The sequence below is a fragment of the Lissotriton vulgaris genome, chromosome 8, assembly GCF_964263255.1.
Source record: "Lissotriton vulgaris chromosome 8, aLisVul1.2, whole genome shotgun sequence".
NCBI classification, from domain to species: Eukaryota; Metazoa; Chordata; class Amphibia; order Caudata; family Salamandridae; genus Lissotriton; species Lissotriton vulgaris.
This window is the reverse complement of record NC_141696.1, coordinates 938,110,128-938,254,306: the sequence shown is the minus strand read 5'-3', so window position 1 is coordinate 938,254,306 and position 144,179 is coordinate 938,110,128. Positions and strand designations below refer to the sequence as shown.

Here is a 144,179-nt window from a genome sequence, read left to right as displayed (position 1 = left end):
CAGCCTTTTTACAACAATTTGCTCGTTTGCTTAATCCAGCAATCAATGGGGAGGAATCAGGAATACCGTCAATTTACGAACTATATCTTGGTCACAAAGCCAGAGGACTACTTTTAAGACAAATTGAACCTAGTTATTTAAAAAAAACTGAATTTAAAACTATTATTGGGGCATGGAAAGTATGGTCAAAAATTAGCAAACATATTCAAATTCCCAAACTAACCCGGTACACCCCGCTTTGGCACTCATCTCTGCTTCCTCAAAATGTGAACAATATGATTTCACCTAGCTGGGAAAGATTGGGAATTATCTCCCTTTCTGACCTCCTTGGTATTGATATGAAGGCTAATTTTGCCACCCTTCAGAACAAATTTAATATACCCGTCACAGATTACTTGAAATACTATCAAGTAAGAACTATCATAAATCCCAAGCTGTCAGGTATAAGTTGGTATAAAATACCCCTTATTGAAGATATCATGAGACCTTCCACCAGAATTGGCACAATTTATTCTCTCCAACACCAAAAATCCCCCCATGACATAGAACACACAGAATTATCATGGACAAATAGACCTGAAAATCCAGACATAGATATTGACAAGGTCTTGGCAATGATCTCACAACTATTACTCTCTACCAATCTAAAAGCACAACTTTATAAAACAATATTCAATCTTTATTACACCCTAGCAAAACTGTACTCATGGGGCAAAAGTAGTAACGATCAGTGCCTAAGCCACACTTCTACATAGGTTCTACGAATGCAATAAACTGACACTATATAGAAAAATGATTTGGGAATTTCAGCAGGAGGTTTTTGGTCGAGCCTTGCCCGAGTCACCCACTATTTGCTTGCTTGGTTACGATGGCACACTAAATCTGAACCCCAGGGAAGAAGCTATGCTTTTCATTGGAGCTGCTGTGTATCGAATAATATTGGCCGCACGGTGGAAGGATAGTGACCCCCCGAGCTTCCAAATGTGGCTCGCACGCTTTCTGGGTGTTTACAATCACGAAATAGCAATCTATGCCACCAGGGGTTTGAAATCTAAAAGACGAGGCGAAAAAATCTGGTCCCCTATTACAGCTTGGGCAGCTGCGGCTAATTCTTAATAATAGTTCAAAATAATGTGCAAAATACTACCTAGCTAAAACAATCATACAATAGCATAGGAAGCTTTAGACAATTTTGCATTTTCTGACTTCTGCATTTAATATCATGTTATTTTTTAATTTATTTATTTAATTATTTTTTTTCTTCTTCTTTTCTTTGATTGTTGTCTCTTTCACTTATGACACTTATATGATTTGGTTTTTGATGTACTTTGAAAAGCTTATTGTTTGTTGTATTGGAGTGGCTAATTAAAAAAAATCAAAAAAATAAAAAAAGATTTGTTTTATACAATGTGCTTAGGGTGATATTGTTTTACAGGCTACTTATAAAAATAACAAAATAAAAGGTATTTTAGCAGAAAAGTTATTTTAAACCGGTCTTCTAAACACTTTTTACATAACCTACATAGGCATTGGGCCTTGTCCTTCCTCTGAGGTAACTTTCAAGAAAATGTAAGAACAATCGTAAATTGTTAAACATGATACAAATTAAATGATGCCAAGAAAAGGGACAGGGTGAACTTTACAAAAGCAAAAAAATGTGAAAAAGCATGGATGGGTGGGGATTGAAGGATGCTATTTTAGAGAATGCCCATTTGCAGCACAGTTAGACTGATGTAAACAACATTCTTGTGATGTGCTTTGAGCCTGTTTTCGAAAGAGTCTAGTTTGTAACAAAATAACTGCACAATATTCATTTGTGTAAAGTATCCTTTTTAGGATTAAGGCAACATTTTTGCCAATTGTTCTTCATTTGAACTTGTCCTCCTAAAACTGTTGTAATCAATGCACTCAAAATATATTCTATTGTAAATATTTTGAGGTCTGACTATACAGGAGGGCAATGACAAAAAGTATAAAGCATACTAGAAGGGGTAAATAATATTAGTTCTGTGAGATTAACAGTTAGAAGAGCAGCAATGGCTTTCTGATATTACATTACTTATTGGTGAAATGTTGTTATCATACATATAAAATAAATTGTATTCAACAAGAAGACAATGAGATTTGTTGGCTGAATAACAAAGTCTTGAAGAGTATAGACCATTACCCCAAACCGCATTCCTGAATCTAATATTTTAGATCCAAAGCAGATTCAAAGACATGGAAATTAGGGGAGCCATATTTGCAAGGTTTCCAGATGTTTATGAAAGGCCCGGTTTGTTCCAGGGGGTGAAATCTAAGAGACAAGAGTTTAAGATATTTGTCTGCAAGGAAAGAAAATAAGCTGCCATCCCCATACATACATGTCTGATCTGGGTTCAAATGAGAAATTTTGTTTTGAAGGGCACAAAGCTTGACTGAGAATGTAGGTTATGAATGCTTTCTCAAATAAAAATTACCAGCTGTATGTATAACCTAATAAACTAAGCGAGAGCCGCGGGAGGGAGCCGTGAGAGCCCTGGGAGTCCAGTGAGGTCAACGAGAGCCCCGCGAGTGCAGGGGGGAGAGCAGGAGCGGATCCGCTAGAGCTCTGCCTGCACGTTAAGAGCCGCGGGGCAGCCAACAATCCACAGGAGGGCTGGGGTCCTAGTCCCAGCCCCAGAACAGACGCGAGTGCAGCAGCCAAAGAAGGAGAGCAGAGGTGCGGGAGGAAAACCGTGGTTAGAGGAGCCGAGGAGCGGAGGTGAGGTTTACCATTCACCTACCTCATCCCCACAGTCACAGCTGATCTTTGATGTCCGGCAACCCCTGTTTCGCCCACAGCAGCCCTGGTGGGACAAGGTTCTCACCGCCATACCATCTGTTGCTCTCTTTCCGTCTTGGGATGACGCGTCGACCAAGCCTTGGGGGACGCCGGCAGCACTACAGCGCCCAGGACACACCGGGCCAAGGAGAAGACCCACAGCCCCTCCCTCGTTTGCCCCAGAGGTATTTGAACACGCCTCATCTCCCGCCCTGCGGGACTGTGTGGGCGCGTGCCGGGCCAAGCCCGGGCAAATGGCAGGCCTGTCTAAGCCCGTCGTAGCCAGGAGGAGGCAGGGCTGGACCAGGACTGTAACATCGCTAACTACACATTCGACCAAACCGCTCCTGTGAATATATACCGCCACAAAAAGAAGGTGAGGAGTAGTGTGTGTGTCTGTTATTGTTTGGCAAAGGCATTAACATTTGTGTTCCAATTTAGTCAGGACATTTAGAACTGTAACAGCTCCTCGTCTTGGAACATTACACCCGACCAGAACTTATATACCCCCCGAGTGTTGCTGATTTGGATACAAATTAGTGTGGAGCTTAAAGCCGCCCTCGTTAGGACATTGATCAGCGACTCGTGATGATCAAAGAGAGGATCAAGTCAGGCAATGGGGGAGGGAGCCTAAAAGGCACACTTACTGCCTTCTTTGTTAGGGCAGAGTCGGCTCTGGACCATGAAATTTGCTCTGCCGAAAAAAGACTCTTCCTGGACTTTAATACGGCTCACAAAAGACTGTGGGGCCGATTCACAGAGCTAACTTAAGACAAAATCCTAAACTTACTACTTTCGGTATTCACAGAAGTTAGGATTTTGTCTTAAGTTTGTTTTAAGACAGACTTAAGACAGACTTAAGTTAGGATTTTGTCTTAAGTCTGTCTTAAGTCTGTCTTAAGACAAACTTAAGACAAAATCCTAACTTCTGTGAATACCAAAAGTAGTAAGTTTAGGATTTTGTCTTAAGTTAGTTCTGTGAATCGGGCCCTGTCTATGGGGGTTTAGTCAAGACAGGGACACCGAAGGCTGTCACCCCGAGGAACTTAACTGCGAAAATACCCCCAGAGAGAGATTGAGATAATTGACGTTGAGGCAGCAGTAAATATATCACCAACCAAGGAGAGGTCAATTTCAACGGGAATAAATGGAGTGGAGGATGGAGTGCCGGGTCAACCCACAGTTGTATCTATGTTATCTTCGAGGTGGTAACACGTTCTAAAAAGGCGCTGCCAGACAAACAAATGACACATAGGGAGGGCACACCTTCAAGTGCCCCCATAGCCTCAGTTAAGAGCTCACCAAGGGAGGTGAGGGGGGGGAAGCAATATGCCCACTAGCAAAGCAAATATGAAAGAGTCATCATAGGAGGGTAGGCCTAACGGTACCCTAGAAGCTATAGGCTCTTCGCAGTGCTCTAAATGTAGAGGGATGGACTTTGGTGATGGGGAGGACTCACCACTATGGCTAAGGCTGGAAACGCTAATTACTAACCAACTAGCACCACTTTACATGAAAATTAGTGCGCTTGAAGAGAAAGTAATTAGAATGGTAGAAATAAGGATGGGTCCATCCACGACAGTTACACCCCAACCTACAGAAGTTCAGGACATGGTCACCCGATGTAGTTTAAGTAGGTGGGGAGCTTCACAGGGGGATCCATCACAAAGAAAAAGGAACACTAACCACCTGGGCAATGTACAAGCAGGACCCCTGGGGTGTGGCGGAAAGGATGAAACCAGAGGGGAGGAAAGAGCTCTGCCTTGCAGGATGGAAGGGCAGACGAAGCCACAACAAAGTCGGCTAATAGATAAAAGGGTACAGGGGGGCTGAGGGGATGGGGCGGACGCAACAAATTTTGATGTGCCAGTGCACGTCATGAGCACAAGGAACTTGCCTGTTATGGACCACCTCCCAACAGCAAGCCCATACACAATAATTCTGACAGGAGTTCCTGCCTCAACTGAAACCTGCGAAGAAGCACCTCAAATGTTAATTAATAACATAGCCCATTGTCTAAGTAAAAATGTTCAATTCAAGCTTGAGCACTTTAGGCATATACTAATGGCAAGAGGCATGTCCTGGATAGGCCGTAGCAGAAAGTGCTTTGAAGGAGATGTAGTGATCGTAAGTTTCAGATCACCAGGGCTGGTTCAGGACCTTCTGGCCTACTCCCGGGCTGGCCTCAGGGGGAGAGTGGCTCACCTATCCAATTGTTACCACTGTGTTTCTTTTATCGGGACCCAAGGATAAGTTCCAGAAGAGAGGTTGACTGGCAAATGCACAGAGGAGACCAAACGTGCGGGGCTTCCATGCGAGTTCATGCCTCTTGTGTGTATAAAAGGTCAGAAACCGATCAGGAAGCACTGATAGATAAAATAAAGCAGGTCCTGTTGAAGCTAACTTAGCTAACTTAGTAAATATTTTAGGATGGCGCTGGCAGCTTGCCGGCGCCATCTTAAAATAGTTACAACTTCAAGCTTGAAGGCTTGAACTTTTGCCCCCAGAATCCGCCGCTCGCGATTTTCGGTAAATTCGCAGGAGTTTGCGGATTGCGGATTTACTGAAAATCCGCGAGCGGAACGGATTTTGCACTCTCGACTAGAGCTCAACAAGGAGCTGGATAAGTATGACCTCCAACACACTATGGATTTAATCAAAAAGGGAATACTCGGCGGATAAATCCAACTTTTAAAGGGAGAGGTTGAGATTCAGTTATTGATTTATTTTTGTATCACAGATAATGAAACAGGAGCTACTGGGGTTTGAAATACAATCAAGTGCATTCAGTGATCATAACCCCCTAGTTATTACCCCGAGGGACCCAAATAGGTACAGCACGGAGGATAAAAGGGGTTTGAATGGAGACAAAACGGCGACCGACCAGGGCAGTAGGCTGAGATGGTCCAACCTGGATATCGACGCCTTTTATGAAGCACTAATGGCAGACAAAAACCATCATGTAGGGAGGTGCCTAAACCTCGAAGTAACAAGGTTGATCTAGTCAAGGCCTACGAAGGGGTAACATCGTACATAGACAGACTCCTCAGGGTCAAGTCCGGGAAAAAAGGACCGAGGGAACATGGGTGGTTCGATCAGGCCTGTTCTAAGGCTCAGAGAGAGCTGAAATCGGCACTGAAAACCCACCCTAGGGATAAAACCAGGACCAGGGTGTGTCAGGGCTTATATAAGGATACGGTAAAGTGCCGCAAATCTCCCTGCAGCAGCAGGCCTGGGAGAACCTGAGAGAGGCAGTGGACACCAGAAATATGACAGCATTTTGGAAGATCATAAATGACCCATGCTTCCAAGACAGGGACGAACCCAAGATTGTGAATCATGTCCTGGCGGAGACATGGTTTGAGCACTTCAATGGTCTATACAACCTCAGTACCAATGAGGATTGCCTAGTGACCAAGTAAGGGCCAGGAAGAAAGGAACTTATAACTTTCTTGCAAAATGAGATTAAGGCTGGCGTGGAAGGATTGACCAGAAACAAAGCTCCGGGACAAGATGGTGTCCCTCCGGACTTGTTCCTGGCTCATCCAGAGTGTGGGCTCCCATTTTGACCAGGGTTATAAATGCAGCAGTGTGTACGGGCCTGGCTGAACCCTGGTCGACAGCCACAATTGTTCCAATTTTCAAAAAAGGTGTCAGGGAGAGCCCGTCCTGTTACCGACCCATCTCCCTGATCGATGTGTCCGTGAAAGTTCTTGGCAGGGCTATACTTAACCGCCTATTAGACTGGGCAGAAGAACATAAGATCATCACGGAAACGGTATGGTTTCAGGGCCGGTCGTTCCAAAACAGACCAATTTTTAAATCTGTATCTTCTGACGGCCAAGTACACGATAGCGAGCCAAGGTACCGTGTACTTGCCGTTTATGGATCTTACAGTGGCATTCGACCAGGTGAACAGGAACAAACTATGGGAACTCATGGAGGGACTGGGAGTGGACCAGGGCCTAGTAAACATTCTGAGATCCCTACACAGGAACACCCGTGCCCAGGTTAGGTGTAATGAGGAGGGTAGTATGACAGATCAGTTTTCCTTTACGAGGGGAATCAGACAGGGCTGTATTTTGGCTCCCTTCTTATTTACCCTTTATATTAATGGCCTAGAGAAATCTTTGGCTGGGCTAGGAGTGGATTCGCCTAAGATTGGTCATAGGGGGGTTCAGGTTCTGCTTTATGCAGATGATGCAGTACTTCTGGACCAACCCCCCCGTGGCCTACAAATACTGTTAGATGGCTTTATCCACTTCATGGCGAGCCTGGACCTGTCAGCAAATCTTGCCAAATCCTATATAATGGAGGTAGGAAGGTGCCCCCAAAGAAATATAAATATATGATTGGGGCACATCATATAGAAAAAGTCCAATCCTTCTCATACGTGGGGATATTGGTTGACTCCAGGCTCAACTTTAAACCGCTGCTGGAGGATAAGTGTTGTACTCTAATCAAAATCATGGGGGCGATTATGAACTATGCACATAGGCAGGGTCGCTGGGCCCCTGACCAGATCCTGATCCTCTATTACTCAATATGCTCCGCCAAAGTACTCTATGGCAGTGAGGTCAGGGGCTTTGTGGATGCTAAGTCGCTTCATATTGAAGAGAACAAACTTTAAGAAGACTACTGAAAGTGACACAAATACCCCAGGCTTCATTACACATGAGGAATTGGGTGTTCCCTACATCAAGGACAGGATAAAACTGAAACCGGTAAGTTGCTGGGTTAAAAATTGGACAAATCCAGAGGCCACCCTGACAAGAGATATCATTCAAGATTGCCTGGCAAGGGATATGGGGTTGAATATTCCTTAGTTTAAATATGTCAGAGAATCTTTAGAGGTCATGGGTCGTCTGGAACTCTTCACTCATCCTACAAAAATATTGGCAAAGGATAAGATCACTGTGAAGGGGGAGTTTTTGAAACTACTGGGGTCCAGTAGAGAAGACCAGGAGATATTAAAACCCGCAGTGAGAAGGCATATCCTGACAAAATCTTGCCCTGGTATGGAACCCTATTTGTATCTTATTCACAGTGCTCAAGATAGGTTCCTTATGACGCGTTTCAGGTTGAATTGCTTTCATCATATCTTAGCGGTGCCTGCAGGTTTTACTAAAATGGCGGTGGAGAAGGGTCCCTGCGGCTGCGATCTTTGATCTCCGCAGGACACCCTTCACTTTGTGTTGTTATGTCCGTACTACAAGCACCCAAGGAAACATTATTTAAAAGAATCTTAAAAAAGCAGGGTTTAGGCAGGCCAATGTGGCTCTACTGTATTTAAAACTTTCTGCAGATTTTTTAACTTTGCAATGTACTGTAAACTTTTTAAGAGTGGCATTGCGTCTTAGGAACACCAGAGGGGATGTACAGGAATTTATATAGCGCAAATCACCAACCGGTCTCTAAGAGCTTGCTGAGGGAACCCGTCCGGGTATTCCCCTGTGAGATAACCCCAACAGGGTATACGCAAGGTGAAAGCCAGGCATCCCACCGCGAGGGGCCATTGTGGAGATTAAGCAAGCTATTGCCCAGAGTCGCAGAGTGTAAACCCGTGAATCGAGTAGGCACCGGAGCGAGAATTGTCAACTCCATGGACATTTTAGGACTCAAGACCCCACCGAGCCGGGAATTGAACCCTGGTCCCGGGCTGACCTCTGCTTCCAGGTCTGCCTCCTCTAACCAGTGAGCCACACTTCTCCACATGGGGATGTGTGAGTTGTCTATCAGGAATTGTTTTTAAAGTAGATTTTGTACTGTAATGGTTTATGGAGGACCATAGGGCCTCCGGAACATCAGAGGGCAGAGGTAATTTGCACACATACAATGACTTTTAAGTATATGTTTTAAGATGCCGCTTTCTTTGTTATAGGGCCCCTTGCTGCTTATGTATTGCACTTGCACTTTACAGACTACTATATTCTTACCTGGAATACACTGGAGCACTTTATTTGCCTTCTGCTGCTAATACATTGTACAAGCACGTTTTTCTATAATGTAACGATTGTCCTCTCCTTTTTAACAAATGGTATGTACTGTATTTTTATTTGTGTTTTTATGGCCGTTTAGGCCGAAATAAAGATCTTTGATTGATTGATTGATTGATTGATTGATTGATTGATTGATTTGAAAATAGATTGTAGACAATTCACACAAAATCCAATGCTTTGAGAAGGATTGAGAAGAACGATCAAGAGGGCCAAAGGATGAGTTGGGAAGCCATCTTTTAAATTACTTGAAAATGTTGGAAAAGTAAGAGTGAAACACAAGATAAGGTGAGTTTGCATAATCAAGAGAGAAAGAACGTTTATATAATCCCAAAATGGAAAAAGCTAAACTTGGCCACAAAAACCACTAATCCTCTTGAAGCACAGGGGGGGGGTGTTAAATATGTCATTGACATTTTTAGGACAAGAGGATGAGCCAAGAGAAAGAAGCAAATTTCGAAAGGCCACCAAGATGATGCTCCGAAGAAGGTAGGTATATCCACCCGATTAGGTTGTTTGAAACAGTTTGTTTTATCCAGTTAATCAGAGATGACATACAAGAACAAATTCATTTTGGAGTGCTATTTAAATCACCATTAAATAATTCAGTGATTTTGGTGTTGTTCATGTAAGACACATGCTTGAAGCCAATAGAATGTATCAGAGAGACATGGGGAGTGGTGTTAACATTAAAAAGATTCAGACTCAAAGAGGAGGCCTCAGAAACTCCATAAGTAACTGGAAGGGAGGACGATCAAAACAGCAGAATTAAACAGCTTCCACTTTATGAACTGAATAGAAATGGACCCATGAGATGTAGTTCTGCTGCGGCTGGTGAAAGATAAACAAAGCTCAAAGAGATTTATATGAGGATCAAGGCATTTAGAAGGGAAGTTGTGGTCCTGTGTAATGGGGGGGGGGGGATCAGACTGAGGAACAGCTAAGTAACTGTGATTTTTAATGAAGGTGGGCAGTACTTGATATGATTCCCTTCCTAAGATTTTAGTAGGAAAGGAAGGACGAGAGATGGAGCCAAAACTGCTATGCACTGAATGAGCTTGTTTCCAAATGTCTACAGCATTGATGTGTGTGTGATCAAAAGATTGCAGAGCTTTAGTAGAAAAGGATTAATAGAGTATATGGGCATGACTAAGACATAGCAAACACAAGATGATGATGGACGGAACGCTGACACTTTCCAGACATTCACCGCAAGTCACAGATCTGAGTTGAATCCATCATCATTCTTTAGCTCAATTCACCACCTCAGTTCAGACGCAGCTATATGCAAATCAGTCTTGACCCTGTGCCTCATGGGAACAGTCCAGCCCGAACTGCCGAGCTCGGTCTTTTCTGAACCGGAAACAAGCATCCTCTCACTAGGACACGCCTAGTGCAATGGTCAAGATGTGATGCTGAAAATATTATTTTATTGACATTAAACAGAATTTATAGAATCAGGGGAGAAATGCAAGAGAGTGGGTGAAGCAAAGTCAACTGAAAGGAGTCATATAAAGATTCCATAAGCGCAAAGGTTAGGGTGAAAGCAGTGAAGGAGTGGTAGACATTGAATTTGTCATAAAAAAAGTATCCATGGCAACAGATGTGCTAATAGCATACGGGTAGGTGAGTGGTGAGCATTGTTTCTTCACAATAGAAAAGATTTCATAGGAACAATTATCAGAATTGGTCACTGAGATGCAACAAAGTTATTTATATTTTTTATAGCACGAGCATAGGTGGTTTGAGAGTTGGGGGATAATCTTTTCTCCAGGCACATTCTAGTTGTTTGCAAAGGCGTGTGACCGTCCTGAGTTCATCTGCATACCAAGGTGCTGAAGGGGTTACAGGATGACAGAAGCCGGTTTTAGAAGGGGAAAGAAAATATAGTCCTGTGGTGGTCCAGTTTTAGTAAAAAAAGCTACTGAAACTCAGAGCTGAAAGTAGGGATTGTATTTGGTAAGGCATGTGTAGAATTAAGATGGCTGATTTTACTCCTGTAGGTAGAGTAAGATGTGGAGAGTTTGGTGGGATTCTTAAGATGTATTACACCAGAATCAAGAAAACAATAATAGCATAAATAGAGTCAAGAAAATGGCACATAATATGTTCCAAGCCTTTTAAGGGATCATCATCCTTTGTTGATGTTGCTTAATATTAAAACACAGTGGACCAAGGGACCACAATTGGTGGAACATAAAGAAACCCATGGTACAAATGGTATTAGCCTCAGGTTGACAAACACCAACAGAGCTGCTCTATTAGAAAAAGTGGTAAGGACTACCCAAATGAATTTTCCTCTTGCACTAATCCAAATTATTGGCCCTGCCAAATTATAGATGCTTTTATCAAATTATTAACAGCGATTGCGGGTCAGGTGAAATCTATTAGAAAGAGACCTGATAACAAACCCATTAGGTGTTTAAACAAGGATTGCTCAAGTGCAAACAGGCACCTTAAGAAAGCCCTCCAGACCCAGCCCAGAAATAGGGGTTAGGTTTTGACCTTCAGATTTGCCTATAAGCAAGCAGTAAGGAAAAGAAAGACGGAGCTGCAACAGGAAGCATGGGCAAATCTGCAACAGGTAGCTGAAACAAAGGATATTGCCCTTTTCTGGAAAACTATAAATCAACCCTTTTTAAAAGATTCATCATCTCCTTGGGTTTATTTAGAGAGTTTTATATAGAGCTGGCAGGACCCGAGGGTATCAGAGCGCTTTACAACAAATTCAACAGGAAATAAGAAAACAGACACATGTCAAATGGCATATCAAAATGGATATATTGGCTAATGGTGTGTAGAGAAAAAAGGTTAAAGGTGCCGAGCGGGGATGAGATCCTTGAGGTATTTTTTGCAGGTCACAAAGTAGGGGGTAGTTCTGAGGTCTGCTGGAAGGGAGTTCCAGATTTTTGAGGCATTGCCCAAAAAAGAGCAGGCCATGGCTTTTCATTTGTGGCTCTTTGAGGGAATGAGAAGTAGGTTGTTTGTGTTCCTCAGGTTCTTGACTGGCCTGCCTTGGTGAGCTTGGCTGCCAGGTAAACTGGTTTACCAGTGTAACGAACTTTGTGGGTGAGACAGGCAGTTTTGAACTAGCATCGAGCTTCAATAGGGAGACATTTGCACTCTTTCAGGGACGGTGAGATATGATTGTGACTTTTAGCTCCAGTGACCATCCTTGCTGCTGAGTTTAGAGTGGTTCGCATGGGGGCTAGGTGAGATTTTGCTGAACCTGTGAGGGTAGTGTTCTCGTAATCTAGTCTGAATAGAACCAGGGCTTGCGTTGCAGTCTTGAGATCATTAGGCGGGAGGAAGGGCTTGATTTAGTTGAGTAGTTTTGATTTGGAATGGGCACTCCTTGCGGTGGGCTCATTGCGTGAGCTCATGTTCAGGTTAGGGTGCAGTAATACACCCAATAACGTAGCATAGCAGGCCGGGGTTAGGTGGAAGTTTAGGCAGTCCATAAGCTTAATCCATTCTTGGGCCTGGTGGGTTTGTTCATTTTTTCGTTTGAGAAGTGAAGGATTTCTGTCGAGCCTTGGTTGAGTTTTAAGTGGTTGTGTGATAGCCAGTTTCTGATTTTTTTAGAGTATCATTAAGATGGCGTATGTCGTTTGGAGAGGTGACTTCCAGGTAGAGCTGGATGTCGTCTGCGTAGAGGTGGTAGGTGATGTTGGCTTGATTATTTATGGTAGTGAGGGGCTCCATGTAGATATTGGATAGAGTAGGTGAGAGGACTGAGCCCTGAGGGACACCTCTGGTTGTAGTGGAGGTATCAGAAGTTGCATTGTTTATTTTGATTTGTTGAGAATGGTTGTGAAAGAAAGAAGTGAACCATTACAGCACCATGCCCTGTGCTCCGATCCGCTGTTTAAGGGTATTGAAAAGAGGTTAATGGTCCACCGTGTCAAAGGCCGCAGACAGGTCTAGGAGGATGAGCAGGCAGCAGCGACCTGCATCCATACATTTATGAATGTCATCTGCTATATTTAGTAAGGCTATTTCTGTGCTGCAACCCTTTCTAAAGCCTTATTGGTGGGAATCCAAGAGATTATTGGTGTCAATGTGCTGGTTGAGTTGGAGTAGGACACATTTTTTGAGGATTTTGGCCAGGAAAGGCATGTTGGAGATCTAACTGGTTATGATATGAGATCATTTTTATGGATTTTACATAGAACTGTTATTGAAATCTTTTGATAATCATATCTGTGTGAATCTTTTATGGACATTTTTATCCGAATAAAGATTCATTTGATTGACACACAATATTGGTGGAGCTGGTAATTATTTGTTGGAGACCAGCCCATGAGAAAAAGTGTGTGAGGGTGTCAGAAAAAAAGCAAAGTTGAAAGTAGCAGCATACAGAACAAAAGGAGCAACAACCACAATGCTGCGCCAAAATTAGAGGCAAGACAGAGGGCAGAGGCAGAGCTACAGCGACAATATACTAGGGTTATTCAGAAGGACAAATTGTGAGGAAGGTCTAATTTGAATGTGAGAGTTTTCACAACAGCAAACATATGTAATAACAGCGAGGGGCAAAGTTAAACAATACTTAAATTCGATCCGTCTTTTTTGTAAGAGGATGGTCAACAGTGGGGGGGGGGGGAGCAGTTATGGCACTTTCGAGGGAAGAGGAGTCGGTAATGAAGGTCTCCAAAAGAAAAATCGTACCTGTACATTGAAAATGATAAACTGTGCAATTTCAGTTTTATCTTTAGCATTGCACTGAAATTCATGAACTTGATTATGCTTGATTATACTTGACATTTCAGTTTCTATTTTTTACTGTGATTTCCTTTTAAAATGGCGGAGGTATGTTTAATAAACAATTAAGCATTCAATCTGTATACTATGCTGAGTGATGCGAAAAAAGTTTGTATTATTTGCAATGATCATTTATGCATTTTACTTATTGTAATCTCAAGGTGGAATTTCATCCCTGAATTTGTCCTTAACTAGGTGCCTGTCATTGCACGCTAAGTATGTTTCACTGCCACCATTATATTCCCCCTTTCTATATCTGAAAATGTGTACATATTGTGAAAGAGACAAACAAAATATCGGTCCGTTCAATCGAAACTCCGAAGGAAGCTAGCATCTCACAAAATTCCACCTTCGTGTGTTGTGACGCATGATTTTCTTTAGAGAAAGGATTCCTGTCTTTTTAATTGAACGTGCATTGGACTGATTTTTTTTCGTCTTCAACACATCAGTAGTTTGTCATGGTGCTGTTTCCTCTACTGAAGAAACCGACAAACTGACATTGCTGCTGTTAGCTCATGATCCCGGAAGAAGAACATTAGCAACATGTAGAGGGCAGTCACTGGACAGGGCAGCTGGTATTGCCATTCAACATATCTTTGCCAGACCATTTTCTAACCTCCAAACATCACAAGCTATGTCCACTTGACATATCGAGTTGACATATTTAAGTAGTTCCTAGTTAGAGGGGGTATATAGACTTTCATAGTTTAAATGTCTCTCTCCTTGCAATAATACCAAGTAGAAGATGTGCCTCTCCTTGGCACCAATATTCGGCTTGGAGTCCCTCCCATAGAACACCAGCCAGTGGTGTAACACATGCCCCGCATTCTATGAGGTGCTGGGGCCCCCAAGCTCCAGGGGCCCTCCTCAGCGCAGCACTCTGGCCGGAAAGCTCCTGATTGAGTCCGGATGGGGCCCCTTCACCTACCTTGCAGGGGGAACTCCCTCAAGTTTTGTTACGCCAGTGACACCAGCTTAGTGCTGACCTTGATTTGATGCCCAATTATTTTGCTGAGGATCTTACTCAAATTACCTCAGTAGGACGCCAAAGCCAGACCGAGCATAAACATGCACATGTTGTCTGCTTGTAAAGTACCACACTTCAGGCATTGGACTGAAATTTTATATAATTCCTATAGCTAAGAATTTTGGGGAATATTATCAAGAATGGCGTTAAAAATTATCGCCGGTTTAGCGGCAGAAAACTGAAAACTGCTGCTAAAACGGCGATAATGGGCTTCATAATATGCCCCTGAGAAGTCCAATAGAAGTCAATGCTCAGGTGTGAACCTGGGCTTCTATTGGAATTTTCCAGGGCATATTATCAAGCACAATATCGCCGCTTTAGCTGCAGTATTCTGCCACGAAACCGGCAATAATTTTAACACCGTTCTTGATAATATACCCCTTCGTAATTTGTCCCTACATTGACTTCCGTCGATTGAAAGCTTCTTGAGACCTGAATTTGTATCGAACAGAGCACATAAGCGTGCATTTCAAGCCTGAAAGAGTGGTGCACATGAATGTGTTATATCAAAGTATTACCTCTAGTTCTTGCATTAAATATAATAGTGTTTACCTTCTGAGTGTACAGCATGTCTATACCTCCTACTGTCCAAAAAACACTTGAAGCTCTTCTATATTTTCTTTTCTTATCTTCCTCTGCTGCCTTTCTGTAAAATCATGATCTGATGGACAATGCATTAAAGGGCAGAATGTTTAACTCCTCGAGTTTTATCACAGGAGAACATTTTGCGTTTCCCGCCATCTTACCACAAGGCAGTTGGGGTGGTAGTTTTTTTCCTATTGTATGCTGCGTTTTTGCACACTTACATTCAATAAAAGGTTTACATTTCATTTGAGAATAACAGTTTTCTAATCATTGAGCAACATTTATGAATCTATGTCTGGGTGACTATCATGCACTGGCACGGACATTTTTCACATTTGCAAATGGGTTTTGTGGCCAATAAAAAAGTTGTCATATGGCCCATTATTCTGTAGGGTAGCGCTTTCACACAGAAATATTTCAAGTGGATCCTGGAGGGAGAAAGAGGGTTTCAATGAGCTACTTTCATGCTACGGGCAATAGGCTCAAAGTGTCTTTCGTTGGTGAGTAATCGAAACGCTAAATTAAATGTTTTGTAATTGTTGGTCAGGAGGATTCTGGGAGATCAGCAAGAAGTGCGGTACCTCTGTCATTGGGTGACAACACAACAGCATGGATTGTGGATTGTACATTTGTGACTAGCAGGAAGGTTTTCATTTTATGCAGCAAATGAAATCTAGACGCAAGATGATTGTGTCTTTTTTCTTGATAGGGACCTTGAAGGACAATGCAGGGTGCATGAGAAAGCCTACAGGTTTGGCAAATGAAGAAAGGGTGGAGGGAAGCCATCTAAATCCTATTGTTGAGCAAGTTCTGTTTGAGGAGCTTAGTTGTTTCTCCATTTAGGAGTACAAACTCATGCTGTGTTGGGTTATAATGAAAAATCCCTAAAGGAGTGCTGGGCAATTGTAAATGGTTTACGTTGTCCATCTTGTGAGAGCCTGTGGGTAGCAATACAAATAGGAAATGTTAGATGGTCAGTCAAGTGTGGGGACAGCTGGACAGGGCATAATAAGTAAGACAAGGTAGAGATTACTAGGTCAATTTGTTCATCTACATATTTTTTGCAACAGTGTGGTACCACAGTACTAAGGGGTAGAGTTAAATTTCAGCAGGACGACTGAGTATGTGGAATTAAGAAATGATCGCCAAGCTGTCAGTCATTTCTAAAGCATTGGCAAAAACTGCCATCACAATGATTCCTGTCAATGCTTTTCACAGTTTGCCCCAGGGCTCCGTTATGACAGAGCCTTGTCCCCAACTGGTTTTTGTTTTTATTTTCAAAAAGAAAATCCTACAGCTGGATTTTCTTTTGGAAAAAAAATATATATAACGCTGCCCTCACCATGGGAGTCATCTCCCATGGTGAGGGGGGCATTATTTGTCTTTTAATTCATCTTACCACTAGAGTTCTCCTGGCGGTGACAGTTAGTAAAAAACAGTGAGATGTCCATCCATCCTAATTAGGCTGACTGACATATAGCAAATTCTCTAGCAGTCCTTAAGCCATCAGGTCATCAGTGAAGTTAGACTATGGCGGTGTTGATATAGTCATCACCACCATAGCTAAAGCTATAGCATGCCCGCATATTAATCAGATGGGCGGACCACTTGGTTTCAATAAAAGGAAACCCTGTCACTGTGGCGATTGAGTTCCCTATAGCTAACAAATATCCCCCCTAAGTCTTTAATATTGACGATATTGTTCCACAATGTCAAATCACACTAAGTTATCAAGGCAAGTATATGTGGAGTTTGAAAAGTAAATCTAGAATTCCCTAAGTTGCTTATTTTGACGGAACAGTGATAACAGTGCCTAAATTGTAAAAAGAAAAGAAGTGCCAGGGCGATCGTCAGGAGGCGACTGCAGCTTGCACCATCCATTGCCCCTGCCAGTGCTGCCAATGACAGGACCAACACAATTACTAACCATTACACTCTTACAAGTGTGACAATTCATACTACTCCAGGCCGCCAACACTGGCAGGTATTAAATATTGTTAATGTGTATTGAATTAATAAACAGATGTTGTTGTGCTCATTCCTAATTAAGGCAAACTGTGCCACCAGAAGTGACGGTGCTGAATATTAAGGTCCAGTGCCGAGCACCTGAAACCACCGGCTTAAATTAAGCACTGAGTGGTAGTCAGAGTTTGGAGTCTATAAGTGTGTGGTACCATATTTTTACCTTAATTTTTTGACAATCATCCATAAGGAACATTGATAGAACGTGTCAGTTTGACGATATTAAGGATATCACAAATGGAATCAATTTTGCCCTTACAGTATAGTCCGATATGAGAATATTGTCACTGAGGTAGGCACTGTTGGTGTGAGACAATGAGACCAATGAGATCTGATCAGTGATGTAAGTGATGAAGAGTGTGTTATACCTAGGGGATCAATGAATGAAAAATTATGAAGAAGGTGACATGAGTGTTAATCTGAAGGACTGATGTTTAAAAGTGAAAAAGAAATTAAAGTGACCTATAACATGTATGAAGATCCCATGGATTGTGTCAAGACCACCTCCATTTTTGTGTGGGTGTGGCTTATAAATGATAGTGTAATTGTGCAATACAGGGTTAAACAAGATAGGGGGATGATGATGGGTGAGCCATGTTTCGGTAATGAACAGTGTTAGACTTGACAGCCTTAGTGGTCTTCCCTTAAAACATTTTGCCTGCTTCCTCCATTTTTCTAACCACGTTTCTGCTAGCTTTAGGACTATGTGCACTTTACCACATCTAACGAGTGCTGAAGCAGTTGTGGTCACTCCCCTACACATGATAATATAGGCTCATCCCCAATTTGGCATATTTAATTCACTTATAAGTCCCTAGTAAAGTGCACTGCATGTGTACATTAAAGGCTACTAGTGGGCCTGCAGCAATGATTGTGCCACCCACATAAGTAGCCCTTTAACCATGGCTCAGGCTGCCATTGCAGAGCCTGTGTGTGCAGTTTAAACTGCTATGTCGACCTGGCAAGATAACCTTTTTTGCCAGGTCTAAATCCTCCCTCTTTATTCCTATGAGGCACTCTTAAAGCAAGCCCTCGACAACCGAGAGGGCAGGGTCCAGTGCTTTTAAAAGACAGGATATGTCATTTAGAATTGTACATGTATGGTAGTGAAAAACTCCAAAAGTCACTTTTCACTACTGCCAGGCCTATCTCTTCAGCAGGATAACATTATGATTACCTTATTGAATGTTATGAGTGTAATTCACAATGTCGAAGAGATAAACCTTTCACAATTTAAAATCACAACTTATGGCGAAGTTGGATTTTAAATTCCAATTTGGATAATGGCACTTTTAAAATTTAGCATTTTCTTATCTTGGTGATTTAGTGCCTTTTTTCGGTCTCTGAATAGCTGCGCTTTGTGTAGAACCCATAGGTAGTCACACACCATGGGAGCTTAGGTGTGACTTGGTGGTCCATCCTTGGAGGATGGGTGGGAGGATCTGGACCAAACTTCACCTGAATGGGTTGTGTCCTGTCCCCAAACAAAGGGCTGCATACCCCCCTGTAGTGAGACTGGAGCCAGGGAAGGAAGGGAACCTCTGTGCACTTCAATGTACGGTGTTTGAAGTCTCCCTCACTTCAGAGGCCCAACTGGGTATAAGTACTGGATCTCTGACACCACCACTTCAGTACACTTCTGGACCAGTAACTACTCTGCCAGGAAGAAGGACTGCTGTGCTGCTGAAGGAATGGCACTCTGCTGGACTGCTGTTTAGCTTGGATCCCTGCCTTGCTGTGCTGCCCTGCTACCTGCTGTTCCCCTGTGCCTGGGTGAGAAGGACTGGACCTGAATCACTTGAACCTAAAGTGAGTCCAAGGGCTACCTGGCTGGCCTTCTGATCTGACGTCTCAGGGACATAAAAGACTTCTAACCACCTGACTCCTGCGCCTGGACTCTGCTGTTCCAAGTTGTGTGTTACACCTGTCACCCTTAGGGTGGTCTTCTCTCAACGTTTTGCCTGCTTACCTCCACTTTTTCCTGTATCGTTTTTTTTTGGCCTTAGGACTCTGTGCATTGTACCACTGTTGACCAGTGCTAACATACTTGTGCTTCTCCCCTAAACATGGTGACATTAGTGTATGCCTAATTGGCATATTTAGTTTATTAGTCCCTTGTAAAGTGGTATACCATATACCCAAGGCCTGTCATTTAAATGCTACTAGTGGGCCTGCAGCACTGGTTGTGCTATCCACAGACATAGCCTTTGAAACCTATCCCAGGCCTACCATTGCAGGGCCTTTGTGTGCAGTCACCTGCCACTTCAACTTTGCATTTAAAACCACTTTCCAAGCCTTAAAATTCCCTTGTATTACAAAAACATCACCCAATATGTAGATAGGTCCTAAGTAGCTTTATGGCAGGGTGCTGTGTAACTAAAAGGTAGGACATGCACTTTTACGTTTTACATGTTTTTGTCTTGACAAGCAGTTACATTTATTGTTCACTATTGTTAGGCCTACTTTTCTGATAGGCTAGCATCGGAAATTCCCTAAAACACTTTTAAGCTGTAATTCTGTGTTAGAAAGAAGTGGCTAAATTATTGTTTATATTTTTGGCATGTTATTGATACATCCTCTTCAGTGGTAAAGTTGGATTTGACATTAATGTTTTAGAAATGCCACTTTTACAAAGTGTCAATAGGTTGGGAATCCTATTGATTTATTCTTCTTTCTGATCAGGATCACAGTACCGGACACAACATGTCTTACAACGAGATATCAAATTTAACAGAGAAACGTGCGGACACATTTATGTTTGTTGAAAATGAAGCACAATGAATTTTGTTCACTCATCGGCTAGATTGAAACAACCACCACCAGCTCAGGGTCAGTTCTGAGCAATATCGAGCACCTTCCATATCTAACCAAAAGAGAGGCCAGTCAACAACTGCATGCCAGTACACTCATCAGATATCATTGTGTACAGTACATTCCTACAAGCCTTAGGATTCCCTTAAAACCATCTTTATGCAAGAATGACCCTAAGTTCATTGATAGATGGTACGGGATCCTCAATAAATGTTCTCTTGATCTGATTCTGTTGCTCACAGAATAATTGTCAAGGATTTTGGAAGAACTGGGCAGTGAAATCAACCAATTAAAAAGTGAATTATCTTCCAAGTTGATTATGGATGGATGGTTGAAGATTCTGTTGGATGTCAATGACCAGTTGTCCCTACAGACTCAAGAAATGACTGGAAGGTGGGAAAGTTTCAGAGAGGCAGAATAGATTATAAGCTTGGAGAGGTGTACAATTGGTAAAGGAGGAGACAAAGCAGAAATCCCAATAGAATATCTGACACAGATACCTCAGCAGCAGATAGTGATTCTGAGATCACCAAACATACCAACGCACCCAGAGGGTCAAAAGATTATTCTAGCCAAGACAACATGCAACTGACCTCAATAACACCAGTGATATCCAGCACCACAGCCATTCCTTTTTTAGGATCAGGCCCTCTAGGCAACAGATTACCAGGGGGCAAGGGAAGAGGTCATTATCTACCTCACCTCAACCAAGCCCTTAACCAGAAGTCAAAAGACATAAGCCAGGGGAACCTGGTTGTTAACATTTCCTCAACCAACGTGTGTTTATTGGAAACTAAAGTTTTACATAAAGAGACTTCATTCGTACCCACATATAAATCCAACACATTGGAAGCAGAAGTGAGCATATTCAGATTAATGTGATCACTCAGGTTAAGGCATTTTTTAGACAACGTCGTCACTGAGCAACAACCTAAAACTGAAGACATCCTACAAGGGTTAAAACCCAAGAGCTTTTATGTGGCACTTGTCAGTCATAAGATTTTGGATGCATTTGAGACTTTTTAAAACCAAAAGGTTTAATCAATCAAACTTGATCACCAAAGAGAAAGGTGTCATACAACATTTGGCCAACAATCCGGATATTAAATGTGTTAAAGCAGATAAGGGTGGTGCTTTAGTTGTAATGGACACATCTTACTACAACTACAGAATCATTGAACATGTGGAGAATCAGACAACATACATGGAACTAGGATACAATCCAACTGAGACCTTCAGATGTGAGCTTAAAGTGCTAATTGACAACGCAGTGGCAGCAGGAACGGTTAAAGATCGGAGATATTTGATACAAGAATTCTCAAAAAATCCTACACTACACTTGTTACCCAAGATTCACAAGTACCTCGATAAACACCTACAGGAATTTGTACAAGGCATGTCAATGTACATCACAGACACTACAGAGTTCTTGTTGAAAATTAATGTCATCAAAATCGACTGAAGCAAATAAATATTTGTATGTACCATTGACGTAACTGTTCTGTATACTTCCATTCCCCATGACCTGGGTTTTGAAGCAATTGCATTATTTTTATAGGAATCAGACATGAAGCAGGACTTGAAGATTTTCCTTTCAGAGTTGCTTCAATGTACCCTGTATCAAAGTTATTTTGTGAACAATTACACATTCTTCTTAAAACTCACAGGGGCATCCATGGGGAATTGCGCAGCTCCCAATTACACAAACCTCTTCATGCATACGTTAGAATTGAAAAATGTTTTAAACAAAGAGATTTGGAAAGAACACTTGGTTACTTTCTTAAGGTACAAAGAAGACATCATTGTCATTTGGCAAGGTTCCAAGACAGACGTAACATCGGCCATCGAAGTCCTGAATCAGGTAATTGATCATATTAAATTCACTTATGACATCAACGATTCCAAATCAACTTTTTGGACATAAGTATTTACATTCACAGTCAACAATTGGAGACTACTCTTTATAGCAAGGAGACAGACCGCAACAACCTGTTGCATTTAGCAGCTTCCACCAGAACGCCCTCAAGATTTATTTACCCTACTCTCAATTACTGAGGGTCATAAGAATTGTGTCAGATCCAGAGCAAAGTCCTCCAATATAACCAACATGATGGATTGTTTCAGAGACAGAGGGTACCCCGCCATCGTACTCACACCAGCTACTAACCGCGCACTAAATGTCTCCTGCTTGCAACTTTTGACCACCCCAAGAAAGAAAACAAAACAGAATGGTTATGGTTTCCAAATTCCCAACAGAGACCATTGGATTAAATAAGATTGTCCTCAAGTACTGGCCAATGGTGCTGTTGGAGCCCGATTTTAAGGATTCATTTGTATAGCCACCATTATACGCATATAAAGGAGTAAAAACCTCAATGAGCTTCTAAGAACCAAATAACCACACACCAGTGTGAAAACATACAAGGGTACCGTTCCATGCCTTAATTGTACTAATTGCAACAACACCATCAAAGGCAATACCATCAATCATCCAACCAAAGGATACAAGATTGGACTTTTCACCACAGCCTATTCGACTCAAAAAATCTAGTGGATTTGCTCAAATGCCCATGTGGGCCTGCCTACATAGGGAAGACTGAAAGGAAAATCAAAACAAGAATGAATGAACACAAGAGCAACATTAGAAACAAAAACATCAAATCAGTTGTGGCTGCACATTTTATGGCTCACAACCACAATATTAGTCAACTGTGTTTCTTGGTCTTGGAGACGGTGGAATTGAAAGAAGGAAGGGACAATCGCAAATTCCTCATACAACGCAACACTTTTTGGATCAAGTGGATGAACACCTTGATGCCTCATGGTCTTAACGACTGCATTGAATACAGTTGCTTTGTTTAAAATGTGTATCTTCCTTCTTATATCATCTTTCACCTCTGTCTCATCCGCCCTACAGCTCACTTTTCACATCACATTCCTTTTTACCACCTTTATTCAAATTTCATCTCATTTATTTGTTTAGATTACCTACCACAAGCACCCTCTTCTATTTCAACTCCTAATTTATTTATGTTTTTACCCTCTTTATTTTCCTAAATTCCCCCTTCTTATTTTACCTTTATCACTCATCACTAACTATCATTCTTGTAACTCAATGTTCTTTCTTTTACCTTGTGGTTTTTCTAATTTTGCCTTGAAGACATAATTACTTAATGTTTGGACACCCCCAGTGGGTCTAAGTTATTTACTGGACTCTACAACCATGGCGACCTCCTTGGTGGCTGACAATGCAGCATTTTTTCATACCCAAGGTTATTTTCTGGTGTGACTTGCACAAACACCACTTTAAGTTGGTGGCTTGTTCCAGCGGCCGACACACGTGATTCTTCTATTTCCACCACTTCACTCTTCACACTCTGGGGCCTATTAGGATGGCGGAAGGATCGCCCCTGCTGGTCTGGCAGGGGCGATTCGCCCGCGATCCTCGTATGAATGACCCCCTGCCATATTATGATGTCTGGGGGTCCACGTCGGACAGAAAGACCGTCCATCGCTTTTCCACCTGTCGACGAGTCAACCGGGCGTAAAAGGCGCCTAACCTAATTTTTATTCAACGAGCACAATGGTCACTTTGAAGTTTGTAGAAACGCCCCATTGACGTTTTTTGATGGAACACTGGGGAAAGTGGGAAGCCCACACCCTGGTATAGTCACTTCATTTTTGTCTCATTTGATTGCTTTTTCAGGAATGTCTCCCCTGACAAAGGGCATTGAATATGACTGAAATGCAATGGTGATGATTTACAGTTTATTATGATGCTTCGCCATTGATGAACATATACGCTTCTACATGAATGATGTGGAAAATTAATGAATTTGAGAGATACCCACATCAAACAACGATGAATAAATAATTCCAATTGAAAAACAATTGTTGATTTTTGAACAAACCAATTGGAAGATTCCGATTGGACACAGGCAGTGCACCTGGAGGACGCTTTCCAGTGGGGCAGCGCAACAGTTTTTCTTTTAAAAAGTGGACATTTCTCTGCCCCTAACTTAGCTCTGTGTGCCTACAGCTTGTCTCCAATATCCATTTGAGCTGGGTGAAAGCTACATTTTGTGTATTCCCTCTAGACAGCCACAAACACAGCAACAGGTGGGTGTGACAGAGAACTCTTCTGCATGCATCTGCATTTTGATAGCTTTCCTGAGCATGAAGGGGGAGAGGGAGCTGACACATATCTGTCTGGGCTGTGTCCTGTTACCACATAAAGGACTGATTACTCCGAACAGACAGCCTGGCAGACATGGCTGGGATGGAAGGAGACCAGTGCACTTCAAGGGCTGCTTTGAAGTTACCCCCACTTCAAAGGCACATTCAGTTATAACTACGGGGTTTCTGACCCTAACAAAAGAGTGCACTGCTGGACCTGTGAACAACTTTGCCAGGAGTAAGTACTGCTGTGCTACACAGATTGTCACTCTGCTTGACTCACTGTTCTAAGGAACTGCTTCACTGATGTGCTGAGCTGCCATCTGCTGAGGGCAAGGGCTGGACCCATCTCACATGAACTCAGAGTGACTCCAAGGACTTGCCTCCTGTTTTCTGAAGTCTCAGGGTAATAAAAACCTTCTTCCCATTTTGCTGGTGGTGCTGGACTCAGGCATCTGTGACTCCCATCCTTGCCTGAGGTGCCCTCTCCAGTCCTGGGCCACAAAGTTGGTTTTTGCAGCTTTTCCTACATTCATACTGAAACAGCAGTGACTTTGCTGCAATTGGATCTGACGCATTTTCCTTCTACACCAAAGCAGCAACTGCCAAACAACAGCTGTTCTACAGCTCGGCTCCACAACAATGGTCGGTTTGGCTCAATGACAACACAGTGCCTGCATCATACAAAGGGTTCTTCAAAAAAGCTCCATCAACAGTGCAGATCGGTGCTGATGCTCTTCTCCATCCACGGATTGACAATGACACAGTATATCCTTGAGTCCTCACCTTGAGTCTTCAACGTCAGCGCTTTGCTCCATCCAAGGTACTTTGTTAGCAGGACATGTCTGAGTCTTGTAACTGTCCTGTCCTCCATCGGGGTCTACCTGAACTTGGGATTTACCCCAGTCTATCACAACTTCAAGTAACCATTTAGTGCTATTGACTTCTAAGCGCTGTTTATTCTTGAAAAATTCAGAACTCCAGTTGGATTTTTGTCCTTTTGCTCAGATAAATATTCTATATTTTTCTTAAACCTTTGTGGAGTCTTTTTGTGGTGTTTTCATAGTGTAACAATGTGTGCATGGTTGCACAAATACTTTACACACTGCCTATTAAGGTAAGCCTGCCTGATCTGTTCTAAGCTACCAGAGGATGAGCACAGGTTAATTTAAAGAGTATAGCTAGCTTACCCTGACTAGGATTGTGGTACCTACTTGGACAGGGTGCAAACCTCTCCCAACTAGAGACCCAATTTCTGACATTGGTGTTCAGGGTTGAGGATAGGGCTTGTGTTTGTGCAATACCATATGGTAGTTTAGTGTCCACTGCAACTCTATACTTAGTATCAATTCAAATCATTATCAATTCTCCCTGATTGACATCTTCAAATTTTCTAAAAGTTTTTTTGCCCCATACACATTGTACAATATTTGTGGTCCTACCTGGCCATATGGCATTCAAGCTGGCCAACCTGGGGGCATACACAGTGGCCCAGTTCAAGGAGTTATGCCAGGAGAAAAAGGTGTTCCATAAGGGAAGTACCAAGTAGGCAGCGCTTCAGATAACTGTAAGAGCATCCCACCTAGAAGGAGATGTGGATGAGATGAAGGGGTCAAAGTCTGAGGAGGAAGGAGAAAAAATTAGAATTGAATCTTGCCAAATTAGACAAAGAGCAGACCCTTGCTAAACTGGAGAAGTAGCAGGTTTTTGAGGAGAGAAGGTGGGCCAAAGAGGAAAGAAAGATATCCCTTGAGCTCAGCATGAGAGATCTAGACATCAGAACCCTGAGAGAGGGGTCCAGCAACAGCAATGGTAGCAGCATACCTTTAGTGTCCACTGGTGAGTCCAGAGTCAGGATCCTAAAGGATTTGGTAACCAGTTATGTGGTGGGGGATGACATAAACACATGGTGTACAACCTATGGAATGGTTCTGAGAGTAAACAAGGTCCGAGAGGAGTTCCAGGGCGATAGTTTGAGGTGGTATATACCGCAGTAGGAAGGAACACACTCCTTATACTAGAGGTAGAGGACCAGACATTCTACACTGAATGAAGGCCATCATTGTCAGCAAGTTTGGACTGACCCCTAAGAGGTGTAGGCTCAGATTCAGGTGCAGCCACAAGATCTCATCACAAACATGGGGAGGTTTCTTGGATTATGCCAGCAAGTCACTGAAGGGATGGGGGGGTAGGCAGCAAGGTTGATGATGATTCAGGTCTGTAGAATTTGATTTTGAAGGAGCACAATGTTGATATTTGTTTTCCAGAGCTGCGCTAATATCTAGGGAGTGGACACTTTCTAAGGAGGCGGACACTTGGATCATCACTAAAGATTCCAAGAAGGCATCTGGGGGGACTCCCAGAAGGGTGGTCAGGGTTTCCACAGGAAGAAGGGGAGGGGAGTTAAAAAGACAGAGCTCTCTAGAGGCCCAAAAAACAAGTCAGAGGAGAGAGGGTCCGGTCTACATTCTCAATCTGGCCAACAGAAGAAAAAAAACACCCTGACAGAACTCATCAGCCCAAACCATCAAGTGTTATGAGGGCTACGAGCATGGACACTACAACGGGATACAAAGTGTACAAAAAGAGCACCACCTACCACTGGAGGAAAAATTATAGAGGTGGCTAGCGTAATGCTGGGGGAGGACTTTGTCCCAGACGGCTGAAATGACAGAAACCGGTCCCCGGTAGCTTGTCTCCTTTCTGGTGAAGAATGGGCTTGGTAGTTTAGTCTGCCCTGTTCCCATGATGCACTGGGCCATGGACAGACTGATTTGCATATAGCCAGGTTCTGAGCTGGGATGGTGCAGGGAGATAAATAACAGTGATGGATCAAGCCCAGATCTTTGGATTGGGTAAGAGTGGTCTGCTTAATTCAGACACTCTGTTCATCACCACCCCCTTTTCTGAATCGATTTTGGCCACTATAGGTGTGGCAGGGTATACTCAGACATGAGTTCCTTTCTCACTGCACCATCAGGATTCAAGCAAGCCGGGCCAAAGACGGCTGAAATGCCTGAAAAAATGGTCCCCGGTAGCTTGTCTCCTTTCTGGTGAAGAATTGGCTTGGTAGTTTAGTCTGCCCTGTTCCCATGATGCACTGGGCCAGGGACAGACTGATTTGCATATAGCCGGGTTCTGAGCTGGGATGGTGCAGTGAGATAAATAACGGTGATGATCAAGCCCTGATCTTTGGACTGGGTAAGAGTGGTCTGCTTAATTCAGACACTCTGTTCATCACCACCCCATTTTCTGAATCGATTTTTGCCACTATATGTGTGGCAGGGTATACTCAGACATGAGTCCCTTTCTCACTGCACCATCAGGATTCAAGCAAGCCGGGCCGAAGACGGCTGAAATGCCAGAATCCGGTCCCCGGTAGCGTGTCTCCTTTCTGGTGAAGAATTGGCTTGGTAGTTTAGTCTGCCCTGTTCCCATGATGCACTGGGCCAGGGACAGACTGATTTGCATATAGCCAGGTTCTGAGCTGGGATGGTGCAGTGAGATAAATAACGGTGACGAATCAAGCCCTGATCTTTGGACTGGGTAAGAGTGGTCTGCTTAATTCAGACACTCTGTTCAGCACCACCCCCTTTTCTGAATCGATTTTGGCCACTATAGGTGTGGCAGGGTATACTCAGACATGAGTCCCTTTCTCACTGCACCATCAGGATTCAAGCAAGCTTGGCCGAAGACGGCTGAAATGCCAGAAACCGGTCCCCGGTAGCTCTTCTCCTTTCTGGTGAAGAATTGGCTTGGTAGTTTAGTCTGCCCTGTTCCCATGATGCACTGGGCCAGGGACAGACGGATTTGCATATAGCCAGGTTCTGAGCTGGGATGGTGCAGTGAGATAAATAATGGTGATGGATCAAGCCCTGATCTTTGGACTGGGTAAGAGTGGTCTGCCTAATTCAGACACTCTGTTCATCACCACCCCCTTTTCTGAATCGATTTTGGCCACTATAGGTGTGGCAGGGTATACTCAGACATGAGTCCCTTTCTCACTGCACCATCAGGATTCACGCAAGCCGGGCCGAAGACGGCTGAAATGCCAGAAACCGGTCCCCGGTAGCTTGTCCTCTTTCTGGTGAAGAATTGGCTTGGTAGTTTAGTCTGCCCTGTTCCCATGATGCACTGGGCCAGGGACAGACTGATTTGCATATAGCCAGGTTCTGAGCTGGGATGGTGCAGTGAGATAAATAACGGTGATGGATCAAGCCCTGATCTTTGGACTGGGTAAGAGTGGTCTGCTTAATTCAGACACTCTGTTCATCACCACCCCCTTTTCTGAATCGATTTTGGCCACTATAGGTGTGGCAGGGTATACTCAGACATGAGTCCCTTTCTCACTGCACCATCAGGATTCAAGCAAGCCGGGCCGAAGACGGCTGAAATGCCAGAAACCGGTCCCCGGTAGCTTGTCTCCTTTCTGGTGAAGAATTGGCTTGGTAGTTTAGTCTGCCCTGTTCCCATGATGCACTGGGCCAGGGACAGACTGATTTGCATATAGCCAGGTTCTGAGCTGGGATGGTGCAGTGAGATAAATAACGGTGATGGATCAAGCCCTGATCTTTGGACTGTGTAAGAGTGGTCTGCTTAATTCAGACACTCTGTTCATCACCACCCCCTTTTCTAAACTGGAGAAGTAGCAGGTTTTTGAGGAGAGAAGGTGGGCCAAAGAGGAAAGAAAAATATCCCTTGAGCTCAGCATGAGAGATCTAGACATCAGAACCCTGAGAGAGGGGTCCAGCAACAGCAATGGTAGCAGCATACCTTTAGTGTCCACTGGTGAGTCCAGAGTCAGGATCCTAAAGGATTTGGTAACCAGTTATGTGGTGGGGGATGACATAAACACATGGTGTACAACCTATGGAGTGGTTCTGAGAGTAAACAAGGTCCAAGAGGAGTTCCAGGGTGATAGTTTGAGGTGGTATATACCACGGTAGGAAGGAACACACTCCTTATACTAGAGGTAGAGGACCAGACATTCTACACTGAATGAAGGCCATCATTGTCAGCAAGTTTGGACTGACCCCTAAGAGGTGTAGGCTCAAATTCAGGAGCAACCACAAGATCTCATTACAAACATGGGGAGGTTCATGGATTATGCCAGCAATTCACTGAAGGGATGGGGGGTAGGCAGCAAGGTTGATGATGATTCAGGTCTGTAGAATTTGATTTTGAAGGAGCACAATGTTGATATTTGTTTTCCAGAGCTGCGCTAATACCTAGGGAGTGGACACTTTTTAAGGAGGCGGACACTTGGATCATCACTAAAGATTCCAAGAAGGCATCTGGGGAGACTCCCAGAAGGGTGGTCAGGGTTTCCACAAGAAGAAGGGGAGGGGAGTTAAAAAGACAGAGTTCTCTAGAGGCCCCAAAAACAAGTCAGAGGAGAGAGGGTCCGGTCCTCATTCTCAATCTGGCCATCAGAAGAAAAAAACACCCTGACAAAAGTCATCAGCCCAAACCATCAAGTGTTATGAGGGCTACGAGCATGGACACTACAACGGGATACAAAGTGTACATAAAGAGCACCACCCACCACTGGAGGAAAAATTCTAGAGGTGGCTAGCGTAATGCTGGGGGAGGACTTTGTCCCAGGTAATTGGGGGAGCTTCGTGGGGCTACCCTAGTGTCCCTGGGTGACAGTTAGATGGTTTTTAAGATCTGTGTGCCCTCAAATATTACTAAGTAGCAATGAACAATGGACCGCCATCAATGGGCAAGGTGTTGAGGCTCTGAGGCACTCAAGAGCCAGCATGGCTATGGTAAGGAGTCAGCTGGTGTCCCCAGAGCAGGTAATTCCAAATGCATTTCATCAAGTTGTGGTGGTTGACAATAGAGAGGGTCACTATCCAGTAGCCCTTGTTCCCTTTGAGCGGGAGAGCTAGTTGCAGGTCTTCTGAAAGCTGCTGTGAGCCCTGCCATGCCTGTTGGCTGTTTTGTTGGGTAATGCCCTTCAGCAGATCTTTCTGAAAGTAGGTAGAGCTCAAGGTTAATGTGGAATAGTTGGGGATACCAGATTGGATCTGTGCAACAACAAGGTCCATTGCTGGCTAGGATGGGAGTCAAAAAGGGCTGGAGCCTGGAACAATGGCCCAGCCAGGTGCTAAGAAGGGGAAAGGCTGAGGGAGTGATAAACCACACCCTGAGTGTCTTCCCAGTGAGGTAGATGGGACACCTGTGGTGGCCACCCTGGTGCCCACTGAGGGGGGCACGGCTTCCCTTGGTGACCTGCCTACACATGCTGAGTGGCATGTAGAAGGAGGACTCACCAAGGAGAAGGTCTGTTGGGCACAAAATAAATGTCCAACGCTTTAGGGCATGAGGAAACAGGCTGAAGTCCAAGCAGCAGGTGATGTCTCTGGGAGTAATCACATTTACTGGGAAGACAACCTCCTTTACAGTGAGCCTAAGGCTCCTGTGCATGGAACAGATAGGACCCTGGTGGTCCCCCAATGCTGGAGGGCCTTTCAGGGCCTTTCTACTGGAACTGGCTCATGAAATCCCCCTAGTAAGACTCTTGGACCAAGACAAGACCTTTGCAAGGCTTGCCCCCAAGTTCTTTGCCCCAAGATTGAGACATCCTCAGATGCAATCTGCAGGACCTGTATAACCTGCCAGGCTAGTGGGAAGATAGGGCAGAGGCTTAAAGCACCCACTTAACCAACTGCCAGTCATTGGCACACCCTTTGAGAGTTTGGGTATCAACATTCCACAGACTGATTCAGGCAACAGGTTCATACTGGTTCTGTTGGGTCATGCCACTCTGTACCCACATTCAATCCCTTTGAGGACCATAACTGCACCTGCGGGGAAAAAGTCCTGATGGTGATTCTTACCTGCATAGGTTTCCCCAAGGAAGTTTTCATACATGCAGGTAATGTGGAAAGAGTGGGGGGTAACCTACAAGTCTTCCACTTCTTAACATCCAAAAACCAATTGGCTTGTTGAGAGATTCAACTGGACCCTGAAAAGAATGAATAAAAGCCTACCTGCGGCCTTAAAGAATAAATGGGACATTCTCTTACCATGCCTGCTGTTTGCCTTCAGGTAGGTACCAAAGAAGGTAGTTGGGTGAAGGAGGAGTGGGAGCAATCTCCTCTGGATATAGTGATACACATGCTGGCCTCATGGAGCCAGATATCTAAGTTGCGGAAGCAAGCTTCTGACAGCTTGGAAGCCAGCCAAGCTGTGATGAAAGAGTGGTCTGACCAAAGTTCTACCACTGTGGAATTACAGCTTGGCCATAAACTGTGGGTGATGGAACTAGTGGAACCCGTTGAACTAGGCCCCATGAGATGTTTAAGAAGAAGAACAAGGCCACTTACCTTGGGGACCTTTAGTCACCCAGGCAGCCCGATAGGGTGCTTCACATCAATCACCTCAAACCCCATTTTGAGAGGTCTGACATCACCATGATGTTAGTGACAGATCGAGAAAAGAAAGAGGAGAGTGAACCTCTTGCTGACATCTTGGAATTTAAGAGAGAACGATGGGTCTATGGAAGGAATAATCATTTCCTGTACTATAACTCCTGAACAGCAGATCTACTTTCACCAGGTGTTGGGACAGTACTCCTCTCTTTGCTCCAGCATTCCTGGGACCACACACCTGTCTACTCATGATGTGGACTCAGGGGACAACCTCCCTATTAAGAATAAGTCTTACAGGTTGTCGGATAAGGTGAGGGCCAGTATCAAGATTGAAGTCTCTATGATGTTGGAATTAGGGTTGATAGGACCCTCCAGAAGCCCCTGGTCCAGTCCTGTGGTTCTGGTACCAAAAGCTGCTCCAGCAGGCACCACACCAGAACTGAGGTTCTGGGTAGATTATAGAGGGCTGTATTCTATGACAAAGACTGATGCTCATCCCATCCCCTGGTGGGATGAGCTGATTGACAACTTAGGGGCTCCCCAGTCCCTTTGATCTTACATCAGGGTATCAGAAGATTGCCAAAATAGAAGGTGCCAGGGAAAGGTCAGCCTTCTTCAACCCAGGAAGCTGCTACCACTTTTGTGTGATGCCCTTTAGACTCAAGAATGCCCATCCACCTTTCAGAGGTTGGTGAACCAGGTACTTGCAGGTATGGAGGCCTTCTCAGATGCCTATCTGTATGACATAGCTGTCTGCAGTAGCAGTTGAAAGGACCACCTGTTTCACCCACTATAAGTGCTTCAGGCCCTGCAATTGGCAATCCTGACTATCAAGGCAAGTACCTGCCAGATAGGGCAGGGGTCTGTATTGTGCTGGGGCACCTGGTGGGCAGGGGCAAGGTGCAGTCCCTCCAGGCCAGAATAGAGACTGCCATGACCTGATCACCCCCAAAACCAAAAACTGATGTCAGTGCATTCTTGGGCCTCACTGGGTGCTTCAGGAGGTTTGTCAAGGGACATGGCAACATTGTTACCCCATTAACAGAGTTGACTTCTAAGAAGTAGTCCAGAAATGTGATTTCACAGAAGCATGCCAGCCTGCATTCGACTCCCTGAAGCATGCCATGTGCATAGCCCCTGTGCTCAGGGACACTTCCTTCTCCAAGGAGTTTATCGCTCAAAAAGATGACTCATGGCACAGGAGCAGTGTTATCTCAGCTAAATGAAGAGGGCCTGGACCAACCTGTAGCCTTCATCTCCAGGAGGTTACTCCCAAGGATCAGAGGTAGAATTCTATAGAGAGAGAAGCAATTGCTGTGGTCTGGGCACTGCAGAGACCATATCTGTTTGGTACTCACTTCATGATTCACACTAACCACAGTCCCATCAGGTGGCTCATGCAAATGAGAGGCAAGAATCCAAAATTGTTGAGGTGATCCATTTCCCTACAGGGTATGGATTTCAGGGTGGAGCGCAGACCAGGGGTAGAACACGCCAATGCTGAGGGTCTATCCAGGTCTTTCCACCTTAGTGATGAGATCTCCTTAGAGATTGGGTATATCTCCCTATTTTCAGCTTGGAGGACACATGTTAGACCTGTCATCCTTAGGGTGGTCTTCCCTCAGGTTTTTTTCAGCTTAACTCCACTTTTTGCTGTATCTTTTGTTGGCCTTAGGACTCTGAGCACTTTACCACTACTGACCAGTACAGTACTAAAGTACCTAAACATGTTGACATAGGTGTATGCCTGATTGACATAATTCGGTTACGTATAGTTCCCTTGTAAAGTGGTGTACCATATACCCAGGGCTTGTAATCTAAATGCTACTAGTGGGCCTGCAGCAATAGTTTTACCACCCACACAACCTGTGTTTCAAACCTGCTTCTGGCCTGCCATTGCAGGGCCTGTGTTTGCAGTTTACTGCCACTTCAACTTGGTATTTAAACCCAATTGCCAAGCCTTAAACCCCCCTTTTATTGCATATACCTCACCTCTAAGGTAGGCCCTAGGTATCTCTAATGGCAGGGTGTTGTCTAACTAAAAAATAGGACTTGTACTTTTAAGATTTGCATGTCCTGGTAGTGACATACAGCTAAATTATTTTTTTACTAATGTGAGGCCTACTCCTCTCAAAGACTAGCATTGGGATTTCCTTACAAAAAAGTAAAACTATAATTACTGGTTAGAAAGGAGTAGCAAAGCCATGTTTCATATCTTTGGAATGGTAATGATAAATCCTCTTTAGTGGTAAAGTTGGATATGACATTACTATTTAAGAAATGCCACTTTTAGAAAGGGGAAATGTTGCTGCTCTTGACTTACCTCTGTGTGCCTGCAGATGTATATTGTCTCCAAGATACATCTGGGCTGGATGACAGCTACACTTTGTGCATTCCGTCTAGACAGCCACAAACACAGGAAGGGTGGGTATGACAGAGGACTCATATGCATGCCTCTGTATTCTGATAGCCCTCCTGGCAAGAAAGTGGGAGAGAAGTTGACATTTACTTCTAAATATGCTATATCCTGTCTCCACATAAAGGACTGATTACCCCCCACAGATAGCTTTGCAGACAGGGCTGGGATAAAAGAGGACCTGTGCACTCCAAAGGGCTGTTTTGAAGTAACCCCCACTTCAAAGGGACATTTGGGTATAACTCATGGGGCTCTGACCATACCAAAACAGTAAACTACTGGACCTGTGAAGAACTCTGCTAGGAGTAAGGCCTGCTGTGCTACAAGGATTGCCACTCAATTCGACTGACTGTTCTAAGGAACTGCTTCACTGCTGTGCTGAACTACCCTGCTGCCTGTTGATCTCTGCCTTGCTGAGGACAATGACTGGATCCAGCTCAGTTGAACCCATTGTGATTTCAAGAGCTTGCAGGGTTGCCTACAGTTTTCTGAAGTCTCTCGGTCATAAAATAATTCTTGCTATTCTACTGCTGGACCCTGCCATTTATGAGCCCTACCTTGCCTGATGTGCTCTCTCCAGTCCTGGGCCTCAGGTGTGGATTTTTGCAGCTTTTCGTACATAGACGCTGAAGCAGCAGCCAGTTTGTGCTGACCGGACCCGACGCATTGCCCTTTGATGCAGCAGCTGCCCGACAACAGCGGTTCTACAGCTGGCATAGTTTGACGATCGTAGTCAGTGCAGCTTGTTGGTGACGCAGTGCCTGCATCATTGTTCACAAACAAAAACCCATTGACAGCGTGCATCGGTACCAGTGCTTGCTTCCATCCACGGAGCAATGACGACCCACCACATTCTTGACTCGAGTCTTCGAAGTTGATGCTTTGCTCTATCCAAGGTACTTTGATAGTGGGACCTGGCCGAATCTTGTAGCCGGCCTGCCCTCCATCCCAGTTGACCTGAACCCAGAACTTTAGATCACTCCCGGGAAAACAAGTCAAACCTTTGCCAAGGAGAAGAACCAAAAAAGCTGCAGGAGTTTGGACTGCCCCTCTGCCAGTGTGCTGGGTTGGCCTGCAGTGGTTTATTTATTGCCAAGGAAAGGAGAAGGAACTTTTAAGGAACTTTCATCATCTTGCAGAATATTTCTCAAAGGGCATGAATTTGAGCTTACCTCCTGTCTGAAGTCTCAGGGATATAAAATACTTCGCCCCTTCTGTTTGCCTGCACCTGGAACTTGCTGTTCTAGCTGCTACAGAAGGAAATTGCAACACCGATGCCGGAGAGCGATGCTGTACTCTGCATTGAAGTCGTGAGCGATGCTCCGACTTACAACGTAGACCCGACGCCGGCCACCGTGCCACATCGACGCAAGCGAACGACTTCGTAATCGGCCATAAGCCGTGAGCGCTGTTCCGACTTGCGACGTAGGCTCAACACCTGCTGCTGTGCCGCATCGACTCCGAAGCTGACATCAGTGCGGAGTCAATCCTCGACGTGGGAGGTCAAGAATCCATTGATGACATGACATTATATAGAACAGTGGTTTCGGCACCTTCGTGATGTCACCTCCTCTCCGGTAAAGAAGAGACGCCTCCCACGCTTTGCTCAAGTATCGATGACCCGACGCATCGCCTCCCCTGAAGCAAGGAACGATGCCACACAGCGCCAACGACACCGCATCTCCCTCATGCCGTGAGCTGTCTTTGTTTTTACTTTTCCAAGGTACTATTCTTTGTGGGTCTATTTTGACCCCAGGCCCGATGCCGCTCATCTCGCGGTCGGCACCATACTTTGAGATTTCTTTGACCTCCACGTCGTGATAACTCTAGTTGGGGTTATCCATTGCTAAAGACTACTTTTAAGTGAATTACCTATTTTTGAGCCATTTCTACTATCTTGAAGTATTATTTTTGATTACAGTATTGTGGATTTTTGTCATTTTGGTCCTGTGTTAGGTCTACATAAAGAATACTTATTTTTATAAAACCTGTGTGGTGTCCATCTTTAGTGTTTTCACTCTATTACTTTATGTGTTCACCAATACTTTACACACTGCCTCTTATCCAGGAGTGTAATCCCCTTTCCCTGATTAGAAGCAAGGGCCCTATTTGGTCAATAGTGCAAACCATTGGCAACTAGCGAACCCCAGTTCTAACATTGGTGGGCAGCGGTGAGGATTCTGGACTTGCATTTGTGACTCAAACAGTAATTGGTGTACACTGCTAGTGAGTGCAGACCAAACACAACCACATACCTTTTTGATAGAATTTGTTTCCTTGGACTGTTATTTTTCTGAGAGCTGCCTATTCTTTATGCCATGAACAGACCAGCATCTGTTGCATCTATGTATCTATATTTTGAGGAAGAGAGGTTGGAAACCTACAATGTGAAACAGCTAAAACACTTCTGCAAAAAATGAAAAGTTGCTACCCAAGGCATTTCCAAAAAGGATGAATATCCTGGGTTGCAGCAAGAAATACCACTGAACTGGTGGTGGAGCCAGTACGGGATGCAGATGAGCAGCTTGCTAGGCCATTGTTTCCAGCCAGGGAAGGGGTACGGTCCCCACCTGGCAGTAGCGTCTCTTCCAAGGACCTGTCCCCAAGAGAGCTTAAGACAGGGTGACAAATAGGATGCACAAGCCTGAAATGGCCAGCTCAAGATGGAGAGTCAAAGGGACAGGTTGTCCTTGGAGAGAGAAAGAATGATATTGGAACATGATAGAATGTTGCGGGAGATAGAGCTCAAAGCAAAAAGCTTAGAAATCAATCCCCCTGGTGGCAGCGCACAATCTGTGCCTGCAGAAAGCAGAGTCTATATTCCCAATGATGTCATCAGAGAATTCCATGGACAGGAAGATATTGGGCAGTGGTTGTAGCCTATGAGATAGCAAAGTTGGCCCACCAGGTCCCCGAGAAGGAAGGGGGAGTGGGGTTGTGGAGCTTTACGAGTGATGGGAGGGATACCTTGTTAGACATACGCAGTGAGAATAGGATATCTTTTGCCCACATGAAGGAAGCCCTGATTACAAGGTATGGGTTGAGCCCAGAACTCTATAGACAGAGGTTCGGGAATTGCAAGAAACTGGAGGCAACTACCTGGGTGGAGTATGTGTCTTTCTTTTGCAGAGCTGTAGATGGTTAGATGAAGGGTAGCAAAGTTGATACTTTTGAAGCGCTCTATGATTTGTTTGCATGGGAGAACTTGTCTGCTAATTGTTTTCCAGAGCTTTGCCAGCACCTTATTGATAGCAAGTTAACTAACCCTAGGAAACTTGCTGAGGAAGTGGACCGCTGGGTCAGCACACAGGTCCACAAGGGTCATGTGGGAGATTTCACCAAAGGTGGGCAGGGTCCCCAGCAGAAGAGTGGATGGACCAATGTAAACAGAGGGAGTTTCAGAAAGGGCCCCAATGTAATTCTCAAGAAAACCAAGGGAAGGTTTCCCTGCCTAGCCCCAGAGAAAAAGCAAGAGGCCCGACAGGGAAACCTGTTCACAAGGACCCCTCAAAGTACTTAATGTGTGGTCAAATGGGACATCGTGGGTATGATGCAGTGTCCCATGATGGATTCCAAAGCACCATCTTGTGCACCACCCGGTCAGTTGGTGAAAGTAGCCCTGGGAGAGGAGGAGAAGGGTGCTCAAGGTTGGTGGGGTCCCGCAGAAATGTCCCTTGTCTCTTTACGAGTCTTTAAGATGGTCCCTAAGATACAGCTGCCTGATAACACTAAGATGTACAGGCAGTGGGTGACCATCAATGGCCATAGGGTGGAGGCTCTAAGAGAACCCAGGGCTAGTGTGACAGCTGTTGCCGGCTGGTGTCCAAAGAGCAGGTTATCCCCCATACATTCTTCCCTGTAGTTGCCGCGGACAACTCCGAGAGCCAGTGTGAGGTGGCTCAGATTACCTTTGAGTGGGGGGGGTCCCAGGAACTCTCCAAGTAGATTTGAGGCCTGTGGATTGTCAGTTGGGCAATGATTTAGAGAGCTCCCCTTGGGCTAAGGTGGAGATGAAGGCTCATTTAGAGATGTTTGGTCTGCCTGAGTAGGCTTGTGTGACCACTCAGTCCATGGCAGCCAGCAGTGGTGTTCAAGAGGGTCTGGAGCCTAAAAATATGTCCCAGACCCCTTCCATTAAGAGAAGAGGTAGGGGGTGCCGGAAACCAGCCCCCATAGTTTCCACAGTCCAGGAGGAGGCAGACCTCGAGGGGGATGCCCTGAAACCTACAGGGGAACAAGTGGCTGAAACTGGGGGTCCTGCCTCAGCTGCTTATTGGCAGCAGGAAGGAGGTACCTCCAGGGAGGAATTTTGTGAGGAGCAGAAGAAGTGCCCTTTCCTTGAGGGTTTGCAGCAACAGGCCACAAACCAGGCAGCAGGTGATCACTCTAGATCACGCTGGATCTACTGGGAGAACAACCTCCTGTATAGCGAGCCTAAGGTTGCTGAGCTTGGGTCAGCCCATGTGCTGGTGGTACTCCTGAGCTTCTGAACCTTCCTACTAGGTTTGGCTCATGATGGACCTTCAGCTGGACATTTGGGGCAAGAAAAGACATTTGAAAGGCTTGTCACCCACTTTTATTGGTCCCTGATGCGGAAGAGTTCAGACAATCATTGAAGGACTTGTCAATCTTGCCAGGTAAGTGGTAAAAGTGGAAGGAAGCACAAGGTTCCTCTCCAAACTTTCTCTGTAGTTAGTACCCCCTTTGAACAGGTGGGCATTGACATTGTGGGGCCACTGGACCCCAAGACAGCCATGGAAAACAGGTTTATCCTGGTCTTGGTGGACCATGCTACCCAGTACCCGGAAGCCATACCTCTGAGGACAGTGACAGTCCCGTGGTGGGACGTGCACTGATGGGGATTTTCGCCTGTGTGGGATTCCCCAGAGAGGTGGTGTAAGACCGTGGAACCAACTTCATATCTAATTAGATGAAGTTCCTGTGGTATGAGTGCAGTGTTACAGACAAGTTCACCACTCCTTACCACCCCCAAGGTGACGCTTTGGTTGAGAGATTTAACCGGACCCTTAAAGGGATGATTTTGGGCATTGAGGGGCCTATGAGGCGTAAGTGGGACATCTTCTTGCCAAGCCTTCTTTTTGCTTACCGTTAGGTGCCACAGAAGTGTTTAGGGTTCAGCCCCTTTGTCTGACTGACTGACTGAGATATTTGTAGAGCACACTATTGCCGAGGCGTCTTGGCGCTGAAGAATGTGGAAACTGGAACAGCAGGAAAAAATAGAGTTGAGTAGACAGCCAGGTTTTTATATTTTTCCTAAAAAGCATTTGGCAGGACTGAAGTCGTACTTGGATGAGGAGAGAATTCCATAGTTTAGTTTCTTGGAATGAAAAACGTTTTCCTCCCCATCTTACTCTTTTAATCCTCGGAAGATGTACCAGTCCAGTGTCAGTAGATCTTAGGCAACGCGGTGGAGCATATCGAGGGATTGGAGATTTTAAATCAATCGCCCCTCCTCCATAGTGGGCTTTGAGAACTAGGCAAAGGGCATTATACTCCACCCGCTGTCTCACTGGAAGCCAGTGAAGTTGCTTTATACTGGCAGAATTGGGGAGGTGCTTGGTTAAACTAAGCAGTACTCGTGCTGCTGCGTTTTGCAATGATTGGAGTTTAGTGAGCTGCCTTACGCCAGCGCCTAGGTAGAGGGCTTTACAATAGTCTATTGTCTATAGAACTAAGGTTCCTACCACTATTTTCCTCAGAGAAAGGAATAAAAGGAAGAATCTTCCGTAAAACCCTCAACGTGCAGAAGCAGGCTGAAGCCACTTGGTTTATCTGAGAGGCAAGTGTTAGATCCCTGGGTGTAGTTCGCGTGGCAGCACTACACGAAGCTTCACGCAGTATACTTTTAACTGCAGGTAATACAAATAGTCTGCATAGCATAGCTGATGACACTGTTCTTCTCTGCACTATGAAAAAATTGCTAAATATTTGCAAATGGCATCCCACAGAATGCCAGTTATGATAAAATAAGTATCTCTATCTTTATATGCTAAAGTACATATAGTACCTTCACACAAGTGAAACTGAAAAAGTAGCAAGCAGTGAGAGAGGTGATGATTTTGGGATCCTCCCTACTCTAGGGGGAGTACCAAACAGATGCCTTGAAAACAAAAAAACACATCTTATTGAACGATTTGGTGGTGGCCCCATCCTCTTAGGACCACCCCAAGCACAGTTATTGGCAAAAAACATTCTCAACCAAAGGCCTTGCAAAGCATTTTGGGATGCGATTAGCAGTGGGCAGTGAATATTATATAGTATCCAATATCAAAATAATTCTACAAAGAGCTGCAGTTCAACTGGTGGTTACTAGATGTCCCTCACAAGTCAAATGCAAATGCTTGATGAAAGGGTTTCAATGGTTTTGCATTTGACTCGTGAGGGACATCTAGTAACGACTAGTGGAACTGCAGCTTGATGTAAGAATAATTTCAATGCTTTGCATTTGACTCGTGAGGGACATCTAGTAACAACTAGGTGAACTGCAGCTTTTTGTAGAATTATTTTGATATTGGATACTATAATATTCACTGCCCACTGCTAATCTTGTCCCATAATGCTTTGCAGGGCCTTTGGTTGGGATTGTTTTTTTGCCAATAACTGTGCTTGGGGTGGTCCTAAGAGGATGGGGCCACCACTGAAGTTCAACAAAATGTGCTTTTTGTTTATACTCATTGTGTTCAAGGCATCTGCTTGGTCCTCCCCCTAGCTTAGGGGGGACCCCAAAATCATCAGCTCTCTCATTGCCTAATGCTTTAATTGTAAAAGTTCATTCTTGTGAATTGGTTATTTGCTTTTAAGCATGTAAAATTGCTTTTTAAAGCCTCTGAGGATGTTGTTGATTTAGCTGCTACGCTATGCTACGTGATTAAGCATAGTTTTGGTACTGTACTACGTGCAATTTGCGAATTAGTACGAAGTTTGCATGCTCCGTTAGCGTAGGGTAGTATTATGCCCAGGGTTAGATCTTTGTCAATCAGGAAGCCAAGGTTTCAAGCTTTGGGCACCGGAACCAGGCAGGTTCTGGCTTTGATGGGCCACCATGATGGGCTCCAAATTGATGGTTTCTGACCAAATTCTATGATCTCAGTTTTTTCAGTATTGTGTTTTAAGAAGTTGGTATTCATCCAAGACATCAGCGATGTAAGACAGTTGCAAAATCGTTCAGCTGTCATGTCCCCACTTTGCGTGACAGACACCACTAGCTGTGTGTCATCAGCATAAGACATGAGCAACAGACCATGACTTTTTATTAGTCTGGCTAGAGGGGCCACATATATTTTAAACATGGTCGGGACAGGGCAGAGTGCTGGGGGATTCCCCCTGGTAGAGTAAACAGCTCTGACCGAAGTCCCTCCTAAAGTATTATTTGATCCATGGAGGACAGGAATGATGCTAGAAGGGCCAGGGCTTTACCACTAATACTGACGGCCTGCAGCCTTCGTAGTAATACTGCATAATTTACGGTATCAAAGGATGCCGTAAGGTCAAGCAGTATCAGGGCGGCCCTGCCACCTCCATCCAGCACCTCACGGATCTCCTCTGTCGCCATGATCAGGCCTGACTCTGTGGAGTGCCGAGATCTAAAGCCATGCTGAGTGGAATCATGGATGTTATGTAGATCCAGGAAGGCCGTCAACTCAGAATTCATCGCTTTCTCCAAAACTTTGGAGGGTAAAGGTAGACAGGGTTTTTTAAAAATAGCTAGAATACAGGCCATTTTCCAGCACAAAGGGAATACCCCTATACTTTTGACTTGGTTTAAAAGTGGGGTCAAGGATGTACAGATCTCCTCCGGTGCCAGATGTAAGATGTGTGGTGGACTAGGATCAAGTGGGGACCCTGATTTAGTTAGAAGCAATAATTATACCACTTTCTCTTCGCTTAAGGTGGAGAACTGAGTTAGGCTGCAGTGGAATGTCTCGTCTTGCTGATCCACTAGATGGTTCCTCCCCCTCACTTTAGATGTGTTTGAACTGCTGTATGGTCACCCGGTAAGAGGACCTTTGAGTCTGGTCAAGGAAGGCTGGGAGCAATCTCCCTGGAAACCTCCCCAGGATGTATATAGCTACATATTGGCCTTTAGGAACCAGACTAGGCGATTCAGACAGCTCACTCAGGCTAACCTGGAACCCAGCCAGGAAGGGATGAAGCTGTGGTACGATGAGAGTGCCTCTCTGATTGAGCTTCAGCCTGGTCAGAAAGTTTGGGTCATGGCCCCTGTAGAGCCCTGTGTGCTCCAGGACAGGTGGACCGGACCATTTGAGGTGGTGGAGCTCAAAAGTGATGTCACCTACCTGCTGAACTTGCAGTCTCCTAGGAACCCTTTGCAGGACCTGCATGCTAACTGCCTGAAGCCCCACTTAGAAAGGTCTGAAGTGGGCATGCAAGTCTAAAGAGAATCCCTGGAAAAGGAAATTCACTCACTCGCACTAGATTTTCTGAGCATCATTCATGATCACTGGTCACAAACTAATTTATACCATTCACAGACTTTTTATAAAACAAATTTTTACAAACATATAAAAAAAACAGAATTCATTACATAATAAATTTTGAAATTCATAAAAAGGACAAATGCTTAATACAATAAAAAAAACCTTAAAAATAATTCATCAGTGTATACAGATATCAACAGAGAAGGAAACACACATTATAAAGTGTCAACATATCCTATCTAAGTTCATCACAACTTAATCTAAAGTAAAACACACAACATCTATAGTCAGAAGCAAAACCCCAGGAGAAAAAAACATCTAATAATGATGCTGATTTCAAGATTCAGAAGCCCTTACAGTATTTCTTGAGACAAATCCCCACTTCACAATAAACCTGATTACAGAGATTTTCTGGGCTTGAATTCTAGGAAACAAAAAAGCGTCGAAGCGTTTCGGTGTCACTGCCTTTAGATCTTGAATTCTAGGAAACAAAAAAGCGTCAACGCGTTTCGGTGTCACTGCCTTTAGATAATGGCACACCTTCTTCAGGACAGTTTTGAAGTAGTTGGGGTTAACCTCGTGTATCCTTCCTTAAAATTAAGGTTCTGTTTCTTATAGATGGAATCAGGACCTACTCCACGTTACTTTGGGTTTTTAGATTAGACCTTTCATGTATCCGTGGTCGTATTGAAAAGATCCCTTGCCCTTATGTCTTCTCAGGTTCGTGTAGATGCCCTGCCAATTTGATGAACAACCCTCTGGATACGGGAGTTTCACCTGTTCTGTAGATGGGACCCTAGTCTAGGGGTTTGCCTCTTGAAAGTTTGATAAACAACCCTCTGGATACGGGAGTTTCACCTGTTCTGTGGATAGGACCCCTACTAATATAGGGGGTTGCCTCCTCCCCGTGGTGTTCTTTCTGAAGTGGGCATGCTCCTAGCGACAGATGATGGAATGAAGGAGGAGACCGAGCCTCTTCCTGAACTCCTGTCTGTAACAGAGCAAGATGGGTCAGCGGATGGTTGCAGCCTCTCTGCCACACTGACCCCTGAACAGCAGCAAGATTGTCGCCAACTGTTGGGGAAATTCTCTGATTTGTTCTGCCTGGTTCCTGATGTCACTGAGTGGTGGTCCAGGAAGTGGACACTGGAGACATTCCCTCTGTGAAGCACACGGCTTACAGAGTGACTGACAGGGTCAGAGCTTAAATCAAGGAGGAGGTCTCTAAGCTGTTTGCCTAAGGGGTAATTGAGTCCTCTAACTGCCCTTGGGCCAGCCCAGTGGTCTTGGTCCCAAATGCTGCCCTGCCTGGTACCACACCCTAACCCCAGTTCTGTGTGGACTACCGAGGACTCAATTCAGTCACCAGGACTGACGCGCACCCCATCCCCAGGGCTGACGAGCTCATTGATCGGCAAGGGGCTGCGCGGTACCTCAGAACGTGTGATTTGACGTCTGGGTCCTGGCAGATCACCTTGACTGATGGGGCCAAAGAAAGGTCAGCATTCTCCACACCAGATGGGCACTACCAATTCTGGGTTATGCCCTTTGGGATGAAGATTGCCCCTGCCACCTTTCAGAGGTTGGTCAACCAGGTGCTGGCTGGACTGATGGATTTCAGTGCCGCCTACCTGGATGACATTGCAATGTTCAGGACCAGTTGAGAAGAACATCTGCACCACCTCTGGGAAGTGTTGTTGGCACTGCGAAAGGCAAGCCTCACGATCAAGGCAATTAAGTGCCAGATCATGCAGGGCTCCGTGGTGTACTTGGGGCACCAGGAGGGGAGCTGCCAGCTGGCTCCCCTACAACCAATAATTGATACCATCCTGGCATGGGAACCCCCCAAAACCCAGACACAGGTAAGGGCCTTTTTGGACTCACAGGGTACTACAGGAGGTTTGCCAAGAGGTATGGCAACATTGCTGCACCCTTGACTGAGATGACTTCTAGGAAGCAGCCTAAGAAAGTGAACTGAAGAAGCAGCCTAAGAAAGTGAACTGGACTTACACCTGTCAGACAGGTTTTGATGCCCTGAAGACTGCCATGTTCACAGCACCCATGCTTCAGATGCCCAACTTCTCAAAGGAATTTGTTGTCCGAACAGACGCTTCAGAGCATGGTGTGGGGGCTGTTCTTTCACAGATCAATGAGGAGGGCCAAGACCAACCTGTAGCCTTTATCAGTAGGAGGTTAATTCCACGGGTACAGAGGTGGAATGCAATTGAGCATGAGGCATTTGCTGTGGTCTGGGCACTGAAGAAGTTGAGACTATACCTGTTTGGGACTCACTTCTGGGTTCAGACAGACCACAGGCCCCTCAGTTGGTTGATGCAGATGAGGGGTGAGAACCCAAAGTTTTCGAGGGGGTCCATTTCCCTACAGGGGATGGATTTCACGGTGGAACACCGCCCTGGTACAGAACACGCCAATGCTATTGGTCTGTCCAGTTTTTTGCGACTTAGTGAAGAGAACTCCCAAGGGGAAGGGTAGTTATTCCAACATTTCAGCGGCGGGAGACACGTGTTAGACCTGGTTCCATTGACGTGAGTCTCACTTCCGTTTTTTTGATGTTGTCTCCTCTGTTTTTGATATGTTTTTGCTGGTTTGACGCTTTGGGCACTGTGCCACTGCTATTCAGTGCCACAGAGCAGGTGCTCTCTAAGTTAAATTGATGTAATGGATTAGTGACTCCAGGATTGGCTTATTTGATTTACTTGTGAGACCCCAGTACAGTACACCATGTGTGCCCAGGGCCTGTAGATCAAATGTTGCTAATAGGCTTGTAGCACTGATTGTGTCTCCCACAAAATCAGCTTGTAAAGTGTGTCCGGCCTGCCATTGCAGAGCGTGTGTGAAGTCTAGGACTGACATGTGGACTAGGGGCCTGATTCACAGAACTAACTTAAGACAAAATCCTAAACTAACTACCATTTTGGTATTCACACAAGGCACTTACTCATTTTGGTATTCACAGAAGGCACTTACTCTTTTCACAGAAGTTAGGAGTCCTAACTTTAGGACGCCTAAATGCCTTCTGTTAATACAGAAAGTCTAAAAGTTAGGATTTTTCTCAGTTTAGGAGTAGTGAAGTTAGGACTCCTAACTATAGGACTCCTAAATGCCTTCTGTGAATACCGAAAGTCTTAAATTTAGGATTTTTCTCAGTTTAGGAGTAGTAAAGTTAGGACTCCTAACTTTAGGACTGCTAAATGCCTTCCGTGAATACCGAAATTCTTAAAGTTAGGATTTTTCTCAGTTTAGGAGTACTTGTCCTGCCCTAAATGTCCTGCCACTGGGATATCGTGAGCCCAACCCAGTAGCAAAGTCCTGTTACACTGGGAGACCACTAGCTCATGGGCTGCCCCAGCACCAGGAGCCTTAGGCTCACTATAGTTGAGATAATTCTCCCAGTAGATTAGGTGATCCTCAGAGGCTTCACCTGCTGCATGGGATGAGGCCTGCTACCTCAAGCCCTCAACAGTAGGAACCTCCTCTGCGCTTTGCAGAATTCCTTCCTGATGGACCCACCCTCAACTTGCCACCAGCAAGCTCACGTAGGTCACCTAGGGTGGCAATGTCCTATCCAGTTGGCTTGGGGGCCTCCTCCTTAGGGGCCCCATCAACCTCCAAAGTGGGAACTTCAGGCACTGGTTTCTGACACCCATTGCCCCTCTCCTTGGCAGTACTCTGGGGCATTGTTCCAGGCTCCGGACACCGTTGAGCCCCTTCTCTGACAGCCATGTACTGTGTGGTCATACAGACCCACTCAGGCAATCCCATCATCTCCAAGTGAGACCTGAGCTCTACCTCCCCCCAAGTAATATGCTACAGGTCATTCCCAATAAACAAGCACCAGGCATGGCAGGGCTCACAGTTACTTTCAGAGAACCTAAGACCACCCACCCCCATTGAAAGGGAACCAAAGCCAGCAGGAAATGGCTCTCTTGATTGTTGGCAACTATGGCTTAGTGGAATGTGTTCAGTAGGACCTGCTCTGCAGACAACAGCTTATGCCTGACATTAGTTATGCTGTCTCCTGTGTTTTGCAAGCCTCCACCTGTTGCCCATTGATGGTGACCCACTGCCTATACTTGGAAGTATTAGCAGGCATATGGGTTTTAGGCGCCATCTGTTTATCTGCCAGGGAAATTCAGGTTACCTCTGTCTGTTTCCCAAAGCTAACTAGGATGATCTCCTCCCCAAGTGCTTCACTCACCAACCCATGTGGCTGCCCACCAATAGTGGGTTGTGCTCTCTTGGGCCATTAGGGTCACCCTTGTAGCACCCATACTGTAGCACTCAGTACATTGCAGTGCAAACCTGCTAGTCTTGTAATTAATATCTTGTAATTAAAAAAACATTTTTTCTAGGATCAGACTGGGACTGGTTACCACTAATTATTTTTGGGGCCCTTCTGAGATCTCCTTATTTTTAAGTCTTTCCCCCAATCTTTCCTCTGGTTAGAAACCTCACCACTTTTGTGGGAGTCCCCCAGATACCTTCGTGGACCCCCCGGTGATAGCCCAGAGGTCCCACTCCTCAGTAAGCTTCCTAGGGTCAGTCAGCTTACTATCAAGCATAAAAAAGTCCCCTCGGGTCCGGGGACGCACAAGGCGTGAGTGTGTGTGGAGCCAACAATGCTAAGTGGAAGGAGGGGAATCCCTTTACAGGACAGTTTCCTTCACACACAAGGTGTCATGCTTCATCATAGGGATATCTCTCCGCCCCACAAGCCTAGTTGTGATGCGGGCTACAACACCCTCACTGCAAGGGAGGAGCTCAGTGATGTTTTTTGATATGCAGGGTGATCATAAAACCCAATGTGAACATTGTGAGTGGTAGAGGGAGTGCAGTGCAGTGGTGGTTAAAACTAGCTACAAGGTTAGCCACCACACAATTTATTGATGCTACCTGGTGCTAGGATTAAAAGCAAGTAGTGAGTAGTGCAACTGCTGACATTAGAGTCTGTTGCGCTAGGAAGTGATCAGCATGTTTTAGCCAGTTGACCTACACAAGTGTCATGGTTTTCATCAGGATCTGTTATTGAAGCTACTGCAACGTATGAGAGGAAACATTGTGTGTATATGAAGATACTTAAACCAGTGATCTGGCTGTTCTCCAGATTCACCGGTAAGACCTGTGAAAAACATAAACAACATACTGTGCTATTAAACCAGTATTATAGAAAATGGCATGGTTGGACCACATACACAAATTCAAATGGACAAATGCTTGCAATATGTACAAAGGAGTCAATAGGATCAAATGCCTGTCCAATCTAATTAGGGTGGGGTGTTAGAGATCAGAAATATATTGCCCAAATACTACAAAACATCAAGCATCCGGGGTTCAAGCGGGCGGTAGGTTAATAGTGTAAAAAACAATCTGTGTACCTCCAAATCAAGACAAGGGGGAACCTTGAAGGATCCCCTACATCCACAAAAATGAGGCTACTGAAGCTGTAATTGATCACGCAACCCCCGCGATCTCCTTCGTATTATGCATGTATACTGCTTGGTTGTGTGACAGTGATGTCTTCAGCCATGGTCCTCCTGGGCAGCTCTCGTGCTAGCTCACGATAATAGCCCAACTGATTATCTTATAAGAATACACTTGCTGGTGTGTGAGCTTCTGTGTTAGCCACACACAATTACAGCTTCAGTAGCCTCATTTTTGCAGATGTAAAGTGTTAGAACGGGGGGTCACTAGTTGGCAATGGTTTGTACCTTTGACCAAATAGGGACCCTTGCTTCTAGTCAGGGAAAGGGGATTACACTCCTGGATAACCCCTGCTCACCCCCATGGTAGCTTGGCAGCTTGGCACGAGCAGACAGGCTTATCTCAAAGGTAGTGTGCAAAACATTTGTGAATACATACAGTAATAGAGTGAAAACACTAAAGATGGGCACCACTCGTTTTTATAAAAATAAGTATTCTTTATGTAGAGTTAACACAGGACCAAAACGACATTAAACCACAATACTGTAATAAAAAATAATACTTAAAGATAGTAGAAATAGATCAAAAATAGGTAATTCACTTAAAAGTAGTCTTTTAGCAATAGATAACAGCAACTAGAGTTATCACAACGTCAAGTTCAAAGGAATCCCAAAGTACGACTCCAACCGCGAGGTGCGTGGCATTGGGCATGGAGTCAAAATAGACCCACAAAGAACAGTACCTTGGAAAAGTAAAAACAAAGACAGCTCATGGAGTCAGGGAGATGAGGTGTCATTGGCGCTGTGCAGCATCCGTTCCTTGCTTCAGGGGAGACGATGCGTCGGATCCTCGATGCTTGCACAAAGCAGGGGATGTGTCTGTTCCTCACCGGAAAGGAGGTGACATCACGATGGCGCCAAAACCACGGTTCCATATGATGTTATGATGTCAATGGATTCTTGACAACCCACGTTGAGGATCGGCTCCGCACTGATGTCCGCTTTGGAGTCCATGTGGCACAGCAGCAGGCATTAAGCCTGCGTCTCAAGTTGGAGCACCGCTCACAGCTTATGGCAGAGTACCAAGTCACTCGCTGGCGTCGATGTGGCACGGCGGCCGGCGTTGGGTCTACTTTGTAAGTCGGAGCAGCGCTCATGACTTCGATGCAGAGTACAGCATCACTCACCAGCGTCGGTGTTGCAATTTAATTCTGTAGCGGCTAGAACAGCAAGTTCCAGGTGCAGGCAAACAGAAAGGGTGAAGCCATTTGTATCCCTGAGACTTCAGACAGGAGGCAAGCTCAAATTCAAGCCCTTGGAGAAATATTCTGCAAGATGATGAAAGTTCCTTAAAAGTTCCTTCTACTTTCCTTGGCAATAAATAAACCACTGCAGGCCAACAGAGCAAACAGCACACTGGCAGAGGGACAGTTCAAACTCCTGCATCTTCTCCTTGGCAAAGGTTTGTCTTGTTTTCTCAGAAGTGATCTAAAGTTCTTGGGTCTGGGTGTCCGTTTTTATACATACAAATCCTTTGTCTCTGAAGGCAGGGAGTGTCTGTACCTAGTCCAAACCAGTTCTGGGTGCATACTACCAGTGCAAAACTTCTTCCTTTGTCAGTGTGGGCCAGAGTCATCAGACGCACCACAGAAGATGGATCCAGCATTGTGGAAGGCAGGCACAGCCCTATTCACGCCCAGGTACTTCTCCTTCCACCACTCCCAATGCAGATAGGTCTATTCAGCGCAGTGCTGACTCACCCTGTCTCCTGGAGACACCCCAACCCCTATCACTCACAAGCCAAATGGGATACCACCATCTCTCTTTAAACAAAATCCAGAATACTGGTCAGAAACCCTAGCTCCCTTCTTCAGCTCTGGCAGGCAGACTGGGTGTTTGCCCGCATCATGGAAGGGATTTATCATCTCACCAATTTATAAAGCAGGGGAGAAAACACTATCAAAAAATTACTGTTTGATTGTACTACTGGATGTGGAGGCAAAATACTTTGAGGGGACTCTACTCACTGAGCTACAGGAATGGGAGACAGAGCAAAATATAATTACACCGAGTCAAATAGGGTTCTGCAGAGAGACTGGAACAACAACCAACCTTTTAGCAATGTCATTAATCATCGATAAAGCAATTTTAACTGAACAAACTCTCGCTCTTTGCTTTGTGGATTGCAAGGCGGTGTTAGACAATGTCAACCAAGCTAACCTCTGGAGGAAAATTGCTCTCTGGGGGATTCCTCGGTCCCTCCTGAATCTCCTGAAAAAACTACACTCGAACACGTGGATACAGGTCAAGCTTGGCAACGACTCCTACCTGTCGAGGCGTATACCAACAACTAAAGGCCACAAGCAGGAGTGCGTCTTAGCACCCTTTCTTTTTAATATTTACACAGCAGACCTGACAACAGCCCTCACTGCTTGCAATGTGCATGCCCCTCGAAAAGGAGGAATGACCATATCCAGTATGTCTTAAGCGGACAACTTTGTTCTAACTAGCCACACCCAAGTAGGTCTACAACGGCTACTTAACACACTAAATAGGTACCATGATGAGAACTATCTAGAAGTTAACATCGACTAAACAAAAACGCTAACAATAAATGAAAAAAAAATGTTTTCATCTCTGGTCGCTTGGAAAAACCCCAATTGCGAGCTGCGACTTCTATAAGTACCTTGACGTCATGATTGATAAGGGGGCCAATTCACAAACCAGCTTAAGGCCATCAAGAGGAAAAGAATGTCCACTGCAACAATGCTAAGGCAGCTTAAAACAAAACTGACTGGACCCACTACTCCATGTTACACAAGCAACAATTCCTTCATCAGTTACATATGGCAGCGAGATACTGAGAGGCAGTGATGGTTCATTGCTGGATAGCACCTTTGCAAAAGCATAAAACTCCCGCTTTACACCTCCTCAGCACAGATTCAGCTCAAATTTGGTCTAATGAAGCAACTCCTCACAAGGCGAGGTTCGTATATCAAGTGCTGGCACAAAATTAAGAACTCTGCAAGGAATACACTGAACCACCAGCTCTGGCAGGAACTCTGCAGCACATCAACCTCAACGGCCAAAGCATACCTGGAAAAATCACTGGCCTTACTGGACTAGCCGACCTATGGAAATTCCAACAACGCACTTGCACTTTTAGCACATCGTAAATAAGGTTATTAAGACATTTTCTCTCACAGAAGACAAAGCCGCCTTTGCACATAGGAGCCATGCATGATGACTCTGTGTAGCTACAAATCATTAGGGTCACAGGCATACTTTGAACTGGGGTACTCTAGGAAGTGTAAATAAGCTTTATTAAAATACAGGTAAGGTAACCTGCCAGCCATACCTCATCTTCCACCATGGCTGAGAAAGAACTATGGGAACTTATGATGGCTATGCGGAGCTGGAAACGAGGATATTGAACATATAAAATGCTCCAGACTTGTCTTTCTCTCTAATCTAATTGGCCCAGAATGAAGACAGACTTAGATGCATTCTGCAGGTCCTGTCCCACCTACGAGTCTATTGGGACATCAGGGAAAAATGAAAACGCACCTGTAATGCATTTACCAGTCATTGGTACCGCCTTTAAAAGAGTGGGCATCAACATTATTGTACCCTTGGACTCAAAGATAGCCTTAGGCAACAGGGTTTTACTGGTCTTGAAGGACCATGCCACCCGCTACCCAGAGGCCATCCCTCTGATGTCAGTGACTACACCTGTGGTGGCTAGAGCTCTGATATGAATCTTTACCTGTGTGTCTAACAGAAACACTTACTTAATGTCTGCATGCATGAAGTCCATGTGGGATGAGTGTGGTGTAACATACAAGGAGGAGCTCATGTACGCACAGATGCAGCAAACTATTCTCATGTTTGTCATGAATGTACAGAAAGTTCTTCTTCATTATTCAGACCAAAAGGGGGCTTGGTTTTTAGTGGGATTATAAACTTGGACTCCTGTTGTCATAGTTTATTTATATGAACACCACCACGTTCATGGTTAGGTATAATGTCAATACCATAATATTTTGGTGAGCTCCAATCACCAAGGTAATACTGAGCTTGATGTTTTGCAACTTCACAGGTTTCATCTTTGCTTTTCACAGCTCTGATACATTCCATTATTTTCTTTTTCAGCATGCAGGTAGTACTGCCAACATACTTGAGTCCACAGTCATAGTCAATCACATATACCACAAATTGAGAGTTACATGTGATGTTTTATTTTGATTGGTTGGTCATTTCTGTCATAATCTACTGTATGCTAGTACACTCTACAGTATTCCACCCAAGTTCACTCCACTCTACATTACTCCACTCTCTGCTGCCAGACTAATCCCGAACCTTTCACACCATATGGATATCACACATCACCTCCGAAAATTAAACTGACTCCCCATCCAGAAATGCTGCCAGTTCGTGATGTTCACCCAGGCTTACAAGGCACTTCACAGCAGGGGTCCGACCTACTCCAACCACTGTCTACACTTCCACCAACCAACCAGTAAACTCCACTCTGCATTTCTATTGTTCGCCCACACACCCTGTATCTATAGTAGCAAGACAGGAGTTAGGGCCATCTCTTAACTGGCAACCAAATCATGGAACAATCTCCCCAGCACATCAGTCCAGGCATATCGCTTATGGATTTTTGCAAGAAACTGAAAACCTGTCTCTTCAACTGATCCTTCTTGCAGAATCCACACCTACTCAGTGCCTGGATACCCTCAAGGGGGACAAGTTTTGCGCTCTACAAATCCATGTTACATTACTTTACAGTATGCTACTACACTCTGTGCTATTCAATGGTATGAAACTCCATTTTATGTCACTCTACTCTATGCTACTCCATTATATGCCACTCCACTTTAAGCCATTATAGTTTACACCAGTAAAATCAACATTATTCTACTCTACTGTATGCTACTCCATTGCATGCAACTCCACTCTACACCACTCCTCTCTATGCCACTACACTCTATGCTGTTCCAATATATGCAACTTATTTCTACAGCTCCCCGCTGTATGCCCTTCCATAATACACCTTTAGTCTGTACTTCACTACCCCACTGCACTGTACCTCACTACACTCCACAACACCCCATTTTATGGTATTCTACTCTACAAAATACCAAGATACGCCACTCTCTTGTATGCCACTTCACTCTATGCCACTCCACTTTATGCACTCCAGTATAAACTATGCCATTATACACCACTAGTAGTGGTTTACACTGTACCTCACACCACTCCACTCTACGCTACTCCACTGTGTGCCTCTCTACTCTATGCTATCCACCAGCACTCTACGCCCCTCCACTCTACCCCACTTGTGAATGCTATTCTGCTGTATGCCACTCCACTGTATGCTACTGAACTCTACACCTCTGCACTGTATGCTTTTCCACTGTACACTATTACACGGTACCTCACTCCACTCTACCCCAGTGCACTTTACACCACTACACTCTACAGCACTCTAATCTATGCCACTCAACTCTATGCTATTCCACTGTATGGTAGTCCATTCTACCGCACTCCACTCTACGCCAGTGCACTGTATGCCAATCCACTCTACACTAATCCACTGCACAGAATTCCACTGTGGGATACTCCACTCTACCCCACTGTCAGGTTCAGGACCCTTCTTCCAAAGGCACAGGAGCAGAACGCCGCAAGTTCCCAATGCCCCCGCAAGATTCCACAGCCAAACGCAATGGAAACGTCCAGGCAATGTAACCCCACGGGGGCAAGGGAATTGGACAGAGAAGAGACAGCCACTCTGCTATTCTTTCTTCTTTCAGCTTCTGTGGTCTTCTTGCCTCTTTTCAGCTTTACAGGTAAATATCAAACTATAAGTAAAATACACTCATTAATACTTTTCTATGCACTATCTATGACTTAGCTTTGTTTTGGTAATATATCCTGTAAACCCACCTTACGGATATGTGGCCAATGCTACTCTTCTTTTGTGTGGTGTTTTATTCTTCTGTGTGCTGTGGATCAAATAACAACTATTAATCTCTATACTTGCTTCTCCTTATCTTTCTCTTTTTTATATGATTTTTTTTGGTTCCTCACCATAACTGTGCACTGCTGTTGTCTTTAAACCTATTTTGCTCTCAAGTAAATTGAACTCAGTTCATATATTGCTTCACCATTTACTTCGCTCTTAATGATTAGTACATTTGTGGTGATTACTTGTCTTCTTATAATTACTGATACTGTTGCAGTTACTTCACTCCAACTGTGTATCTACCTTTCGAACTACTTGAATTAGTAATTGCTTGAAGCCTTATAATATTTATTACTAACTTGGTCTTTCTGCACGGTTCTCAGTTCTGACTCAATTTGTTCTTGCCTTGTTATATATTAACAGTGAAAGGCATGCTCGGACATCCTTGCTCATACTCTGAACTCTCAAAGTCTCTCGAGTTTCGCCTTCTCAAGGAAAAAATAAACACTGTGTACTTCAGGAATTACGTCCGATTCCTAAACTAAAATTTTATTGCTGGGACTGCGCATGCTTCAAAAACTATGGGGCATATTATCAAGGGGGGTTATCTCCGCTTTTTTGGCTTTAAAAGCCAAGAAAGCGGAGATAAAATTATCTCCCTATTACCTAGCTGCCGCTAACACCAGGTAGCAACAGCTAGTAGGAGATAGCGACCATCTTGGGCCCCACTTTGCATGTCAGTGATATTTATCACTAATGAGATGCAAAGTGGGCGTGCCAAGATGTTAGCGACTGAAAACATTCGCTAACATCGCTATCTCCTATTACCAACTTTTGGAGATATTCGCGCTAAGCGGGAATATCACCAAAAGCTAACACCTGCCCTGAGCTGTTCTTAGCCATGTTATCCAATGGGAGTTGGATAACATGGCTAAGAGCATTAGCTCGCTAATGCATGAATATCGCTGACTTTTCAGTGATATTCATGCTTTGCGGCGATTTTTACCGCATTTGCGTTAAACCTTGGTAATACCAAGGTTTATTTGCGGTAAAAATCGCCGCAGCGCTGCGGTAAATTATTGTCTCTAACCAAGCAAAAGCGATAATTATCGCTATTGCTTGGTAATATGCCCCTAGACTCCCAGTTTCTGGAATTGCGTATGCTTTGAAGAACTACACTCATCTCTGGAAACGTGCATGCTTAAAAAAACTAACACTCAGCTATACTAGTGCGCATGCTTGCTAATTATTCTCAGAACAATCTTCCTTGAAATTCGGCGTCAGCAAAACATCTCCTCCGATGGCTATGAGGGCACGAGTGCGGCGAAGAGTTCAATTCCCTAAACTAACTTTGCGACGCTCCGCTCAATGCGACCTCTTAGTCGGCGAATGTTGGAAGAAGTGCACCAAAGCGATAGTCCAGCACCTGGACCACAGTGATTGCCCTTACTCACTAGAGCGCTAACCAACTGTTGTGCATGCGGACTCACGGCGGCCATGTTAGGTAGAGTACTCTCCGTGATTTTGTGGTGTTGTCTCCTGATTCTCTTTGTAGGCTTACTACCATGGGCAATTATATTCACCCGCAGTCTATTTCTGGTATGTGATCTGACAACCCTGATAGTACCCCCTCTCAAAGTGCCTCTTTTCTGCTGAGGTTTGCCAGGAAACCTTTGATGGAATTCTCGAATTAGTCTTGGAGCATGAACATCTGAAGATAACTCCCTGGATCGTTCCTCGGGTCTGTAGCCCTTCCAATCTAACAAATAGTACAGTTGTCCCTTTTGAATTTTTGAATCCAGAACTTGTTGTACCTGAAACTCTTCTCCCTTCTCAGTTTGGACTGGCTTAGGAGGTTGGTTCATCCGCAATTCATTCGACAACTTTTTAAGTAAGGAAACATGAAATACCGGATGAACTCGTAGCCCCCTGGGCAATTTCAACTGGTAATTTACTGCACTCAACCTTTTCTCAATCAAGTAGGGACCAACAAATCTAGGCTGCAATCTTCTAACTCCTTTTAGCCTAAGGTTTTTTGTATTTAACAGAACCTTATCTCCTACTTGTAACTCTGGTGCCTTTCTTCTCTTTTTATCTGCATTAAACTTGCAATTTTCTTTTGCCTTAGTTAAATTTTCTGTGGCCAAACTATGTACTCTTGTCATATGTGCAACTAAATCTGTTACTGCTGGAACATCTGCTTCCTGAAAGTTTAAAGTCTGACGGGGTGTCTTCCATTGTTTAGGTAAAAGGGGGTGTAACCTGTAGATACATTCTTTGAATTATTATGTGCAAACTCTGCTGCCCATAGATAATCTTGCCAGTCACTCTCCTGATCTAATAAACTCATCTAAGGTACTGTTCAAACTCTCGATTTGTTCGTTCTGTCTGACATTCAGTTTCTGAGTGATAAATAGTGGTATACCTGGTCTAAATGTTCAGTTTCTAAGTAAAAGCCTTCCAGAAGTGGGATAAGAATTGGAACCCCTATCAGATATCAATACCTTTGGAATACCATGTGCTCTTACTACACTTTGACTGAAGACATGTGCTAGTGTCTGCGCTGTGGGCACCCTTCTTAACGGCACAAAATGAGCCATCTTAGTAAAAGAGTCTACACAAACCAAGATGGTATCAAATCTCCGACTCGATGGAAGATCGACAATTAAGTCTAAGGTCATAGTATGCCAAGGATATGGCGGGGTTGGTAGGGTTTGCAATAATACCCTGGGAGCCTGCCTCTCCAGTTTTCCCCTTGTGCAGATCTTGCATGTGGTCACATATTGCTGCACATCTCTGATCAAATCTGGCCACCAGAAATGTCATCGCACTAACTCTTCTTTCTTTGTGATTCTTTTATGTCCTGCCAAAATGCTATCATGACTTTCCTTCAATGCCTTTTGTTGCATCTCCATTGTGGGCAAATAGAGTGCTCCATCGGGATATGGTAATCCTCCTCGAATTTCTCTTCTTGAGTCCTCCTTCAGCCACTCTTTCATTTATTCTAGAGCCACAGTATTCTGATTCTCATCCTCCCGAGACTCCTGTAACACTGCTCCAATTACCCTTTCAGCCGGAATTATTGTCTGATCTTTGACATCTTCAACTACTCCCTCCATACCCAATCTGGACAAGGCGTCCGCCTTACCATTTTGTGCTCCAGGTCTATATGTAATAACAAAATCATAGTCAGCAAAATATAACAACCAGCGTAACTATCTTGGTGTTAATGTTCTGGCTGATTTGAGAAATTTCAAATTTCTATGATCTGTATACACTGTCACGACATGCCTTGCACCCATCAAGTAATGCCTCCATTCCTTGAAGGCATCCTTAATGGCCAACAACTCTTTTTCAGTAATGGTGTAATTTACTTTGGCCGGACTCAGTTTTCTGGAACGAAAAGCCACTGGGTGTAGTTGCCCAGATGTCTTGTGCCTTTGAGACAACACTCCTCCCAATGCCAAATTAGAGGCGTCTGTTTCCACTCAGAAAGGGTCTGTGGTATCTGGATGAAGTAAGATTGGCGCCGTGGTGAAATCTTTTTTTAACTGGATGAATGACTCTTCAGCCTCTTCAGTCCACTCGAATCTTGCGCCTTTCTTCAGTAGTCTGGTCATAGGGAGTAATTTCTGGGGTAAGTTTTGAATAAATCTCCTATAAAAATTGGCAAATCCAATGAACCTTTGAATCTCTTTCACAGATTTTGGTGATTCCCATTCAAGAACTGCCCTTATCTTATTTACATCCATGGTGATTCCCTTTGGGGAAAGCACAAAGCCCAGAAACTCTACAGAAGTAACACTGAAAGCACATTTGTCTAATTTTACGAAGAGACTGTTCTCTCGCAATTTTTGCAGTACCTTTTTCACATGGTCTTTATGTTCTTCCATGGTATCAGAGTAAATGAGAATATCATCTATATATACTATTGCATACTGATCAATGGATTCTTTCAACACATCGTTAATAAAATGCTGAAATGTGGCTGGTGCATTGCACAGACCGTATGGCATTACTTGATACTCAAAGATTCCATGTTTTGTTCTGAATGTAGTTGTCCATTTGTCTCCTTCACGAATTCTGACTAGATGGTAAGCCCCTCTGAGATCCAGTTTTGTATAAACTTTCGCTGCTTTCACTTGATCCAGCAAAACTGCTATTAGTGGCAAGGGGTATCTATTCTTTATTGTAATCCGATTGATAGCTCTATAATCGATGCAAGGCCTTAACTCTCCACTCTTCTTTGGCATAAAGAAAAGTGGGTAAGAGACGGGGGGTTGAGATGGCCTTATGAACCCATTGGTTAGATACTTCTGTATGTACTTCTTCAAATGTTTATCTTCTTTTTCAGTTAATGCATATATCCGGCTACATGGTAGATGCGATCCAGGCTCCAATTCAATTTTTTACAATCAAATTCTTGATGCGGAGGATGCCTTTCAGCTTCGACTTCACTGAAAACATCTTCAAACTCTGTGTACTCTTCAGGTAGAATTGTATTTATAACACAAATCGTAGCTTCCCTTTCACTTAAATGAAACACTGGATTTTTCTCTGTGACCCTCTGACATCCTTTTTGACAATTCTCCTTACAATACTCCGAATTCATAGTAATTGATCGGGCTACCCAATCTGTAGTCGGATTGTGTTCTGTGAGCCAGGGCAGACCCAGTATTAGCTGAAATTGCGGGGCGTCTATCAGATTGAATTGCAACGTCTCCTGATGTCCATCTTCCGATTCCAACTGCACTGGGTCTGTGTGACTCACAATCGGTCCGACGATGGATTAGTTCCATCGACAGCTTAAACCGCCTCACTTCTTTTCTTCTTGATTGCCCAAAGACCTTCTCCGCGAACTTTAAGTCGCAAAAATTTCCAGTTGCTCCGGAATCTATCATTACAGTTATCTTTTCCAAAATCTTTTTCCGGAACCGTAAGGTCATCATCATGACCAAATGTGGAGGTGCCGATTATAGGGTATCTGCCAAGGTATGGGCATTTGGAGCTGTCTTAGATTCTGCAACCACCAGTCCAACTCCCCTTACTGGTGGTGCGAAGCGTTTTCCGGCAACGTTGACTTGGGTTTCTTTGGACAATTGCGAACAAAATGTCCTATTCCTCCACAGTAAAGACATTGTTTGTTTACCCTCCGACGTTCCTTTTCTTCCTTAGAGTGAGGTCCACGAATGGCTCCAATCTGCATGGGCTCTCCTCCGCGGATTGAATCGTTTTTCTTATGGCCTTCATTTCTTGCTTGCTAATTATTCTCGGAACAATCTTACTTGAATTTCGGCATCAGCAAAACTTCTCCACCGACAGCTACGAGGGCACAACCGTGGCAAAGAGTTCAATTCCCTAAAATAACTTTACGACGCTCCACTCAAGGCGACCTCTTAATCGGCGAATTTTGGTGAAGTGCGCCACAGCGATAGTCCAGCACCTGGACCACAGTGATTGCCCTTACTCACTAGAGCGCTAACCAACTGTTGTGCATGTGGACTGACGGCGGTCATGTTAGGTACAGTACTCTCCGTGATTTTGTGGTATTGTCGCTTGATTCTCTTTTTAGACCTACCAGCATGGGCATTTATATTCATCCGCTGTCTATTTCTGGGATGTGATCTGTCAACCCTGACACCCACTCTATGGCCCTCTACTATATGCTATTCCTATGTACACCACTCCACTATAGGCTACTCCATTCCATGCCACTCTATTCTATTCCACTCTACTCTATGCCACTCCACTATATGCTACTGCACTATATGCTCTTTTACTGTACGCTACCCCACTCTATGCTATTCTGCTGTATGCCACTCTAATATATGCTATTCCACTGTACACCACTCCACTGTACGCTATTACACTGAATGCTACTACACTGTACGTCACTCCAATGTACCCCACTCCAGTATATGCCATTCCACTCTACACCACTACACTCTACTATGCTGTTCTACTGTATGCCATTGTAATGTACCTCACTTCACTGTATGGCGCTCCACTATATGCCAGCCCTGTACCCTACTCCACTAAATGCTATTGCACCCACCAGATTCCAATCTGTGCCACTCCACTCTTCACCACTCCCCTGTATGCTAGTCTACTATATGCTTCTCCATTTCACACCACTACGCTCCACAAAACTCGACTGTATGCGGTTTCTCTCTATGCCACTCGGTTCTACACGCCTCCAGTCTATGCAATTCCACTGAACCCCACCGCACTGTATGCCACTCCAGTATACACTATTTCACTGTTTTACTCAACCACACTCTAAACCACCCAACTCTATGCTATTCAGCTCTATCCACTACACTCTACCCCACTCCACTCTAGACACTGCACTTTATGCTTTTCTACTGTACAGTACTCCACTGTATCCCACTTCACTCTATGCCACTCCATTGTACCCCAGAGCACTCACTTCCATTCCACTGCATGCTATTACAATCTATTCTACTCCAGTGTATGGTCATCCACTCTACACTACTCCAATGTAAGCTATTTCATTGTATGCTACTCTAGAGTATGCTGTTTCACTTCATTCTGTGCCACTTCACTATACGCTATTCTACCCTACACCACTCTATTCTTCACTATTCTACTGTATGACACTACACTACTTCAGTCTACTGTACGCCGGCCACTCTACACCACTGCTTTCCATGCTCCTCCACTGTAAGCTAGTACACCGAGCAACACTCCAATCGACACATCTCCACTCTTCACACTCCACTATATGCTATTCTTCTGTTTTCCACTCCACTCTACACCACTCCATTCTACAAAACTCCAATGTGCGCTAGTCCACTCTAAGCTAATCCACTCTCTGCCACTGCAATCTACGCCATGCCATTGTACCCCACTCCACTCTACGCCACTCCAGTATTCACTGTTTCATTATAAGGAACTCCACTCTAAACGACTCAACATATGCTATTCAACTTTATGCTGCTCCACTCTACCCAACTCCACTCACCCAACTCCGCTGCATGCAATTCCACAGTATGCTAATCTACTGTACCTCTCTTCACTCTACACCACTCCATTGTATGCTACTGCACTCTACGCCACTTCACTGTATGCTATTCCAGCCTACGCTACTCTAGTGTACGTCACTCTATTGTACTCCATACACTGTATGCATCTCCATTGTGGGCTATTTCAGTGTATGGTAGTCTACCGTATGCTATTCCAATTTAGCACATTCCAGTCAATGCCACTCCCCTGCACACCACTCCACTGTATGCTATTCCACTGTACACCACTCCACTCTATCCCACTCCACTCTATGCCACTCCACTCTATGCCATTCCCCTGTAGGCCACTCCATTTTATGGTATTCCACTGTACCCTACTCTACTCTACTCCGATCTACTGTGCACTATTCCACTCTACGCCAATCTACTCTACGCTATTCCACTGTATGCAACTCCACTCTACACTGCTCTACTCTACCCTTCTCTACTGCACTCCTATATATGTCCTATATATATCCCTACAGTGGATGCCACTGCACGCTACTCCAGTGCACACTATTCCACTCTACGCCAATCCAATCTCTGCTATTCCATTATATGCGCCAGTCCACTCTATGCCACTCTACAATATGCTATTATACTTTATGGCAAGCCACTGTAGACACTCTATGCTCTGCACTACACTGTACAACGCTGCACCCCACTCTATGCCATTCTACTACACTCTATTCAACTCTATGCTACTCAATGACACTCCACCCAGAAGCACTCAATTTTACGACACTACAGATGACAATACTCCAATGTATGACACTAAACTGTCCTGTACAGCATGCCACTCCACTGTACAACTTGCCCCTACACTGTACAGTACTCCAACTACACTACACACCATTCTACTCTTCAATAATAACACATTACTCTACTATAGACAACACCAAACCACTGTACTTAAATCCACTGTATTCTCCTACACAACAATAGACCCTATCACAATACAGTGTACAACACTGTCCTTTGCTGTACTCCATGACACTTCACTTAACAAAACTCAATAAGATGACACTTGACAGATACGATGATATGAAAATGTTTGGGTGGAAAAATAAAAACGATTCAAATCTAATGAAAAAAACAAAGGTTAAAACTAAGTTATAGTTAGAAAAACGTTATTTACTCTTTATTTACAAATTCAACTTAAACTATACAAACTGGAGAAATTATAAAGTTATAGTAATGACTTACATTTCTATTTTATGCACAATTAGATTCAGCTTACATTTATAAAGTATGCATCACCTTCAATTTAATATACGTCGCACACATCCGTACACATTCTTCATGCATCAATCGTCACACTACTCAACAATAACTCCCACTCTACCATGCACTGTGTTCTGAGAAATGATTTCAGTTGTCATAAGTCTTGTTATGACTGCTATCATTTCACATGCTATAAATTTTATAACATGCAAGCGTATAGCCAGTGGATAGAGAAATGGTGAGTTAATGTTAATGAAATGTGGTAATTGATGCCGGAAGAATGTATGCAGAGATGCGTGACATATAGTAAATTGCAAGTAGTGCATAGATGATGAATGTAAGTTACATTGGTAGGGAAAGTAAGAAGGAAATGCTGGCCAGGAGAAAAAATATTTTTCTGGTCAAACTGTTTGTTCATTGTGCAAGTGCTGAACAATCATACTGCTTAGCTGAGCACTGTAATATTATCATGTTTAAAAGGAACATTAATTTCAAGTCTAAGTTTGCAGAAAGACCTTTTGGTTCGAAGCATGAAAGGTCTGGCACTGTAGACTCTTACACTTTATATTATTATTACATATTAAGTTGTGGTGATGACATGCAGTTGGCACAGGAGCTGGGGCAAGGAGTGATTTATTAGCAAGCACAAGAGAATCCCTTTGCTCCTCACCAAAGAACACGTGCAGGTCAGAAAAGGGAGTCAGAGGGTCATCTTGTGCAAGAGAATAGGCCATCAATGACCATTTACCACGTACTTTATGAAGGATACTTTATGAAGCGATGGGAGTGGTACCAGAGAAACACATGAAATTGGTGGTCCAACTGCTACTAACGATGCATCAAACTTGAGAAACCTGGTAGAAACAGAGCATATAAATGAGCTAGAAGGTGTAAGCGGCTGGTTGATCCCAGGATGTGGTATAATACCCACAATTGTCAGGATATCATGTCTTTGCTTGATATGTAAAGGATCACAAGCTTTTAAGTGACTAGGAAAATCCCGGAATTCGCTACTAATAGCTGAAAATATTCTGGTATCCTGATGATCTTCTAAACAGGAATCCATACCTGTGCTGAATTTCGATAGGAATGATGACTGGTAGCTGACACCATATGCAGGCAGTCCAATCAACCATTTGGAAGTGAGATATAATGACCAATGTATTAATCATTAATCTACAATCTTGTCCTATCCCCACTATCTATGTAGTGGGTGCCTGAATAGTTGTCCTTCCAATTAATTTTGCATTGCTAGTCCAGGCTGTGCACCTCAAATTTATTGTTTACTCGTGGTGGGTGGATCCATCATGTTCTGCTGCTAGGCAAGCTCTAGGACCTCCCCAGTTGTCATGTGTAGCATCTGCAAAGAATGTTTCTTGGTCATACATAGCTGTGAAAAGGGCTGAAAGAAAGTAGACAGAGCAGCTCATCGTTTCCATGACTGTTGCTGGTGGGAGACACAAGGACCTATAGGCAGGCGAGGCTATTGAAACCAGCCTCACAGAAAAGTGAGGTAGTGTGAAACATTTGAGAGTTGTCTCCTTGGAAGATCACCAGGAAGTAGGCATATGAGAGATTGACTGAGGGTGAGTGTTTGATTTGCTCAAGCGCTCCGTCCATCATCCCCTTTTGTTTCGCTTTGTTAGCCCTAAGTTGGCAGGGTATGCTCAGACGTGAGTCCCTTGCTCACTTGGCCACTGGATTCAAGATAGCCTGGCTGATGAGGATTATAAATCTGAAACCAGTCCCAGGATGCTTGTTTCCGGTCCAGGGAAGACATGGCTTGGCAGTTCGGGCTGGACTGTTCCCATGAGGCACAGGGTCAGACTGATTTGCATATGGCCATGTCTGTACTGGGGTGGCTGAGTGGGCTAAAGAATGGTGATGGATTAACCCCAGATCAGTTGACTGGGGGTGAGTGTTTGATTTGCTCAATCTCCGTCCATCATCCCCTTTTGTTTCGCCCCATATCAGAGTTTCGGCAGGTTTCTCACCATGGGTAAGTGAGCGCTCTGCTATGCTAGCTGAGAGAGGTCTCAAGCTCACGGTAAAGGGTTGCTGGGTCGGGCTCCCTCCTGCTCTGTCCAGCATGAAAGTTCCTTGGATGTATAGGTGAGCTGCTTAAAGGAGATCTCTCCTGCATTAGAATGCCCTCCCTCTGTGAATATCAATTGAGGGAGGAATATGGGGTAGCCAAATGGCAGAGGCTCCAATGACACAACTGCTGATCCACCCTTTCACTACAGAAAGGTAAAAGGGATCTAAAACACCCTCCTGCTTTGTGACAGGAGAAAATAGCCAGCAATATCCAATCCGTCTTAATGTCAAACGCAGCGTATTTCATAGAGCTAGTAACCCAGATGGCATGTAATGCTGAGGATCCATCCAATATAACCCCAGTTGCAGAGGGTGCAGAGGGTTATCAAGAGAATTAAGTACTGATTTTAAGGCAAGCATCAACCAGCTCTCCTGTGCTATTGGTGGTTATTAACATGGGGTTAGGGGTCATTGTTAAGAAGGGTGAAAGCTTGCAGTCAATGACAGTAGCACATACTCAAGATGGCAAAAATGTTGACAGCGCCTCGAGCACTAATATTACAGACTATCCTCTGTTTCGTAAAGATAATAAAAACATGCCAAGTATGCTGGTGGTACCAAATGCAGTAGTGGATATGGCTAGAGAATCTGGGTACAGTGAGATCCAATAGTTCAGACAGGAACTGGAATCTGAGCAGGTACTAAAGGAGTCGATATGATACGCGAGCCTAGAAAGGGAAACTGGTGAGCAATTGGTAGTTGACAAATTGTCTGAGGCACAGCCTAAGCTTAGTCGGCAGCAAGCAGAGGAGGGGGTCAATAGTACTCTCTTCGGACTGGGTCCAGGTCCCACCACTTAATGGAGAGGTCCATAATTATGCAAGCAATGGGGAAGACTGATCAGGCTCAGTCACGGCCCTAGCTTGAGACTATGTAATAGGAGGGATATGCAGAGCAAGGAAATGGCTGCATTACATTAGAGGCTGGGCAAGATAGAAGAGGTAATGTGTTAGATTTCACCACAATTGCAAGAGCTAGAGCAAAGAATGTCAAATCTGTAACATCTTTATCTGGTTTGGGATAAGGAGCTGAGTAGGTACCTTGGTATAAGTAGGGACCCTTCTTCCTAGTCAGGATGAGGGAGTTTCACTCTAAAAATATCTCCCCGCTCACCCCCTTGGTAGCTCGGCATGAGTAGTCAGGCTTATCTCAGATGCAGTGTGTAAAGCATTTGCACATAACGAACAGTAATACATTGAAAACACTACAAAAACACACCACACCAGTTAAAAAAAATATCCAATATTCGTATATATCCAAAACAAGACCAAAACAATAGGAATCCTACATATAGTACTTACAAATATATACTTTGCAGAAATATCTTAAAAACACAGTTCCTACGAGTTGGTGGCTCAGTCCGGGGCTACCACGATGCTGAAAACAACAGAGTCTAACAGTTCCAGCCGACTGCATTGTTACGGGCCAGCAAAAGCATGGACAGACTCGTGAACAATACCTTTCTCATTGCAGCTGGCACATTGTTGCGAGCAGGTCATGCCTGGCGGCTCGACCACACCACAGACAACAGGACCGCCCTCAAGCACGCCATCCGCAAACACCATCAGCTGATCCACGCCACCAAGAAGACGGCACTCAAAGAACGACTGGACAACAACACCCACGACAGCAAAGAACTCTTCAGCATCGTCAAAGAGTTCTCCAACCCCAGCGCCGGAAACAACGACATCACTCCCTCGCAAGACCTCTGCAACTCACTCGCCTCGTGCTTTCACCTCAAGATCGCCGACATACACAACAGCTTCGACGCACAGACCACGCACCCTACCACCGAAAAAGAGCCCGCCACCACCACCCTCTGCAACTGGACCTCCATCAGCACCGAAGACACCACCCGCACGATGAACTCCATCCACTCCGGATCACCAACAGACCCGTGCCCACACCACGTCTTCAACAAAGCCGACGCCACCATCGCACCCCATCTCAGAGACACCATCAACTCCTCCTTCCACAACGCCACCTTCCCTGGAGAGCTGGAAGCACGCCGAGCTGACCGCCCTCCTGAAGAAACCAACGGCAGACCCCACCGACCTCAAGAACTACCATACCATCTCACTTCTTCCTTTTCTGGCCAATGTCATCGAGAAGACCATCAACAAACAGCTTGCCGCCTTCCTCGAGACGAACGGATCCCTCGACCCCTCGCAGTCCGGGTTTCGGGCCAACCACAGCACCGAGACCGCCCTCATCGCCGCCACCGACGACATCAGAACCCTGATCGACAATGGGGAAACAGCGGCCCTCATCCTCCTGGACCTCTCCACAGCATTCGACACAGTCTGCCACCGCTCCCTAGTGAAGCGCCTCAGCAACGTCGGAATCCGAGAGAAAGCGCTGGAGTGGATCATCTCGTTCCTCACCGGAAGAACCCAGAGAGTCCGCCTCCCTCCGTTCAGATCTGAGGCTACCGAAGTCATCTGCGGCGTACCACAAGGATCTTCACTCAGCCCAACCCTCTTCAACGTCTACATGAGCCCCCTCGCGGCCATCGCACACCAACACAACCTTAACATCATCTCCTACGCCGACGACACCCAGCTCATCCTCTCCCTCACCAACGACCCCACCACCGCCAGAGCCAACCTACACAAAGGGATGAAAGACGTCACCGACTGGATGAGAAACAGCCGCCTTAAACTGAACTCAGACAAGACGGAAGTCCTCATCCTGGGATCATCACCCTCCGCCTGGGACGACTCCTGGTGGCCCCGGCCCTGGGCACCGCTCCCAAACCAACGGACCACGCACGAAACCTGGGCTCCATCCTGGACTCCTCCCTGTCAATGACGAGACAAGTCAACGCCGTCTCATCCTCGTGCTTCAACACCCTGCGCATGCTCCGCAAGATCTTCAGATGGATCCCCACGGAAACCAGGAAGACCATCACCCAGGCACTCGTCACCAGCCGACTAGACTACGGGAACACCCTCTACGCCGGAACCACAGCCAAACTCCAAAAAAGACTCCAACGCCTCCAGAACGCCTCCGCACGACTCATCCTCGACATCCCCCGACACAGCCACATCACCTGACACCTGAGAGACCTGCACTGGCTCCCAGTCAGCAAGAGAATCACGTTCAGACTCCTCACCCACGCACACAAGGCTCTCCACAACCTGGGCCCCAAGTACCTCAACGACCGCATGACCTTCTACACGCCCACTCGCCAGCTACGATCGACCAGCCACGCACTCGCCACCGTACCACGCATCCGCAGAGCCACCACCGGAGGAAGATCCTTCTCCTACCTGGCGGCCAAGACTTGGAACTCCCTCCCCACCCACCTTCGGCGAACCCAAGACCATCTCTCCTTCAGGAAGCAGCTCAAGACCTGGCTGTTCGAACAGTGACCTACCCCTCCCCAGCGCCTTGAGACCTTCCCGGGAGAGTAGCGCGCTATACAAATGCCTTGATTGATTGATTGATGGCAATCGTCCCTGTTGCCTTGCAAAATGGAAGCAGTGCAGGGAGTGGCTCAGTGTATGATCATCCAGACAGTGCTGGGGAGACCAAGGCTTATGGTGCAGGGAGAGGCGGAGCTTGATGATGCTTGCAGGTTGTGGTGCAAGTGACAGAGCCGGTTAGCGAGAGCTGGAGTCGGTCGGCCGCAAGGCTGTGTGGGACGAGGCGGTGCATTGTGAACATTATGAGCTGTGCCCCCAGTCACGATATGGTCACGGGAGGCACAGTCAGCAGCAGTGGCGGCGGCGGTGAGACCAGGATGGAGAAGTGAAGTGAGGTGGTGCGGAGTGCCGTGGGCACATGTCACAGTGGAAGCAGCAGCTCGGTGGCGGCAGTCGTCGTCATCAGTGAGATCAGGCTTGTGGTGAGAGAAGCGGACAGTGCCCTCTGCTGTGCCGTCAGGAGTCGGTGGCTTTCCCTTCTTTATGGCAGCTGAAACAAAAGGTCCATGAGTGGTTACCAGAGGTTGGCGAATGCTTTGCAGTCCCTGAGACTTCAGAACAGGAGGAAGCTCTACTTCAGGACATTGGAGATACGCAGTACTAGTAAAGAAAGTTCAGTCCAGTCGTTTCCCTGACCAAGGCAGAAGCAGCAACTGCAGGCCAACCCAACAAGGCAACAACACTGCAGAGTGGCAGTACTCCTCTTGGCAGCTCTTCCAGCTCCTCTTCTTGGCAGGTTCCTCGATTCTAGCGAGTTCTAAAGTTTTAGGGTCGGGCTCCCTTATTTATACTCAAAATTCCTTTGTTCTCTCAGGAAGAAAGTGTCTGTGCTTAGTCCAAACCAGTTCTGTCCTCTCTGACCCAGCTTTCAGAGATGGAGGCAGCATTGTTCAAGGCAGACCAGGCCCTTCAGGTCCAAGGAAATCTCCTCCCACTACTCTATATGCAACCTACGTCTATTCAGGCCAGCTGACTCATCCAGGAAAGGCAGGACATACCTCGACTCCCACCCCCCAGTGGCTGTCTGAAGAAAATGCACATCCCCAGCCCCTGTTAATCCAAAGCCAGACAGTCAACCCACAAACCCAGCAGAGGCACACAAAATGGCTAAGCAAGAAAATACCTACTTTCTAAAAGTGGTATGTTCCAACACAGAACATAAAAATCATCTTTATTAAAATATGCACTTTACATTTTGAGTCCAGGCATACTAAACTCCATTTCCCTATCATGTCCCAGTAGGAAGTTATTTGTGTAAGAAGTTCAGTAAAACTCCCATTCTTTCTGTTGAGAAAAATAGCCATGCAGTGGTGAAAAACGAAATACACTGTATTTCGCCACCAGGACATGTCACACACACCAGTACATGCCCTACCTTTAACACACACAGCACCCTGCCCACAGGGGTACCTTGGGCCTACCTTAGGGGTGACTTATATGTAATGAAAGGCAAGGTTAGGGCCTGGCAAGTCCGAGCATTTGCCAGGTTCACGCAGCAGTTACAAACTACGTGCAGACCCTGTAGTGGCAGGCCTGAGATACCTTTTTAGGGCTACTCATGTGGGTGGGGAAATCAGTGCTGTAGGCCCACTAGTAGCATTTGGGTTACAGGCCCTGGCACACTAAGTGCAATTTACTAGGGGCTAGGGAAACAGTGTGCTATCACACTGTTTCCAGAGATTGACATCTTGAGCCTGCAGCAGTTGATGGCCAGAATCAAATCTGGATCTCCAGCGGACCCTTGTCCACCTAAAGTTTTTCAGGCAGCTCGTCCACTATTGGAGGAGCAAGTCATCCATCTCCTAAATAGATCTCTGGAATTAGGACAACTACCAGCAGCACTTAAGGAAGCGCGGGTAAGACCGCTGTTGAAAAAACCTGGCGTAGACCCCGCAATACTAAAAAACTATAGGCCGATCTCTCAGCTACCATTCCTCTCTAAAGTACTGGAGCAACATGTATTAAAATCTTTGTCCATGTACTTGGAGTCCCACTCCCTGCTTCACGAACGACAAGCAGGGTTCCGAGCACACCACAGCACCGAGTTGGTGATGCTCTCGGTGCTGGATGAATTGAGAGGCTTGGCTGACGGTAAAAAAACGAGCGCCCTGATTTTATTAGACCTTTCAGCGGCGTTCGATACCGTCAGTCATGCGTTGCTACTGGAAAGGCTGAGTGACTTTGGCATCAAAGGCCGGGCTTTCGAGTGGTTGCAGTCCTTTCTGTCAGGAAGGACACAAAGAATACAACTCGGAGAAGAAATCTCCGCAGTGGGAGAAATAGAATGTGGGGTACCTCAGGGCTCGGCCCTATCCCCACTGCTGTTTAACTTATATCTGCAGCCTCTGATTGCCTCCCTGGCGAGTATGGGCTGCACAGTATATAACTACGCAGACGACACGCAGCTGCTGCTGAGTGTTGACAATACAAACACCGCCCAACTCCACACTCAGAATATCTTGAGACACACGGTCCAGTGGATGACAGGAAACCTCCTAAAAATCAATCCAGATAAGACTGAGGTCTTGGTTATTTCATCTACCACCTCACCATGGTGTGACCTCTACTGGCCCGCAGAGTTAGGTCCAGCCCCAAAACCCAGTTTGAACGTGAAGAGCCTGGGGATCAAACTGGATTGTGACCTCTCTATGGTCAGCCAAATCTCTTCAGTGGTGGGCAGCTGTACTAATATCATCCGACAGCTACGGAAATTAGTGCCTATCATTTCCCAATCTATGCTACGTTCCATCGTCGCAGCTACTGTGATTTCACGCATAGATTATGGAAATGCCCTCTACCTTGGCCTACCAAAAACCTTGATAAATAGGCTACAGGTGGTGATGAATGATGCCGCTCGTCTTATCTTCAGACAGCCAAGACACACTAAAGCTTCCCCCCTGCTACAAAGCCTCCACTGGCTCCCTATTAAGGAGCGAGTGGAATTTAAAAATCTGTGCATCGCCCATAAAGCCATCTATGGCATGGCACCTGCGTACATCAAAGATCGCCTGGCAATGTATAGCCCAAAGAGAGCTCTTAGGTCCTCAGACTCTCAGCTATTAGTCTGCCCTCGGTACAAACTTGCCACCAAGGGCGGTAGAGCCTTTTCGGTGCTGGTTCCGCATTTATGGAACACACTACCTGAGCCACTACGAAAGGAAGGAAACCTCCTACGTTTCAGAAAGGGGCTGAAAACGCTGTTGTTCAGGAGAGCCCTGTGAGCCACGTAGGCTAGTGGACGCCCTCTGTACTGTCAAAGTTGTTGTCTACCATCGATCCCCGAGCGCTTAGAGGCCTGTAGGTGATTGAGCGCGCTACAAATCAAAAATAACAATAACAATAACAATAACAATAAATCCATAATAACGATTTACAACAGGAGTACTTGAACTTTAACACTGAACGGCAGTGAGAAAGTGCGCAGAGACACTAAACCAGCAAAAACAGAGTCAAAACCAGGAGGTCAGTAACAAAAAACAGGATAAACACACCAAAAGATGCCAGGTCTAACACATTGGTTAAAACATACATCTTGGAGAACCCACCAGAGGACTTAACGAACATGAGAGCCCATCGTAGTCATGTTCAAAGACCAACAAATGTGAAACATCCTTGTACTATAATTGGAAACGTTTCAGATTACAGAATAAAGGAACAGATCCTTACCAAAGCAATTAAAAAAAATCATTTTTGCTGGCAGAGAAAGACAAAATTAGCATTTTCTCTGATAGATCAGTGGCAGCGGCACACAGAAGGAGCGACTTTATTGGACTTATAGGTCAATTCAGGGCAGCAGGCCAGGCCTCAATAGCACACCAGTCAAAACTAAAAGTATTAGCTAAAAGCCAATTATTTCTATGCTCATCACTTGGCGAAGTGCAAAACCTATTGAGTAAAATACAATGCAGTTGAGGGGTGTCGAGAATGGTGGAACGGATGTTGGGGACATTTTTGTTGGGCTTTTTTGTGTTTTATATGATTGATGATAATCACTGTTAGAACTGGAGTGAGGGGGCGGGTGGGAGGTTCTCTCTCCCCCTTTTGAGCATGTTTGGGTGCTTTTCCAGGGCACCGAAGTTAGGGAGGGATGGCTGGAGGTAGTGTTGGTAATTCCCATGCAGGGAGGGATGGGCAAGGGGGTGGTGATGGTAGGGGTGGAAGTGCACCTGGGGTTCATCAAAAGTAGAAAAGAGTAAATATAAAAGCAGGAACTTGAATGTAGTCATAAAAAGAGCAGAAGAGTTCTAGTATCTGTTGTGATTCAAAGTAAACAGTCCAGCTTCAGCTGCTGTGAAATAACGAGGTGTAATACTAAGACAGAACAAAGTAATTAATTGGTTATCCAACTTTAATCCATAAGTCATTTAAGTACAGGATACCCACCTCAAGGAAAATCCCCCCAAATGTGAATACCTAGGAATTATTCACATGCTATATTTGCATCAGCGGGTTGGCTGTTCGGAGCGTGGGTATCTAGCTCTCTAGATCAGTGGATTGTGAGGTAAGGGGAGTGATAATAGATAAACAGAGTAGATGGATCTGGTTAAAAGTTCAGTTCAAGCAGTTTCTTTTAATCATCTTTACTAATATGGACTGGTGCAAGATGAAGATACCCCCTCAATGGAAATGATTGCTGTTGCAGTGGGGGTAGAGGGGTCCTTAATAGGGGGAGGTGATTTCACCTACATACAGGACCGTAAGCGGGATCCCTTTAATAGAAACAAAACAGTAGTAGCCGAAAACTGCTAATGTTCTTAAGTCTATGAAATACAATTTGGATCTGTTAGATCCGTGGTGCTCAGAGCATCCTGATGGAGTGCACTTTTCATGTTGTTCTAGTCATTATAATACAGCTTCATGATTGCATTTTATATTTTATTTCTGATGGTTTTAAATGGGGTAGAACTGTAATTCGGGCCAATAATTTCTCAGATCATTCAGTGGTTGGCGTTACAATAGAAAAAGAAGAATCTAACACCCCAGGTTACGATGGCAATTTGATCGGACACTCTTGGTAGACCAGGTATGGCTAGAGGCCATGTATAAATTTATACAGGAGGATTTTTTTAATCAATCAAAGCACTGTGCTTCGCACTTTGCAATTTGGGAAGCATTCAATGATGTATTTAGAGGTCGAGTGACTGCATATAAATCAGCCAAGAGTAGAGCTTGGAAAGAAAAAAATAAGGAGTTACCAAGTGCCCTCAATAAGGCACAGGATGCACTAGTCAGGAGGAGGTTAGATGCAGCAACAAAGCAGAAAGAAAGATTTGACCAGGTAAAACAAGCATTAAAGGATGTGTTTATTCTTTAAGAGAGCAATGATGCAAAGACTTTTCAACAGAAGAAGTACAAAGTGAGCCAGTTGGTGGGCAAGCTGCTGGCTTGGATGACACGTCTTAAGCAAGATGCTTTACGCTTTGGAAAAATTAAAGACAAAAACTCAATATAGGAAGCAAGGATGATCATAAAAGAAAACATATCTTCCTGCAGCATTATAAAAAAGATTTACACTAACGCCAATCCAGTTGCTAGATCTAGTATTGAGGAATTTTATGGGCAGATCCTGCTCCCGTGCTTGACCGAGGCACAGGTAGAGTCATTGCAAGAGGCTATTTCGCTTGGGGAGGCAGAGGTCTATAAAATGTTCCAGAAAGAATTACTACTGCATCTGGTGCAAATATTTAATGCAATGGGGGGTGGACATCCATTTGACTTTTAAAGAATCTGTAGTAGTATGCTTCTTCAGAAAATATACAAATCAAGTGAGCAGGCACTCCTATAGCCCGAAAAGCCTTCTCAATCCTGATTACAAGTTATTTGCAAAGATTTGGGCATCATGTATAGTTATTGTAGGCAATGCAAACAAGAAAACAGATGCAATAACAAAAGGGAGCAAACGATAAGTAACAAGCAGAACAGGTGGTTAAAAAATACAAAATTTTGTTTATTATTCAGTATATATACTCAGATTAAAAAACATAAAATTCCTGACATGTAAAATTAAAATGACTCTCGACCTATTGTGAAATTACAACCCAATATAGTATTCCAAATAACATCATAAATTTTTAATTCTTAAGACAATGGTGGACAATGTTAATCTTCTTCTCGACGCGCGTTTCGGCGTTATCACAGGAACGCCTTCTTCAGGAGTCACATGTACAATCTAAAACAGCTGATATCTATGTTTGCCGAAGACGGTGCAGCAGCAGTAGTTCTAACTGTATTTTCTTGATAAAATTCTGTTTAAAAATTGAATATGGTTCCTAATACTCAAATGGCCCAAGGCAGTAGTGGATGACGGTAAATTTGTCTGTTTTCTTAATTTTAATTAATTATTCCGAGAAACCAGACTCTACTGCCTGTTGCAGAAAACTCGGAGCGCAGCTGATATGTCTGCCCCCTACGCGTTGTGTTGCAGTGCAGAGATAAAGAACGGTCGACACGTACAATAGAACGTAATTGGATATTTTAGCTTCGTATTAAAATGCGATAATTATGATGAATACCGCTGGTGCATCAACCCGCGGGCGCCACGATCAATAGGTCCAGTAGCGTCCCGCAGCCGTTGGAAAAAGGAAATCCTATCGTTTGCTCCCTTTTGTTATTGCATCTGTTTTCTTGTTTGCATTGTCTGAATTTCCCTGTCAAACATATTCTGTTACGTAAACAGGGGGTCCTTCTTATTTACACCTCTAGTTATTGTAGGCAGACATTGGTTCATGAGGTGCAGTATGTGTTTTTACATCAAGCAAATATTGGCAGCAAATGTTCAGTATTTGCTGCAGGCTATATATTGTTTTCCAGTGTTCAAGTTAAAGCGTCAATCGCAATGATCAATGCTGAAAAGTCATTCGACCTTGTTAACTTAAAAGCCTTGTTTTTTGGCACTTGATTATCTTGGGTTTACAGCTAGAATGATGGCAATGCTTAAGAATCTATACCAAGGCTTTGAAGCGGGAGTAATAATGAACGCAAAAGTAGTAAGAACTATACAAATGAAACTCTGCACTCATCAAGGGTGCCCAATGTCCCCGGTACGTTTTACTTTATTCATTGAACCACTAGTTGAAAGAAACATAGTGCTGCTAGTAATATTGTTCCACTACAAGGGATACCCAAACTTAAGTTATTTGCAGATGAAATGGTCTTGTATTGAAGAGCTGACCAGATCAATATTAAGGATGCTCTGAATGCTATTTAAGAATATTTAAACATGGGAGAAACAAGGTGAATCAAGAAAAACTGAGACTTTTATTTTTAATGTGCAGCCTTCGGTGCTCCCTGTGGACTTAATTAATAATTATAGTATTTGCTGTCTTTGGATTTATGTGACCGATAACTATGCTGACCTGTTCAAGTTAAATTATGATAAGATTCTGGAGAAGGTGAAAGGGCTTTTGAATAGATGGTCCCTGCTGTCTCTTACATTAGTTGGGAGCATCTCATTGATAAAAATGTCCATCTTGCCTCTGTTTTTATCTGTATTTGGAAATCTCCCAACTAAGGTTATTAAGGTGTTTTGGAGAAGAGCGGGATTCCTTCATATTAAAATTTTTATGAAGAAGAAACATTTCAAGAGTAGGATATTCAATTCTTAGCTGGACAAGGAACAAGATGGCTTGACTCTTCTGAATTTCTATCTATACTATCAGGCTACATGGCTAAAGATTATGGTCAGAATAGGTACAGCTGAGGGGAGTTTTGATCAGGAGAGTGGTGGCAATCCTAAATTTTTCTTAAAGAGCACAAAACTGCCATAAAGAAGCAAGGGGCATATCAGCAACGCACGGTGATAAATAACGCAAAACCCGCTTAGCGCTATTGTATTAATCGCAGTCTTTTGCTGGAATTTATTGCCCTGTTAGCACGTTATTAACAGCGCGTTTCTCCAGGGTGATGTAAATTCCAGAGATAGCGGGGAAATTGCTGTTTTGCACGGAACATCGCTGGTTTTCCAGCGATATTCCCAGCAAAACGGCAATATGCTTGATGATACGGCCCTGTGGTCGTAACACAAGAATCCACCCCCCATGTTAAACATACATGGGTCAGGATTTTAGCAGACAGCGGTTTTTGCCCAAAACTAATGTCTGCTAAAATGCATGGGCTGCCTTGTAAATATCGCAATGTGCACATCAGCGATATTTTACAGGTTGCACTGCCCAGTGACGCCCACTTTGCATCTCATTAGAAATGCAAAGCGAGGCGTCGGGAAAAAGGGTGTTAACATGCACTAGTGCATGTTAGCATCCACTTGTACATAGGGTGCTAATATTACCTCCGCTTTTTTTTACTTTTGCAGCCAAACAAGAGGAGATAAGGACCTTGTAAATATGCCCCCTGATATGAAGTTCTAGGTGAAATCAATCTGACAATTTTTTTAAAGGTTAGGCAAGTCTCAGCATGTCATCGAATGGTAATGCTGCAGGAAGGATGTATGACATTACAATGCATGCTTTTACCACGCATGCTTTTACATCGCAAGTTTTACAACGCATGCCTTTACAACGCATAGTGTTGAGGGGTGTGGGATAGTGAATAGTTTAATTTACTATTCCAACTCCAGTCCCCGTGGATAGTAGGGAAGGTGTTGGATAGTAAATTAAATCTATTCCCTATCCTAGAGCGCCCCCCAGCGCAATGCGTTGTAATGGTTTGCGTTGTAAAAGTTGCGATGTAAAGGCACTGCGTGGTAAAAGTTGCGTTGTAAAGGATGTTTCCCCTGCAGGAATGTTAGGTGCCAGGACTGGTGCTATCGAACTCGGGGCATATTACCAACCAGTAGCGATATTTATCGCTGACTAGGCTTTGCAACGATTTTTTATCGCTAAGAATCGCCGGAAATTATCGCTGAGATAACTTGCTCTTAGCAACGTTTATCTCCAAAGCGATAATTTTTCCGGCGATAGCGTGAATATCGCTGAGAATACAGCGATATTCAGGCATTAGCGACAAAATGCTCTTAGCCATGTTATCCACCTCCCATTGGAAAACATGGTTAAGAACTGGTCTGAGCAGGCCATAGTTTTTGCCGATAGCTGGAATATTTCCATCGCTACGCCCGCCTTGCTAATAGGCGATAGCGACGTTAGCGACTGCTTTCAGTCGCTAACAGGTTGGGTACACCCACTCTGCATGTCATTAGCGATAAATATCGCTGACATGCAAAGCGGGCCCCAAACTGCTCGCTATCGCCTAAAAGCTTTCGCTAACTGCTGTTAGCGACAGCTTGCTAATAAAGCAATAGAATTATCGACGCTTAGCGGCCGGAATCGGCCGCTAAACCGGCGATAATTGCCTATCGCCCCCCTAGGTAATATGCCCCACAATCTGTAGAATATGGAACTCTTGAGGGTTTCAGATGTTGGGCAATTTTTCTCTAGGAACCCGGATCGCAAATTGGGTGGAAATACAGTACAAGCAGGGAAGGAACACGTGGAGTTATGGCACAGCTTTCTTCAGATGAAACAATGTTTGAGTAGCTGTTTGAAAGAAATGTGCCAGTCCACAGAGATGTTGATGAAATTATAGGACAAAAGTCAACTGATGGGGATAGAGAATTGTTATAGTTCGCTCTAGAAATAAACCGACTCCTCATGATTAAAGATCATTTGGGCAAGATAGAACTAGAGACACGATGCCAGCTGTCAGTCGGAGAATAAGAACATATGTCGATAATAAGTTATAAATTCCTCAAGGCAGCAAACTTTAAGAGAATTAGGGCCAGATGCAGGTAATTCCGATTTACCGACTCTTAAATACCGACTCATACCGAATCGGTATTTAAGAGTCGGTAAATTGGAAGGAGGCAGATGTAGGAAAAAATTACCGATTTTGTAAGAGTCGGTATTTACTGATTCTGTAAATACCGAATCTGTATTTCCCATTGATTCCTATGGGCCTTAAAGCCCATAGGAATCAATGTGAAATACAGATTCGGAACTTACAGAATCGGTGAACACTGAATCCTGGCAGAGGGAACGGGGTGTCACTTTGACACCCTGTAGCACCCAAAATGCAGGCTTGTGTGCCATGTGGCATACATACATGCCCTAATGGCATGTCTGTGTGTCACATGGCATAGGTGTACATGCACAGATGTGCATGTACACTGGAATTCGGTATTTTACCACCCAATAGGATTGGGTGGTAAAATAAGAAATCCTAAGGGCCTGTGGCACTGCAACTGTGCCGATACCGTGGCGATATCTGCATCGCCCTATTATCAAGGCAGCGTTAAGTCAATTAATGTGGCTTAAAGCCACGTTAATTGACTTAATGCTGCCTTGGTAATAGGGCCCCTTTCACCTTCGACACGGTCGACCATAAGATCCTGGTCGACCGTGTCGAAAAGAAAGGCATTCACCTTACCGCGAGAGATCTGATTGCATCCTTCCTGGCTGATAGATCACAGGCTGTCACCCTGGGCCCATATCAATCTGTCAAGTTGTCACTACCGTGTGGGGTTCCTCAAGGCTCATCCCTTAGTCCGACACTATTTAATATCTATGTGTCGGACCTTGCTAATGTCATCAAAGCATACGGGATGAGCATAACCTCTTACTCTGATGACACACAACTGGTTTTGGCCATCAAAGACGACGGACCCGAGGTGGCAGAGCGTTTCCAACGTGGAATGCTAGCAATCGAAGAGTGGATGGCAGCTAACTGCCTTAAGCTTAATTCTGAAAAGACGGAGGTGCTTATCTTTGGACCCCTTTTTCCAGATTGGTCAGCAACCTGGTGGCCTTCAGCTTTTGGAGCCCCCCCCCCCAGGCCAGCCCTCAAGGTTAGGAACTTGGGAGTAATTTTTGATGGGGACCTTAACTTTGTGGCACATGCGTACAAGGTAGCGGCAACAGCCCATCACAAACTAAGGTTGATCAGTAAAATCATCCAGTTTTTGCCTGATACAGCCGCCAAAACACTGGTTAGTTCCTTAGTGTTATCGTCCCTTGATTATTGTAATGGACTATTTTTAAACGACCAGGTCAGAGTAACTAATAAGCTTCCGACAATACAGAACGCAGCAGCACGCTTGCTCTCGAGAACACCCAAGTTTTCGCCTATATCAGATACCATCATGAAATACCATTGGCTGACAATCCGTAATCGGATCAAATTTAAATCACTTTGTATAGTATATAAGACACTCCATGATCTAGGACCACATTATTTTAAGGATCAGCTGATACCTTATAAACCGGCTAGACAGCTTCGATCTGCCACTCTTAACCAACTAGTGGTCCCACGATCTAAAACAGTTTCGTGGGGTGATCGTCGCTTTTCAGTCGCCTCACCTAAATTATGGAATACCTTGCCGCAGCACATCAGGACATGCCCTTCACTTCTGCAATTTCACAAAGGACTGAAGACGTGGCTTTTCGATCATTAATCAATGACTACCAATCTTTATGAGCTTCCTAGGGAAAATTAAGTGACTTATCTAGCGCTGAGACGCCTACGGGTATTCGTTCGCTTCGCTTTGTATGAAGATTTTGAATAAAAAAGAAAAAAAGAAAAATTTCAAGTCCTACTGAACTGATTCTTTTGTATTATTGTTGGAACTACTATCGTCATTGTACATTGTGTGGGAGTGCTGAACCATTGTGTTCTATTGCTAAAGCGTTTTTGGGCATTGCCCTTGGAAGTCTAGGGGTATGTGACTTCAGGTTTATTGGCACCCACAAAATAACTAGACCACAAAATTTTGGACAAAGTGCAGTCATTTTTTGCCCTATACCCCTGTTGTTCTAGTATTGTCAATTGTTCCAAACAGTGGCTATTCTAATGAAAGTTGATTCTTAACCAATGAGGGTAGGTTTTTAATCTTTTTGCGGTTATATCAAGAAATGTAGTTAGCTGACAGTTTAGCTGTGTTATCTCAGGGTTAAAGCACATCATTACCGCTTGTTGGCAGGACCTAAATTCATATTGTCTAAACGTTGGTTTTAGAAAGGTTATCCTTATGTCTCTTAGGCTAGTGCAGGTACATATAATATGGATAACATCCGCGATTCTACTGCCACATAAATGGCAAAGCTGGTCTCCTCTACTTTTCTCCCAAGGAGGTAAGAATTGCTTGAAGGGCCCAACCCCCAATCGAAGTTTTAGGAATTTTTCCTTGGTGGTGATATTTAGTCCAGCAACGTGCAACCTGGGGCGTGGCTTGGACGCCGATCGGGATGGCGGCGTGAGCTCGTAGCTCCGCGCGGATTCCCGCTAATTCTCCTGTTTTTCGGGACCCCAGGCGACCCGGAGAAGACGTTCCTGCCCTCTGAAGTGTAGGGGGACAGCTGGACGTAACTGGTTCATTGCTGGGGGACTGCTGGCCCCGAGGAGATCGAGGAAGAGGCGGCCGAGGTGTAGACCAGGGTGTGAAGAAAATGGCGGCGAGGAGATCGGATGGTCCCGGACTACAGCCCTGAGACTGGCTGTCGCCAAGCAGAGAGGGACCCTGCACCCGACTGCCCGACGCACTGGGACTGGCGGCGCGAAGCCTTGAGCCCGGGGGACGCTGCTCAATTCACCCAGGAGACCCGGGGCCCTCGTCGGCCGCCGTCCCGTGACCCATCCTCCCCCCACCGGCCTAGTGGGGGTGACGGACCGGAGCTCATCCGCCTGGTCATTGCTCCTGCGACCATTGGCGGTGACACCGTGCTGCCTGGTGCCCGGTGCTTGGCACGGGCCCACGAGAGCGCCTCACAGAAAGGGTGGCCGGACTTGTGACGCAGCGCCCTGACATGGCGGCGATCGGAGGACCGACACCCGGGAGCCGCGAAGGGGACTCGGCGACATCGACCCGGTTGAGTGAGAATCCCTCCCCGGAGCTTGACCAAGAACAGCGGCTGAACCGGCGCTTGGATGCCATCCTTGAGGCGATCACCTCCACCAAGGAGGCGTTGCATAACGACATTGCCCAAGTGGCCACGGGCCTGGGGCTGCTGCGTGCGGATCACGCGAAGCTGGCGGATCGGGTCAAGGATCATGACCAACTGTTGCTGGACCTGAAGCCCTCGGTGGTGACGGCGGAGCACAGGATTACGGACATTTTGGCCCGGCTGGACATTCTGGAACGGAGGGCGGAGGATGCCGAAGGCCGCAATAGGCGGAACAACGTGCGGGTCGTAGGCCTGCCGGAACGGATTGAGGGGGAGGATGCGGTGGCCTACATGGAGAACTGGTTCCGCACTGTGGTGGCGCCGGAGGGGCTTACTCCATTTTTCACCCTGGAGCGAGCCCACCGGGTGCCCGCTCGCCCGCCGGGGCTTGGCCGCCCCCCCCCGCCCGATGGTGGTGCGGCTCCTCCATTATAAAGACCGAGACCTTCTCATCCAGCGGGCAAGGATGTCGGGTCCTTACGGGGTGGAGAACAGCAAGGTGACGATATTTCCGGACTACACGCAGGCGGTCCAAAAGGACAGGGCATCGTTCCTTGCTGTGAAGAAGGAGCTCAGGGAGGAAGGCATTCAGTACTCCTTGCTCTACCCGGCCAAGCTGCGGATTATCATGGATGGCACCACACACTTTTTCCAAACTCCGGACGACGTTTGGCACTGGCTTGAGTTGTACAGAGCGGGGACGGACAGGACGCACCAAAGTAGACGAGACCAGCCCAAGCAGCCCAGGGTGCGGCAGTCTCAACGTATCAGGTCCCGCAACAGGCGCCAGCGGGAGAAGCGGGAGGCCCAAATGGCGGCGGAGAAGAGGGACGCACTCGCGGCGACGGCGGCCATTACAGGGTCGCAACAGAATAGTGAACGAGCCGAAACGGACTCGGGAGGAGAGTGCAGCAGAACAGGAGAGGAACTTTCGGAAGCGGAGAGCCAGAAGGGGCCGACAGTGACCCCACAGACTTCGGATAGTATTATCTGCGGCTAAGACAGACTTTGGTCTTGATCGGGACTTCATGGTAGGGTGATATCCTGTTGCTGGAGGGCGGGTTGCCGGGTGGGGGAGCGGAGTGTCTCTGAGGGGATGACGGGCGGACGCGGGCTCCGCTGGCTGGGGTCGGCGGCGACTCACCCCCCCTAGGCCCTTAAGGCCGACTGTGGTGGAGACCACAGGGTAGGTGTGCGAGTAGTTGGTTTAAGGTTTGGATGGGGGCGGCCATTGGGTTCGTATGCTCTGTCCTGGGGAGTGGGGGTTGGGGAATGTTTCAGTTTTGGGGTTGTTGGGGGGGGGCAACTGCATTGGGGGGGTCATGGACCGTGGGAGTGTGAAAAGGACTGTACGGACTTGGTATGGGGACATTACCTAATTTGAAATGCCTAACGTGGAATGTCCGGGGGCTGCGGACTATGGTGAAGCGTCACAAAGTGCATGCATACCTGGTACGCAGGGGGGTTCAGATAGCTATGCTCCAGGAGACTCATCTCACTAAAAAAGAGTGCGCTGCCTTGCAGAAAAGATGGCGGGGCCAGGTTTTTGGCACCACTTATTCAGCGTATGCCAGGGGGGTCTTGATCTGGGTGAGGGCGGGGATCCCCTTCCAGGTCCTGAATCAGGTAATAGATCCGGATGGCAGGTTTGTAGCGGTGGAGGGGAGACTGTATGGACGGGACGTGGTTTTATGTTGCGTTTCTGCACCTAACACTGACCAAGGCCGATACTTTGATGGCCTCTCGGGGTCCTTGGCCTCTTTCCTGGCGGGTCCGATAGTGTTAGGGGGGGACTTCAATTCAATTACGGATGTGGCTCTGGATAGGTCCCATCCCCCCCTAGTAGACTCTCCTGTGCGCAGGCTGGCCGCGCACAGGAAGGACTGGCAAGAACGGTGGGGGTTGCTGGATGTCTGGAGGGAGAGGCACAGGGGAACCAGGGATTACTCCTTTTATTCTGCCTTACATGATTTGCATGTTAGGATTGATTCGGTGCTCTGTGGGGGCTCTCTAGCGCCATTGATCACCCATGCTGAGTATCTTGCTAGGACGATATCTGATCATAACCCCCTGTTGGTGCATATTCAATGGCAGAGGGAGCGCTCAGTAATTCCAACATGGCGGCTTCGGCCGGAGACGCTAGAGGATTCTGTGTTCGACGATGCGGTCCGGCAGGGCATTGATAGTTATTTCGGTGTGAACGCAGGGACGGCGACGAGCAGGTCTGTTGAATGGGATGCAATGAAAGTGGTGGTGAGAGGGGTGTGCCTGGGTAGGTTCTCGAATGCTCGAACGACTGTGCTGAATGACCTAATGAAAGCGGAGGAGATTTTGAGGGACCTGGAACGCCGCAGGCCAACTAAGCCAGGTTTACAGGCCCAGTTACTGGACGCGAAGGAAGTGGTGGCCGCGGAGACGGAACGTTTGAGATGCTATGATTACAGGCAATACATGATTAGGGCGCACGCAGAAAGGGACAAGGTGGGTACCCTCTTTGCCAGATTAGCTAGCCCGGAACTTAGGGGTTGCCCGATCCTCAGCATTACTGACGCACAGGGAGAGATGGTGTACTCTCAGGCGGCTGTAGTAGACCGCTTTCGGGGTTACTATGAGGAATTGTACCGGAGTCAGCTGGGAGTGGGGGTGCAGGACATCGTGGAGTACCTGGGGGAGAGGCCGCTTCCGGTCTTGGACGAGGGCGACGCGACGGACCTGGGTAGCCCGATCACGCTAACGGAAATTCGAGTGGCTATCAAACATATGGCCCGTAACAAGACGCCAGGGGTGGACGGCCTCCCAATCGAATTCTATCAGCACTATGTAGACGCTCTGGCGCCCAGGCTGCTGGTGGTATATACGGAGGCCTTCGAGAAGGGGGTGTTGCCTGCCTCCATGCGGGAGGCCTTGATAGTACCACTCCTCAAGCCTGGCCGGGATGCCGCGGACGTGAGGTCTTATCGCCCACTGTCCATGCTGACGGTGGATTACAAGATCCTGAGTCGCATCCTAGCCACTAGACTGGCCCCGCACATGACGGGCCTGGTGCACAGGGACCAGGCCGGGTTTATACCCACGAGGAGTACGGCGATGAATATCCGCCGCCTAGTGGGAATAATGGACGCCATCTTGGAAGGGGAGGGGTCGCCAGCGGTACTGTCCGTGGATATTGAGAAGGCCTTCGATAGTTTGGAATGGCCTTTCCTGGATGGAGTGCTGGAGCGGTTTGGCATGGGCGATGGGTTTAGGAGGTGGACGAGGGTCTTGTATAACTCGGCGACGGCGAGGGTACGACTGGGCGGCCTGGTATCCGCCGCGTATCCGGTGGGCAGGGGAACACGACAGGGATGCTCTCTCTCCCCTCTATTGTTTGCCCTGGCGATGGAACCCTTGGCGGTCCACGCGAGGTCCGGCGACCGTTACGCGGGAGTGGTGGGGGATGGGCAATGGCACTATATTTCGCTTTATGCGGATGACCTGCTCCTGTACCTAGCAGACACCTCGGGGGCGTTGGTCGGAGCGATGGCTCTGCTGTCCGAGTTCGGCCGATTGTCGGGCCTTAAGGTCAATTGGGCTAAGACCTGTGTGTTTCCGCTGAGAGCGGGATCGCCAGCCCCTAGCAGCGACCTGGGGGTGACGTGGGAGCCCTCTTGTATCGTCTACTTGGGGGTCCGCATTTACCACTCGGCCGCCGACCTCCTGGAGGGTAACATTGGCCGTTGTGTCCGGTCACTGCGGGGTAGTTTGTCTTTCTGGTCGACCCTACCGCTGACGGTCCTGGGCAGGATAGCATTGTTGAAAATGGTGGCGCTCCCGCGCTTCCTTTATTATTTCCGAACGCTACCGGTTTGGATTCCCCAGGGGGTGTTTAGGGACCTGCGGTCCATGATTATTGGCTTTCTGTGGGGGCATGGCCGTCGTAGGGTAGCCTTGAGCACGCTCCTTCGCCCCAAGCTGGAGGGGGGCATGACTGTGCCCGATTTTGAGCTATATTATTTGGCGGCGCAGTTGCAGGTCCTAACGCAGAATGTGGCCAGGGTGTTCCGGGGGCCGGAGGAAGACCGGGGTCGGGGGATACAGCGCCACGTGCTGTCGTACATCATTATGCAGCAACGGCTCGAATTACGGGCCCTCACCATGGAGGAGCGGACGCTCCGGCTGTGCTGGCAGAGGAGCCTCCGGAGAGCGAGAGCATCGCGGCCTTATGCCCCGGAGATCCCGATCGGGATGTTGACGGCTTTACCGCACGGAGGGGACTGGTCCCCGCTGATGGATTGGGAGGACGCGGGGTTGCAGGTGGTGGGCGACTTGTATATAGATGGGGCGTTGGCACCGTTTGACGTGCTCCGGGACCAGTTCGGACTGCCTGAAGGAGGTTTCCTACTGCACGCGGCTATAGTGGCTGCTGTGCAAAAGCACTGGAAGGAGGGGCTCCTGGAACCAGCGACGACTATGGCATGCCAATATGTGGTGATGGCGGCTGGCACATTCAAAGCTGTGACGTGCCTCCATAACAGGATGCTGAACGATGGGTTGGAACCGCTCCATGGGCTCAAGGCTAAGTGGGAGGAGAGCGTTGGCCGGCCCATACCGGATACGGCATGGGGCCATATCCTGCGACGCACGTGGAAGGGCACTAGGAATGCGCGCTTTCAGCAGGTCCATTTTTATGTGCTCCATAGGGCCTACCTAACCCCAGAGAAACTACAGCGGCACTTTAGGGTGCCGGATGCCTGTTGCCCCCGGTGCTCGTCCCCAGGGGCGGACATGGACCACTTGTTTTGGGGGTGTCCGCAACTGGGAACTTATTGGACGGAGGTAGGGGACCTCCTGAATGAAGTGACTGACAGGGAGGTAGACTTCGACATGGCAACGTGTCTATTGCTCTGGTTCCCACATACTAAGCACACCAAGGTGACCAGTAAATTTATAGATCTGGGTCTGATCTTGGCCCAAAGGGAAATATCGTGGCACTGGAAGGCCAAGGGGGGTCCCTCACTGCGCAGATGGAAGAATGAGTTGCTGCGATGGTCTGACTGCGAGAGCGTGCTCCGGATGAAGCAAGCGGTGAAGTTGGGGAATGAGAAGGCTCTGGATGCAGCGCGTGCGTGGGAGTTAGTGGTACAGGCTCTGCGTGATGCTTTGGTTGGGGATGAAGACGGCGAGGACTAAGCCGCTGGACACCGCGGGGCGAACACAGAAGTATGCCATCATGCACTGTAGTGGAACCATCCAGTTCAGTAGAGCGAAGCACACACCTTAGCAGTTGCCAGGGGGGGGGGGGGGCGTTGGGGGGGTTAGTTATAGAGGGGGTTGGGGAGGGCCGGAAGCCGTTGGAGGGTTGCTGGTGGTGGCCTGGATCTCCTGGGACTGGGGGTATTGAGTGGCGGGCGGATTGAATGGTTGGAACGGTCTGGCACGAAGGCCCAAATAGCCTAGAACAGGCCCCGGAGGGGGTGATTACGTTGATACCTTGGAGATGGCTGATGGGACTGTTGTTGTGGGTGGGGGGGTAAAAGCAGATACTCAAAACGACCTTTCGCCAGGGTCCCAATGGGACGTACACTGTGTTGTGCTCCTCCGGAGCGATCTGATATGCCGCCCGGCCTCCGGGATGCGGGCTGAATGGCTGTGTACAATTGTGAACTGTTACTGGTCGGAGGGGCCCACAAATGTACTGGCTGATTACTTTTTTCCTGCTGTTTATAACTCTGCAATAAAAATATATTTAAAAAAAAAAAAAAAACAGCAACGTGCAACCTGATATGAGATTTTTTTATTTATCAATATGGTACATATAAGAAAATTTCGTTTTTTATTAATTAATTTTGTCTTACTGTGAAATGTGAAACAAATGCTATAAATTAGGTCATAATTACCAGGGCTGATGCAATTAAAGCAAGAAATGGCAAAGACAATGGGCCCAATTCACAAAACGTTACGACTTTCGGTGTTCACGAGTGGCATTTGGGAGTAGTAAAGTTATGAATCCCAACTTTAGTACTCCTAAATGCCCTTTTTGAATACCGAAAGTCGTAAATTTAGGATTTTGTCTCAGGATACTTTTGTGATTTGGGCCCCATAGGAATTTCTTTCATGTGCTAATAATCGGAATGTTACTGGTTGTCCCACTTGAGTCCTCACTAGGGTGGGATTTATATGATGTTTCTCAATATCTTGTTACACAGAAAAAAACTTGTTTATAAGCAATATAAATGTTGGAAATATTATTTTATCAGGAGGCTTTGCAGATAAGGGTCTGAAAGTCTGCAGTCCCACTATTCAAATACCATTTCTTTGCTCCCACAATGTTTTTGCACAATTCATTGTTTTATCAGCAGAGATATAATTGCTTAATAGTAGTAAGTGATATCAAAGGTTTTCAACTTTTGCTGCCTATTGTATGTGTTAAAGAACGTGGTGCAAAAACACTCTCCCATCTCCCGTCCTTCTCCCTGTTGACCACTTCCCCACTCTAGTTGTCCAAGGGCTGGGCAGGTCCTTTCACATATTCTTCCTGGACCCTGAAGGACCACTTTGATGTTTTTGTAGGCCCCTCATGCTGGCCCCTCATCCGCCTGTACTCTTTGGCTCTCCAAAGGCTGTATTACAGAAAGTGCCCCCGGGGTGCTTTGGTATTACAGATGGTGATGCAGGCGCTTTTGCGCCCCTTCTGTAATACTGCTAGTGCTGGCCCAATTAAAGCGCCAGCGCTCTCTTTAGGGGTTTTCCCTCATTTGCATGGGGTCGTGCCACATGCAAATGAGGGAATCCCCTTGCCTCTGTGCCAGTGTCCTATTGCAGACACGGGCGCAGATAAAAAAGAAGCTCTCAAGGGGGCGCACTCACAGTGCTCCACCTAGAAGGTGAGTGCGTCCCCTGAGAGCAGTACTCTGGTGGGCGAATGGGGATCCCATGGACGGCCACACATCCCCTTACAGGTGGGTGCAGTAACTGACTGCACCCGCCTGCAAGGGGCTCTTTAATCCCCTTTAAAAGTGCAGGTGGATTGCCGCCGCATTGTGAAACATGGAGATGTTGCTTCAAAGTCCCTTCGTATTTCACTTGAATGCACTCAGCACAAGTTTGTGGCTGCCCTGGTAGCAGCACCTTCTACCTAATAGGCGCTCACCTTCTCAGTTTGCACCCCGCGCACCTATTTTAAAGTGCACCAGGCACAAACAGGGAAAGTGCGCCCTAATACATAATATGGACCCAGGTGGTTCATTGTGATGTTATATTTATCTTCCTACTTGTGGTCGTGCTTTATGTTTTTATGCATACAGTCACTATGTTCTCTCAGCTTGCATAATTCTCGTTTCTCTCAGTAAAGAACGTTAAAAAAACCCTAATACAGAAACATTGTTCATTTTCCATGTTAGTGTCCATTGGATGTGAGAAAGGAAAAACAGATTTGTGTTTCAGAATGATTTTCACACATGGGTATTGATGTAACAAGTATATAGTAAGACATAAAAGATTTTTTTAGTTGTGAGCACTAATTTTGCTTGGAATTCTGGTGCTACACAACCAGCTGCTGCTAGGGCAGATAATACAAGAAAGAGGCAACGCTTGGCTCCTCTTTTGCGGAAAAAGTGTGTGAAAGGCTTTGGCATAGCATCTGCCGACCCTCCCCAGTGTGCTGCAGGGTCTGTCACCATCAGCCTTTCCACAATCCAAAACCCTTACTTGTCATTCTCAGAGAAAAAATAAATGTCTTAATAACACTATTTATTTAGTAGGAACGATTTTCAGCTTTTATCATCTCCTTGTTACTGTGGAAACGTATGCTGCAAAATGATTCCCAAAATGATAAACGAGACTTCTGTTGTTTCTTCTTGTGATAATTGCGCAAAACTTATGTTTCATGAAATAAAATAATTCTCACCTGTCACAATGGTCACTTCCGAAGGCGGGTGAAGGAGCATAAAAGTTAAAGATGGTAAACATGTTGAATTTTACAGAGAATGGCAGGCATCTTTGAATGGGGCTTTTTGTTATCATCAATTTCTGTCAAGGACAGCTGTGGCATAGAAATCCAGGGACACTGAAGAAGGATCAGAAGTACACACAAAACCAGCAAAATAAGGGAAGAATAATACAGGCACATGCAACAGAAAGTAACACAGAGCAAAACCCAAATGAATCATGAATAAACTGATTGAACTTTGGGAACGAAGCAGGAGCCTTGGTGAAAAATAGTGTTTGCTTAGTAAAATAATGTCACATCTAATCAAGAAAATGATCTAAATATTGAAAAATATTTCTCAGTGTTATTTTATATAAGAACTACTTTTTACCTATTGCCATACCATTGTTTCACAACACACGATGGGGCATATTATCAAGGGGGTTTATCTCCGCTTTTTTGGCTTTAAAAGCCAAGAAAGCGGAGATAAAATTATCTCCCTATTACCTAGCTGTCGCTAACACCAGTTAGCGACAGCTAGTAGGAGATAGCGACCATTTTGGGCCCCACTTTGCTTGTCAGTGATATTTATCACTAATGACATGCAAAGTGGGCGTGCCAAGATGTTAGCGACTGAAAACAGTCGCTAACATCGCTATCTCCTATTAGCAACTTTTGGAGATATTCGTGCTAAGCGCGAATATCTCCAAAATCTAACACCTGCCCCGGAGCAGTTCTTAGCCATGTTATCCAATGGGAGGTGGATAACATGGCTAAGAGCATTAGCTCGGTAATGCATGAATATCGCGGACTTTTCAGCGATATTCATGCATTGCGGCAATTTTTATCGCATTTGCGATAAACCTTGGTAATACCAAGGTTTATTTGCGGTAAAAATCGCCGCAGCTCTGCGGTAAATTTCTGTCTCTAACCAAGCAATAGCGATAATTATCGCTATTGCTTGGTAATATGCCCCGATGTTCTTCAAAGGAAGAACGTGGTACATAATATAAAAGCATTTAAAACCTTTTTTGTACCATACCTTGAGAAAGCACGTATTTATAATGCGGAGTGTTTTTGTTTTATATGGAAAATGATTTATTTCCCAAAGATGGCTATTTCATTCGCCAAATAATCCCTGCTACTTGGTGAAAGCAAGGGAACTAATACATTGTAATGGTTACTCTTCTTTGAAGGTGGAAAGATACACCAACCAGCCAATGATTTAGGGTGATCAACTAACAGCCTAATAACATTTATGCAATGCAGCACTGAGAGAAAATCTGCAGTGTTTCTTGTTCGAGGAAGAGAAAACTAAATAATCAGTGAAATATTTAGTTAGAGTTGTGGGCTACTGATGCATCGTTCACACCAGAGCTAAAAACCTGTTTTTGGGCGACGCTCAGTACAAAGATGTACATGCAACAAGTGTTCCCTGGTGGAAACCGTCAACAATTAAGAACACAATGAAAGCAGATATTCAATTACTGTGAGGAGTCACGGCCTTCCATCGTTTGTGTCTCTTCACATTAATTCAATACCTACTTATATTGTGTTCTTATTTGTTCATTGATTTTCCACATGGCACCCTTTTGCTTGTATGTTAATTACCCCTGGTTCTAGGCGACTTTATACCTTGGGCAGTCCGTTTTTAGAAAAAAAAATAGATGATGCAGTGCAATTTCAAGTGATATTTTTACCCGCCTGTACAATTTTCAACCTGAAAGGGAAAGCCACATAAAATATGTAATTTTGCAGAAAACACACATTGTACGCACAGGAATGTCCTATTACATTCTACGTATTTCTGTTTTGTAGCTAGTTTTCTTTTGTGCTACACAAAGGCCGGTCACACTGTCTAAGCACTTTGCTAAAAATCTATGATGTGTAACCATTTCCCAACCCTTGACGCCCACTTTCCATAGATTATAAGAGGGCTGGAACCGCATCATGGGCGTCCGCAGGGGGATCAAGGAGGGGCGCTTGTCCCCCCCTGGAGCACCCCTCCTTGCCCCCCCTGCGGACTCCTATGAAAACCGTGACTTCAAGATGGGGTTCTCACTCTCTTTCCTCTCTTTCTTTTAATTGCTTCCCTATGAAATTAATCCAAAAAAGAAATGTGGTATTTTTCTGACATTTTAATTCCAAAGTGCAACATTGGAAATAAAGGGCTAAAAATAGAAAAAATAGATACATAACTAAATAAAGTAAGACAGAGTGGTAGTAAACTGCCCAAACTGATTTTATTCACACAGAAACACATTAGCGCCACTTTTACAGAGTTTGCCAGTGAAGCGCTATTTTTGTTTTCTTGTCTTTGTTTTCCCTGGACTTGGAACTAGTGCACCAATCCTGGAGGTACTGCAATGTGTGGATTGGAAAACAAAATGTGTACTGCTGCTCTGCGTCCAGGGATGTGGTCTTTTTACCATACTGCTTACGTTTTGTGAGAATATAAGTAATGGCCATTGGAATGGGTCCTTTTAGGGCCCTGTAGTCGTGTCCTTAACTTTTCAGGCAAAAGCACTCACTGATTTCTGAATAGTGAGTGTAAAAGCATTAAGGTAATCATGTTGTTCTTGCTTACATTTCCCATGGTTTGCTAAATGTTGCATTCCCTATAAGTGTTTGCTTTTTCCAGGATGTTGTTACTTTTTTTTGTAGGCCGCATATTGCTCTTGTCTAGTGCGGAATTTAAATTGAGCCGCATCCAGGTGTTTATAGCGTGCAACAATTAGGTTGTCGTTGAAGACAGTGGGAGTTTTTCTCAGTGGGGCAGTACAGTGTTCAGTGGGCGAGAGGATGTGGCACTATGGTCAGAGCTGCTGAATTTGGAATTGGGAACCAGGTTCAGCCTTAATAACCAGTCCACCAGACCACTCTCCTGCGAGAGCACAATCACATGCTAGACCTGAGAAGGCTTCGCAACACCTTAGAAGCCCTGGGGCCCGATGTAGGTGTCCATTTACCTGCCGGTAACAGCCGAATTCGGCCATTACCGACCGGTAAATGGGTTTTCAGATGTAGGGGGCCTATATTTTACCGATTCTGTAAATTTACCGAATCGGTAAATTTACAGAATTGGTAAAATACCGAATCGGTATATTTACCGATTCGGTAAATCCACATGTAGGTGGCACTCCTAAGAGTTCCACAGGCCCTTAAGAATCGGTATTTTACCACCCAATCCTATTGGGTGGTAAAATACTGAATTCAGGTGTGCATGCACATCTGTGCATGCACACCTGTGCAATGTGACACACAGACATGCCCTTAGGGCATGTCTGTGTGCCACATGGCACACATGCCTGTATTTGGGGTGCTAGAGGGTGTCAAAGCGACACCCCCTGCACCCTTGCTGAAATCGGTATTTACCGATTCGGTAAATACCGATTTGGTAATGCACATTGTTTCCTATGGGCTTCAATGCCCATTGGAATCAATGGGCATTACCGAATCGGTATTTACAGAATCGGTAAATACTGAATCTTAACGATTCGGTATTTTTTCCGATTCTGTATTACCGACACCCCCCCCCTCTATTTTACCACTTCTTAAATACCGATTTGGTATCATTCGGTATTTAAGAAGTGGTAAAACGAACTTACCTACATCGGGCCCCTGGTGTCTTCGCACCAGCAGGTGAACCCTAGCATGACAAGTGTAGGTTAACCTTCAAGGCTTGTCCACCACTATCCATACTGAAGTTCACCTCCAGTCTTGTGGACAGGCCTATGAACCAGCACACCCTAGAACAGGGGTCCTCAAACTGTGGGGCGCGACCCCCAGGGGGGGCGTGGAGTGTTATAAAGGGCACGCGTATTCACAGTCAAACTTCTGCCCAGGCCCATAGAAAACTACAAGGGCTTCAGCCCCCCTCCTCCTCGTCTGTGTCTCAGCCCGGGCTGTTGCAGTGCAGCTCAAGCTTCTGTGGGCTGGGCAGTGTCTGGAGTCTTATCTCCGGCACACCCTAGTTTTTGACAGGTCGTTAAAGAATATTTGCATATTTACATGCCTTTGTAAACTGGCTTTGTATTTTTTTCTGGTTCCAGTACCGCCTGGGCCCCCACTATGCCTATTCCTTACATTTAAACAGTTTTATCAAGGTAACTGTGAGCAAAACTCCAGGAAGTTAAGAATGTCACAGGTCAACAACAAGTAAAATTAACCGAGAACAGAAAAGACATTCATACATCTTAAAAGGTTTTTTCTGTACACCAAGGGGTGGATTTACAAGCCGCTTGTGCCACTTTTGGGTCACTTTTCCCATGTTAAAAGTGATGCAAAAGTGGCGCAAGCGGCTTGTAAATCTGCCCCAAAATGTTTTTCGCTTTTGCCAATTTCTATTATAAGAATAATTTATCTTATAAAAACTTTATATAAAAATCCCAGTGCATCTCGGCACTCGTGAGAATTTGGTCCTATGGATGTGTTGGAGTTGTAAAAATTTTCAAGCACTTTAGGGCAGATTTACAACAAGTAACGCAGCACGGTGCAGCAAGTCATTTTGCTGCACTGTGCTCTGTTAGTTTGGAAAGCACAGAGATGCGACATATTTACAAGAATATGTCTTATCTCTGTCCTTCCCCTGCGCTGGCGCAGAAGTCTTCAGCCATGCGCCGGTGAAGGCAACCTTGCACCATGGTGCAAAGATGCCTGCGCCGTGGGGAGATTGTTTTTGTGCAGGAAGAGGTACCTTCCTGCACAAAAACAATCACTACAAGCATTTTCCTCTTTCAATGCGTGCTGTAGAATGCAGCATGTATTGCAAGAGGAAAAAATGAGGAGAAATGAAAAAAATGTTCCACGTTGCGCCTCGCTACGCCACCTCTAGTGTGGCTTAGCATTCACATGCATCTCCAGATTTACGATTTCTCGTAAATAATGAGATGTGTCTTGTTCACTGGGTGTTGCATGGGAACTCCCACAGCAACACCCATGGAACTCCCCTTCCACGCACAGTGCTGCATGTGAAGGGGCAATACTTACAAGGAGAGGAAAAGGCTCGCAGGGTGGCTTTTCATCTCCTTGTAAATATGGAGGGGCCCCCTGCACCACCAATAGGTCACAAAAAGTGACGTAGTGGTGGCGCAGGGGGCTTGTAAATCTGCCCGTGAGTATGTAGGCTTAGGAAACCGTTTGTTAATCTGCAGCACTGGCAGAGCCATGAATCCAGGCTTTTTGCCTGCTCCTGCCCTGGGACCAAAACTTGTTGTGCTGCCTGTACCAGAGCTGGAGTTTGATTCTGCCTACAGGTTTGGACATTTTTGTCATGTGGGGGTCCATACACCTGAAAATGTCGACAGGGGGGTCTTGGCATCCAAACGTTTGAAGACCTCTGCCCTAGAACAACAGTCACTGAGGTCACAGGACCCTTGAGAAGGGCCAGCTCTAGGGCGGTGCAACCAGTGTGACCGCACCGGGTGCTGACTTTAGGTGGAGGCATCAGGTTTGCAAGTGTATTATGGTTGTCAAAACGCTTGCTGCCTCCTTCCTGGCCTCCAGCAATTTTCGGCAACAATATCAATGTCATGATGACTCTGGTGATTAATGTTCTTCCATGAGAGAAATCAGAATTTTGTCTAGTGGACGTTCTGACTCATGGAAAGGTAGCTCAGAGGGTTAATGTATCGGCTGCAAAGAACATGTGCCATGCAGATCACAAAGTGCACATAATGTAAATAGGTCAGAGGGCTACTGCTTTTGTCAGAGAGTTCCTTTTGTTACTTGTAGTTTATAAGTTAAAATCCTAACTTAGAACAGTGAGCTATTAACTGTCATCTAAGAGCTGCATGAAAACTGCAAGTTATAAATTAGAGCGTTATGTTTCCCCCCTCCCAGTCTTTGACTATCCTAATGTCCCAAAAAGTGTTCTACAATGGTATGAGTGGTGCTGTAAATCAAGTAGTTCGGACTGGACTGTTCCCATGGGGCACAGGGTCAGAGCTGATTTGCATATCGCCATTGTCTAACCCAGGGTGGTGTGGAGTGCAAAAAAACGATGGATTTGGGCCCATATCTTTGGACTGGGGTGAGTGTGTGACATTGATCCACATTCGGTCCATCACCTGTTTTGTTTGCAAATTCCGCCCTAAGTGCGCTGGGGATGCCCAGACGTGGGTCCCAGGCACTCCACACCACTGGAGTCAAGCTAGCCGGGCTGATGAGAGGTGTTACCTCGAAACCGGTCCGGTCCTCGGATGCTTGATTCCGTTCTGGGAAGGACATGGCTTTTGTAGTTCGGACTGGACTGTTCCCATGGGGCACAGGGTCAGAGCTGATTTGCATATCGCCATTGTCTAACCCAGGGTGGTGTGGAGTGCAAAAAAACGATGGATTTGGGCCCAGATCTTTGGACTGGTGTGAGTGTGTGACATTGATCCACATTCGGTCCATCACCTGTTTTGTTTGCAAATTCCCCCCTAAGTGCGCTGGGGATGCCCAGACGTGGGTCCCAGGCACTCCACATCACTGGAGTCAAGCTAGCCGGGCTGATGAGAGGTGTTACCTCGAAACCGGTCCGGTCCTCGGATGCTTGATTTTGTTCTGGGAAGGACATGGCTTTTGTAGTTCGGACTGGACTGTTCCCATGGGGCACAGGGTCAGAGCTGATTTGCATATCGCCATTGTCTAACCCAGGGTGGTGTGGAGTGCAAAAAAACGATGGATTTGGGCCCAGATCTTTGGACTGGGGTGAGTGTGTGACATTGATCCACATTCGGTCCATCACCTGTTTTGTTTGCAAATTCCGCCGTAAGTGCGCTGGGGATGCCCAGACGTGGGTCCCAGGCACTCCACACCACTGGAGTCAAGCTAGCCGGGCTGATGAGAGGTGTTACCTCAAAACCGGTCCGGTCCTCGGATGCTTGATTCCGTTCTGGGAAGGACATGGCTTTTGTAGTTCGGACTGGACTGTTCCCATGGGGCACAGGGTCAGAGCTGATTTGCATATCGCCATTGTCTAACCCAGGGTGGTGTGGAGTGCAAAAAAACAATGGATTTGGGCCCAGATCTTTGGACTGGGGTGAGTGTGTGACATTGATCCACATTCGGTCCATCACCTGCTTTGTTTGCAAATTCCGCCCTAAGTGCGCTGGGGATGCCCAGACGTGGGTCCCAGGCACTCCACACCACTGGAGTCAAGCTAGCCGGGCTGATGAGAGGTGTTACCTCGAAACCGGTCCGGTCCTCGGATGCTTGATTCCGTTCTGGGAAGGACATGGCTTTTGTAGTTCGGACTGGACTGTTCCCATGGGGCACAGGGTCAGAGCTGATTTGCATATCGCCATTGTCTAACCCAGGGTGGTGTGGAGTGCAAAAAAACAATGGATTTGGGCCCAGATCTTTGGACTGGGGTGAGTGTGTGACATTGATCCACATTCGGTCCATCACCTGTTTTGTCTGTAAATCAAATTAAATGCATACTGGAGAGAGTGGTTATGGAGACTTGGGGGGCACAGTTAAAGGGTGGTAGTGAGGGAATCCATTACAGAGGTGGTCATTGAGGGTCACTAACAAACATTAATGCACAGGACACCACCAGTGCTATGGCTGGTGCTGCCCTTGAGGCCAGTCTGCCTCACCCATAGGTACCTCCATTGGCCTTCTTTCAGCAGTAGTAGCTGCAACTCACCAGGGATTGAAAATGCAGGATTTGCACACACACCAAACTAAGTTCGCAAACTTCACAGTCTCCCTGCTTCATTTACAATCAGGTTTAATATGTGCTGCCTGCTGTGGGGCCACTGGAATTAATTATGCAGCAAAGGATGACAAAATTATGCCGTAGTGTTGACTAAATTATGATTAAAAAAAAAAGTTGCAGTGTAATGCAGTATATTTTCAGATATTTCATTATTTTGACAAGTGTACACATGCTAACAGTTTCTACAAAGAATTTGGCTTATTAGTACCAGTGTAACATACAAACGCAGCAGTGAGAAAGGTGACCAGTTAACCTTTGCAATAGGCCATCCACTCCGCAGCAACACAAGTCACATTTTTTATTAACTTTTGATATTTTTGAGCTACAAACAATTTATTAGTTTAAATGGTCAGATCATGCAGCAGATCTTGCATTATGGGGCAACTATGGCAGAGCCATAATTTTAGAGAAAACAAATTGCAAACTAGGATATTTTGCCATTCATGTTTGAACTGCTGTTGTGGAAAAAGGGAGAAGTGCTGATGACAGAAACTCCATGGCTCGGAGGGAAATAGCTTGTGTTTCCACATTTTATCATATTTGGTACATTCTCTGATTAGAAACATATCCCACTTTGTGAATATATTTTAATGTCAATAACTCATTATAACCTTAAATAATCATGTGTATCCATTGGCTGAATAAACTGGGCAGTGAAATGCCAAATAAATACTAAAAATTGGGATGTATGTGCATTCTGGCCACACCTCTGGCTCCACCCACAGATCCAATCCTTGGGTTATTCCCGCCCTCTGATTCTCGCCCACTGTTCCCCTACTTTTTTCCCCCCACTTCGACCACTGTGTAAGACTCAGCATCCCCGGACCTGTGATGCGCCGCCGCTGCGGGCGCCGCATGTGCCACACATTTACGGTGCAGGGCTTCCGCATAAGGGAACTGGCCATTATTGTATCCCTAAAAGTGCGCACGTTGTCAGTTTGACATTGACTACACGTAGAGGGACTCTAGGTTTCTTTTAAAAAATATAGCTAACATTTGGACCTATACATTTTATTTTGTATAAATTAATTGAATGTGTGTAAAATTTAGCAATGCCCAGGGAATTCTAGTAAAGGGAGCACCCCTTGGCGAATCACTAGCGTGTGTGATGGCTGCATTATTTACTACTGACTTTGATGTTGTGCTTTAACTTTGGATAAAATTTATCATGAATTCTAGTGCCAAGAAGCCAATATTGGTAATATGTGTGCTACAAATAATCCCTTAATCATAGGCTGTTTTAAAGTATTCGGTGCTGAAGACACCCTTCATTGTTGTTGGATCGAGGACCTGGAAGTCTGCACACCTAGCAGACAGAGGTAAAGCAGCTTGTCAGAAAGTTTAGCGTTTTCCCTACAGGCGGTGTTTGTTGGCCGGTGGCAGGGTCAGTCACATGTCCTGGATTCCTGTCATTTATTTGAGTCTATCCCAGTGCTATGCCCCAGTGTTTCTTGTGCCCCACCTGGCACACATCATGTCGGAGGATGGTGATGACGTTAACATTTTGCCCCCCCCCCCTGTAAAAATGTCTGCGGACGCCCATGAACCGCATATTGCAAAACCATTTTGTGCTGCATTTGGATTGGCTTTTCAGCACAAAATACATTTTGCTTAAGAAATGTGATGGACCCTGCTGTTTGACTATTTAGTATCAAAAAGGGCTGCTAAGCTTCATTTGACCTTACTTGTTTAATAATGTTCATCTATTTATTTAAAACAACAGGTGACTTGGAAACAGCTGGACTAGTGAGTCGAACATTAAAATAAACTGAAGGAATAGCAATGCCAATAGATACGATAAAGCCAAAGTTATTGGGCACATTACAGTCTAGGTAATGCAATATTTCAATTTTATGGACAGAGAATTGTCCAGTTCTGCATCGCAGCACACCCTTAACTGTGAGCATTGTTGCAATCTGGGACAGAGCACAGTACACCGCGCACTGTTTGTTCCCAGTGCAGAAGTGAACCTGCCTCGTTGAGTCCCTGTGTGTAATATGGCATGGCTGAATAAACAAAGGATTCCCTAATTTACATGGCCATCTGCAAGCGAGATGCGAACCTGGGATCGTGCAGGAGCACGTTAGGTGTCTGCACGATCATGATAGCAAGGATCTGCAGCGCCTTATATAATATGGGCGCAAAAGATTATTCATTAATTTATTTATTTTTAAATGATGTATACAGCACGCCATTGCTGGCGGGTAGAGTCAGCATGACGTATGTCATTACAGCTCCACTCCAGCATGGTGCTTCCAGCTAAGACGCCTCCATGTGTCTTGTATAACTTGCTTGTACGGAAAGAAAATGAAAACATTGACCTCCAACAGAGCATAAAAGGGAAAGGCTTAACAAGCACAGGGATATCTGAAAGACAGCCTTGAAATCCAGATGGCAGGTCTTGGCGGGAAAGTTCATGTGAGGTAACCCTTGCCGCTGCTCTGTCCTGGGTAGATAACTTGCAGTTGACAATGAAAGTCCATTATTTTTGGTATGGAGAAAAAAAAAAGATTTTGTAAGATTCAGTAGGAAAGTCGACCCATTTAAAACTAGAATATGCTCAACCGCACCATGTGTTTCCAAAAGAAAATTATTTGACATTGTTCTGTGACCTGACCATGCTGTGTACGATTAGCTGGGCTGCAGTCCGACAACAAAGACATTTATTTTGGAACGTGTTTTGACATTCAATGCTTTAAATTATTGTACTGACATACTTGAGTTTCGCAAAGTTTGGTTCAGTAAGGAGTGCATTTAAAAACCGAATCTGAGAAATAATATAAAATATTTCATTAAGGCACTCTCTCGGTGTTTCCAGTTTTTTTTTAACAGAATCAAGCACTGATAGGTTTATTAAACTTTTAAATTGGAAGTGTCTAAATATATTTAAGAGAACCGACTTTTCTGTCTTACTTTTATTGCACCTAGCATGGAAATTGAGACCGTAGGGGATGCTGTACCGTTGGAACTAAAAAAGCAAGATTATTTGATTACACTGTGTGAAAAATTGTAATTGGGGAACAGAATCACTCCTTCTCTGCTGCATAATTTTGGAAGTGAGCAGTTTATCAACTGTTAAACGTAGAGTGCCATCTAGTGACAACTATTTCAGTAGGGTTTCACGTTGTGTTTTCATCTTTATTAAAACAAACACCGTATTGTCCTCGTTTAAAAGAATTAGAGGAATATTCTATGGACGATTCCTCTGATCAAAGGCACCGCCAGAATATTATATATAAAAATGCAATCTACTCTAGAGGAGAACTGAATTAGCACAGGGACCGTGTCTAAATGGAGAAAGAAAGCATGAGCATGAAACCTTAATTTTCTAAGTGCACCTTGAAACTATGGGACTTCTGTAAAGTTTGTCAGATTCTGGAGATTCACCAACAATTAGTGTATGTACTCTACACTCTATTGAGAGTGTGTAGCAACATCATGCACTGAAAATTCGTCAGACGGCATATTCTACTTTGTGTGGATGTCCCACATCCTCTAACCTCTAAATAAGGCCTTATATTCCTACCACAATTTCTACTAGTTAGGTATTTCCCCAATCCATAATCTGCAGGGACCACTTCTCAATATGCAAAAGTGCTGGTGTCCCTTAATAACCAGGACACAAGGCACTTAGGGGCTTATTTACGAGGAGCTTGAGCCACCAATGCATCAACATTTTTAATGCATTGGCAGCGCCATCACTACTCCATATTTTCAAGGTGACATATCTTTGAGGATGCATCCCTTCTTGGAACCCTGCTACAAAACAAACCAGTGTCGGAATCAGTTGTGTTGCACAGGCACGCACAAGCCCGGCTGTGCGGGAAGGGGGAAGGGTGGGGGGGGGGAGCCCTCAGCACAGTACTCAGGCCTGCGAGCTCCGGAATAAATCCAGAGCTGGGGTTTCGGAATAAATCCAGAGCGGGGTCAGTCCACCTACGTTGCAGGGAGGCCCCTCAACTTTTGCTATGCCACATCAAATAAGTACTAATATATGCAAGGTTGGTGTTCTGTCATAATTTACACCCTAAAACTGACTCATGAATATTCACAACATTTTAGCTAAGTGACACAGCGGCAGCTTGAGTGGTGCTGATGTCCTGTAGTGTCAAAAATCCTACCCCGGTGAAAACAATGCATATATCAAGAGAGGATGGGCAGGACAGTGTGACAGTGTTGCAGTGTTGCAACTACAGCTACACCATGGAGGTAGTAATTTTGCAGCTCGGAGTTGCAAGGGGGAGACCACAGCCATCCACCCCGCCCCAACCAACCACCTTCCCTCACCACCACGAAACAAAGCAGGAGAATGGAGAACATTTATTTTATAGAGCTCAGGGAGGATGAGGCATTCACCAATTACTGCCTGAGGAGGTACTCCATTGTAGACCTGCTACACCTGATTGCCCTCAAAGCTCCAGCCATTAACTGACAGGGCTACCAACATCCCTGCACAGGGGAAGAGCATGGCAATATTGCACATGCTGGCATCTGGGTCCTCCCAGACAACAGCTGCCAGAGTAGCTGGAATCTCCCAACCATCTTCCTCATCATTCCTTCCCTCTATCCTAGATGTCATTACCCATCGGACACCCTGCCACCTCCTCTCCCCCCACTCTCTGGAACTGCAGGTAGAGATCAAACAAGGCTTCTATGCCATTGCTGGGTTCCCACATGTGCGTGTTGCCATGGACTGCACGGATGTGCAACTTGTACCTCTTGCAACCGGTAAATGTAATTTACAATGCAGTGTTTACACCACACGACCTTTACCACGCTGCCATCACACCGCAAGTCGTTAGTACAACTTGCGCTGGATATTGGAATTTTATATTCCAACAGGTTCCCTACCGTTACGTGGACTGGTGTTGGAATATAAAATTATAATATTCCTCAATCCGCGCCCTCCAACGCAAGTCGGATACTTATGGCACATGTACCATCACCTGCCCCAAAACCTACTGATGAGAATTATTTGTAATGTCTCTTTCCCATACTATGGACCAAAATTGTCAGCTTGTTACTAAGCATGGGCGTAAAATCCGTTCCGCTCGCGAAATTTGCGGATTTTGGGCAAGTTTGCAATCCGCGAACTCTTGCGAATTTGCAGAAAATTCGCAAATTCGCACGCAGCGGATTTTTTTGCTTGGTGATAAAATATTGCGGCGCGGGGCGTTCACTTACCGTCATTCAGCGTTTGCAGAGTTGTTTTTCTCCATGTTTTGTGTGTGCTGCGCCATTTTGGATCTTTCTGAAGGGATCCCGCGGGAGTTTGGTGACCGCGATTAATTCATCGCGGCTTGACACCTTGCACAGAAAGAGTTTGTCAACGCGAGTACGCCGTGATCACGCATCGCCGGAGTTCGCAATTGCAAACACGTAGATGCGGCGGGCAGCAACAATCTCGCACTCGCAAAATTGCAAAATTTGCAATTCTGCACAAGAAATCCACCAGCAAGTAGCATAAACCTTCTGAAAATGATGATTTTTATCAGAATAACTCCTCAGGTTGACATTTGCCTGCACTTTTTTCAGGAAGGATGTGCCCCATAGTCTCCAACTTCCTGTTCCTGTCCTGCAGGCTCCTCCCAGTGCTTTCTCCATGTGCTGGTCACTTTGATTTGGATCTTGACCTGGAAGGATTACTTTTTGTGGGTGCTGCTGGATATTTGGATTTGAGGCCTTTTTGACTTTCTTTGGATCACTTTTGGATTAGAAATTTCACAAGTAAGTTTGTTTGGGGCATTACAGTTGCTGCAACTACAATTTTGGAATTTTTGATTTTAGGTCTGTTGTTGGGGCCTTTTGCCAAGGGGTACTCAGTGGTGCATGGACTGAGTCTTTCTGTGGGGTCTCTTTAATGTAAACATCATGGAGGGCATGGATGGCATTGGATTGTGGTGATTTTTGTGTGTTTTTCGACGTTTTGGGGTGATGATGGGGCCTGTCCATGTGGGTGGGGGCCATTTTGAGGACTGATACAGGCAGGGCCTAGCCATGTGGTGGGGGTCTAGGGGCCATCTTGAAGCCAGGCAGTGTGCTTTGTTGTGCCATAGGCCTGCACCCAGTCTGCCATGCTTTCATCCATTATGCCTCAGTGGTGCATGGGCCTAGTCTTTCTGAGGGGTGTCTTGAATTTTAACATGATTGAGGGCATGGATGGCATTGGATTGTGGTGATTTTTGTGTGTTTTTTGACTTTTTGGCGTGGTGATGGGACCTGTCCATGTGGGCAAGGGCAATTTTGAGGTCTGGTACAGGCAGGGCCTGGCCATGTGGTGGGGGTCTAGGGGCCATCTTGAAGCCAGGCAGTGTGCTTTGTTGTGCCATAGGCCTGCACCCAGTCGGACATGCTTTCATCCATTATGCCCAGGGGTACTCAGTGGTGCATGGGCCTAGTCTTTCTGTGGGGTGTCTTGAATTTGAACATGATTGAGGGCATGGATGGCATTGGATTGTGGTAATTTGTGTGTGTTTTTCGATTTTTGGGCTGTTGTTGGGGCCTTTTGCCCAGGGGTACTCAGTGGTGCATGGACTGACTCTTTCTGTGGGGTCTCTTTACTGTAAACATCATGGAGGGCATGGATGGCATTGGATTGTGGTGATTTTTGTGTGTTTTTCGATTTTTGGGCTGTTGTTGGGCCTTTTGCCCAGGGGTACTCAGTGGTGCATGGACTGAGTTTTTCTGTGGGGTCTCTTTAATGTAAACATAATGGAGGGCATGGATGGCATTGGATTGTGGTGATTTTTGTGTGTTTTTCCACTTTTTGGGGTGGTGATGTGGCCTGTCCATGTGGGTGGGGGCCATTTTGCCGACTGATGCAGGCAGGGCCAGGCCATGTGGTTGGGGTCTAGGGGCCATCTTGAAGCCAGGCAGTGTGTTTTGTTGTGCCATAGGCCTGCACCCAATCTGCCATGCTTTCATCCATTATGCCCAGGGGTACTCAGTGGTGCATGGGCCTAGTCTTTCTGTGGGGTGTCTTGAATTTGAACATGATTGAGGGCATGGATGGCATTGGATTGTGGTGATTTTTGTGTTTTTCGATTTTTGGGCTGTTGTTGGGGCCTTTTGCCCAGGGGTACTCAGTGGTGCATGGACTGAGTCTTTCTGTGGGGTCTCTTTAATGTAAACATCATTGAGGGCATGGATGGCATTGGATTGTGGTGATTGTTGTGTGTTTTTCGACTTTTTGGGGTGGTGATGGGCCTGTCCATGTGGGTGGGGGCCATTTTGAGGACTGATACAGGCAGGGCCTGGCCATGTGGTGGGAGTCTAGGGGCCATCTTGAAGCCAGGCAGTGTGCTTTGTTGTGCCATAGGCCTGCACCCAGTCTGCCATGCTTTCATCCATTATGCCCAGGGGTACTCAGTGGTGCATGGGCCTAGTCTTTCTGTGGGGTGTCTTGAATTTTAACATGATTGAGGGCATGGATGGCATTGGATTGTGGTGATTTTGGGGTGTTTTTCGATTTTTGGGCTGTTGTTCAGGCCTTTTGCCCAGGGGTACTCAGTGGTGCATGGACTGAGTCTTTCTCTGGGGTCTCTTTAATGTAAACATCATGGAGGGCATGGATGGCATTGGATTGTGGTGATTTTTGTGTGTTTTTCGACGTTTTGGGGTGATGATGGGGCCTGTCCATGTGGGTGGGGGCCATTTTGAGGACTGATACAGGCAGGGCCTGGCCATGTGGTGGGGGTCTAGGGGCCATCTTGAAGCCAGGCAGTGTGCTTTGTTGTGCCATAGGCCTGCACCCAGTCTGCCATGCTTTCATCCATTATGCCCAGGGGTACTCAGTGGTGCATGGGCTTAGTCTTTCTGAGGGGTGTCTTGAATTTTAACATGATTGAGGGCATGGATGGCATTGGATTGTGGTGATTTTTGTGTGTTTTTTGACTTTTTGGCGTGGTGATGGGGCGTGTCCATGTGGGCAAGGGCAATTTTGAGGTCTGGTACAGGCAGGGCCTGGCCATGTGGTGGGGGTCTAGGGGCCATCTTGAAGCCAGGCAGTGTGCTTTGTTGTGCCATAGGCCTGCACCCAGTCTGCCATGCTTTCATCCATTATGCCCAGGGGTACTCAGTGGTGCATGGGCCTAGTCTTTCTGTGGGGTGTCTTGAATTTGAACATGATTGAGGGCATGGATGGCATTGGATTGTGGTAATTTGTGTGTGTTTTTACGATTTTTGGGCTGTTGTTGGGGCCTTTTGCCCAGGGGTACTCAGTGGTGCATGGACTGATTCTTTCTGTGGGGTCTCTTTACTGTAAACATCATGGAGGGCATGGATGGCATTGGATTGTGGTGATTTTTGTGTGTTTTTCGATTTTTGGGCTGTTGTTGGGCCTTTTGCCCAGGGGTACTCAGTGGTGCATGGACTGAGTTTTTCTGTGGGGTCTCTTTAATGTAAACATCATGGAGGGCATGGATGGCATTGGATTGTGGTGATTTTTGTGTGTTTTTCCACTTTTTGGGGTGGTGATGTGGCCTGTCCATGTGGGTGGGGGCCATTTTGCGGACTGATACAGGCAGGGCCAGGCCATGTGGTTGGGGTCTAGGGGCCATCTTGAAGCCAGGCAGTGTGTTTTGTTGTGCCATAGGCCTGCACCCAATCTGCCATGCTTTCATCCATTATGCCCAGGGGTACTCAGTGGTGCATGGGCCTAGTCTTTCTGTGGGGTGTCTTGAATTTGAACATGATTGAGGGCATGGATGGCATTGGATTGTGGTGATTTTTGTGTTTTTCGATTTTTGGGCTGTTGTTGGGGCCTTTTGCCCAGGGGTACTCAGTGGTGCATGGACTGAGTCTTTCTGTGGGGTCTCTTTAATGTAAACATCATTGAGGGCATGGATGGCATTGGATTGTGGTGATTGTTGTGTGTTTTTCGACTTTTTGGGGTGGTGATGGGCCTGTCCATGTGGGTGGGGGCCATTTTGAGGACTGATACAGGCAGGGCCTGGCCATGTGGTGGGAGTCTAGGGGCCATCTTGAAGCCAGGCAGTGTGCTTTGTTGTGCCATAGGCCTGCACCCAGTCTGCCATGCTTTCATCCATTATGCCCAGGGGTACTCAGTGGTGCATGGGCCTAGTCTTTCTGTGGGGTGTCTTGAATTTTAACATGATTGAGGGCATGGATGGCATTGGATTGTGGTGATTTTGGGGTGTTTTTCAATTTTTGGGCTGTTGTTCAGGCCTTTTGCCCAGGGGTACTCAGTGGTGCATGGACTGAGTCTTTCTGTGGGGTCTCTTTAATGTAAACATCATGGAGGGCATGGATGGCATTGGATTGTGGTGATTTTTGTGTGTTTTGACTTTTTGGCGTGGAGATGGGGCCTGTCCATGTGGGCGAGGGCAATTTTGAGGTCTGGTACAGGCAGGGCCTGGCCATGTGGTGGGGGTCGAGGGGCCATCTTGAAGCCAGGAAGTGTGCTTTGTTGTGCCATAGGCCTGCACCCAGTCTGCCATGCTTTCATTCATTATGCCCAGGGGTACTCAGTGGTGCATGGGCCTAGTCTTTCTGTGGGGTGTCTTGAATTTGAACATGATTGAGGGCATGGATGGCATTGGATTGTGGTGATTTGTGTGTATTTTTCGATTTTTGGGCTGTTGTTGGGGCCTTTTGCCCAGGGGTACTCAGTGGTGCATGGACTGAGTCTTTCTGTGGGGTCTCTTTACTGTAAACATCATGGAGGGCATGGATGGCATTGGATTGTGGTGATTTTTGTGTGTTTTTCGATTTTTAGGCTGTTGTTGGGCCTTTTGCCCAGGGGTAATCAGTGGTGCATGGACAGCGTTTTTCTGTGGGGTCTCTTTAATGTAAACATCATGGAGGGCATGGATGGCATTGGATTGTGGTGATTTTTGTTTGTTTTTCCACTTTTTGGGGTGGTGATGTGGCCTGTCCATGTGGGTGGGGACCATTTTGCGGACTGATACAGGCAGGGCCTGGCCATGTGGTGGGGGTCTAGGGGCCATCTTGAAGCCAGGCAGTGTGTTTTGTTGTGCCATAGGCCTGTACCCAGTCTGCCATGCTTTCATCCATCATGCCCAGGGGTACTCAGTGGTGTATGGGCCTAGTCTTTCTGTGGGGTTGTTATGACCGGATTCTCAGACCAGATAGGACCAGCTCATCAGAGCACCACCAACCCGGCCAAAACGTAACCACCTCCCTCCTCAGGACCCATCTATCCAGGCACCTTGGTACCTACCTGAGGATGGGGAACTCGCAATATACAAGCTCATATCATCAGAAACACCACTAAATCTATAGGGATTACTAGGAATACTCACTGATTACTAAGGACGTCCATGCCCTACACCACACTCATACCTCATAGTCTCGCGACCACTTAGGTCCAGACTAATCTACCCTGGGGCAGTTCTGATTATTTACCATTACACACTGACCACAGTCAGTGGTCGATCGGCACCTCCGCAATCCTGCGTGACTACACACCGGTCTGCAGCCCTAGTGCTCTCTTCCTCACAGCCCGGTCCACAATCCTGCGGGCCTTAGCACTTGTGTCCCCCCCCAGTGTTCTCTAACTCACAGCCCGATCCACAATCCGGCGGACCTAAGCACTGGTGTCCCCCCCAGTGTTCTCATTAACTCCGCTTACCAACGACGATCACTCTCCTATGAATACCTTCAGCTCTCTCTCTCTCTATGTTGGGAAGTTTCTCTCACTATTCACTAAAGGTTCACTACTACAATAATATTATGGAATTGCCGAATTACTTAGTGTATATTTATTCTCTTAGCTCAAGGGCTCCTCTCTCTCCCTAATTATTCAGTGGCTACTTACCTGATCAGGGGCAGCATCTGTTCTGGCTGTAACACCTGACTAGAAGGAAAGGTTACCTGCGCTTTAAGAACAAGAGACACACACTGTATGCAAGAGTTATTCCCTGGTTTAAACGCTCCGATTTCCTTTTTGAGAAAGGTTAGCTCTATCATAAGGACAACACATGCACACTGGTTCACTAAGAACTGGGGTATCTTTATTACAATAACAATAAAATGGGAATAGACACATACACAGATCTGCAGGGTCTCTGTAACTAACAGGAACTATAAATAGACTGCACACCGCTGAAAGAAAAAGGATTAGACATACAATAGCCTAGGGAATAAAGACAAGATTAAGGTTTAAGTGTAAAGCAAGCTAGTTCAGACTACCTCACCTATTAGAAGGAATGCTTCTCTCTCTCTCTGGTGGGATCAGGGCTCTCTCTCTCTCCCTCCGTCACCACAGCTTCACTCCTCTGGCTCAACTGCTTCAGCTGGCAGCTTCATCTCCTCCATCTGCTTTAATGCATTCTGATAAACTCGCAGCCCCAGCTGCTAGTTCCAACTTTGTTCAGATGACTGCTCTCTCCAGCTTCAGCAATCATCTGCCTTCTTTCTCCATTCCAGAAAACCAATTGAACTGAACTATACTCTTCAGCTCCAGAAACCATTCTACTCTTCACTCTTCAAGAACCAAACTGACCACTCCTCCTCTCCTGCACTTCGCTAATATGGAATCATCTCCCCTCATGGAAATTTCCAACAGAGGGCTGCCTCCCACCGAATTCCTGTGCTAGCTCCAGAGCTCTTCGCGCAACCACAGTGGCCATCTGCATGTTACGTCTGGGCCCAAGAGACAAACACATTCTTCTGATAAGAACCGGTCCTGGCTGGTTTTCCCCTAGCAGACAACAGGCTTAACTATAAACATTACCTTTACCCTGCAAGCATCTCAGCTCTGCAGGGACAGAAAGCAAAATTGAGTCTCCCTAGTTCTGGGCCTTGTAGGCCTGAGAAGGATGAAATAACCCTTAGCTCTGTCAGAGTACCTACACAAACCATACCAATATGTAATATAAAGTCAGGACTACAAAGGACAAATAACTATGTCAAAGCCAACAGTCAATAGATGGATTAGAGTCAAGAATAAGGGATCTATCATCATATAAAGCGGCTATCCTCTTCTAGGTCCGGAAGAAAGAGCTTAAAAGGGCCAACACAAGGTAAGAATACAGATTATAGATGTTAGCAAGCTTAAAGTCATCATCACTCCGAAATAGAGCCAAAAACCATGTCAGTACAGGGGTGTCTTGAATTTGAACATGATTGAGGGCATGGATGGCATTGGATTGTGGTGATTTTTGTCTGTTTTTCAATTTGTCGGTTGTTGTCGGTGCCTTTTGCACAGGGGTACTCAGTGGTGCATGGACTGAGTCTTTCTGTGGGGTCTCTTTAATGTAAACATCATGGAGGGCATGGATGGCATTGGATTGTGGTGATTTTTGTGTGTTTTTCGACTTTTTGGGGTGGTGTGGGGCCTGTCCATGTGGGTGGGGGACATTTTGAGGACTGGTACAGGTAGGGCCTGGCTATGTGGTGGGGGTCTATGGGCCATCTTGAAGCCAGGCAGTGTGCTTTGTTGTGCCATAGGCCTGAACCCAGTCTGCCATGCTTTCATCCATTATGCCCAGGGGTACTCTGTGGTGCATGGGCCTAGTCTTTCTGTGGGGTGTCTTGAATTTGAACATGATTGAGGGCATGGATGGCATTGGATTGTGGTGATTTCTGTGTGTTTTTCGATTTTTGGGCTGTTGTTGGGGCCTTTTGCCCAGGGGTACTCAGTGGGGCATTGAATGAGTCTTTCTGCGGGGTCTCTTTAAGGTAAACATCATGGAGGGCATGGATGGCATTAGATTGTGGTAATTTTTGTGTGTTTTTCGACATTTTGGGGTGGTGATGGGCCTGTCCATGTGGGTGGGGGACATTTTGAGGACTGGTACAGGCAGGGCCTGGCCATGTGGTGGGGGTCTAGGGGCCATCTTGAAGCCAGGCAGTGTGCTTTGTTGTGCCATAGGCCTGCACCCAGTCTGCCATGTTTTCATCCATTATGCCCAGGGGTACTCTGTGGTGCACGGGCCTAGTCTTTCTGTGGGGTGTCTTGAATTTGAACATGATTGAGGGCATGGATGGCATTGGATTGTGGTGATTTTTGTGTGCTTTTCGATTTTTGGGCTGTTGTTGGGGCCTTTTGCCCAGGGGTACTCAGTGGTGCATGGACTGAGTCTTTCTGTGGGGTCTCTCTATTGTAAACATCATGGAGGACATGGATGGCATTGGATTGTGGTGATTTTTGTGTGTTTTACGACTTTTTGGGGTGGTGATGGGCCTGTCCATATGGGTGGGGGACATTTTGAGGACTGGTACAGGCAGGGCCTGGCCATGTGGTGGGGGTCTAGGGGCCATCTTGAAGCCAGGCAGTGTGCTTTGTTGTGCCATAGGCCTGCACCCAGTCTGCCATGTTTTCATCCATTATGCCCAGGGGTACTCTGTGGTGCATGGGCCTAGTCTTTCTGTGGGGTGTCTTGAATTTGAACATGATTGAGGGCATGGATGGCATTGGATTGTGGTGATTTTTGTCTGTTTTTCAATTTGTCGGCTGTTGTTGGTGCCTTTTGCACAGGGGTACTCAGTGGTGCATGGACTGAGTCTTTCTGTGGGGTCTCTTTAATGTAAACATCATGGAGGGCATGGATGGCATTGGATTGTGGTGATTTTTTGTGTGTTTTTCGACTTTTTGGGGTGGTGTGGGGCCTGTCCATGTGGGTGGGGGACATTTTGAGGACTGGTACAGGTAGGGCCTGGCTATGTGGTGGGGGTCTATGGGCCATCTTGAAGCCAGGCAGTGTGCTTTGTTGTGCCATAGGCCTGCACCCAGTCTGCCATGCTTTCATCCATTATGCCCAGGGGTACTCAGTGGTGCATGGGCCTAGTCTTTCTGTGGGGTGTCTTGAATTTGAACATGATTGAGGGCATGGATGGCATTGGATTGTGGGGATTTCTGTGTGTTTTTCGATTTTTGGGCTGTTGTTGGGGCCTTTTGCCCAGGGGTACTCAGTGGGGCATTGAATGAGTCTTTCTGTGGGGTCTATTTAATGTAAACATCATGGAGGCCATGGATGGCATTGGATTGTGGTGATTGTTGTGTGTTTTTCGACTTTTTGGGCTGGTGATGGGGCCTGTCCATGTGGGTGGGGGCCTTTTTGAGGACTGGTACAGGCAGGGCAGGGCCTGGCCATGTAATGGGGGTCTAGGGGCCATCTTGAAGCCTGGCAGTGTGCTTTGTTGTGCCATAGGCCTGCACCCAGTCTGCCATGATTTCATCCATTATGCCCAGGAGTACTCAGTGGTGCATGGACTTAGTCTTTCTGTGGGGTGTCTTGAATTTGAACATGATTGAGGGCATGGATGGCTTTGGATTGTGGTGATTTTTGTGTTTTTCGATTTTTGGGCTGTTGTTGGGGCCTTTTGCCCAGGGGTACTCAGTGGTGCATGGACTGAGTCTTTATGTGGGGTCTCTTTAATGTAAACATCATGGAGGGCATGGATGGCATTGGATTGTGGTGATTTTTGTGTGCTTTTCGATTTTTGGGCTGTTGTTGGGGCCTTTTGCCCAGGGGTACTCAGAGGTGCATGGACTGAGTCTTTCTGTGGGGTCTCTTTAATGTAAACATCATGGAGGGCATGGATGGCATTGGATTGTGGTGATTTTTGTGTGTTTTTCGACTTTTTGGGGTGGTGTTGGGCCTGTCCATGTGGGTGGGGGACATTTTGAGGACTGGTACAGGCAGGGGCTGGCCATGTGGAGGGGGTCTAGGGGCCATCTTGAAGCCAGGCAGTGTGCTTTGTTGTGCCATAGGCCTGCACCCAGTCTGCCATGCTTTCATCCATTATGCCCAGGGGTACTCAGTGGTGCATGGGCCTAGTCTTTCTGTGGGGTGTCTTGAATTTGAACATGATTGAGGGCATGGATGGCATTGGATTGTGGTGATTTTTGTGTGCTTTTCGATTTGTCGGCTGTTGTTGGGGCCTTTTGCCCAGGGGTACTCAGTGGGGCATTGAATGAGTCTTTCTGTGGGGTCTCTTTAATGTAAACATCATGGAGGGCATGGATGGCATTGGATTGTGGTGATTTTTGTGTGTTTTTCGACTTTTTGGGGTGTTGTGGGGCCTGTCCATGTGGGTGGGGGACATTTTGAGGACTGGTACAGGCAGGGCCTGGCCATGTGGTGGGGGTCTAGGGGCCATCTTGAAGCCAGGCAGTGTGCTTTGTTGTGCCATAGGCCTGCTCCCAGTCTGCCATGTTTTCATCCATTATGCCCAGGGGTACTCTGTGGTGCATGGGCATAGTCTTTCTGTGGGGTGTCTTGAATTTGAACATGATTGAGGGCATGGATGGCATTGGATTGTGGTGATTTTTGTCTGTTTTTCAATTTGTCGGCTGTTGTTGGTGCCTTTTGCACAGGGGTACTCAGTGGTGCATGGACTGAGTCTTTCTGTGGGGTCTCTTGAATGTAAACATCATGGAGGGCATGGATGGCATTGGATTGTGGTGATTTTTGTGTGTTTTTTGACTTTTTGGGGTGGTGTGGGGCCTGTCCATGTGAGTGGGGGACATTTTGAGGACTGGTACAGGTAGGGCCTGGCTATGTGGTGGGGGTCTATGGGCCATCTTGAAGCCAGGCAGTGTGCTTTGTTGTGCCATAGGCCTGCACCCAGTCTGCCATGCTTTCATCCATTATGCCCAGGGGTACTCAGTGGTGCATGGGCCTAGTCTTTCTGTGGGGTGTCTTGAATTTGAACATGATTGAGGGCATGGATGGCATTGGATTGTGGTGATTTTTGTGTTTTTCGATTTTTGGGCTGTTGTTGGGGCCTTTTGCCCAGGGGTACTCAGTGGTGCATGGACTGAGTCTTTCTGTGGGGTCTCTCTATTGTAAACATCATGGAGGACATGGATGGCATTGGATTGTGGTGATTTTTGTGTGTTTTTCGACTTTTTGGGGTGGTGATGGGCCTGTCCATATGGGTGGGGGACATTTTGAGGACTGGTACAGGCAGGGCCTGGCCATGTGGTGGGGGTCTAGGGGCCATCTTGAAGCCAGGCAGTGTGCTTTGTTGTACCATAGGCCTGCACCCAGTCTGCCATGTTTTCATCCATTATGCCCTGGGGTACTCTGTGGTGCATGGGCCTAGTCTTTCAGTGGGGTGTGTTGAATTTGAACATGATTGAGGGCATGGATGGCATTGGATTGTGGTGATTTTTGTCTGTTTTTCAATTTGTCGGCTGTTGTTGGTGCCTTTTGCACAGGGGTACTCAGTGGTGCATGGACTGAGTGTTTCTGTGGGGTCTCTTTAATGTAAACATATGGAGGGCATGGATGGCATTGGATGGTTGTGATTTTTGTGTGTTTTTCGACTTTTTGGGCTGGTGATGGGGCCTGTCCATGTGGGTGGGGGCCTTTTTGAGGACTGGTACATGCAGGGCAGGGCCTGGCCATGTAATGGGGGTCTAGGGGCCATCTTGAAGCCAGGCAGTGTGCTTTGTTGTGCCATAGGCCTGCACCCAGTCTGCCATGATTTCATCCATTATGCCCAGGGGTACTCAGTGGTGCATGGACTTAGTCTTTCTGTGGGGTCTCTTTAATGTAAACATCATGGAGGGCATGGATGGCATTGGACTGTGGTAATTCCTGTGGTTTTTCGACTTTTTGGGCTGGTGATGGGGCCTTTTGCCCAGGGGTACTCAGTGGTGCATGGACTGAGTCTTTCAGTGGGGTCTCTTTAATGTAAACATCATAGAGGGCATAGATGGCATTGGATTGTGGAGATTTTTGGTGTTTTTCGACTATTTGGGGTGGTGATGGGGCCTGTCCATGTGGGTGGGGGCCATTTTGAGGACTGGTACAGGCAGGGCCTGGCCATGTGGTGGGGGTCTAGGGGGCCATCTTGAAGCCAGGCAGTGTGCTTTGTTGTGCCATAGGCCTGCACCCAGTCTGCCATGCTTTCATCCATTATGCCCAGGGGTACTCGTTCAGTGGTGCATTTTATTGGTCTTTCCATTTTGGGGGGTGGTTATAATAAAAATGCTTACTTGCAAACTATTAATTGAAGTGCTACATATGCAACATTTATTTAACTGATGTTCTTCTGGCTTTGTTTGCTTTTAGGTGCAGAAAGATGAATCATCAGCCTCATCGTTCCTCATCAGTGCCAGGAACAAGTCCTGCTGCGGTGTGTGCAGCACAACGTCACGTGTGGCCACAGACAACTCTGCAACTTGTGCAACTGCGGCCTGCTGTTCTGACATCTGAAGAAGTTGCCCGTAGCTCCTCTAGCAAGAAAGTTGGCAGTAAGGAGCAGAAGAAGCAAGTGGCGCCACTTACCAAGGAGACTGGTGTGCCGACCGCCGCATTTTTTGGGAATAAAGAAAAGGTACGCCTTCAGCAGCAGCGGGGTCTGCTGGGGACCAAGCTGGGAGCAGCACCCCCGCTCCATTGGGCTCAGTGCCACCACCACCACGCCAACTTAAGTCCAAGCCCTTGAGTGCTTTTGAGGCAGCCTTGTTATTCAATCACCATCGACCAGTGATGTTGGCTCATCGCAAGAAAGTAGCAGCATCCCTCAATCAACACAGGTTGTTGTAACTCATCTGATGAGTGTTCAACAACAACAGCCGCAACAACAACCACATGTGTAAGTACGAGCCCAAGTACATGTGGAAGGAGAGGCAGCACAAGGAGATGCGCAAGGAGATGCGCAAGCAGAGGTGCATGGAGCGGCACAAGTTCCCACAATAGTTGTTCCTCCCGAAGTAGGGGCACATCAGGAAATCGGCATTCAAGCCGAGGTATCATTTGAGGAAGCCACTCCTCCTGAAGATTCATGGTCTTCCAGATCCCTATGAAGGAAAAGATCAAGGATGGTGTCTACATCTTCTTCAAGCCCCCTTCCTTCTGATGATATTGATGACAATTGGGAACCACCACAGCCGTCTGAGAGTGAGGCACACCATAATCTGACAAAGGTAGCTAAGCGTAAAAGGAAGGTCCCCGAAAGTCTCTTACTTATGGAGTGTGATGATGACGCTGAAGAAGAAGTGGCGTATACTCCTGCTGTTGAAGACTCTCACGATGACAACGCAGTCATCATAAACGTCACTCCAGGCTCAGCGGGCATGCAGCAAACAGACATTTTTACCCTAGCCCGAAATGCTGCTGAGCGTGATGTTGGCGACGTGGGAATGGGACCACCACCAATGCAGTTAACTAGTACACCACCACCTACCGCTTCCATATTTTCTCACCAGAAGGGACCTCCATCCACCTCCACCTCCATTTCCTCAGTTAGTGGTGCTGCAAGTGCACAATGTAGTAAAGTTCGGCAACACACATCCTCCACTTCATCTGGCATTAGCATTACCAGTATCGCCTCCTCCGCCCCCCACAGACATTTGAAGTCCGCAGTTTGGGACTTCTTTAATGTTTACCCAAAAAGGAAAAACATAGCCATTTGTACCATTTGTAAGCTTGGAGTTAGTTGTGGTAAGCTTGCTACCAACTATGGTACCGGAGGCCAGAGAGGTCATCTTGAGAGACAGCACACTGTCAAATGGCATGCGCACCTAAAGGAGATCAAGGAAGCCCGAATTGCAAGTCAACAAACCTTATCCGTTGATGTTTCATCTGATGATGACGAGGAAGAAGAAGCGTCAAACAATCCTTCAGTTACACCCAGTACCCCTGTCAGCAGCACACCCCCTGCAAGATATAGTGTGGGAGAGAGTGAGACACCAATGCGAAAAAGTTAATCAACATCACCGAGCGTAACTGGGTCGAAGAAGTCATCATCATCCCGTAAAATCATGGTCCAGCCCACCATTAGAAGCATGTTGTTTTCAGATGCACCATTTGAAAGCAACCACCCAATGACGCGTCTGTATAACACTAAGCTGGCTAAAATGCTACCTCTGGACCTTCTCCCTTTTTCTTTTGTGGAAGGGGTTGGTTTTCTTGAATTAGTGGCAACGCTCTGCCCTAAATGGAAGGTTCCTAGCCGGTTCTATTTTGCCAGAGTTGCGGTCCCGATTTACAAAAGGGGGTGGTGATGAACAGAGTGTCTGAATTGAGCAGACCACTCTTACCCAGTCCAAAGATCAGGGCTTGATCCATCACCGTTATTTATCTCACTGCCCCATCCCAGCTCAGAACCTGGCTATATGCAAATCAGTCTGTCCCTGGCCCAGTGCATCATGGGAACAGGGCAGACTAAACTACCAAGCCAATTCTTTACCAGAAAGGAGCCAAGCTACCGGGGACCGGTTTCTGGCATTTCAGCCTCTTCGGCCCGGCTTGCTTGAATCCTGATGGAGCAGTGAGAAAGGGACTCATGTCTGAGTATACCCTGCCACACCTATAGTGGCCAAAATCGATTTACAAAAGGGGGTGGTGATGAACAGAGTGTCTGAATTGAGCAGACCACTCTTACCCAGTCCAAAGATCAGGGCTTGATCCATCACCGTTATTTATCTCACTGCCCCATCCCAGCTCAGAACCTGGCTATATGCAAATCAGTCTGTCCCTGGCCCAGTGCATCATGGGAACAGGGCAGACTAAACTACCAAGCCAATTCTTTACCAGAAAGGAGCCAAGCTACCGGGGACCGGTTTCTGGCATTTCAGCCTCTTCGGCCCGGCTTGCTTGAATCCTGATGGAGCAGTGAGAAAGGGACTCATGTCTGAGTATACCCTGCCACACCTATAGTGGCCAAAATCGATTTACAAAAGGGGGTGGTGATGAACAGAGTGTCTGAATTGAGCAGACCACTCTTACCCAGTCCAAAGATCAGGGCTTGATCCATCACCGTTATTTATCTCACTGCCCCATCCCAGCTCAGAACCTGGCTATATGCAAATCAGTCTGTCCCTGGCCCAGTGCATCATGGGAACAGGGCAGACTAAACTACCAAGCCAATTCTTTACCAGAAAGGAGCCAAGCTACCGGGGACCGGTTTCTGGCATTTCAGCCTCTTCGGCCCGGCTTGCTTGAATCCTGATGGAGCAGTGAGAAAGGGACTCATGTCTGAGTATACCCTGCCACACCTATAGTGGCCAAAATCGATTTACAAAAGGGGGTGGTGATGAACAGAGTGTCTGAATTGAGCAGACCACTCTTACCCAGTCCAAAGATCAGGGCTTGATCCATCACCGTTATTTATCTCACTGCCCCATCCCAGCTCAGAACCTGGCTATATGCAAATCAGTCTGTCCCTGGCCCAGTGCATCATGGGAACAGGGCAGACTAAACTACCAAGCCAATTCTTTACCAGAAAGGAGCCAAGCTACCGGGGACCGGTTTCTGGCATTTCAGCCTCTTCGGCCCGGCTTGCTTGAATCCTGATGGAGCAGTGAGAAAGGGACTCATGTCTGAGTATACCCTGCCACACCTATAGTGGCCAAAATCGATTTACAAAAGGGGGTGGTGATGAACAGAGTGTCTGAATTGAGCAGACCACTCTTACCCAGTCCAAAGATCAGGGCTTGATCCATCACCGTTATTTATCTCACTGCCCCATCCCAGCTCAGAACCTGGCTATATGCAAATCAGTCTGTCCCTGGCCCAGTGCATCATGGGAACAGGGCAGACTAAACTACCAAGCCAATTCTTTACCAGAAAGGAGCCAAGCTACCGGGGACCGGTTTCTGGCATTTCAGCCTCTTCGGCCCGGCTTGCTTGAATCCTGATGGAGCAGTGAGAAAGGGACTCATGTCTGAGTATACCCTGCCACACCTATAGTGGCCAAAATCGATTTACAAAAGGGGGTGGTGATGAACAGAGTGTCTGAATTGAGCAGACCACTCTTACCCAGTCCAAAGATCAGGGCTTGATCCATCACCGTTATTTATCTCACTGCCCCATCACAGCTCAGAACCTGGCTATATGCAAATCAGTCTGTCCCTGGCCCAGTGCATCATGGGAACAGGGCAGACTAAACTACCAAGCCAATTCTTTACCAGAAAGGAGCCAAGCTACCGGGGACCGGTTTCTGGCATTTCAGCCTCTTCGGCCCGGCTTGCTTGAATCCTGATGGAGCAGTGAGAAAGGGACTCATGTCTGAGTATACCCTGCCACACCTATAGTGGCCAAAATCGATTTACAAAAGGGGGTGGTGATGAACAGAGTGTCTGAATTGAGCAGACCACTCTTACCCAGTCCAAAGATCAGGGCTTGATCCATCACCGTTATTTATCTCACTGCCCCATCCCAGCTCAGAACCTGGCTATATGCAAATCAGTCTGTCCCTGGCCCAGTGCATCATGGGAACAGGGCAGACTAAACTACCAAGCCAATTCTTTACCAGAAAGGAGCCAAGCTACCGGGGACCGGTTTCTGGCATTTCAGCCTCTTCGGCCCGGCTTGCTTGAATCCTGATGGAGCAGTGAGAAAGGGACTCATGTCTGAGTATACCCTGCCACACCTATAGTGGCCAAAATCGATTTACAAAAGGGGGTGGTGATGAACAGAGTGTCTGAATTGAGCAGACCACTCTTACCCAGTCCATAGATCAGGGCTTGATCCATCACCGTTATTTATCTCACTGCCCCATCCCAGCTCAGAACCTGGCTATATGCAAATCAGTCTGTCCCTGGCCCAGTGCATCATGGGAACAGGGCAGACTAAACTACCAAGCCAATTCTTTACCAGAAAGGAGCCAAGCTACCGGGGACCGGTTTCTGGCATTTCAGCCTCTTCGGCCCGGCTTGCTTGAATCCTGATGGAGCAGTGAGAAAGGGACTCATGTCTGAGTATACCCTGCCACACCTATAGTGGCCAAAATCGATTTACAAAAGGGGGTGGTGATGAACAGAGTGTCTGAATTGAGCAGACCACTCTTACCCAGTCCAAAGATCAGGGCTTGATCCATCACCGTTATTTATCTCACTGCCCCATCCCAGCTCAGAACCTGGCTATATGCAAATCAGTCTGTCCCTGGCCCAGTGCATCATGGGAACAGGGCAGACTAAACTACCAAGCCAATTCTTTACCAGAAAGGAGCCAAGCTACCGGGGACCGGTTTCTGGCATTTCAGCCTCTTCGGCCCGGCTTGCTTGAATCCTGATGGAGCAGTGAGAAAGGGACTCATGTCTGAGTATACCCTGCCACACCTATAGTGGCCAAAATCGATTTACAAAAGGGGGTGGTGATGAACAGAGTGTCTGAATTGAGCAGACCACTCTTACCCAGTCCAAAGATCAGGGCTTGATCCATCACCGTTATTTATCTCACTGCCCCATCCCAGCTCAGAACCTGGCTATATGCAAATCAGTCTGTCCCTGGCCCAGTGCATCATGGGAACAGGGCAGACTAAACTACCAAGCCAATTCTTTACCAGAAAGGAGCCAAGCTACCGGGGACCGGTTTCTGGCATTTCAGCCTCTTCGGCCCGGCTTGCTTGAATCCTGATGGAGCAGTGAGAAAGGGACTCATGTCTGAGTATACCCTGCCACACCTATAGTGGCCAAAATCGATTTACAAAAGGGGGTGGTGATGAACAGAGTGTCTGAATTGAGCAGACCACTCTTACCCAGTCCAAAGATCAGGGCTTGATCCATCACCGTTATTTATCTCACTGCCCCATCCCAGCTCAGAACCTGGCTATATGCAAATCAGTCTGTCCCTGGCCCAGTGCATCATGGGAACAGGGCAGACTAAACTACCAAGCCAATTCTTTACCAGAAAGGAGCCAAGCTACCGGGGACCGGTTTCTGGCATTTCAGCCTCTTCGGCCCGGCTTGCTTGAATCCTGATGGAGCAGTGAGTTGCGGTCCCAGCACTACATGAAGATGTGCTGGAGGTGATTGGGGCAGCTTTGCCAAAGAGTGTTGTTCACACTATACATCTGACAACAGACATGTGGACCAGTTGCCAAGCCGTTGATTACATGAGCATCACTGCACACTGGGTCTCTTTTTCAGGGGCTAAAGCAAAGCTAAACGCAGGTGTTGACCCGAACAACGTATTTAAAGCTGCTCGGAAATATGCAACACTAGCCGTGTTTGGCATGGAGAAAAGTCATACAGGAGAAAACATTTTGCAAGAGTGTAACACAAAGGTCTTTCAATGGCTGCCCCCAAAAAAACGCAAGATTGTTTATGTTTCCACGGATAATGGCACCAATGTAGTTAAGGCCATGGATATGGGTAACTATTTCAGAGTGCCGTGTTTGGCGCACTGTATAAACCTGGTTGCTAAAAAATTCTTGAGTGAAGAAAGTCCAGTGTGCAAGTTACTGACCACCTGCCGAAGAATGTGCACACATTTTAACCATTTTTTTAAGTCCCCTGAAGCATCTGAGGGGCCTGCAACATGAACGTAAACTGCCAGTGAAAGCACTCATCCAGGAGGTGGCAACACATTGGAACTCAACCTTCTACATGCTTGAGCGTCTGTTTGAGCAATGTGCAGTAGTCGATCAGTATTTCTTTACACAGGGTGCAGATATGAAGAACCTGAGGATACATGTGGAGCAATGGAAGCTAGCTCAAAGCCTTACAGACATGCTACGTCCTTTTGAGGTCTTCACGCGTGCAGTCAGCAGGGAGGACTGAAATTTGGGAAAAGCTATCCCATTGTTGCGCATACTAGAGCACCAACTGAAGGCAGTGTGTTCTACGTTTCAAAAAGATGAAAAAAAGCAAGAAGCTTTTGATTTGGCGGAGAAATTATTAGAGCGCCTACTTTGCGATGACCGTCTTAAAAAGATCCACACAGAACAGCATTACATTTGTGCTACTATTCTGGATCCATGGTACAAAAAGGCACTGGGAGGCAGAGTATTCTTTCCTTTTGATGACTTAGAAGTTACAAAGTACAAACATTGGCTAGCTGTGTCAGCCATGAGGTTTGAAAGAGAACGGCAGGAAATTGAAGGAAAAGGCAGTACATCAGCATCAGCAGGCCGTCCCGAGTCAAAAGAATCCACTTCTGCATCTGTGGCTGTGGCAGAAGTGAGTGATATTCCCTCTCAGCCGTTAAAGGCACCAGCAACCGGATCATCTGCACCAGCACACAACAGTAACATTGTGTGCAAAAGAGGATTGGCTAACTCGGCTTGTATTTGCTTCTCAAAAGGTCCCAGCAAAAAGTAAGCAAAGTGGAGGAACCGTGGAGAACCTTGAGTCGATGGTGCAGGACTATCTGAATGACTCAACAGAGGTCTATGTTCATGATGACCCATTGGCGTATTGCCATGGGAAAAGAGAATTGTGGCCAGACATCACCAACCTGGCTATAAATTACATGTCTTGCCCACTCGCAAGCGTGTCTTCTCAACGTGTTTTCAGTGCTGCTGGTGGCATTGTAACTTGCAAAAGGACCCGCCTCTCGCCCAAAAATGTGGAGAGGTTAACAATGATCAAGATGAATCAGCACCTCATACCACCAGATTACAAAATACGAGAATACACGCAGGAAGAAGACGAGGATGAGGAGAACACCAACTTAGATGAGGTGACCTACTCCCACCTGAATTCGCAGAGTATGAGGACAAGCTCTTCTTCCCTGACACCGAGCCCTGAAAATAAGTCAATGAATCAATATCTTTTTTTTTTCGTACTTATTCACTGTTATTCCAGTGTGTCTGTCTTTCTTTGTTTCGCAAAATCTATATAAAAAAAACTTTAATCACCTAATCACAAAAACAAGCCCACCAGCAGAACTGTCTTCACTTATTTGCCTATTGATTTGAAGGTGCCGCAGTCTGCATTCCTCAGGCTCACAAGTTCACAAGAACATGCTCCTCTATCCTCCTCCTCCAGACTCCTATTTCCATCAAAGCAGCTGGCTGGATTACGCCCAATGAAGAAAGACTCTGCACTTGTAGGGGTGTTCTACTTCTTTGCAGGTGAGTTGACGGGTCTGGGGCCATTGCTGGCAAGGTCTAATACCGGATAAAAGTTGTTTGGAGAAAATCGGAGCAGAAAAAGATTTTGCGCTTTTGATCACTTGCCTGTCTTTGGGGTGCTGTTTGGCGTGCTTTTAGGTTGTTGTGGGTGGGTTTTGGGGTCTGGGAGCACTACTGGCACAGTCTAATGTGGATTGCATTTGTTTTTCAGGAAATCCATGGTGGAAAAGGGGAGTTAGGGCCTAGCTGCACAGCGCATTTGGACTGAATTACAGGTAGTAGGCCCATTTTGGCTTTTTGCCAGTTTGGGGGTGTTCTGCTTTTTTGCGGGTGGCTGCAGGGGTCTGGGGCCATTGCTGGGAATGTCTAAAACTGGATAAAAGTGGTTTGGACAAAATCGGAGGCAAAATTATTTTTGCGTTTTTGCTGACTTGCATGTCTTTGAGGTGCTGTTTGGGGGGTTCTGGGTGTTTGTGGGTGGGTTTTGGGGTCTGGGAGCACTGCTGGGTATGGATACTTTTGATTGCAAGAGGTTTGAAGCGAATCCATGATGGCAAAGGGGAGTTAGGGCCTTGCTGCAGAGCGCACGAGGAGTGATTTTGGAAATTTGCCTTAAAATGTAAAAGTCCCCATTTTTGTAGTTTTGCTTTTTGGCTGTTTGGGGGTCTTCTACTTGTTTCTGCCTGGGTTGACGGGTCTGGGGCCATTGCTGGGAAGGTCTAATACCGTTTAAAAGTGGTTTGTAGAAAATCAGAGCAGAAAATGATTTTGCACTTTTGATCACTTGCCTGTCTTTGGGGTGCTGTTTGGCAGGCTTTTAGGTTGTTGCGGGTGGGTTTTGGGGTCTGGGAGCACTGCTGGCACAGTCTAATGTGGATTGCATTTGTTTTTCAGGAAATCCATGGTGGAAAAGGGGAGTTAGGGTCTAGCTGCACAGCGCGTTTCGACAGAATTCCAGGTAGTAGGCCCATTTTTGCTTTTTGCCAGTTTGGGGGTGTTCTGCTTTTTTGCGGGTAGCTGCAGGTGTCTGGGGCTATTGCTGGGAATGTCTAATACCGGATAAAAGTGGTTTGGACAAAATCGGAGGCAAATTTTATTTGCGTTTTTGCTGACTTGCTTGTCTTTGAGGTACTGTTTGGGGGGTTCCAGGTGTTTTTGTGTGGATTTGGGGGTCTGGGTGCACTGCTGGGTATGGATACTTTTGATTGCAAGAGGTTTGAAGGGAATCCATGGTGGCAAAGGGGAGTTAGGGCCTAGCTGCAGAGCGCGCGCGGAGTGATTTTGGAAATTTGCCTGAAAATTTCAAAGACCCCATTTTTTTAGTTTTGCTTTTTGGCTGTTTGGGGGTCTTCTACTTGTTTCCGCCTGGGTTGATGGATCTGGGGCCATTGCTGGGAAGGTCTAATACCGGATAAAAGTGGTTTGTAGAAAATCGGAGCAGAAAAAGATTTTGCGCTTTTGATCACTTGCCTGTCTTTGGGGTGCTGTTTGGCGGGCTTTTAGGTTGTTGTGGGTGGGTTTTGGGGTCTGGGAGCACTGCTGGCACAGTCTAATGTGGATTGCATTTGTTTTTCAGGAAATCCATGGTTGAAAAGGGGAGTTAGGGCCTAGCTGCACAGCGAGTTTCGACAGAATTCCAGGTAGTAGGCCCATTTTTGCTTTTTGCCAGTTTGGGGGATGTTCTGCTTTTTTGCGGGTAGCTGCAGGTGTCTGAGGATATTGCTGGGAATGTCTAATACCGGATAAAAGTGGTTTGGACAAAATCGGAGGCGAATTTTCTTTTGCGTTTTTGCTGACTTGCTTGTCTTTGAGGTACTGTTTGGGGGGTTCCAGGTGTTTCTGGTTGGAGTTTGGGGTCTGGGTGCACTGCTGGGTATGGATACTTTTGATTGCAAGGGGTTTGAAGCGAATCTTGGGTGGCAAAGGGGAGTTAGGGCCTAGCTGCAGAGCACGCGCGGAGTGATTTTGGAAATTTGCCTGAAAATTTCAAAGTCCCCATTTTTTTCGTTTTACTTTTTGGCTGTTTGGGGGTCTTCTACTTGTTTCCGCCTGGGTTGACGGGTCTGGGGCCATTGCTGGGAAGGTCTAATACCGTTTAAAAGTGGTTTGTAGAAAATCGGAGCAGAAAATGAGTTTGCGCTTTTGATCACTTGCCTGTCTTTGGGGTGCTTTTTGGCAGGCTTTTAGGTTGTTGTGGGTGGGTTTTGGGGTCTAGGAGCACTGCTGGCACAGTCTAATGTGGATTGCATTTGTTTTTCAGGAAATCCATGGTGGAAAAATTGGAGTTAGGGCCTAGCTGCACAGCGCGTTTTGACAGAATTCCAGGTAGTAGGCCCATTTTTGCTTTTTGCCAGTGTGGGGGTGTTCTGCTTCTTTGCGGGTAGCTGCAGGTGTCTGGGGCCATTGCTGGGAATGTCTAATAATGAAATGAATGAATGAAAATTGCACTTGTATAGCGCTAAACTACCCGGAGGCCTCGTAGCGCTTGTGTCTGAATTTGCTTAACGCAGGCTCAGGGCAGGTCAGCAAAATTTGACATACAAGTGTGTTTTCAAGGCTTTCCTGAAGGATAGGTGGTTACTGTTGCCTCGAAGGGATAGAGGGAGGGTGTTCCAGAGTTTGGCCGCAGTATGGGAAAAAGAGCGGCCTCCCCAGCTGGAGGGTGCAGGAACGGAGGGAACGGGACGGGACGTAGGGAGTAGCCAAGGGATGCAGAATGGCGGGACCTGTGCGATGAAAGGCTTTGTGTAGGATACACGTAGCCTTAAATTGTACTCTTGCCACTATAGGGAGCTAGTGAAGCTCCCTTAGGGCATTCTCGCTGACTGCCAGCGAAGGAGGTTATAGAGTAGGCGGGCCGCACTATTTTGTGTGACTTGGAGCTTCTGGGTGGCAAAGGTCGGAGCTCCCATGTAGAGGGCATTCCCGTAATCCAGGCGGGAGAGTATGAGGGCCTGGACTAGGATCCTCCTTGCCTGGAATGGGAGAAGAGGGAGCACCTTCCGCAACATCCTCATAAGCCCAAAGCAGGTGGCGGCGGTCTTTGTGGCTTGGACTGAAAAGTCCAAAGCTTTATCGAACCAGATCCCGAGGCTTTTTATTTGAGACTTGGGGATGGGGGGCAGGCCCAAACATGGTGGCCAGATGGATGCAAGAACAGAGGGAGAAGGATTGCCTAATAGGATGACGTCTGTCTTCTCCCCGTTAAGTTTTAGGCAGGAAGATTGCATCCATCTGGCAACAGCCTCCAGACAGGGGCCTAAGGTGTGGGACGATCCCTCAGAGTGGTCTAGAGAGACCACCAGTTGGGTATCGTCCGCGTAGGTGACGATACACACACCGAAGGGATGGACTATCCTGTCTAGGGGTTCCATGTAGGCATTAAACAGGGTAGGGCTCAGGGAGGAGCCCTGAGGGACCCCACACCTGAGTGGGTGTTTAGGAGACACTGCCTCGCCCTCAAAGACCTGGAAGAAACAGTCAGCCAGGAAGGATGTCAGCCATTCCAGGGCCGCGCCCGACACGCCCATGTCCGCCAGTCGTTGTAATAGCGTGACATGGTTCACCGTGTCGAACGCGGTGCTGAGATCTAAAAGGATGATGGCGACTTTTCCGCCCCGGTCCAACACAGCTCTTGCCTCTTCCGTCACCGCTAAGAGAGCGGTTTCAGTCCCATGCAGAGGACGGAACCCTGTCTGAGAGGCCTGCAGAAGACTATTAGACTCCAAATAGTTCATCAAGGTGTTATTTACGTGCCTCTCAAGCAGTTTGCTCAGCCAGGGGAGTAAGGAGATGGGACGGTAGTTCGCCAAGTTGTTCTGGTCGAGGTTGGGCTTCTTCAACAGAGCCCTCACCATCGCGCACTTCCATGGAGGTGGTACGGATTTAGAGGTGATTGATGTGTTGAGAAAGTCCAATATGACCGGGCGAATAATGTCCGTGACCTTAGTGAGGGTTTGAGGGGGTGCTGGATCGTTAGGGGAACCAGAGGTAATTTTGGGGATGAGTTTATCCAAGGCAGGAATGTCCAAAAGTGGGATTGTATCAAGCGTACAAAGGGCAGAGGAATCGGAAGTTGTAGATACGAGGGGTTCCGTATCATTGTTAGCGTCCCTAAAAGAGGAGTATATGGCCTCGATTTTTTTGGGAAAAGAAAACGGCCAAATCGTTACAACGATTTTGGGCACCCTCGGCGGAGGGACACTCAGCAGGGGGTGAAATAAGGGATTTGACAATTTTAAAAATTTCCCTTGGGGCATTAGCGGCTGCGTTAATTTTGCCACCGTAAAAAGAAGCTTGTGCCACCTTTATCTCCTGTTTGTAGAGCTTAATGGCAGCTCTGTATTCAGTTTTCCTGAGTTGGGAGTAGTCCTGTCTCCAGGCTCTCTCGATTTTCCGGCAAGCTAATTTCATGGTCTTAAGGGCAGGTGTGTACCATGGGGCTGCTTTGGGTCTTTTTATGGAGTTACTGGATTGTATGGGGAGGACCAGATCGAGTGTGCTAGAGATCCAGCCATCGAAATTGTTGGTGGCTCTGTTGGGATAATACTGGATAAAAGTAGTTTGGACAAAATCGGAGGCAACATTTTTTTTCATTTTTACTGACTTGCTTGTCTTTGAGGTGCTGTTTGGGGGGTTCCGGGTGTTTCTGGGTGGGTTTTGGGGTCTGGGAGCACTGCTGGCACAGTCTAATGTGGATTGCAATTATTTTTCAGTAAATCCATGGTGGAAAAGGGGAGTTAGGGCCTAGCTGCACAGCGCGTTTAGACAGAATTCCAGATAGTAGGCCCATTTTTGCTTTTTGCCAGTTGGGGGGTGTTCTGCTTTTTTGCGGGCGGCTGCAGGGGTCTGGGGCCATTGCTGGGAATGTCTAATACCTGATAAAAGTGGTTTGGACAAAATCCGGCAATTTTTTTGCGTTTTTGCTGACTTGCTTGTCTTTGAGGTGCTGTTTGGGGGGTTCCGGGTGTTTCTGGGTGGGTTTTGGGGTCTGGGAGCACTGCTGGCACAGTCTAATGTGGATTGCAATTATTTTTCAGTAAATCCATGGTGGAAAAGGGGAGTTAGGGCCTAGCTGCACAGCGCGTTTAGACAGAATTCCAGATAGTAGGCCCATTTTTGCTTTTTGCCAGTTGGGGGGTGTTCTGCTTTTTTGCGGGCGGCTGCAGGGGTCTGGGGCCATTGCTGGGAATGTCTAATACCTGATAAAAGTGGTTTGGACAAAATCCGGCAATTTTTTTGCGTTTTTGCTGACTTGCTTGTCTTTGAGGTGCTGTTTGGGGGGTTCCGGGTGTTTCTGGGTGGGGTTTGGGGTCTGGGAGCACTGCTGGGTATGGATACTTTTGATTGTAAGAGGTTTGAAGCAAATCCATGGTGGCAAAGGGGAGTTAGGGCCTAGCTGCAGAACACGCGCGGAGTGATTTTGGAAATTTGCCTGAAAATTTCAAAGTCCCCATTTTTGTAGTTTTGCTTTGTGGCTGTTTGGGGGTCTTCTACTTGTTTCCGTCTGGGTTGACGGGTCTGGGGCCATTGCTGGGAAGGTCTAATACCATTTAAAAGCGGTTTGGAGAAAATCGGAGCAGAAAAAGATTTTGCGCTTTTGATCACTTGCCTGTCTTTGGGGTGCTGTTTGGCGGGTTTTTAGGTTGTTGTGGGTGGGTTTTGGGGTCTGGGAGCACTGCTGGCACAGTCTAATGTGGATTGCATTTGTTTTTCAGGAAATCCATGGTGGAAAAGGGGAGTTAGGGCCTAGCTGCACAGCGCGTTTTGACAGAATTCCAGGTAGTAGGCCCATTTTTGCTTTTTGCCAGTGTGGGGGTGTTCTGCTTCTTTGTGGGTAGCTGCAGGTGTCTGGGGCCATTGCTGGGAATGTCTAATACTGGATAAAAGTAGTTTGGACAAAATCGGAGGCAAACTTTTTTTGCATTTTTACTGACTTGCTTGTCTTTGAGGTGCTGTTTGGGGGGTTCCGGGTGTTTCTGGGTGGGTTTTGGGGTCTGGGAGCACTGCTGGGTATGGATACTTTTGATTGCAAGAGGTTTGAAGCAAATCCATGGTGGCAAAGGGGAGTTAGGGCCTAGCTGCAGAGCGCGCGCGGAGTGATTTTGGAAATTTGCCTGAAAATTTCAAAGACCCCATTTTTTTTGTTTTGCTTTTTGGCTGTTTGGGGGTCTTCTACTTGTTTCCGCCTGGGTTGATGGATCTGGGGCCATTGCTGGGAAGGTCTAATACCGGATAAAAGTGGTTTGTAGAAAATTGGAGCAGAAAAAGATTTTGCGCTTTTGATCACTTGCCTGTCTTTGGGGTCCTGTTTGGCAGGCATTTAGGTTGTTGTGGGTGGGTTTTGGGGTCTGGGAGCACTGCTGGCACAGTCTAATGTGGATTGCATTTGTTTTTCAGGAAATCCATGATGGAAAAGGGGAGTTAGGGTCCAGCTGCACATCGTGTTTCGACAGAATTTCAGGTAGTAGGCCCATTTTTGCTTTTTGCCAGTTTGGGGGTGTTCTGCTTTTTTGCGGGTAGCTGCAGGTGTCTTGGGCCATTGCTGGGAATGTCTAATACCGGATAAAAGTGGTATGGACAAATCAGAGGCAACATTTTTTTAGCGTTTTTGCTAACTTGCTTGTCTTTGAGGTGCTGTTTGGGGGTTCCAGGTGTTTCTGGGTGGATTTTGGGGTCTGGGTGCACTGCTGGGTATGGATACTTTTGATTGCAAGAGGTTTGAAGGGAATCCATGGTGGCAAAGGGGAATTAGGGCCTAGCTGTAGAACGCGCGCGGAGTGATTTTGGAAATTTGCTTGAAAATTTCAAAGACCCCATTTTTTTAGTTTTGCTTTTTGGCTGTTTGAGGGTCTTCTACTTGTTTCCGCCTGGGTTGACGGATCTGGGGCCATTGCTGGGAAGGTCTAATACCATTTAAAAGCGGTTTGGAGAAAATCGGAGCAGAAAAAGATTTTGCGCTTTTGATCACTTGCCTGTCTTTGGGCTGCTGTTTGGCGGGTTTTTAGGTTGTTGTGGGTGGGTTTTGGGGTCTGGGAGCACTGCTGGCACAGTCTAATGTGGATTGCATTTGTTTTTCAGGAAATCCATGGTGGAAAAGGGGAGTTAGTGCCTAGCTGCACAGCGCGTTTTGACAGAATTCCAGGTAGTAGGCCCATTTTTGCTTTTTGCCAGTGTGGGGGTGTTCTGCTTCTTTGCGGGTAGCTGCAGGTGTCTGGGGCCATTGCTGGGAATGTCTAATACTGGATAAAAGTAGTTTGGACAAAATCGGAGGCAAACTTTTTTTGCATTTTTACTGACTTGCTTGTCTTTGAGGTGCTGTTTGGGGGGTTCTGGGTGTTTCTGGGTGGGTTTTCGGGTCTGGGAGCACTGCTGGGTATGGATACTTTTGATTGCAAGAGGTTTGAAGCAAATCTATGGTGGCAAAGGGGAGTTAGGGCCTAGCTGCAGAGCCCGCGCGGAGTGATTTTGGAAATTTGCCTGAAAATTTCAAAGACCCCATTTTTTTAGTTTTGCTTTTTGGCTGTTTGGGGGTCTTCTACTTGTTTCCGCCTGGGTTGATGGATCTGGGGCCATTGCTGGGAAGGTCTAATACCGGATAAAAGTGGTTTGAGAAAATTGGAGCAGAAAAAGATTTTGCGCTTTTGATCACTTGCCTGTCTTTGGGGTGCTGTTTGGCGGGCTTTTAGGTTGTTGTGGGTGGGGTTTGGGGTATGGGAGCACTGCTGGCACAGTCTAATGTGGATTGCATTTGTTTTTCAGGAAATCCATGGTGGAAAAGGGGAGTTAGGGTCCAGCTGCACAGCGCGTTTGGACAGAATTCCAGGTAGTAGGCCCATTTTTGCTTTTTGCCAGTTTGGGGGTGTTCTGCTTTTTTGCAGGTTGCTGCAGGTGTCTAGGGCCATTGCTGGGAATGTCTAATACCGGATAAAAGTGGTTTGGACAAAATCGGAGGCGAAATTTCTTTGTGTTATTGCTGACTTGCTTGTCTTTGAGGTGCTGTTTGGGGGGTTCCGGGTGTTTCTGGGTGTATTTTGGGGTCTGGGTGCACTGCTGGGTATGGATACTTTTGATTGCAAGAGGTTTGAAGCGAATCCATTGTGGCAAAGGGGAGTTAGGGCCTAGCTGCAGAGCACGCGCGGAATGATTTTGGAAATTTGCCTGAAAATTTCAAAGTCCCCATTTTTTTAGTTTAGCTTTTTACCTGTTTGGGGGTCTTCTACTTGTTTCCGCCTGGGTTGATGGATCTGGGGCCATTGCTGGGAAGGTCTAATACCGGATAAAAGTGGTTTGTAGAAAATTGGAGCAGAAAAAGATTTTGCGCTTTTGATCACTTGCCTGTCTTTGGGGTGCTGTTTGGCAGGCATTTAGGTTGTTGTGGGTGGGTTTTGGGGTCTGGGAGCACTGCTGGCACAGTCTAATGTGGATTGCATTTGTTTTTCAGGAAATCCATGATGGAAAAGGGGAGTTAGGGTCTAGCTGCACATCGTGTTTCGACAGAATTCCAGGTAGTAGGCCCATTTTTGCTTTTTGCCAGTTTGGGGGTGTTCTGCTTTTTTGCGGGTAGTTGCAGGTGTCTGGGGCCATTGCTGGGAATGTCTAATACCGGATAAAAGTGGTATGGACAAATCAGAGGCAACATTTTTTTAGCGTTTTTGCTGACTTGCTTGTCTTTGAGGTGCTGTTTGGGGGTTCCAGGTGTTTCTGGGTGGATTTTGGGGTCTGGGTGCACTGCTGGGTATGGATACTTTTGATTGCAAGAGGTTTGAAGGGAATCCATGGTGGCAAATGGGAATTAGGGCCTAGCTGCAGAGCGCGCGCGGAGTGATTTTGGAAATTTGCTTGAAAATTTCAAAGACCCCATTTTTTTAGTTTTGCTTTTTGGCTGTTTGGGGGTCTTCTACTTGTTTCCGCCTGGGTTGACGGATCTGGGGCCATTGCTGGGAAGGTCTAATACCATTTAAAAGCGGTTTGGAGAAAATCGGAGCAGAAAAAGATTTTGCGCTTTTGATCACTTGCCTGTCTTTGGGGTGCTGTTGGGCGGCATTTTAGGTTGTTGTGGGTGGGTTTTGAGGTCTGGGAGCACTGCTGGCACAGTCTAATGTGGATTGCATTTGTTTTTCAGGAAATCCATGGTGGATAAGGAGAGTTAGGGCCTAGCTGCACAGCGCGTTTTGACAGAATTCCAGGTAGTAGGCCCATTTTTGCTTTTTGCCAGTGTGGGGGTGTTCTGCTTCTTTGCAGGTAGCTGCAGGTGTCTGGGGCCATTGCTGGGAATGTCTAATACCGGATAAAAGAGGTTTGGACAAAATCGGAGGCAAAATGTTTTTGCATTTTTACTGACTTGCTTGTCTTTGAGGTGCTGTTTGGGGGTTCTGGGTGTTTCTGGGTGGGTTTTCGGGTCTGGGAGCACTGCTGGGTATGGATACTTTTGATTGCAAGAGGTTTGAAGCAAATCCATGGTGGCAAAGGGGAGTTAGGGCCTAGCTGCAGAGCCCGCACGGAGTGATTTTGGAAATTTGCCTGAAAATTTCAAAGACCTTATTTTTTTAGTTTTGCTTTTTGGCTGTTTGGGGGTCTTCTACTTGTTTCCGCCTGGGTTGATGGATCGGGGGCCATTGCTGGGAAGGTCTAATACCGGATAAAAGAGGTTTGTAGAAAATTGGAGCAGAAAAAGATTTTGCGCTTTTGATCACTTGCCTGTCTTTGGGGTGCTGTTTGGCGGGCTTTTAGGTTGTTGTGGGTAGGTTTTGGGGTATGAGAGCACTGCTGGCACAGTCTAATGTGGATTGCATTTGTTTTTCAGGAAATCCATGGTGGAAAAGGGGAGTTAGGGTCTAGCTGCACAGCGCGTTTGGACAGAATTCCAGGTAGTAGGCCCATTTTTGCTTTTTGCCAGTTTGGGGGTGTTCTGCTTTTTTGCGGGTTGCTGCAGGTGTCTAGGGCCATTGCTGGGAATGTCTAATACCGGATAAAAGTGGTTTGGACAAAATCGGAGGCGAAATTTCTTTGTGTTATTGCTGACTTGCTTGTCTTTGAGGTGCTGTTTGGGGGGTTCCGGGTGTTTCTGGGTGTATTTTGGGGTCTGGGTGCACTGCTGGGTATGGATACTTTTGATTGCAAGAGGTTTGAAGCGAATCCATTGTGGTAAAGGGGAGTTAGGGCCTAGCTGCAGAGCACGCGCGGAATGATTTTGGAAATTTGCCTGAAAATTTCAAAGTCCCCATTTTTTTAGTTTAGCTTCTTACCTGTTTGGGGGTCTTCTACTTGTTTCCGCCTGGGTTGATGGATCTGGGGCCATTGCTGGGAAGGTCTAATACCGGATAAAAGTGGTTTGTAGAAAATTGGAGCAGAAAAAGATTTTGCGCTTTTGATCACTTGCCTGTCTTTGGGGTGCTGTTTGGCAGGCATTTAGGTTGTTGTGGGTGGGTTTTGGGGTCTGGGAGCACTGCTGGCACAGTCTAATGTGGATTGCATTTGTTTTTCAGGAAATCCATGATGGAAAAGGGGAGTTAGGGTCTAGCTGCACATCGTGTTTCGACAGAATTCCAGGTAGTAGGCCCATTTTTGCTTTTTGCCAGTTTGGGGGTGTTCTGCTTTTTTGCGGGTAGCTGCAGGTGTCTGGGGCCATTGCTGGGAATGTCTAATACCGGATAAAAGTGGTATGGACAAATCAGAGGCAACATTTTTTTAGCGTTTTTGCTGACTTGCTTGTCTTTGAGGTGCTGTTTGGGGGTTCCAGGTGTTTCTGGGTGGATTTTGGGGTCTGGGTGCACTGCTGGGTATGGATACTTTTGATTGCAAGAGGTTTGAAGGGAATCCATGGTGGCAAATGGGAATTAGGGCCTAGCTGCAGAGCGCGCGCGGAGTGATTTTGGAAATTTGCTTGAAAATTTCAAAGACCCCATTTTTTTAGTTTTGCTTTTTGGCTGTTTGGGGGTCTTCTACTTGTTTCCGCCTGGGTTGACGGATCTGGGGCCATTGCTGGGAAGGTCTAATACCATTTAAAAGCGGTTTGGAGAAAATCGGAGCAGAAAAAGATTTTGCGCTTTTGATCACTTGCCTGTCTTTGGGGTGCTGTTGGGCGGGCTTTTAGGTTGTTGTGGGTGGGTTTTGAGGTCTGGGAGCACTGCTGGCACAGTCTAATGTGGATTGCATTTGTTTTTCAGGAAATCCATGGTGGATAAGGAGAGTTAGGGCCTAGCTGCACAGCGCGTTTTGACAGAATTCCAGGTAGTAGGCCCATTTTTGCTTTTTGCCAGTGTGGGGGTGTTCTGCTTCTTTGCAGGTAGCTGCAGGTGTCTTGGGCCATTGCTGGGAATGTCTAATACCGGATAAAAGAGGTTTGGACAAAATCGGAGGCAAAATGTTTTTGCATTTTTACTGACTTGCTTGTCTTTGAGGTGCTGTTTGGGGGTTCTGGGTGTTTCTGGGTGGGTTTTCGGGTCTGGGAGCACTGCTGGGTATGGATACTTTTGATTGCAAGAGGTTTGAAGCAAATCCATGGTGGCAAAGGGGAGTTAGGGCCTATCTGCAGAGCCCGCGCGGAGTGATTTTGGAAATTTGCCTGAAAATTTCAAAGACCCCATTTTTTTAGTTTTGCTTTTTGGCTGTTTGGGGGTCTTCTACTTGTTTCCACCTGGGTTGATGGATCGGGGGCCATTGCTGGGAAGGTCTAATACCGGATAAAAGTGGTTTGTAGAAAATTGGAGCAGAAAAAGATTTTGCGCTTTTGATCACTTGCCTGTCTTTGGGGTGCTGTTTGGCGGGCTTTTAGGTTGTTGTGGGTAGGTTTTGGGGTATGAGAGCACTGCTGGCACAGTCTAATGTGGATTGCATTTGTTTTTCAGGAAATCCATGGTGGAAAAGGGGAGTTAGGGTCTAGCTGCACAGCGCGTTTGGACAGAATTCCAGGTAGTAGGCCCATTTTTGCTTTTTGCCAGTTTGGGGGTGTTCTGCTTTTTTGCGGGTTGCTGCAGGTGTCTAGGGCCATTGCTGGGAATGTCTAATACCGGATAAAAGTGGTTTGGACAAAATCGAAGGCGAAATTTCTTTGTGTTATTGCTGACTTGCTTGTCTTTGAGGTGCTGTTTGGGGGGTTCGGGTGTTTCTGGGTGTATTTTGGGGTCTGGGTGCACTGCTGGGTATGGATACTTTTGATTGCAAGAGGTTTGAAGCGAATCCATTGTGGCAAAGGGGAGTTAGGGCCTAGCTGCAGAGCACGCGCGGAATGATTTTCGAAATTTGCCTGAAAATTTCAAAGTCCCCATTTTTTTAGTTTAGCTTTTTGCCTGTTTGGGGGTCTTCTAATTGTTTCCGCCTGGGTTGCGGATCTGGGGCCATTGCTGGGAAGGTCGAATACCGGATAAAAGTGGTTTGTTGAAAATCGGAGCAGAAAAAGATTTTGCGCTTTTGATCACTTGCCTGTCTTTGGGGTGCTGTTTGGCAGACTTTTAGGTTGTTGTGGGTGGGCTTTGGGGTCTGGGTGCACTGCTGGCACAGTCTAATGTGGATTGCATTTATTTTTCAGGAAATCCATGGTGGAAAAGGGGAGTTAGGGCCTAGCTGCACAGCGCGTTTGGACAGAATTCCAGATAGTAGGCCCATTTTTGCTTTTTGCCAGTTTGGGGGTGTTCTGCTTTTTTGCGGGCGGCTGCAGTGGTCTGGTGCCATTGCTGGGAATGTCTAATACCTGATAAAAGTTGTTTGGACAAAATCTGGCAAAAATTCTTTTGCGTTTTTGCTGACTTGCTTGTCTTTGAGGTGCTGTTTGGGGGGGTTCCGGGGGTTTCTGGGTGGGGTTTGGGGTCTGGGAGCACTGCTGGGTATGGATACTTTTGATTGCAAGAGGTTTGAAGCAAATCCATGGTGGCAAAGGGGAGTTAGGGCCTAGCTGCAGAGCACGCACAAAGTGATTTTGGAAATGTGCCTGAAAATTTCAAAGTCCCCATTTTTGTAGTTTTGCTTTTTGGCTGTTTGGGGAACTTCTACTTGTTTCCGCCTGGGTTGATGGGTCTGGGGCCATTGCTGGGAAGGTCTAATACTGGATAAAAGTGGTTTGGAGAAAATCGGAGCAGAAAAATATTTTGCGCTTTTGATCACTTGCCTGTCTATGGGGTGCTGTTTGGCGGGCTTTTAGGTTGTTGTGGGTGGGTTTTGGTGTCCGGGAGCACTGCTGGCACAGTTTAATGTGGATTGCATTTTTTTTTTCAGGAAATCCTTGTGGAAAAGGGGAGTTAGAGCCTAGCTGCACAGCGCGTTTGGACAGAATTGAAAGAAGGCCGAAAATATTCTAAGTATGAGATTTTCCATTTTTGCTTTTTGGCAGTATGGGGGTGTTCTGCTTTTTTGTGGGTGGGTTGGCAGGTCTTGGGGCATTGCTGGGAAAGTCTAATACCGGATAAAAGTAGTTTGGAGAAAATCCCTGCTGAAAAGCGTTTTGGCACATTAACTTAGGGCTCGTTATGGTTAGCACTAGCAGCAGGATTGCATGTGTTTGGGGGTGTTCTAGATTTTTGCAACTGAGTTCTGGGGTCTTAGAGCACTCGTGGGAATGTGTAATTTTGGTTGCAAGTGGTTTGCAGAAAATCCATGGTGGGAAAGGGGGGATTTGGCCTAGTTAAAGAAAGCGTTTGCCACTTTTTGTAACTTAGGGCTCGTTAGGGTTAACAGTATTGTATTGCATGTGTTCGGGCGGGGGGCTGTTTGTGGGGGGGTTTGCGAGTCTTGGAGCGATGCTGGGTATGGATACTTTTGCTCGCTTGCAAGTGGTTTGAATACAATCCACGGTGGGTAAGGGGGGATTTGGGCCTACTTTACTTTCAAAGTACGTTTTGTCACCATTTTCTACCAGGCCTCATTTTTTGAGATCTGATTGGGGGTCTTAGTTTAGAAAGTGTCTGGGAGCACTGCTGGGAAGGTCTAATTTTGTTCTAAAACACAGTTTACAGTACACCTAGCTTGAGGGGAAAGATCTGCTAAATTTATTCGCCCATACTTATTTATCCTTCAAAAGGAGACTCAGACAGAGTACGCACTTTCAAAAAAATTGTACTGTCTATTCGGAAACTCAAAGTTTGACTTTTTGCAATACACAGTGTACATACCTTATATTTATTTGTCAATGGTGTTCTAATATCACTTCCTGTTTTTCCATCAATAATTACAGGCCGGGTTTCAGCCTGTGCAACGGGAAAAGGAGTCAGACTTCACATTAGCGAACCGCAATTCAGCATCCGCCATGCAGGCAGTGGACAGGGTGTCTTCTGGCCACCAACATTGATGGACGGAGCGTCAGATGGAATGGAGGAGTCCCGCTAATAAGAGGAATGGTTGGATGCATCTTACAACTTCCCAAATTCAGCAGGACAACTACAACAACATACAGATACAGTATCCGTTCTTTTCTAATTATCTTTTAAGTAATGTTATTGCTGTGAACTTCTATGAGCGTGACTCTGCATTTCTTTGATCTCTACTTCTAATGTCATCCCTACAGCCATTGTATAGGTTTTACTACTGATATTTTTCAAACCTAATTTAATGTACGAAGTGTTTCTCTGAGTGCAGAGATAGGCAAGTGAAAACACATAATTATTACTGCAGCCCTGTACTGTCGCATTCTTTCATTCACTGTTGTCGACTCTGCAGTAGAACATGCACTTCCTTTATGTCACTTAAAAGATTTATGGTTAGCTTTGTACCCAAAGATTTGTTTATCTTCAATTATTGTTTGTCCATGCTGTGCTTTTTTTTCTCCTCTCAACAAAACTTGCCCAAAAAACCCCCATTCCCATCCATTTTCCAAACCCTAACCCTCTTCCCCCGGGCTGTGTGGTTTTGATTGATGTGTGACTAAATGACTGCAATAATTCCACACACTTGCTGGGGAGGATAAGGTCATAGCAACAGGCTGGTGAAGGAATCCGAGGATATATTCTTACTCAGCTTGACACTGAGTCACTATTGGCAAATGAAAGCAGATTTTCATGTGCGCCATCAACTTGATTGATCATCAAGAACATCCTCCACCTAGACGTGGCAAATGATTACGCTGTTGTGTCCTTCACCTTCAGTACTATTTCTTGTAGTAGTGGCCAATGTCAAAGAAATTCAACGCAAATACTAGTTATACTTTTAATACTTTACCATTCGTTAGGCTACATTGTGGCACTGTTCTAGTGTACTGTCACCTGCTATATTCTCTATCGTACCGTTCTAATGCTAAGGTAAGGACAAACAAGGTTTCATTTTCTTTTTTTTCAGATGCTGCAACTGCCACTGTGTAACACCACAAGTACCACCGCAATGATGGCGTTTCATCCGCCCAGGATTGCCAACCTTAATCGCCATTTCCCGTGCAGGCAGCCCTGTGCCTAGCCCTATTTCCAAACACAAGTTACAGGTAAGATAAGCGTTTGGGGGGAGGTAGTATAATGGAGTATTAGGAGAGAAGAGAGACTGACGGTCCTAGGACTATTGAATACACTTACTCTGTGACAGGCACTTAGTTTTGAAAACATTTGGGACATTAGTACTTACACAACTTGAATCAAGATGCCACTTAACTTTCAGGACTGTTAAACCCCGACCCACCAGCCTCAAAAGCAGTAAAAAACACGTATGCTAAGATAAAGTTTAAAGTATATTGATATATCCCTAATATAAATAATCTCCCACAAGACCCAACCAACCCCCCCTCCCGAACCCCAACGAATGTCCCTGAAAACTAAGTCCAAAAAAGTAGAAAACCCAACTCCCAATTCCCACCCCTCTGAAGTCTTTAAAAAAGGGGCAAGGGACAGTCTCCTCCTACTGCTGGCTTCTGTTGACTTTTCGGGCCAGGTCGGCATGATCCTTGCGGAGGGTTTCATGCAGGGTTTTGGTGTTGAGGAGCTCCTGCTCGAGGTAGGACACCCTCAGGGAAAGGCCGTGCATCCTTTTTTTGCAACTGCTGTGGGGGCAGCTGATTTCTTTGCTGCTCGGCGGTGGCGGGAGGCTGCGGTACCCCGGCTCCGTACCACTGGAGACCTGCTGTGCTGACTGGCTAACCAAGGGAATGCGGAGCAGAATGCAGGTGTCACCGTGGATATTGTTGATGTGCCCTCCTCCTCCTGGGCCACCAGCCGCCGATATTCAGCGACAGTGGCCTCCAGCCTCCATTGCCGGGCCCTTTTAGCCAGCTCCTTCCGTGTTGGTTTTGAAGGAGCATCTATATGAAGAAAGAAAGACATAGTCTGTAACCAATGCTCTTTAAGATTGACACAATATGATTCAGCAGAAAGTTGTGTCACAGTAGAACTAGCAACTTGCAAGCGCAGTACATAACTATTGTGGCCAGTATCTATCTAACCTCCCACTTCTTCATCCTTGCTCTAACATTAGTGGGAGTTTAAGGAATCAATTCTACGAGCACTATGGACTCACTCCATTAGAGTCAACTATGACAGTACACCAGTCTTATTCTTATTCTTCTCTCTAGTTTTGCAAAATTGGTACGTTAACTTCTGCAAGCCGGCATAATGCCAGCGCAGTCAACTTGCACCCAAGAAAAACAGACGCCCGCCATGATGAGTGAGACAGACTTGCGTTACTGTACCAGTACAGTACATGCAGGTGGTGATGCTCTTACTTTTCTATTATGGGTGGCACTGAGAATACTCTGTTACAAGGGCTACTGCTTAATTAATTTAACTTTCACCCTACAGTGCCAATGAATACTAGAAAAGGAAAATGAAGAAGATAAATAATCTGATTATCTATCACTGCACATGGGATGTATTTGCTTACATATGGGAATATTTTAGGTGCTTTGCTTTTTATTGAGTGAACAGTAATACATCCACACATGAATGACCGAGTTCTACTAAACTTATTAACAGAGGTAGTGAGTGGCCATCATAATAGCCGGATATATGCTGTGCTTGCAATACAAACTACTGCTACTATTCATGGTAGTATTCAGACAAAATTAAAACTTCTTTTCCTTGCCTTTCCTACACCGGGACGGACGTGCGGGTGCGGTGTTACATGCTCTTCACAGTAACACTTAGTTCATCCAGTGACCGTCTACTCTCTCTAGATACACATATGCTATCTAAGAGTCAGATAGTACCATGATCCAGGCATCCATCCATTCAAACTATATGTCAATCATTCTTCTTCATGTCTCTCATCTGGACAAACCTTACGTTTTCTCACGGGGAGCACACTATGCAGTCTGCAATCTCAATAAGTAAGGAATATAAGAGCTTACCACTGCCCGCCACTACCGTGGCAACCCGCACAGCAGTTTTGTCTGGCACTTGCACCGCCTCCTCCCCTGAACTCTCCTCCTCCACCTCCGCGCTGGGCCCAGCAACAGATGTTCCACCTACAAAGTACATTTAAGAATGTTAGATGTCATAGGCATACACCATTCACTAGTATTTTGTCTAGGAATGAAGAAATGTGAATACAGAAACCAATCTAGTAATTTGTGACTGTCTACTCTAAAGTAAAAATGTCCCTCTTTCCAGGGAAGGGTGTTGTCTTGCTGCACTTTTTGGCACAACTGATGAATGCTTGCTTTTTAACACGCACCATTTTTCTCATAACAGACAGAAGCTTCACTTCTAAAAACAAATCATCATCACTAGGACGGAGTGACCAACGATTCAGCACCAAAAAGAAAAATTAAAGTTCAAACCAGGTGAGGGCTCGGCTCGCCCACAATAAGTGTGTGAAATAAATCATCACTAAGCACTTTTCATTTTTAATCAACCGTTTATGATTTATGACAAGCTTGATTTTAATAAATATTTTTACTTTTAATAAAGCTTTAAAAATTAAATAGACTCTGTGGTTTTTGTTCAAGAGTGAATGAGAAAAAGGTTTTGCAATTTGCAAGCATGAGTCCGTGCCTCTGACACTTCTGGACTCTGACTCCGTACTCTTGTCCTGCGTTGGATAATCATCATTGGGGATCAATCATCGATGAATTCGGGAGCTAAATGACTCTGCCACACTATCTAGTCAGTAAGGAGATTGGGGGGTCTTCAAAGTCTGATATCACTGAGGTATGTGGAAAGTCTACCTGCGCCTATTATAATTGATAAACAATGCACTATTTAGTGTCCATAGTTCTGTTTGTGCAGATTTGTCCCTGCAACAGTAGTAGTATGGATTATCTTCCTATCCAAACCAAAAGTAAAGTAGTATCTTATTCTTTCTTGGTGGTCATTCACATTTTATTGTGGGGAATTGTCAAAGCATAAACATTTAGAAGACTTGAAAAGACATTATGGACAATCCCAGAGGACTGCACTCAGTGCCTAGAGCTATTGCTGACTAGAATGGGAGTTTCGGTTAACACCTTTTGCCAACTGTGCAATCTTAGTTAGCTACACAGACAGACTAATAAGAATAATCTAGAAATACCACAGGGAGTCATAGTAGAGGCAGGATAAGAATTTAGATACAGTCTACAAGAAGATCAAAGACGATTTAGAAAAAATCGAATGAGGAACGCAAGGGAAAAATAGGTACTCTATATTAAAATGAAATCTTACTGGGGCCAGCAAGGGAGCCCTCGCCTGACCGATCCTGGGCTGCATCCAGATCCACAGCACCCTCCTCCTCTATCCTCTTGCCACTGGGGGGAGCTGATGTACAACATGAAAGAAAGAAAGACCCGAAAACATGGATGATTGTTGTCAACCAAATCAAACATTTCAAAAGAACAATAACAATATATTTTGGCGAATAGCAAATAGACAACTATTCCACGGGATATATTGACCTATCTCATGTGGTCTTCTACGATATTAGTATTGCTTGATTTGCGGACCGTCAATTTGGAAAGTTATGTAACTCACTAAACAAACTACTAAAAAGGTTCACCTAGGACTGGCAGGCAGCAGTCCGCAGCACGCGAAGTGACAAACAAACTCCATTGTGATTGCACATCAGTGACAACACTAAAAAGTTTCCTACTACATTAACCAGTCCTTAAAATACTCAACCTATCAATCCACCACCACTATTTCTTCTAATTGCCAGGTGTACAAAGGAAGGACTGGACTTGAGTCTGTAGGGGCAGATTTACAAGCCCCTTGCGGCTCTTTTGCTCCATTGTTGCGTGACTTTTGTGACGCAGAGGCACAACAAAAGAGGCGCCATGGTGCGGCGTATATTAACAACGTGACGCATATGGGAGATGCATCACGTTGTAAAGCCCTGCGCCATCAGGGGGCGTTCCGGCGCAAGGGAGGGCGTTCCTGTGCAGGAACGCATCCTAAAAGTGGCTGAGGGAAATGTACAAGATTTCAATCAGTCACTTTTAGGACAATGATGCGTGACTCAAACCCTGCGCCTGCTTGAAGCAGAGGTACGGCTTGACGTAGCATTGGGGAGATAGGGCACCCCAGAGCATTGCTGGAGCTGCGCCATGGTTGCGACGCAACTCCAGCAATGCGCCGCCTTTACGGCACAGATGTGTAACGCTTCGGTGATGTTTTGAGCCCATGGTGCGCCGCATTGTAAATACGGCGCACCATGGGTGGTGGTGGCGTGGCGCACAATTACTGGCGCGTCCCTGCTACTTTGCAGGGATGAGCCGGTAATTGAAAATCTGACCCTTACTGTCTAGCATTACGCAGTTCTTTAAACTGCACTCATACATAATTTCTCAGGCCATCGAAATGAACACAAAATCGAAAACAAATAAACAAAGTAGCAACGCTACTGAGAAGAAGAGCAGTGCACCTGAAATGCCCAGAAGATTTTGAAATATAATTACATTTACCTACAATGTAATCAGCAGCATTATTGCTCTTGGTAAAAACCCAAAATTTGCAATATAATAACACACAGAGCAGGAGAAAACAGAGTAGTGATGAAATAGCTACTACTACTCACCAAGCCTGGGGATCTCGAGGCCGAGCAGGTCGACCAAGTCGCGTTCCCGGTCCAGGAGATCCGTCCAACGGTGGGTGGCCTGGTTGTAGGTGCGCCGGACCAGAGAGTGTTGGCACATGGCCCTGCACACCTTCTCCCATCGCTTCCGGTGCTCCAGGATCCCGTAGCCACTTGCGATCTTGCCGCCTGCCATGATGGTCCTCGGGAGGCGGCGCTGGACATAAAAAACTAGTGCGGCCACCTCCTCCGCGCTAAAGATCTCCCGGGCCGTGACTGTCTCCCCCCTTAAACCCCCGCACGGGAGCCGGGCACGGGGTGCGGGACCCTTCCCCTTCTCAGGCTGCTTCCCGGCTCCCTTTACCATGGTCTGGGCAGAAAGGAAGGTAAATAATAAATAAGAAATAGAATAGGGAAGAAGTAAAGAAAAGCGTTTAAAAAAGTAGTTTAAAATTACCCAAAAGTAGCAGAAAACACAAAAAAATAGAGCTAGAAAAATAGAGGGATAGATAATAAGTAAAATAGATAAAAAAAAAACTTCTTTTTTTTTTTTTTGTAAATCTTTTTATTCACAGAATTTTTTTAAATTTTTTCCACCCTCTGGAGCACAGAGGGGGCATGGAGCAAATAATACAGAAAAACAACATTGTCTACTCATATGAGGTTTACACCATATGTTTCAACTGAGGTAAAAAAGAATCATCTTCTTAATAACTAAATAATACATCCCTCCATATTGGGGTGAGTTCCATCTACTTATACATGTAAATTAACTTCAATTGCATACTATACATATTATTCGTGGTTAAGCCCCCTTTTTTTTTTTTTCTTTTTTTTTTAACACAAACTCTACACACTAATACAAGTTATATACAGGTTATATACATATACATTTCCTATACACACGAATACAATTTATATACAAATTATATACATATACATTTCCTATACAAATCATTCTTCTTCCTTCCATTTCGTTATTATCCCCCATATTTCCAAGCCTATTTTCCTCAGCCTTTTCCCTTTTCTGGAGTAGATCGCTTTTTCTAGATTGTATATACTCAACAGCCTGGCTAACCATTGTTGAAATGATGGAGCCATTTGGTCTAACCATGCAGTGGCAACACACAGTCTGTACACTGCCATAGCCACAAAGATGAAATATTTCCCTGTCTCAACACCATAATTTCCATCTACACCTAACAAGATAATCGCGGGTGTTAGGTTAACAGGTAGTTTTAATGCCCTATGTAGAAACATTTCTATATCTTTAAGTACTGTAGCTAAACTCGGACATGTTGCAAACATATGTATTGAGTCTGCGGCTGCGCTCGTACATCTGGGGCAATTTATACCAGTTGTCGCTCCCCACTGTGCCAGTTTAGCCGGAGTATAATATAGCCAATACATAGTCTTGTAGTGTTGTGCTTGTAATGACGCAGAACATAAAATATTCACCCCTAATTCTAATGATGTATTAAAACACTCTTGTTCTACGCCCAGCTTCATTGACCAAGTTTCCCCCCATTTAGCCAAGTCATCTGGCCTTTTTTCGTTTAACTCAAGATAGAATTTTTTAATTGTGCAATCTACTCCAGTCTCTATTATCTCTAATATGTTATTTTTTTCAAATCCACATGCACCCCCTCTTTTGCTTTGTAAACAACTTCTTACTTGCAAATATTTGAAGAAATGTTGTGTTGACAAATTAAATTTTTTCTGTATTGTTACAAATTGTTTCACCCCTTGTGTCCCCATTACATCCCCTAATTTTCTTATCTCTTTCCCATACCATTCTGTAAAAACTGAATCAGAAAATATATCTCCCGAAAATAACATATTCTTGTATAACCTCGTATACCTATTAAACTTCCCTAAACCAAACTTTTTCATAAAAGCCTTCCATATTTTATGTGCGTCCAATAAGGTCTTAAAGCGTGTTCTTTTAAAATATGCCGTGTCAAAGTTTTTCAAAAAAATATCTTTTATTTCTTCACCCATCAGTATACCATATACCGCTAATGACCCTAAGTGATCTTCCCCTTCTACTTCAGCTCCGCCTATTAAGCCTACCATATACTGCAGGGCAGCGGCCCAGTAATACAACTTAATGTCTGGCAACGCCCATCCTCCTCTTTCTCGCGGGAGTGCCAGAAACCTCGCCGCTCTTCTAGTTTTACCCTTGGACCATATAAATTTGTTGATCAAATTTTCAATCCTTTTAAACCACGTGTTATCAAACCATAGAGGAATTGTTCGGAAGAGGTATAAAATTTTCGGCATGATTAACATTTTTATAATATTCACTCTTCCAACCAGGGTAAGATGGAGATTATTCAGTCTATCTAGTTCCCCCCCAACTTTCCGTACAATAGGATCGATATTTAATTCAACTATCTTATCTAATTCTGAAGTTATGGTTATTCCCAAATAGGTTCCCGTCCGTGCCACCCGAGGGTCCTGACATAAAGCCTTACTATTTTTTATAATTTGTGTTTTTCCAGTATTCAAAGAATACCCGGAAATCTTGCCAAAATTCTTTGCCTCCTGCTCTACGTGTCTTATAGCCTCTGTGGGTGATGATGTTATAACCGCCACGTCATCGGCATAGGCCAATATCTTACACTCCCCCCTTAGTGTGACAATTGGGGGGATATTCCTGTTTAGCTCCAGTCTTCTAATTAAAGGGTCTAGATATATTGCAAATAGCAGCGGGGAGCATGGGCAACCCTGCCTTGTGCCCCTGTTAATTTTTACTTTATCCGTTAACCCCGCATTAATTCTAATTGCAGCCACGGGCTCTCTATACAGTGTTTTTAACGCTTTTATAAAGCCACTCCCAAATCCAAATTTTTCCAATACACTCCACATATATACCCATGACACACGATCGAAAGCTTTTTCAGCATCAAGTAATAATACCGCGAATGGGTCTCCATCAGCCTCTGTTTTATCCATAAGGGTAATTAACTTCCTTACATGATGTGTGGTCCCCCGCCCCGGTATAAAACCATGTTGATTGTTAGTAACTAAAGGTGTTATTACACTTGCAAATCTTGTTGCCAGCGTTTTTGAGTAGATCTTAGTGTCCGTATTCATAAGAGTAATCGGTCTGTATGACCCCGGATTAGTTGGCGTTTTCCCCTTCTTAAGAATAACCACAATTTCAGCCTCAGACCAAGTACCTGGTATTGAGATTCCCTCCTGTGCCTGTTTCATAGTATAGAGCATATCTCCACATAACTCCTCCCAAAATACCTTGTAGAACTCTAGAGGGATTTTATCCGGGCCAGCCGCCTTTCCTGATGGTAAACTCTTCATGGCTGCTTTTACCTCCTCTAATTCTAGCAAGTTGTCGATCCTCTTCTTCTCTACTTCCTCCAACTGTCTCCCCTCATGATAATTCAAGTACTCCATTATGTC

At 46.0% G+C, this 144,179-nt stretch overlaps 1 protein-coding gene across 1 annotated transcript; it reads right to left on the bottom strand.

The window, feature by feature from the left end:
* Positions 1-25,741: 25,741 nt before the first annotated feature.
* Positions 25,742-141,123, bottom strand: LOC147698169 (uncharacterized). The gene is made up of 5 exons (XM_086936193.1): positions 140,760-141,123; positions 139,412-139,504; positions 138,118-138,234; positions 41,417-41,665; positions 25,742-25,803 (listed from the first exon to the last, which is right to left on the bottom strand). Exons 1-5 carry the CDS (start codon positions 141,121-141,123, stop codon positions 25,742-25,744), a joined length of 885 nt encoding a protein of 294 aa, XP_086792319.1.
* Between the last annotated feature and the right edge of the window lie 3,056 nt (positions 141,124-144,179).

Excerpts from the sequence above, each read along its gene's own strand:
- LOC147698169 (XM_086936193.1), bottom strand. The coding sequence starts at position 141,123 with ATGGTAAAGGGAGCCGGGAAGCAGCCTGAGAAGGGGAAGGGTCCCGCA. Across the intron at positions 138,235-139,411 it reads GGGCTCCCTTGCTGGCCCCA|GTGGAACATCTGTTGCTGGG; the intron begins GTAAGATTTCAT and ends TGTACTTTGTAG. Across the intron at positions 41,666-138,117 it reads CACGGTAGTGGCGGGCAGTG|TTTTGGAGAAAGCGATGAAT; the intron begins GTAAGCTCTTAT and ends TACCCTCCAAAG.